Raw genomic sequence first — 141139 nt, forward strand, 5'->3', positions numbered from 1 at the left:
CTGATGAGATGCTGTAGAAACTTAACTCTTGTTTATATCAACAGTAATTGGTTTTATTATATTAATATGTAGTTTTGCTTAAAGTCACAGAACCTATCGACGACATTAAGTGAGGACTTCCTGTACATGGGGGTGATTGCAACCTCTGATGGTCTTCAAAGCCTTGGAGCTGGAAACCCCTTTTCTGCTTATACTAACCAGAGTGGATTCTGCAATGTGCAGTTAGGGAGCCTGAACAATATAGGGTTTGTAGTGCCAACAAGAGCCGAGCTGAGGATGAGTCAGCTGGGGGCAGGAAGTGGCGTCCCTCCAGGCTCCGCCAGCTCACAGAGAACAGATATTGTGTCACCGGCTTTGTGCTCAGTGTCTGAGGCCAGCAAAGTGTCTGTTGACCAAAAAGGCTGGAGAACAGAAGACCCCTTGTGAAGTTAGAGGTAATACAGGTTCACAAGACCACCCTAACTTCTGACACCAATGGAAACTTCTGACACACGGTCCTCAAGATCACCCATAAGTTCCATAATTTGCTAGAAGGACTCCCAGGACTCATGGAAAGCTGATATAACAGTTTGTTAAAGGGAAAGGATACCAATTAAAATCAGCCAAGGGAAGAGGCGCATCGGGCAGTGTCCAGGAAAGTTCCGAGTGCAGAGCTTCCAGTTGACCTCTCCCCGTGGATTTGTGGCCTTACTTTCCTGGCATTAGTATGTGACCATATGCAGAGTGAGGCCGACTGGGCAAGCTCACCCAAACATTGGTGTCCAGAGTCTTTATTGGTGGTTGACCACTCATGTAGGTGACCGCAGTCTTCAGGGGTCCAGATAACACCATGTGAGCCAGAGCTCCCACCATAGATTATACTGTTAGGCTGGCATGGTCCAATGCCCCCAGGTAGACAAAGATACTCTTATCAGGCAGGACTTCTCAAGGGCTTAGAGATGACCCCTCAGGGGCTGAGGGCAAAGACCAGACCTCTAATACTCAGGTGCCAGCTAAGGAGAAGGGGTGAGTGTGAAAGAGGAGAGACTGTAAGCAAATAGCTAACTGCTAAATTAACAGAAGAGTCTCTTTCAATGATTGGATTCCATTTCTGGACATTTATTTGATTGACGTACCTGCACAGATACATGTACGAGTGTGTGAATAAGAAATGATGTATGGATATTGTTATTCACTAAAACATTATCTATTGTCAAGAGTTTGGCTGAGCTGGAAAGACAGCTGAGCTGCCAGGTGTTGGAGCAGTTGGTTAAAGCAACAAGAAGCCAAAATGCAAGTGCAAGTGAGCCATTTAGTCACTCACTCGGATAGCATGAGCAAAAAGCTCAAACTAGAGAAAGCACTGCCCACTACCCCCCGCACGCCTCACCCCAGTTCCATTTTCCCATGGAACAGCGTGCTGGTAGACCAGGTGGACCTGCACAGACTTGCAGACATGGGGTCATCTGACTAGTGAGGAAACCCCAAACAGAAGCCTCTGGCAATTTTATGGATTCTGGGCCAGAGGAGAGGGAAAAGGGGAAGGGTTGGGAGTAGAAAATTACCGGGTACTGAGTTGAGGTGGAGAAAGGTGTCTTCAGGGTTTCCCCTTTCTCTCCCTGATAGAGTCCTTGGCAGAAGAAGACCTCAGGAATGAAGCCACCTGGGCTAGGAATGCAAATACGGGTCTGCTTCTGGGGACCCCAAAGGGAGGCAGGTGATAATCACATCAGCCGTTCTCTAGGACTGGTTATACCGTGGCCCCTCCGGAAGCTTAACATGAATCCACCAAGTCCCCAGTCACCCTGCAAGGAGGGGTTCCCAGCCTCATCTGACATGTGAGGACACTGAGGCTTAGTGAGGCCTTGCCAGGGGCCCAAAGCAAGTAAGTTGGAATCAAGACTGGCCCTTTCCACCACACCTGTCTCTTCAAAGCAGGGACAATTGGGTCTGAGCTGCCTCTACTTCCCCCACGCGGAGCCACTTAGTGCTTGTAAATAGGAAATAGGTATGTATGGCCAGCCAATAAATGTTGAATCCCCACTAGGGCTAAATAAATCCTTTTACATGGATTACCTAACGTCATCATTGTAACAGCCCTAGGAAGTGGCTAGTATTACTATCATCCTATTGCATAGATGAGGAACCCAAGGGGGAAAGGGAATGGCTCAAGGCCACATGGCTAGCACGAGACAAAGCCCGAGCCCTCCTCTAGTCCATCATAGGAATGGATGCTGGTGGCAGACAAATCAGCAAAAGGAAAGAGGAGGGAGGTGGGGAAATCATGGTTCACCCTGCTGTTAGCTGGTGACAGCACTTATCCCATCTTGGAACATATCTCTGTTACACACAGGGTAAATGGGTCTATCCCCTGGGAATTATCTGCTAGCCGGCAACTCCATCCATCTGCTCATTGACACAATAAAAAAAAAAATCAAACGAGCCTTCTGATTCCCATTCCCTGGGGACCCAGCTACATAACTTGGAAACAACTCTTTAGTAAGTCTGATCAGAGGCTGGTTGTGAGGTAATTAGAAATGATGGCCTCTTCCTCTAGGCTTGGGACTCACAAACGACAGTCGGCTGAGCTTTATATTTGGGTCGGACCAAAGACTTAGATGGGTCCACTTCCCCCTAATTTACACCCATTTCAATGAGGAGAGCAGCAGGAGGCTGAGAGTTTGCTTTGGGAGACTCACTGGGTCTGGAGTCTGCCCCTGCAAGAAGTGAAGGGAGGGGGCCCGTACTGAAGTGAGCCCGTGAACTGAGAAGGACAAGCTCCTTAGAGAGTGGGCACCAGTGCCAGGTCCAGGGCTGACAGGGGAGCAGAATTCCTCGTTCTCTCATTGAGGTCCGGACGACAGTGATAAAGGGGATGATGGTCAGGGTGGACTATTGGAGACCACAGATGGAGCTGGCCAAAGACAGTGGGAGGTGGGGAGGTTTGGCTAGAGTACCAGGTGATTCCTTCATTGAACCATTCAATAAATATTTATTGAGGACTTATTATGTGCCAGCACTCTGCTAGGCACAGGGATCAGGTGATGAATAAAAAAGATGGTGCCTAGTCTTAAAGATCGTACAGGCCAGTGGGGAGAACGGTCTGTTTTGGTAGAGAAAGTAAAGTTCCGAATCAGAGATGGTGTGGGTTCACCTCCCAGAGAGGAGGAGTGTGGGGACATAGGTGAGGCAGACCTTGCCCCCAGAGCTGACAACAGAAGTCTTCATCCTCCCAGAATCTCCAGGAATATCCTGCACATCTGGAAATGCAACTTGCCGATCCAGCTGTGGCCTCCAAGCCCTGTCTTTCTCCTGGCCCTCAAACTCTCATGTACTGGATGTTGGCACCCAAGAACAGAAAGTCCTAGAAGAAACAAGATAGGACAGGATGGTAAAAGCATTCTCTACTCCAAAAAGATGCATCTCTGATTTAAAGGGAGTTTCATGTCTGGAGAAACACAAACTCGGCCAGAAACCAAGCCAGTGCATAAATTGCGAGTGTGCTTCTGTCCCCAAAGTCTCCATAAAGCACAGCTTTTGCCAGCTACCTTCTCTAAGGTGGTGATTTATCTGTCCTTTCCCAAGCTGCTTCTTCCTGGCAGGCCTCATAAATGTCCTTTGTGTCACCTAAATTCTCTTTGCGAAAAATACAAAATTGTGAGCAGCTGGGGTTTCCGCTCCTACCTCCTTGTAAGTTTTCATCACCCAAATGGGCGGCAATTCTGAACTCAAGGCAAAGTCCTCTGATTTCCCACAGTGACCCATCCCATGCTTTTGGGGGTCAAGCAAATGGACAGCATTGACCTCAAAATTCTAACTATATAGCATACAATAAATCTTCTAATGACTTTCCTTGTGCCAAATGAGCTAGAAGCTTTCATACTTGGCCTCTCACCTTCACAAGAGCCCAGTGAGGATTGGGCTACATCCCATTTTACAGAGGAGAAAACTGAGGCCAGCTGTGTGAATTGTCACTCAGTCTTTGCTTTGAATAATGATCTGTCTGACTCATTGTAGAAGACACTCAACAGTAGTTGGATGTTGAGTATCCCTGGGCCCGAAAGGCCTTTGGATATTTGTTTTCCAAATATAACAGTTGGTCAGTGTTTCAATGTTCCTGACCACTCTGCTCTTATTTGCTATATGTCGATGATGGACTAGTCACAATGCAGCATCTCCTTTAATGCTCCCAAGCCCACCAAAGCAGTCATCCCATCTTACGGATGCTATTCTAGAAGGATAACCTGAACTGTAGGGCATGGATAGACCATAAAATGCTCGGTCAGAATAGTGGAGACGAAGAATCAGACATATTCCTTGGTATTAAAATAGTTAAGTAAACCGTGGCCCATCTGATGGATGGGACAGTGCTTAGCTTTGGGGTAGGGGAGGAACTAGATTGCAACAAAAAGCAAAAAGAAAATAAAGAAAACAGGGATGTGCACAGACAATGCACCTATCCCAAACAAATGACTTTCAGAGTCCGAAATGTCTACGACTGGTCACCCATGTGCTGGTCACCCATGATGAGGGTAGGAAGGCAGTGTGGCACAGACTGTGTTAACTACCTCCTGCTCCAAGAGAGGTCCCACTTCTGAAGGACATGTGGATGGCTTCCTGGCATCCAGACATGCCAGGAGCATCCTGCTCCAGTCCAGGTTTTCGCAGCTGCAGGACTGGGCGGGTTCCCACCCACTGAGTTATGGCTTCCTAACTGAAAAGGTTTTAGGTTGGTGCAAAAGTAGTTGCAGTTTAAAAGGTTAAAAATAATTGCAAAAACTGCAATTTGCACCCACCTAATAACAAATCCCTCTCCCCAATTCCTCAGAGCCCCCTGAACCCACTGACCTTGTGGATCTGGAGAACAGGGTCGTAGAGCTGAATACGCTTTAGCAGAGGGAGGGGGAAGCCTTTTGTCAGCTTATCTGGAGGTTGAAGCAACATTGAGAGAGCTTTGTTAATAAATAGCAGTTATAGACAAAGTTAAAAAGAAGTCCTCTCTGCCAACTCTACACGGAGTATATTCTCATTTAATCATCACCAAAGACTGTGAGGCAGATGTGATTATTATTGTCATTTTGCAGGTAAGGAAATTGAGGCAGAGATGGCCATGTAACTTGGCCTGGATCACTCAGCCAGAAAGTGGCAGAACTGGGATTTGACCCAGGCAGGCTGCCACAGGAGCCTTAGCTCTCCACCATAAGGCTACATGAAAGGAGGGGTCGGTGTAGGGGAGAATACACTCATGATAAGAAGCTCGTGGGCATCTGCTCTCTGCCCTCCGTCCCGTCTTGCTTTCTATTGCAGCCAAATGAAGTAAAGCCCCATGAAAACAGGGTTTAGGTCTTCATGCTTTATTGTTTTGACAAGCGAGTTGGCAATTGACTTGGAAATGTGAATTCAGAGGTGGGCTGCCTTGTGCCCTCTGTATTAACTTGGTCCTTAGTCTTTCACTTGCCACTTCCTTCTCTTGGGAAGAGCTGCTGCAAAGAGCTGCCCCAGTCCCCAACCCTCATTAAGTCCTGGAGGGAGATGAGGTTGGCTTCAACACTCCCATCTCACGACAGGCCACTGAAGCTCAGAGAGAAGTGACTTGCCCAAGGTCTCACGACCTGTAGGAAAGGCTTATTTCCCAATTCCAAGTCCACCTCTCTTTCCCTCAAAAAGCAGTGTCCACTCTTGACTTGGAAAACCAGCCAGTGCTTCTTACCATTGATCTCGGGGTAGAGGGTGTTGAGAATGTAGTAGTTCAGCAACGCCTCCAACAGCTCCACCTGGTGGAGAACAGGAAAGGTGACCACATGTGCCATCTCACCCACCAATAACCGGCCACACAGCCACCTTGGGGGTGGGGTGATTCTGTATGTGCTGACATGGCAAAAGGCTTGAAAAAAGCAAATTTCGGGTAGATACCTACATCACGCTACTATTTGCTAAGATGAAACTACTTTGAGATGCACACTTATATGTGTGCAAACGATTGAAAAATTTTGGCAGACTACATGCCCAACTGACTTTTCTCTAGAAAGAACATCAAAGTTTGGCTTAGTCTTATTTTTAATTTAATTTAAATTTTTTTTTACAGTGATAATGTTTTCCTGAATTACTTGAGTAATACAAAAAGTGTTCAGTCAAAACTAAAATTACAAAACACAATTTTTAACACTCTCTATGTGACAAGTATAGGTTTAGAGCATTACATATATATCTGATTCAATCTTCACAATAACCCCTTGATGTTGATATTTGTGGTCCCCATTTCACAGATAAAAAATCCGAGGCCCACAGAATGAAAGCGACTTGCTAGAAACTGGGCAGCAGGGTCAGAATTTGAATCCAGATTTATCTCATTCTATAGATAAATGCCTTTTTACATTCCATGTTTTGTTTTTGGCGAATCTTTACATATGCATGTTTTACTTTATAGAACATTTTTACATGCCCCACACACATACACTATCAGTGTGTCATTATTCACTTTATCCTTCATTCTCTGAGTCATCCTTGGGGGTCCCCAAGTGTATCTCCCCACACCTTATATGCTTATTTCATCTTCATAAGTACTTTAGGAAAAGTCTGGGAAGAGGAGAGCAGGGTGAGGGTAGTCAGAGGAGGCCAGCATTTGTGAGATGGTAAAAACGAAGACAACTACTACAAGTTAAAGTCTTTCCACCTCCTCTTCAGCCTGTGAAGAGCAGCTGCTGTCGCCCACCTTCCCTCTTTTCAAAAATCTGCCCTGATTGCTTCAGCCCACATCAATCTTCCCATTCTGTTTCCTCCTTTAGTAAGAGGCCATCTGTTTCACCACTTTATACTCTTTGTGGAAATCATCTCTTGGTTTTGTCTGCCCAGAAATCAATTCCTCTTGTTTTAATAACAGAGTCCCTATTTTCCTCTGAGGAACCCTCCTTTCTGATCTCAGTCCATATTGTTGGGGGTTGCAAATTCTGGCTCCAGGAAACCCATCCTAGGCGGATAGGATTTGTTGAATCTCTGGCTACAGTGATTGGCTAAAGAATGGGCACATGACAAAGGTTGATCCAATGAGAGCTAAGAGGAATTTTTTTTTTTTGTAATGTTGTAGGTTAAAAAATAAAAAAGAAGCTACAGGATATTTTTTTTTTTTCACCAATGGGAATAAACTGCCTGAGAATGAAGCCAACACAGATGAAAGCAGATAAGAGAGATGGAGAGAGACTTTTGATGCACTAATTTGAGCACCTGGATCCAGCTATGCCTAAAACCTTTAGCCTTAGTTTTCTTTGTTTTTTAATTATGTGACCCTATATATTCCTCTGGTCTGCCTAAGACATTTTCAGTTGGCTTTCTATTCCTTGCATTTAAAAGAGTTCTGTCCAATAGAAGATTTACTTATATATGATCTTACATTGGGATGTAACTTTTGCTTGGCCCTATGTTTTATGACCTTGAGGGCTGCTTTTCTATTTTCTCCTACAACCATAGTATTTCTTTGTAAACAATCTCAATTATTTAATACCCAAATCATTTCATAAACACAAACAATAACTTACGTTGAATACTCCAAATTTAGATTCTTTCAGCTCCACTCGTACCCTATAATGAATCAGAGAAAAATTCATGATGTGGACTGTATTCCCATGGGAGACCTAAGCCATGCGGGGGTCCCCTGAAAGGAGGAGGCCCTGGATTGAGATATCATAAGGCCAAGGGTGGGGTAGAGGTGGGAGTGATAAAAATGGCTGAATAACCAAAACTAATGACATAATCTTATTGGGAAGACTCGAAGAAGGGAGGTGGGTAATGTAAAAGAGCTCAATCTTTATCTGTCACCTCAGGAAGTCAGTATAACTGATGTCTAAAATTCAGATTAAGAAAAAGCAGTGTTAGTAAATTCTGTAGAAATTGGAAGTGATGGATATTAAGTGGAAAGGAAGTTTGTGGAAATGGGGCCTGTGAGGCAAAAGAATTGGACTAACTTGGGTAAAATTTAAGTTTCCCTCCCCAATGGTGGGCCCCTAACGTTGACAGGAGGATCTCTCACATCCGCATTTCTAGTTACAGATAATCAGCTACAGTGCCAGACAGAGCAGGCTCAGTTGAGTGACCCCATGTGGGTAGAAGGCTGACTTACTCTTCTGGCTTCAGGAACCCAGTGATTTTGCTGGTGTTGGTGTTGAAGGTCAACATGGCAGATACATTAGCGGCCTGGAAATACCAGTAGAAATAAACAGGTCTGAAAGACGGAGGTTGTCACGTACAAGACGGATAACTGAGGACTAGCTGTCTTCTCTAAACAAATATCTCTCAGTGAGTTAAAGCAGGGACTCGCCCCCTGGACTATAGACTCCCAGAAGGCTCATGGTAGGTGCTTGATAAATGTTTGAATGTGAATTTGAAAATATTTACTTGAAATGGTTGATTCTGATAGCAATTACACTTTGAACAGACTACCAAGAGAAGATGTAGAGGGCCTATCCCCAGAGATATCTATAGGGATCATTTCTAGGTATCTCAGGGCCAAGATTCAGCCACAGTAGTAATAATAATAGATTATGTTTAATTTAAAATATATTGATAACAACACTTTTCATAACAATAACAATATCAAATTGCACTTTTCATAACAATAACAATATCAAATTGCATCTAGGAGCAATTACCCTTCCAGAAATTTGTCTTGTTGCGTTTTAAACCTTAAACGAGAGCAAAATTCTCCATCCAGTGAGCAGGAGCCCCCAAAGACTCAGAATCTCCTCTCTGTTAGACAGGGTCCATTGGGAAAGGAGAAGCCACTCTCAATATTTAACTCAGAGGGAATTCAATACAGGAAATTGCTGAGAAGCCAAAAAAAAAGAGAGTTGGAGAGGCAACTCAGAGAGCAGCAGAGGCAGGAAGATGCTTCCCTCCTGGGACCAGAAGAAGAGAGGGAGGAGTTGAGATTATGGGAGCCACCATGGAGAAGACACACTTACTGCCCAAGTCTCTGTTCAAGACAAAGAGAGAAGAACAAATACTCTGGCTTCTTCCTTCCTCCCACCCTCCATTCTCCTGACAAGGCCTTCCACTGGCCGCCCTAGCTGGAAGTCAGAGTGCAGGGGAGCTTGGGAAATGCGGTCTTTGGGGGTCAGAAATAGATACAGAGCAGAACAGGTTAAAACCCCCCCATACCTTCTTCCCCATAGTAGTCCAGACTCAGTGAGAGATACATACATTCAACATATAAACCAGAAAACAGCTACATAAGAATCTTTATAATAAATGCAATAAAGAAAAACAATAGGGTGCTACAAGAGAAAAATGACAAGGGGTCTAAGGTAGATCAGGGGTATGGGCAATCAAGAAAGGCCTCTTTGAGGAAGTGATATGTAAGTTGAGATCTTAAGGAATTAGCCAGGTGGTGAGTTGGGGGGAAAGCACACAAGAAAAGAGAACAGAATTGGCAAAGGCTTTGAACCTTACCACACTAAGCCGGAAGACAGGCTCTTTGACGGAGCTTGGCAGGAGCACAAAAGCCTCAATCTCCATCTGGGGGGCCAAGGACAGATTCCCAGGGCTGAAGTTCAGGAATGGGGCAGAGACCACTGCTCCCTGGAGCTCCAAGTTCATGTTGGGGTACTGTCTGGCTAACTGGGGACAGAATGAGGAGATTATGTCAAGAGCAGGACATATGCAGGTTTGCCGGGAGAGCCTGGAGGGAGTCAGATAAAGCTGAGAATGCTTTTGGTTGATTAGATTTCCACGAAATGCTCTGTGTTTTTTTTTCTCTTAATAGTATAACTGGATATCTTTCCATGTCAGACACACAGTCTGTATCATCTATTTCATGACTGCATTGTATTCCATTATGCATAAGTACTGTCATTGATCTAATCCTACTGGGCCTCAAGTTGTCTCCAAGGTTTTGTCATTATAAGGAGCACTCGCTGTGTACCCTTGGCTATTATTTGGGGTGTGTCTGTGTGGGAGATACATTCCTGGAAGTAGAATTGCTGTGTCAAAGGGCACGGATATTTTTAAAGCTTTTTGATAGGAATTGCCAAATTACCCTCCAGAAAGATCAGAGCAATGTTTTTCACTCCCCACCTTCCCTGGGCAATGGGTGAGAGCTATTGTTTCTTCACACCCTCATCATAGGCAGCTAATTGCATATACAGGGACCAGACGCCAATGTTTTTGAAATATGACACAACTATATATCCCTCCATTTCAGAAGAGCGTGCAATGTTTTGTTTAACTAGAAGTAGGTACAGAATTTAATTTGGGGCAAGTCTGTTCCTTTTGGGGGGGAAGTTGGTGAAAGAAAAACAGTCCCCTAAGCCTTTTGGTTATGCAAATATAAAATCTACATCCTATTGTAAAAAATATATATATATTAAGAAAGTTGAGGAGCAAACTGCTTTATTTAGAAGGTAGGCTGAGTTGCTTCTCTGCCAGGTTGATGATGATGTGAGCAGGAAGGGGGGGTGGGAGTTTCCTCCTCTTCCTGGGACAAAAAAGCTGTGGGAGCCAGGATGTGGCCAATGCACTCCAAAGCCAGCCCAACAACGTGGGGGTAGGTTGGGTTGTTGTGGGCTCTAGGGAGAAAACGTGCCTGTAGGGGGCGCCTTAGGGAAGAACGTTGCCAAGGCATTGCAGAAGTTGAAGTTTAAACATTTCCTACTATTATAATTTCTCCCAGCCATCATCAAGCCTTCTGAAAGGCAGGTTAACACTACAGCCTATCTGATCTGTGTTTTGGGGGCACGCAGAAGGTGGGGGAGAGGACAGGTAGACTTCTGTGGGATTGAATGAGATGCTACACATGATAGACCTGCAAAGTTATTCACTGTAACACTGACACAGCAAAAGACTGGAAGCAACCTTCAATGTCCTTCTGTGGGAAACTGGTTAAACAAGTACTGGTCAATGCATACGATGGCAGACTGCACATGCATGAAAAAAAAGAGTGAGGAAGATCTTTATCTACCTATATGGATTGGTCTCCCAGCACAGAAAGGGAAAAATGTAAGGTACAAAATGGTGTGTCTAATACCTCTTCCGCTGTGGAGGAAAATGGAGGAAAGATAAACAAATTTGTTTGTATGTACATAGAATGTTACCAGAAGGGTGTATACACTCTGATAATATTGGGAGACTCTGGATGGGAGGGAACTGGATGGTTAGGCGACAGGAATAGACAGGAGACTTTCCATTCTGCAGCTTTTTATGTTATTTGAAAGTCAAACCATAAGAATTTATGATCCGTCAAAAAATAATTTTTTAGTTTATTAAAAGAACAGTGCCTGGTCCCTACTACGCCCTCTCTAATTGGCGTTATTAATTAGGGCACATTTTGTGGGACATGTTGGCATTGGGATTCTCAGATATCACCAATAAGAGACTGGGCAACCTATGATCCCACATGATACAGGGCTTAGGCCTGTGTTCTTTGGGCTTTGAAGGGAAGGAAGCATGAAAAGCTGCAGCATCGTGGCCTTCACTGCGGGCCCTCGCTGCCAGACTGTTGGTCAGGCTGAGAGTAGTGCACAGGTTTTTAAGGGAAACCCCTGAGGGCTCAGCCTGCACCTACCGAGCACTGAGGGAAGGCTTACCCGGGGAACGAAGGCACGGAAGGACTTGGTAGTTAGTCGGATGGTAGAGGTGGGTGGAACCTGCAGCAAACAGACACAGTGAAGCTTTAGAGTGCTCCTACTGGAGGTGAAGGTCTAAAGAGGCGGAGGTGGGATGTTCAGGACTGTAACTTCTCAGCTATCCGGGGTTACCATGGCAGTGACGAGATGCCTGTCCTGCATGTACCATGAATACATGAGTCCCCGGGTCCTGTCTGTTCTCCTTGGGGCACAGGTGACATGTGGGACCAACTCAGAGGGTCTATCAGGGTGAGATTTGCAGTTACAAAAACCTAGGTTTGGCTTCTGGCTTTGTCACTGTGTAGTCTCGGGACAGTCCCTTTACCTCTCTGAGTCTCAACTTCCTCACCTATAAAATGGGGATAATAATAGTTGCCACCTATCCGGTCATTGTGAGGGCTAAATGAGATAGTGGGTACAAAGCATTTAGCACAAGGCCTAGCATATATAGTGAATGCTCACTAAAACATATTATATGATGCCATCCACTAAAAGAAAGGACTACACCACAGGTGGGATGGGTGAATCAAACATTATGATAGAAGGAAAAGGTCTCTACATGTGTGAGAAATAATTCCAAGGACAATAAGTCATTCTACCCATCCACCAGATGGTCCCCAATTTATTACCAGGGGATGCTGGATCATCCAAATTGGACCATGTTGTGTTTCCCTCACCATCCTGATATCCTTCATGAGGTCTCAGCTTTTACAAAGAGCTACAGGAAGTAACCATCTGAAACTCAGAAATATTAAAGAGACGAGAAATAGTAAAGATGTGATCCACTATAAAATTTAGTATACAAAGCCACATTTGAGAGAGTGGTTTTAGAGGTAAGCACTAGAAAGACTTTGTCTCTCCTTTTTACCATGAATCACTAAATTATGTATATTTTCTGTTTTGGCTATAAAAAAGCTCCCAAATTTATAATTTGAAAAGAAAAAGATCGATTTATGGGTCCAATATCTTTATAATTGTCGTTTACCTTTAACTTGGTCTTTATTTCCTATTCTATGTAACTTTATGCATTTATCAGTGTATCTATTATCCTGCCTCATTCACCAAAAAACAAACACACACACACACACACACACACACACACACACACGCACACTAAAACCCCTCCTAAAACCATCAGGATGAGAGAAAATATGAATCCGAATAACATATCTAGCTATGGGGGTGGGGAATAAAACACAGACAAGCAAGCTAAAAAATCTTCCACAATTGTAATAAGGGAGAAAAAAAAATTGACTTGGAGTTTCCTGGCAGCCAAAGTGAAAATGGAAATTATGCTAACTTATATTTTTCCTAGTCTCCATCTTTTTTCTTTGCCATAATTTACTATTTTGCTGATGTAAATGGGATGGAAAAGAAATAAGGAAGGGAAGCCAGGTTACATAATAGTCATCTGTGAGCATTATTCTGTCACTATCCTCACCAAGTCATCTGTGATGGAGAAGTTCAGGTACCCTGCCTCGTGATATACTAGGCTGGCTGTGTTGAAGACATAATCAGAGATGGCAAAGTAGACCATTCGGTTGTGTTCCTCAGGAAGGCTCATGACAGGAGCGAGGAAGGCAACTGGGGAGCGGTGATCATGGTTAAAAAATTCAGCCTGGAGAGAGAAAAATAACATGCATTTGAACTTTCAAAGTCTACCCCAGGGCTGGACATCCGAGCTAGGTAGTTGTCTATACAGTCTGATGAGGTGGCAATGGCTAGAGACACTGCCTGAAACTCCACCATTAAAAACATTTTCCTTTGGGTTGCATGTCCAGAATCCCTTCATAAAAGGCTCCCCGGCTTTGGTGTATTAACCCACAAGACCTACCGGCCAGCCCCTCCACACTACCTAGGGCCCGCTGTGATTGACTTCACCTGCACGGTGGACAAGGTGAAGGAGGGGAGGGGAAGTTTCAAGGCCTAAGATTAGTAGGACATTTGGGAGAGGATCCTGGCTCTGAGAACACACCCCACCACTCCATATTGCCCTGCCCTGGATACAGCCGGAAGCACAGAGGAGATTAGCACAGATCTGAAGCCAGGGGGACAGGAAAACCAAAGAAAGGGCTGACCCTGAGGAAATGCCACACTGGGGCTGGACCCACCCAAGCCCCTGCTCCAGAAGCCTCACCTTCAACATCACGTCCAGCATCTGGGCTGTTGCCTGAGGGGCCTCCATTAAACTGTAATCAATGCCGGCAAAACTGTCAATCTCTGTTGTGACTATGAAGCAGGGGAGAGGCAGAATTAGCAGACAGGTGATAGAGAAGAGGTAAGGGCTCTGACTGACCTAAACTTCTGTGACTTTCTTTAGAGCCCCCTGCCCCTCTGCCTCAAGTCCTTCCACCCAGCCCAGCCCTGGGGCAAAGAACAGCTTCACCAAGGAAGACACAACCTGGGTTTTCTTTTCCCATTGGTGGGTTAGCCATGGGATGGGTATGCTCAGCCTGGGGCCTGAGCAGGTTCCAGGGAGACACACACACACACACACACACACACACACACACACACACATCCTGAGGGCGGGAGGCGCCCAGGTTTGGCAGCTGGTCCACACTTGAAGCTTCATGCCAAGGAAGCCACACAATGGGGAGAAGTCTGCAACCAATGTTATGGCTCCCCAATTTACAACTGAGGCCTTGATCTCCGGGAAACCAACCTCCTATCAACTCGAACCAAATAACCAGGAAGATTAGGCATGTCCAGAGGGTTCAGACACTTCCCCACAAAGTCCTAGAGGAACAGGAGATCTATGTCCCGTGCACTGGGTCATCTGTGTCCCCCTGGGCCTCCAGTGAAGGGGGATGTCAACAAGTGAGTGGGGGGACCTGGGGTCCATGACATCAGAGAACACCTCAGACAATTTGTCAGGGACTATCCCTGCAAGCGTTATGTGTGCACCCTAGATCCAGGGGCCCCTCTTGTAGAGGATTGTTCTACGGGTACACTTACATGTGAGGTTGTGCACGGTGCCCCCAACTCCATGTTGGCAATAGCAAATAATAAACCTACATGTCCAGCAGCTGGGGACTTGTTAAATAAATGATAACATATCCACAGGATGAAATGCTATACTGCTAAGAAAATGAGGTGTGTTACTGCCACTTTGAAAAACTGTTTGGCAGGATCTGATAATGCTGACCTTATGTATACCACATGAGCCTACAATATCACTCCTAGGTATAACCCAAAGACAGGCGTCCATGTTGTACTAAAATATGCATTGCAGCACTACCATAATGACCATAAAGGTCATTAGACCCAAATGACCTTCAAAAGTAGAATGGAAATAGAGGGACATCAACACAGTGGAATACAACACAGCAAGGAGAATGAATGAATTCACTATATGCAACAATATAGATCAAAGTTATATTTTAAAGTTAAACAAAAAAAGCCTTTTGCTTTTGATAAAAGATTCTAAATACAGCAAAGTTCCACTCATGTACAAAGCAAAAAATTAATCTCTGCTGGTAGAAGTTGGGATGGTAGTTACCCTTGAGTGGTAGGTAGTGACAGAAGGACACATGAGGGGACTCTGAAATGCCAGTCATAGTCTGTATATTGATCTGGTAGCTGGTATCTGCGTGTTCAGTTTGTGAAAATTCTTTAAGCTATTCACTTGTGATTTAAACACTTTTCTCTGTGTACTAATTTCCACAAAAATGTTTTTAAACGTCAGATCGATTTTTATGTGCTGATATAGAAAGATCTCCATCATATACAAGTTACAAAAGAACAATATCTGTACTATATATAGATGAATATATATTCATAATTATGTATATACACATATATTCACGAACACAGGAATACATACATTAATGTATATTCATATGCTTATGTATATGTATATTTGTATTTGTATATGCAAAGAAAATATTTGGGAAAATACACCCAAAACAGAGGTTACTTCTTGGAAGAAAATTTGGAGAGGAAAAGGGACTTTTAATTTTTACTTTCTATACCTCTGTCCCATTTAAGGTTTTGTAAGGTACATACATATATGCTTATAAAAATTAATAGAAATAAACTGTTCTGAGGTTGGTGAGGTATCCTACCTGGCAGAGTTTGGAGATAAGGCTGTAGGTCAGAGGTCACTGATTTCTGGACCATTTCGCAAATCTGAAAAAAATGGGAAGCGAAAGCTTGAGTGAGTTCCCTGGCTTTGGTCTGGCACTGCGCTAATTGCTTCAGCCACATTATTGCACATTCTTGCTCACTGATCCGTTGATTCTGCAGAGATGTGTGAGTACTTATGTACCAGGTAAGAAACAGAAATAATCAAAACTATGTAGGACCCTAATAGAGCCTAATTGGTCCTTCCAAAGTCGACCCCAGGGCTGGACATCTGAGTTACATAGTCACCTACACAGCCTGATGAGGGGACATCGGCTGGAGGCCCCATCTGAAAGCCTGAAAGCCCCATCATTAAAGACGTTTTCCTTCGGGAGATCCTGGCCTCCCAGAATTTATAGTTGAATAGCAGAACTAGACAGTCAGTAGAAATAGCCACACAAATTAAGTGTATAATTAATGTAGATACTTCTTAAATGCCATCACTTAACAGGTTGGCCAGATTGACCAACGTTTGCTGTTTCCCCTGAAACATTACTACATGGCAACAGGGTGCTCAAGAAGGAGGCTGGCTTGTTTTACAAAGCTCAGCTAGACCCCCGGGACCTCAAAACAAGGAAAGGAACGGAATACAGCTAGCCATACCCAATCTGTGGGACCTGCCTGCTATTCCCAATTTAACTACCAGACCAGACGTGGAGTCGGTGGGGTGGGGTTTCTCTCTCTCTCCCTCTCACTCTCCCTCTCCCTCTCCCTCTCTCCTTCCTCCCTCCTCCTCCTATCCCCTCCCCCCTCTTCTTCTTCCCCCTCCTCCTCCCCTCCCTCCCCTCTCTGTTTTGTTTTTTTCCCTTTCCCCCACTTTATCATTTTCTCCCTTCCCAAGCAGTCATTGCTACAGATGCAGCTTCACTTTCACTTGTATGATACCTGGGAAATGGGATTTTGGGAAGTGAGTGTTTGGGAGAACTGAGGGTTAACATGAAACCTCTTTGTTTGAGCCAGAGATTCCAACATTTGGAGATTTCACATCATTTTTTTTAAATGGGAAAAACTGACATTCTGTCGCTGCCTTCCCATCCAGGATAGGTGCTCATGAGCTTACCCAGGTAGGAACCAGGGTTTCTACCTAGTTCATGCACTTCTGAAGTTTTCTACCTGGTCTCTGCAGGCACCTAAGTGATGATTTCCTTTTTGGCCTTTGTGGAATGCAGGGCAGTGGAGGTCAGTGGGCAAGGCTCAGTAGAGGGCGGGGCAGGAGTCTCTGTTTTGTCCCTGATGTTTTACCCTTGGTCAAGCATCTTACTATTCTCAGCCTCACTGGACAGTCTCAGGGTCCAGAGACCTACTTTTTGCTCCCAGCTTTGCCACACACAAAACTCTGTGACCTTTGGCAAATGATTTATCTATACTTTCTGGGTCTTGGGCCCAAGTCTGTTTGGGCCAACCCCCAGGGCTATCCAGGGCTATAGGTCAGTAAGGACTTGGGCCCAGCCTTTGAGTGGCTCGGAGGATGCCAGCAGTTCCGACGTTCTTACCTTGCTCTCCAATATTTTTCGGAATTTTGACTCGATCTGGCTGTGAAAGAGATTCAGCAGCCATCTGGAGAGAAAAGCATAGTAGATGGTAAGCTGTGTGCTGCTGAACGCAGTGATGGCAGGACAGCAGGGAAAGCCAAGCCCTGGCTTCCAGCTAGGCTGGTCCCCAAGGGAGCCCTCCCCACCACATCCTGGTACCCTGCTATGTCCCAGAGCCGCAGCTCCCAGCACACTCACTGAATTCAGGGCATCCGGGATCCTAGTCCTCTGCTGCACCCCAAGCAAACTCAGTAGCTTTGGGGGAGGGACTTGAGAATCAACATTTTTCTAATAAAGGAAACTTGACTCAAAGAGACTTGCTTAAAGGCTTGCATATTTTTCACAAACTCTCCTTTGGCCAAAAGCCCTTGTGCTCCTCTAACAGCCAAATTTCTTTCGCCTGGTGATGGTTCCCTGAAGTTCTTTTTTTGGTGGAAATGGCACACTCACCCTCCTGGCTTGAATCTGTATCTGTGAGTGTCAGCAATGGCCCCCAAAGAATGATCTCCAAGTGCCCTTGCCTTCCGTATGGACCCTTATGTTTATCAGAGGCCAGGTCTCTGGCTGGCTGGGCCTTGGGCTGCAACCAGGGGTCAAGCTGGCTACTGTCCCAGTGGTGACCTACCCCAAAGCTCCTGAAATGTCCACGTCTACGTCACGGATATGGCTGCTGCAGCTGGAGGCCGTGACAGTGGGCCTCCCTGAAGGCTCGCTGCCCAAGAGGAGGTTGACCGAAATGGTGATGCCCTTGACCTGCGCGTCAAAGGAGCCCTGTAGTTTCCTGGAGGAGATGAGAGAAGCAATGCCCGATTCTTAGACTAGCGCCGGCCACCATTTGGGGGGGGAAATGTGAAGCCCAATTCTCATCCCCAAATAAGTGGAGCTGGAGCAAACATTTAATTACAAAAAATTATTACAATATTTATTACTAAGCAAAGATTTATTACAAATAAGACATTAAAAGATCTAGAAGAAAACTTGGGTTCCCTTATTTATAGTCAGGGATGGGAAAAGGCAGGATCCAAATCTCAGAAGACATAAAGGAAACAGTTGATACATTTGCCAGCACAGAAAATTAAGACTTCAGTGGACAAAATAAATGCCATCTACAAAGTAAAAAAAAATTAAAAAATAAAAAATTCATGAGTGAGCCAAAGAGCTGATTTCTTTAACATATGAGTTAATATATAAACTAATTTCCTTAGCATGTGAGCTAATTTCCTTACTACACAAAGAACAAGCCTATGCTAATGAATAAAGAAAGGACAAAAAAAAAACCCAAAAGAAAGAAAAAAGAGATCAAAGATATGAACGGAAACTTTGATTGCAATAGGCATATGACAAATTATTTAAAATGAAAACCACAATGATGCTATTTTTCACCCAACAGATTGACAAAACTTTTGACATTTTAACCCCCAGTGCTTGTGACAGTATGGGCAAAAAGAAGTAATTTAAAATTTTCTAGGAACCACATTTAAAAAGGCAAAGAGAAAGAGGTGACATGAATTTTAATAGTATATATTATCATTGCAACCTGTAATCAACGTACAAATTATTAATGACATTTCTTATGTTCTTTTATGTGATGAATCTTCAAATCCTGGGTTTCACCCTTACAGCAGATCTCAATTTGTATCAGCCACTTTTCAAGTACTCAGTGAAAACATGGCTAGAAGCTATGTGCTATATTGGACAGTGAAGGCCAAAAGTGGAAATACGGTCAGGTCACCCCAAAGAAACTGTCACCTCTCCTGTAATGGGCTGAATTGGTCCCCCCCACCAAATCCATATATTTAAAGCCTAAACCCCAGTACCTCAGAATGTGACCATATTTGAGACAGTTATTAAAGAGGTGATTGAACCCACTAGGGTGGGCCCTACTCTAATCTGACTGGAGTCCTTATGAGAGGAAGAATTAGGACACAGAGACACACCCAGGGTGCATGCACACAGAGGGATGACCATGTGAGGACACAGCAAGAGGGTGGCCATCTGCAAGCCACGGAGAGAGGTCTCAGAGGGAACCAGACCTGCTGACACCTTACTCTTGGACCCATGCCTCCAGAAGTGTGAGAAAAATAAGTTTTTGTTGTGATATTTTGTGATATTTTGTTATGGCAGCCCTTGCAGACACATCCACCTTCCATGCGAGGGCCTTGGAGGGCAGAGAACAATTCAAAGGGCTGGAGAGTTAGTGTCTGGGGAGCTGCCCTTGACCCATGGCAAATAGGAAGATGGGGCTGCACATCTGTATTTGGGGAAGTCAAACGTGTGCTCCATCCACACTGTCTCCAGAGGTTCTCAGGAGTGTATGCCTTCTCTTCCTGCCTCACTTGCCCACACCCCTATGGATGTTTCTCTTTAGATCACTTCCCAGATAAAGTACTTGCACTTGAATTCTTGCCTTGGGGTCTGCTGCTGGGGGAAGCAAATCAAGAAGACACACTGTTACCTCATTTAGTTCACGCACAACCTCATCAGGGCGGCAAGAATTCTAGAAGAGACTGGTCCAAGAGCGAGGACTTGGAGCCCAGGCGACCTCTGGGCTTTGGTGCCCTCCATCCACCATGGCTAGGACCTCATTGGCCCTAAGAAGAATGGGCCAAGGCCCTGAGAGCGTGGGAGCTGAGCCAACTTACAGGAATGACTTGCGCACCTTCCACTTGCCCTCGACCGAGATGAAGGAGTCGGAGATGGACAAACTCAGGCCCTGGCCAGGAAGGGGTGTCAAAGCAGAGCCCAGAAGCTCACAGCTACGGGTGTTCAGGCTGGGGAGAGAGACACAGAGGGTGGCGGCATCAGATCTGGCTTGGGTACAGCCTCCACTGGGCTCTTACTCTCACCTTTGTATCTTCTCCCTGTGGGGACTGGACCAGCAGGGCAGCTTTAGGCAGGCATCTGGCTACCCCCACTTACTGAGCACCTACTGTGTGCACCGCACTGACCAAACGCCCTCTCATGCACTTTACATTTATTGCGTTACTTAGGACTCTCAGAGCAGGTCAGCACTCTTCTTGTTCCCTTTTCACCCAGGAAGAAATAGAACCTCATGGAAGGGGTGCTTTTGCCCAGAATCACACACTCAAGGATCAGAGTCCATGAATTTCACGATCCTGGGTGGGATCTGGAGTAAGGCACATGAACACCCCTTCTGGGTTTGCAGCTCCTTCCCCCAGCCATCCCCTTTCTTGACACAATCAAGTTCAGAGAAGGCCAAGGGCAGCTCGATAAAAGACACAAAAAAGGCTGAGGGCAGCAAACCAAGATGATACACTATTGTGGGGCCATCAGTTCCATTTATTTGCTTGGCTCATAGTAGGTGCTCAATAAATGTTTGCTGATGGACTGAATAAAAGAAGGAAAGAAGGAAAGAAGGTAAGAAGGAAGGAAGGAAGGAAAGAAGGAAGAAAGGAAAGAAAGTGAGCACGGAGGGTGGTGATGAGAGGTGGGCTGAATTGCCCTCCCACCATTGTCCATCCCTCAAAAAGTGCTTCATGCCTTTTTAAAGCATCAGTTGCTAGTATCTAATGATCCTTTGAAGACTCAGTTCAAATGTCACCCCCTCTGGGAAGCCTTCCTTGTGTAGAAACCTCAACTGTAACAGTTGGGCTGCTCTATTTAAAGCTGAAGTTCTATCTTCTCTTCCAGACTACATCCAGTGGTCAGATCAGAGCCTGGATTATAATTCAAAGGAGGTAACACTGTCATCCCCATTTTACAGATAAGGAAACTGAGGCTCAGGTCACACAGCTAGGAGGTCTTTGTTAATATGTGTTGCATAAATGAATGGAGGAGCCCAATTCCCCCCCAGAACTTCTCTCTGAACTCTGTGAGGAACAATCTCACAGTCTGCCCCAGAGGGGTCCTGATCCAATCCCAGGGTTCTCCCTCCCTCTCCAGGCCTCCACCCCTGCCCAGCCACCGCGGGACCCCAGCAGAAGGGAGCCTCACCTGTGGAACTCATAGCGCCCACGGCCAACATGATTGATCTTGAAGTCCCCGGTGAAGTCAGGCAGTGTGATTCTGTGCAGCTCACTCTGCAAGGCCACCAGCCCCTCCCTGGCCACTGTGGGCAGGAAAAAGCTGGGAGTCAACCTGGTCTGCCTGTCTACCTCCGATCGAATCCCTTTGGTGGCTCCCACCTGCTCTGGGGAGAGAGGCCAGACTTCCTTATTAGCATTCATTACAGTTAGGGATCATTGAGCCCTTCTATGTACCAGGTGGCGTGAGAAACACTCAGGACATCACCTCGTTCCATGTGGTGGTATTCTGTGCATGCCCATTTTATGAATGAGGATGCAGATGCCTGTGTCAGCTACTCGATGAGGGGAGGAGGGCTGTGCGCTTGGGTGGGCAGTCCACTTTCCTGCCTATCATGGCATCTAGCCTGCAGAGAAGAAACTGTAAGGATTTCAGGGCTAGAATCCTTTGCTTTGGCAATCTTTCTAGATGGGTGACCTTGAGCAAGTCCTCAACCTTTACTTTCTCTATCTGTAAAAATTCAATAATACTTTCCTCATTGCGGTGCATGAAGATGAAAGGAAATCATTGCTGAGCACAAAGGAGGCTGCAAGGATCAAAAGCACTCCTGGCTTGGAGCCTGACACACAACAGCCCCTCAGGAAATGCCAGGAACAGCAAGTCAGGGTTTATATTATTAAAAATATGTGAAGGACCAAATGGCCAACTCTTAGAGGATCTGTTAAATGAACATGGTGCATTCATACGTGGAAAGGAACAAAAGGCAAATTTTGCTTCATTTAGTGTTTCAATGTAAACAGCATTTACTAGGAACTTCTGTTCTGAGATGTGAGGGAGCCAGAATTCTGCCCTCAAGGAGGGCATGTGTACACCGAAGCAGCCTCCCCTTCCATGTCTTTCTAACTTGCACTCCTCCCTCTAACAAATGCATGTGCCATTCTCTCTGCCTAAATGCTACCCTCTTATATCTGGCTAACTCCCATTTATCTTTTCTACCTCATCTCACCTCCTCCAGGAAGACTTCCCTGATTTCCCTGTCTCTGCCCCAGCCAATCTGGGCTTCCAACAACCTTACCCAAGGGAATGTTATTACCCCATTTAACAGATAAGGCAATTGAGCCTCCACAAATGTGAGGAGCAGCCCTCAATCAATTACTGTGGTGAGAGGTGTATAAATACCCCAGGTCCATTGCCTCATGGGGTGATTAATTTTGAGGCATTATTTCAGCATCTTTAGAAAATAGTCTTATTTTTGCCCATTCTTTAAAATGGAGATATAACACATAAAGTACTTAAAGGGCACTAATTTTAAGGTGTCGCTAGGTAATTTTAAAATTTTTATACATCCAAATAACCACCACCCAGACCTAGATGTAGCGCCTTCCTGGCACTCTGCGGGCTCCCTCGTGCTCCTTCCCGGTCTCCACTGGCTTCTGGAGGTAACTACTACCATTCTGACTTTCAATTTTGAGGCATATATTTTCTAACTTTACCAAGAATTTTCCCAATGGAATTGTTCTAGTCACTGGGTGGTAACTGGTTTAATAACACCCTACACCCCCGTCTGCCTTCCCTTTCCCATCTCATGTCCCCTTTCCCCTATGGTGTGTTCTGGAGTTATCTCCCAAATCAACTACTTGCACCCAAATCTTTGTCTCTGTTGGTTGGTGGGAGCCCAGCTAAGACAAGTAAGTGCCCAAGTGGCACAGTGGTTGGGTGACAAGGCCAGAGTCTGAGCTGGGGAAGCCTGGCTGGGAAGGTGTCATGTGGGGACTTTGGTCGTGCTCCCCGCATAAGAATGTAGGATATGGTGAGGCCAAAAAGGAACACCAACGGAGCCATGGATAAGGGGTTCATACCACTATAGTCTCGCTGGTGGCTGGGTTGGAGATACAGGAAGCAGTAGCCACATGATCTGCAATCTGCCGTCTGCTTCTCTGCCAACCAACCAACCAATCTCATTTGCTAACTGCAATCCGTGCTTGCTAGCTCAGCCACGGCAGTTATATCAGTGGCTAATGGCTAACCGGTAACAGCTGATGGCCAACTAGTCATGGTGGATGGCCATCTACTACCCGAGCCAGCATCTTTCCACGTGAGGCCGAGAGCCTGGAAACTGCTCTCTGGGACTCTGTCCCCACAGAAGGCCACACTGCCTAAGGGAGAGCGCCCTGTCAGTGCCCCAGCCATACCCAGAGCAGCCTGGTGCCAAGCAGGTCAGCCAGGCCAGCCAACGGCCACAGCTTCTTACCATACTCCAGGCCCTTGTCTGTGATCCTGGCGACCAGGCCGGGGTTAGTTCCCAGGGCTCCTGGGAAGGACGCGAGCAGTAGTCCCAGTAGCAGAAGGGACAGGGCTCTGGTGGAGGCCCCCATCCTCGATTTCCAGTGGTGGGGGCCAGGCTCGGCCTGCCTCCCTTAAGTAACCGAGAACTGAGGGCTGGGGCAGGTTCCTGGGATCAGGACGGGAAGGGGAGGAACAGGGGCTGGAACACTGTGAATTGCGACACTGTGAGTCATGGGTCAGACTTAGAAGCCCATTGTTGCTGCTCTGGGGTCAGAGGGCAGGTTGGCCTGACCCCAGGTAACAATATCTGTCCACCTTTCCCACAGAAAAACCCCATGTTCATTTCCAGGAAGGCCTGGTTTTACAGACTAGGAAACCGAAGCTCAGAGAGGGACGTCACTGACTTAAGATCACACACCTGGAAAGTGGCAGAGCTGGGAGTCATTCAAATCCTCTCTTTTTTGTACTTGACTATTTATTTAAAAAAGAACCAGCTCCACCCCCACCTCCACCCTGCCTTGGTAAAACAGGCTGTCTCAAACCTTGCTGATAGTAAAATTTTCGGGAAGGCAGCTTGGCAAATCATTAAACACCTGCACGTCTGGTCACCTAGCAATTCTACCTCTGAAACTTGACCCTAAGTACATAATTACGTCAGTGTACAAATGCTGCACTGTGTGAAATAGGTAAGGGAGGAGGGGCACCCAGCCTAAAGTGTCCCAGCAAAAGGGCATTGGCTAAATTAACTACGACACAGCCATGTAAAGTGAGACTGCAGAAATCAATGTATGTCTTGATAAGGAAAGATGGTGTTGAGGGGTCGGTTTCTAATGGCATGACATTCTATTTCTTTGTTCTATTCCCATGTATGCCAATCTGGAAAATTTTTAGCAAGGAGTTGGGAAGTCTCGTCTCCGGTTGGATGGGCAGGATTATGGGTGTTTTTAAATCCTTTTGCTTGTTGGTCTTTTACATTTTTCTTTTTTTTTTGGGGGGTGGGGGTGTAGTCATGGGGAAACATTGAATTTGCAGTAAGTAAATAAAACATTTCATTTTGGAAAACTAAATTTGTAGTAGGGATTTTGCTAAATTCGTGGGGAACCTCCAGGACTCCCTGTATTTCTAAGCTCTTTTCTTCCCGCTCCTTTAAGAAGCCTTTCCCGCTGACGTCCCACAGTCCTCTGCACTTTCTCCATTGTAGCATTAACCACTCTTCGCTGTTTTGTAACAATGGTGCTTTTAAGTTCTTTGCTACTCTTCCTATCAAAAGGCAGATTGTCCGTGACCTCCCCTTGAATGTGGGGAGTAACAGGGATTCTTCCCAGTGGGCCATAAAAGGCACTGGAATTGGGGTTAAGATAAGAACTTCCGCTGCCGAGCGCAGGGAAGCCCACAGCCCGGGCCTCTCTGCTCTTCTGTACTCTGGTGTTCCCATCATGAGGTCGAGGCTTGTGGGGTTCTGTCTATCACCCCACCAGCCTGGGAGTTCCTTAGGGCAGGGTTGAGCAGACTCAGCCACCCTGAAGGCATCTTCTCCCTGAACTCAGCTAGCTAGGGGGATGTCTGCTTTCTGGACTCAGCCTGCCAAGGTGAGGATGGGTCCTAGGCTGTGAGTTGGGAAGGCAGGGTTCCTACCTGGCTTAGCCCTGCCAGACCATTTGACCCTCAGCAAGCCTTGTTGCCGCCTTGTGCCTCAGTTTCCCTCTGAAAATAAGGAGGACAGTGCAGGTGACTCCCATAGGCCTGTCCAGGTTACAGAATGGAAGAGGACAGTCTGGAGAATGGAGAGGATACAGATGTCATCTTCTGGCAGCAGTTTGAGGATGTCCCAGGCTGGGGGCCATTTGCAGTGTTGGGAATTCCCACAGCCATGACCTTTTGACCTTACACCTGTCCAGGCCAGCATGCCATGTGGCCCCAGGCCAGGCCTCCACCCCCACAGGTGCCCACTCCTGCTCAACATCCCTAGAGGTGACCCAGGATCCAGAAGAGGCCCCTGGCAGCAGCATGACACCAGTGCTGCTCAGAGCCCCCAAGGCCTTTCTTCTACCAGCCTGTCCATCCACTTCCGTGAAAGCCATAGTTGCCGCTGCTCCTGCCACCATCAAGTCCTACAGTAGTGAAAATGTTCTCCCTTTCAACAAGAACGATATTTATTGTGTTCTGATTACAAAAGTGTTGGTAGAAAAGAATTCTGGGAAAACCCAGAATTTTGGAAACCCCAGTGCCTGGAATACTGAGCAGCACATACTAAAGAATTGTCAAACGAATGAATGAACTTAAGGTAGAAAACAGTGTACGGTTAAGGGCGTGGACTCTGGAGCCAGATGGTCTCAGTTTGAACCCTGACTTGCCCACGGGGTGACCTTGGGCACTCCGTGACTCAGTTTCCCCATCTGAAGTTCTGCTCAGCCAAAGGGCCACAGAGCAGGAGGTCAGAGATCAGGAAGAGAGAGGGATCAGGGCAGTTCTCTCCTGCTCCCTCGCTTTGCATCTCAGCTCTGGTGGTGGCTGTGTCCCTCCTGAATCCCTCACCAGGTCTCCCGCCCTCACTGGGCTTGGATAACCAACTCCTTTCGTTGCTCTTCAAGACTAAGGATGCTAGTTTCTGTGGCTTCAATATCCTTAGCCAGTTTCCTTAAGCCTGTCCCCCAGCTCTACAAACAGCCCCTTCGTTAGAATCCCTCGAAACATCTGAGCTGGATTGTTTTCCTGCTTGACCCGGATTGGCACAACTAACATTTCTTCTGCATTATTGATCTTTTGTTGCAAATGCCTTCCTCTTGTGGAGAGATCTGATTTCTTTCCCAAGGTCTGGATAGGTCTTATGGGGTACAATGGACTGAGAAGGAAGGAGAAAACTAAAAATACACAGCAAGTCATGCTCTGCCACCAAAGGAGTCTCCGTGAAGAGGTGACATCGGGAAAAATCTTGAAAATCACATGGAGGTTTTGCAGAGGAGAGAGCGAAGGACAGTCCAGGGGGCGGGAGCAGCATGTGCTAAAACACAGAGCTATCAAATGGGAAGGACTGGCAGCAAGGAAACCTGGGTTCTTGTGTAGGTTCCACTCCTGATGGACTGTGTGACACGGGGCAAACCACGCCCCTCTCTGATCCTCACTTTCCCACCAAATACAAATGAACGTGTTAGACCAGGACAGTGTTTCTCACATCATCCAGGGGCCTTGTTTATTTATCTATTTATACATTTATTTTTATTGAGATATAATTGACGTATAAATTGAAAGTGTGCGAGGTGATGATGAGGTGCATTTATATATTGCAATATGATGACCACCGTAGTGATGGCTGGCACCTCTAGCATGTCACACAATTATCATTTCGTTTTTGTGGTGGGAACAAGTAAGCTCTAGTCTCTTAGCAACTTTGAAATGTATAATGCAGTATTGTCTCTAACCACTCTGCTGTGCATTAGAGCATCAGGACTTATTAATCTAATAGTTCTAAGTTGGTCCCCTTAAGCAACATCTGAATTCCTCCACCCACCCTCAGCCTCTGATCATTATCACCCTACTTTGATTTTATGAGTTTGGTTTTTGTAGATTCCACATATAAGTGAGATCATACAGTACTTGTCTTTCTCTGTCTGACTTATTTCACTTAACATAATGCCTTCACATTTCACCCATGTTATTACTAATGGCAGGATCTCCTTTCTCATGGCTGAATAATATTCCATTGTATACATGTACCCCAATTTTTGGATGTGGAGATAAGGGAACCCTGGTATACCATTGGTGGGAATCGAAATCGATGTGGCCACGATGGAAATGGTATGGAGATTCCTCCAAAAATTGAAAACAGAACTACCATTGATCCAGCAATTCCACTTCTGGGTATATACCCAAAGGAAATGAAAACAGGATATTGAAGAGATCTCTGCACTCCGATGTTCATTGAAGCATTACTCACAGCAGCCAAGATATAGAAACAACGTTAAGTGTCCATCAGGGCATGAATGGATAAAGATGTTGTGGGGTGTGTGTGTGTATATCCCAGGGGTCTTATTAAAATGCAATTCTGATTCATCAGGTTCCTTTAGGGGCCGAGAATCTGCATTTCTAGCGAGCTCCCAGGTGGTGCCGATGTTGGACTGTGCTTTGAAAACAAGGACAAAAGGAGCTTCAAGTTCACTCCAAGCTCCGCAAGTTTCTAACTCTGTTCATTTTTATTCTCAGTGCACTTCTCCAGGGCACACTCCTGAGATCATCAGTTCTTGCTGGAAGAGAACGATGCTATACGAAGACCAGCACTGCTGGATCCCGTAGGGTACTTTGTATTTGAGGGTTTGACGTTGATGGCAGTCCCCTCTCCCAGCCCCATCACCTGTAGTTAAACACACACACACACACACACACACACACACACAAGCCCGATGGCATGTCAATTTACAGAAGAAAAATAGTCATGTTCGTGATGATCCAGTGGGGTTTGAAGATTGTGTCACCTACTTGCGATGCTAGGCATTCCCCTGGAGCAGGGCTGGCCATATGGATACACAGCCCTTCACCCCAGGGGGACTCTCAGGAACCTGAGAATCCTGCCATCGCTCCCTCCCCACCTCCTTGGCCTCTGCAGTTGGCAGCATCTCATATCCCAGCACTAACCTCATTTCGTTGCGTTTTGATAGCTTTGGTGCCCCAAGGAGCGTCTGTTCACATGAAAATTTCTCAGCAAGGAAAGATTCTTTAATATTTTCCCAGAGCTCATTTCATTGGATTCTTTCCCTGGAATTCCACAGGGCCCTTGCTTTTATAGAAGGGGAAACTGAGACCTAGAGGGGGAGACGGACTGGTCCAAGTCACACTGTAAGTTCAGCACTGAACCCAGATTTCTGGCCAGGCTGCAGTTCTGATTCTTGGGGCCAGGCCCATCCAGGCAGGCAGCCCTGGATCATACTTTGAGAATGACCGACATAGTGGCTTTGAGTCACTCACACGTGAATTCAAACCCTAGATTTTGAAAATAAATATGTATTGAGCACCTATTGTATGCCAAGCATTATGGAGAAGAACTGGGTTTAATAATGTACTGTGTTTCCCCGAAAATAAGACCTAGTCAGATCATCAGTTCTAATGAGTCTTTTGGAGCAAACATTAATATGAGACCTAGTTTTATTTTACTATAATGTAAGACTGGGTATAATATAACATAATATAATATAATATAATATAATATAATATAATATAATTAATTTTTGCTCCAAAAGACGCATTAGAGCTGATGGTCCAGCTAGGTCTTATTTTCAGGGAAACACAGTCTAGAGCTAACTTTGATTACGATTTGTCAGGTGCTGTACCACAGGTTTCACATATATCTGATTCTCATAACAACAGGTACTATTATCCTCACTTTACAGATGAGAAAGTAGAAGCCCAGAGAGTTAATTACCCAAAGTCACACAGCTGGTAAATAGCAGAGCTGGGATTTGAACTCGAGGTGCCGGGGAGCACAGCCCATGCTCCTGCCCAGGATGCCACAGCCTCTTAATGACATGCTGACTCTTCCCAACAACCTGATGCCAAAGACAAAGGCAAGGTTTCTGTCTCTAATTTTCAGAGGAAGAAACAGAGAACCAGGGAGGTTAAGTAACGCCTGGGAAGTTGTGCAGCTCCTGGGGGACTGGGTTGACCATGGAAACCAGGCCCAGGTAACGCCACAGCCCAGGCTCTGAACACTGAGCTGAGTGACTTCGGGCAGCCTATGTCACCTCCCTAAACCTCAGACTCCTCAGCTGGAAAATGGGGGCCCCTCTTCTACCTTTGGGGGTGTCATGAGGATTGAATGAGGTGAAAAGCACGAAGAGATTGGCCCAGGGCAGGGGCCCTCGTGACCATTAACAGGATGTGGCAAAATGGTGAACACAGGGATTGTTTCCTCATGACCCACCCCCTCGTCTCTCCACATAGGGTACCCCTTCATCCTATTTAATGTCACCATTTCCAAAAGGAACCCCAAGCTTCACCCAGAAGGGAAGCTGCCTAAATGGTGAGCTTTGAGCTGGTCTGGAGCGGGCAATTCTTTTTGTTTTTTAACAGCTTTATCGACATGTATCTCAGATACCATAACATTCACCCATTTAAAGTGTACAGTTCAGTGGTTTTTACTATATTCACAGAATTGTGCAACTATCCACACAGTCTAATTTTAGAACACTTTAAACAACCCCCCACCCCAAAGAAACCTCATACACACCAGCAGCCATGTGGAGCAGGCAATGCTTAGCCTGAAGGGTGAAACCACTCACATAGTGGTTTCTAGGCAGCCTGGCAGATAATTTGGATTGTCTTGGGGAATGCTCCTCACATCACACCTCTAAACAACTGCCTATTTCTCAGCCATTAGAGAGAGGTCCCCAGGGCACAGTGTGTTCCACTCAGCAGTCTTTAGCCACAAGAAATATTGCACTTTTTTCCTACAGAGGGGGGCAGGGGCCGTCTGAATGTTTGGGAGGGGGCCAGCTATGTCCAAAGAGCATGGTGGGAGAGGAGGTGAGGGTGGGGGAAGGCAGAGTTGTTTCCTTGTACTTATCTGCTCTGCTCCCGCCTCCAGTCAGAAGGGTCTTTTTAAAATGTGAATTGGATTGTGTTATCCTCCTGCTCAAAACTCTCCAACGGCTTCCTTTATTTATTTTTTTTGGAACAAAATCCAGAGTCCTATAGAGTCTTTAAGACCCAGCCTCATCCCATGGTATACTTCCACTCACTGTCTTCCTTCTAGTCTCACTGGCTGGTTTTCTGTTCCTACTTAGAGCCCCTACTAGACAAGTAGAAAGAGGTACATCCTCTGGGTGGACAAATTAGAGAAAGGATTTTGTTCCCTCAGCCTTGTGCGTTTTTACAGTGCACAACCTATGCAACTGAACATAGCTGTCCTACCTTAAACATGCCAAGCGCCAAACATACAAGATTTTGACACCTGGGAGGAGTGGAAAGAGCATGGGCTCTGATGGCAGAGAGGGTGGGAATCCCAGGTCTGCCACTTGCCAGCTGTGTGATTCGGAGAGAGTGATCCAATCTAGAAGGATTGAACCCTTCCTACCTTGGGGATGGAGCGTGCTGAGGGATTCAATGAAATCATTCATGGGCTATGCTTGATCAATGTTCCTCTCCTCCCCTGTGTGGCCCCCAGAGCCTCTACCTCCATTTAATAGAGAATTGATGATGTTTGCAGACACATGTACATTTTTCTTTAAAAACAAAAAGTTTTAAATACCTTGTATATATCTGCTTTTTATCATCACAAATGCTTCTCTCCATTGTTACTATCACCAACCTGGATGAAGTCAGAATGACAACAACAGATTCCTAATTTGTGCCCACTTTTTTCCACTCTTGCCTCTCCGATGCTTTCAAAAGTCACAACAAAGCATTTTAAACACTAAATCACTCTGCTGCCAGCCTCAAACTCTTCCTCATCCCTCTGGTCTCAGACCAAATGTCAACAGCTCAAAGGGGCCTTCCAGGAGTACACAATCAATTTGAAGTAAAATGCTATTAGGACCCATCTCATGGCCTGAGATAGCCATACCTCAAGTCCCACGGCAGGAAATGTCCCAAAGCCCTGGACGAAACTCTCCAAGGGCCCAAGGACCGTCTGGCCTGGTTATCTGGCTTCTACCCCAGCTTGGAGAGTCATGGGGAAGTGCTAACTGCAGCTGAGGATGTGACTGACTGAAAACTCCAATGGCTTCTGTCCCCTGGCCCAGTGTTCTGCGTTGGGCCCAATGGCTGGACAGGAGAGGAGAGCATAGATTAAGGGAACCATCACTCTGGAGCCCAAGCGTGGGTCAGGGGAAACATGCTGTGCAGGATTGCATTCAACAGTGACACCTTGTGGCAGTGGAAGGAACAACAGGACTAAGTAAACCCCAAGCACTCTTGGGCCGCCAACAAAGGTGTGTGAGGGCTGAGGAGAATAATTAGAGAAATAAAGAGGCATCCGTATTTGTGTTGTACACTGGTCCTACAGGCCATGCTGGGTATGGCCAGTGAATGAATGAATGGACATAAAACAAGAAACAATACCATCACACAGAATTTCACAGGAAAATAAAAAACAGGGTTTTTGGTTATTTTTTTTTGGTGAAGCACCCAGAGAAATATTGTGGGTACAATTAAAATGCAATTTTTGGAGGAAATATCCGTGCGGGCTTAGCCTTTGAAAGACGCTTATAATCCCGAAAATATACACCGCACACATTTCTAAGGGACAGGGAAATGTTCTCGTGTTTATAGATCCTTTCTAAACCTGAGTTCAGAGAAGTTTGCAAGGATCTCTAGGTCAAGAGCTAGAGAGGGATGCCTGAAGAAAGGTGGCCTGTGCCCCACGGGTCCGTCCGGAACGGGTGCTGACAGCCTCTTGGCTCAGTGTGGCTGACAGTTCCCAGTCCCCATGGTGACCTCAGCCGTAGTGAACATCCGCTCCGAACAGCAAGAAATCCTAGGGAGAGAGGGGAATGCTGTCATCAGCTAGAAGTGCACCCCTTGTGAGTGTGAGGCTGCTGGGTTCTCCGAAGGAAACTTGGGAGTCTGCCTGTTGGAAAGGAGAAAGCAGAGTGGGGCCTCTCTGCTGACAGAAAGGCAGGAGTGAATGGGGGGCCCGCCAGGTCTCGCCTCTGGGGTCTGCGCATCCGTGGCTGCCAACACCTGTGAATCTGTCGGCAGTTTCCCTGGCAGCTGTTTCCTTCTCAGACATGGAAACCCCGGGGCAGCTCTGGAGGCCTTCATTTATCATCCCAGCCACATGGCAGCTCAAGGGAGTCCTCGCTCCAGTCAAGGCTGCAAAACCACCTCTGTTGGTCTTCGTGCCCTTCACTTAGAATTTTCAGGAATGAAAAAATTAAAGTGTGCCACGGGCGTTTTTAAATTTTTTTTAAGGATGAACTTGGTAAAATGTGGGGAACATAGGGGTCGTGTTTCCTCTGCTCTCTCAACTAAGTTTCTAGTCTCTTAGCCCCATTAGTTCCCTGGTCTAGAGAACTGGGGATTGAACGGACGTTGGGAGGAAGAGAGAGCGAAGAATTGGGGTGAAAGCGGTTTCCCATCAAGGCCATGAGTCTGTCAGGAAAGCCATTGACCAAGGTAAGGAATGCAACAGGAGGTGAAAGTTTTGTTGCAGAGTGATTGGCTTCGTTGGGACATGCTGGGTTTCAGGGGCCTCAGGGTGGAGGCACTGAGGAAGCTTGCAGATACATAAGTCTGGCGTGCAGAAGAAACTGGAAACGGAGCTGAGGCACGGGGTGGCACAAAGGTGGCTGTTAAGATTGAGTTGGTGGGGGTTGCCTGATGTCTCAGTTGGTTAGAGTGTGAGCTGTGAACAACAGGGTTGCCAGCTCAATTCCCACATCGGCCAGTGAGCTGTGCCCTCAAAAACTAGATGGAAGACAACGAGCTGCCGCTGAGCCTCAGGAGGGGCAGGAGGGTGGCTCAGATGGTTAGAATGCGAGCTCTCAACAAGGTTGCTGGTTCAATTCCCACATGGGATGGTGGGCTGTGCTCCCTGCAACTGAAAATTGAAAACGGCAACTGGACTTAGAGCTGAGCTACATCCTCCACAACTAGATTGAAGGACAACAACTTAGAGCTGATGGGACCTGGAGAAACACACTGTTCCCCAATATTCCCCAATAAAATATTTTAAAAAATAGACCGAGTTGATGGAAGTGCCCAAGGAAAGCCTGCAGTGGGGAAAGGCAGAGGCCTGGGCAGAAACCCTAGGGGAATTCCCTCAGGGAAGGAAGGGGAAGGAGGAAGGCCAAGGAAAGCCTGTAGTGGGGGAAGGCAGAGGCCTGGGCAGAAACCCTGGGGGAATTCCCTGGGGAAGGAAAGGGAAGCAGCAAAGGAGAGATTGCAAAAATATGGAGAGAGAGTGGCTGGAAAACAGGGCGGGGGTTCTTTGAAGCTAAGAGAAGAAATCTCCCAAGGACGGGGTAAATAGTGTCTAATGCTTTTGGAGGTCGGGCTGGGGGGAAGTCAGGAGGAGGCCATCCATTCTGGTATCTAAATTGGCCAGATGCTGACCACGCTTTATACGCCACGGGCCTCTAAGAACACTGGATGCAAAGGAAGGCATGCAACACACGTGTCAATATTTAAACGCAGGCACCTTGGAAAAGTGGCTCTGGCCACCCAGCAAGCTCCTTTTTTACCAAGTTTTATGTGGGAATGATGCAGCCAACGGTTAAAAGCAGGAACCTGGCTTTGGATCTGGGCTTTAATGGCTGGATCGTATTTCTAAGTCTTAGTCTTCCTTCTCTGTTTACTGAGAGTCCCCACCTTTCACGGGTAGTTGCAAGGGTAGAAAGCACTTGACATGAGGCTGGCATAGAGAAAGCTTTCAGCAGCAGGTTGCTGTGTGGTGGCAGATTTGGTGAAAAGAGACCTTTGGTACTTACTTGGTGAGACTGAAGCAGCAGGTTGAGGAGCTGGATGTGGGCAGGCAGAGGGAGAGGGAAGCCTTTCTGCAGCCTCTCTGCAATGGAGGTTGAGGTAAGGATCAGGGTAGGAGAAGGCAGCGGGAGCCCAAGAGAGCCTGAACCAGTTTGCCCAGCTCTGGATGGGGATTGACATGGATATGCAGGCCTGAAAAGAAGCCTCCCCTGGAGTCTCCCACCTTGTTCTCCACCAGGGTCCAGAGACCCGGGACCCCTGCTTTTCTGCCCCATCACCCCAACTCACATCCAGGACCTGGGTAGGAGTCTTGCCCGTGACTGCCCTCCTGAGGGTGATGGATGGCACTGCTGGTAGACACCAGGCCTTAGTGACCCGGGCAGCCGCTCACAGGGGTATGGACAGCCCATGGACTTGTGATTGGGGGTACCTACTTGTGTGCACTTGAAGCACCTCAATGTTGGGATGAAACCAGAGATGGGCAGTGGCCAGGGCCCAGCTCCTCCCATATCACCACATTCTGAACTGGAACTCCAGAGAATTCTAAATTCAACCCTGGTCTCCTGGGTCATTATGAAGCTACATTTGTTAAGGTGGGAGGATGTCTTAATCTATATAATAATTTGTTGTCTTAATTTACCATGTCTAAATATTTTAGTTACACATTATTTGGGTCTCTATGTGTACCATTGCTCCTGATTCTGCAAAGTTAGGGGCAGGCTGCCTGGAGCCTTTCCAGTGTGGCGAGCATAAGCCCTTAGCCAAGCGCCTACTTCCCTGGCCCTCCTCCCAGAGTTGAAAAAAAGACTGAGGGCTCTGGCTTCAGAAGTGGGATCAAACCCAAGCTCCATCTCTCATCTGCTCTGTGACCTGGAATAAGTCTTAACTTCTCTGATCTCCCATGAAAATTGAAGATATTAATAATCCCCCATCTCACGGGGCTATCACAAGGATTGGATGGGCGTAAGGATTGGTAGGAACTCCACCCAGGTGGGGTCCCTTTTCTCCATTCCTTTTCTGGGTCAGAGGCCATTTGAGGTCATTTGAGGTGAATATCCCTCAGCCCCCACAACTGGGGCCAGGTATTAGAGGGCTCTAGGAATTGACCCCCTGACTTCCCGTAGGACTAAAAATCAATCGTTTCTCCAAAGCTCCTTACCGTTAACCTTGGGAAGCACAACAGAGGGCATCACATGATTCATGATGGTCTGCAGCAATTCAACCTAGAAATCAGGAGGACGGGACCCACGTCAGGGCACTGAGGCATCTGTAGTCTTCCGTCACCCTCCCTCCCATGTGGGGCAACCTGCCAGATGGAAAACCGCTGAGAGACGGACCCAAGCGATGACGTGAAAACCTTGCGGCCCGATCAAGTTCACAGAAATGATCTCTTTTGCCCTAAGGGTTCCAGATACAAACCAAGTTCTAGACTATAAGGAACAAGGCAGAGGTAAGGAAGGTCAGCAGAGAGTGAAATGTGAAAAACCTTTGTGTAATCTCATTATCTCACACTGTGGCCTAGAGGGCAAATTGGTTCAACTTCTCTGAGGGCTATTCAGCAATGTTCATCAAAAGCCTTAAAAATGTGTGTGCCTGGTGGGCTGCAAACCCTCCTCTAAGGCATTTATCTTAAGGAAATGATGAAGGGTGTGGGCAGAAACTTAGATGCTCACCGGAGTAATAAATATAACCAAAACAAGAAATTAAAAGCAACCTACATGTCCAACACTTGGGGAATCATCTGCGGGACAGGGTGGCATTTTGATACTAGGAAATACTATGCGGCAGTTATAAATGACACTGTAGTAATATACTTATCATCACTGAGATATTCATGACATATTTTTGAGTATGGAAAAGCGGGCTGTAGAAACCACATGATTCCATTTTGTCATTATATATGCGTAGCAAAAGGTCAGGAAGGATATCCTCCGAATTATTAACTAAGTGGTAAAAATAGGAAATGGTTTTTATTTTCTCTATTTTGCAAATGTGTAGCTTCTGATTGTTCTACAATGTGTATGTTTTGCTTTTGCAATAATAAAAAAGTTCAACAATAACGTAACACCCTCAAGAGGATTGACTGCTATGGTGACATTTACAACCTGGAAATGTGTACATGTTTGTTCCTGGAACAATCATTTCCTTCCCTAGGCTGTAATTCTCTGGGCTCATCAAATGTGGTGTCTTTCTAGAAACTTAAATTTTTTACTTTCTGCAGAAGTAGAAGTTAGTTACCCACTGAGTCAAGCTACCAAGAGAGCCTTGGCAACCGTAAATCCATGAAAATACGGGGAGGCTTCTTTGTGTCCTTGTGTTTGCTGTAATCTCATCAAATGGAAATGGCTGGCTGGGTTTCCATTAGATTTGGAGGAAACATTCGGATGGTCTGATTTTGGGGTTGGGTAGATTACAAGGTATCCACTAGGTGGGAATCCTGGGGGACATTTCAGAGATCCAAGGAAATGTCCTCCAGGGGTTCAACAAGAACCCCTGGAAGGTTCAGGCCACATGTAGTAAAACTGTAGACAGAATCAGCATGCTGCGACTCCTCATGAAAGTCACGGGGCAAAACTCATTCAGGTCATCTGTTGAAGAGCATCTGAGCTGCTATTTAGTGGGCAACCCGCAACCAGTGCCCTCCTTGGGTAAGGGAGGCAGGGGTGAGTCTACTTAATGACGGGCAGTGATCCCGGGTAGCGCAGTCATCCACCTGGGCTGGCAAGATACTTGCTTGTTTCCCTCCCACCTGCCCTTCTCCATCTCAGTAAGTGACTCTGCTATTCATGCCATTGCTCAAGACAAAACTTATTCTTCATTGCCCTTTCCCTCACCACACACATCAGGTCTCTCACCAAGTTCTGTCTAATACTATGTCCAACATACTGTATGTGCCCAATCCGCCATCCTTCTCCTTCTTCCTGGCCTAATCCCAGCCCCCATCCTCTCTCAGAGGAAAATGCACCCACCTCCCCGCTGATTCACGTGGTTTAACTCTTGTTCCCCATAATCCATTCTCCTAAACCGAGCCAGGGGCATCTTTCATAAAGGTATAAATCAGATCTTGTCACTCCCTGCATGAAACGGTTCACTGCTTTTCACTGCCCTGGGAACACAATCTAGTTTAGTCCAGACGGCCTGGGGTGAGCCATCCCCAGGGCGTTCGCTCCTGCTATTCCCGTTGCAGGTTCCCTCAGCCCAAATATCACCTCTTCAGAGAGGCTTTCCCTGATCACACCATCTAACCCTCAGCCTTCTCATCACTGTCTCTCCCACCCCCATTTTGTTTTTCATACTGTTGATCTCGACTGAAATAATCTTCATTTCTTATTGTCTGTTTCTCTACTATGATGTAAGGCTCCAGAAGGTGTGGTTTGCCTGTCTTCTTCATGAGCATATCCCCACACCTGGAACGGTGTCTGCCACCTACTGGGTACTCAATAAAGTAATTTACGGGTTCATTCAACAAACATTTGTTGAGCAGGTTATCCATACCAGATTGCGCACATTCAATCCCATTTAAACCACACCACACTAACTCAAGTGGAAAAGATTGTCCCTGATTTTGGGGGAAGTTCTGAAAAGGGAAGTGACTTGCCCAAGCAATTCCAGTTCAAGTCTCTGCCCACAAAGCCCCTGCCATCATTATTTCACATGCAAATTATATGCAAATGAACCAGTGGCCTCCTGAAATAATGCCAAGAACAGTCATCTCAAGGTCAGGGGAAGGAAGGAGCCACAAAGGGCCTCAGACTCACCGAGAAGTTGCCGATGTCTGAGTGTTTCAGTTTCAGGAACAGCCTGTAAAAAGGGGTTGGGGAAGCTGAGACCACCATTTGCCTAGCTCATACTAGAGTTTAGTTACCGGCGAGAAGGGGCCCACTCTGCTGGGTGTTGCCTGGTTTTTCCATCCAGTACCCAACCCCCTTCCTCTAGTTATAGCCCCCTGATTTTTCCTTTGGGAAAGTCACCCATTCTCTGCATTGTTAGTGCTGAGTTCTGGGATGGGCTGGCCAAAGGGCAGAGTCCTCCTTCCTTGCCACAGTGATTGCTTCAGGGATGGATGGACCTATGACCTTTGCTGGCCCAATGAGAGTTGGCCCCAGGACTTCTGCCAGAAGGACTGGGAATGAGATGCTATCTTTTCTCCAGGAAAATTAGGGAGCTGCTGGTGATCATTTTTGCCACTAATTGGTGACAGGCTAGTAAGAAATAAAGCCAACATAGGGGATAGCTGAGCCAAGAGATGGAGTCAGAGTTCCAAAGATATCATTTAATCACCTGTATCCACCCTTGCCTGAAACCCTCTGACTTTTCAATTACCTGAGCCAATAAATTATCCCTTCTTTATAGCCTTTATGGCATTTTAACAGTGATCTCAGAAAAAGAGGGAAATAAATGTTGCTTATTGAATCCGTATCATTCACCTCGTTGAGTGCTTTAGCCCAATGAATTCCTTTAAGACCTCAAGAGGCAAGGACCATACCACTCCCAAGTTACAGAGGAGAAAACTGACACTCAGAGAGGTCAAGCAACCTGTCCAAGGTCACGCAGCTAACAATTAGCAAAGCAACATTTCAAACAGATCTTCCTGATGCAAAAGCTCTTGTCTCCAATACCCTACAAAGCTTGAAAACTCACAAAACTTGCTCTTGTTCACCACTAGGGAGCCCCAGGACTCCTGCCCTATGGATTCTCAACCCCCACCCCTGTATACTTCAGAAAGTCTGTGCGCAGCTATAACCCAGCTGTATCCTCTCCGGCTCCTCTGCTTGAGAGGCCCACGGGTGTTTCAAGCAAAATTAAATCCACATGTTTCCAAAGCAGTAACACTTGTCAACATGATGCCACAGGAAATGAGCAGCATGTAAACCTCAGGAGCCAATGTCAAGATTGAGAAGGACAGCTCTGTGCCAGGGAGAAGGTGGGTGTGGGCAGGAATGTGGATCAAGGCTCAATTTAAACAGTGTGAACGTGATTAAGAGGTAGATTCCAGGTCTCAGTGTTGAAGTTATCACATCTACTCTTTCCAAGTGGCTCCCTCTCTCTCTTTTGTCTATCACCTTCTCTCTGTCTCTCCCTCTTCCTTGCTTTTGTGTCTGTCTTTCTCTGACAGGCTCCCTCTTAATGCGTCTCTCCATCTGTCTGTCTCTTACTCTCACTCTTTCTCTGTCTCTCCCCTTCCTCCTTTTCCTTTGTGTTTGTATCTTTCTCTCTGAGTGTCTCTCTGTCTCTCCCCCGCATTTCTTTTTTTCTGTGTATCTCTCTTTCTCTTTCCCTCTTGCTGACTGAACACTTATTTTATCCCTTGAAGTGTTCCAAACATTTAGACACATATTAATACTTCATTTCATCCTCACGATGATGCTGTTGGCAAAGAACAATTTTGGGGCTTAGTTTAGAGCCAGGGACCCTGAAATTTGGAGGGTTTGGTGCTTGCCAAGGCGAGCTGTGCTTCAAATGCAGGCAGCCTCAACGTCAGAGCCCAACTCCTAACCACAACTTGCTCTGCTGGAATTCAAACCCAGGCACATGGATCCCAGAGTCTCCCAGCAGGAGAGGGCTGACGAAGTCCCAAGGATGGGGGTGAAGAAATTGAAGTGGGTTTTCCAAGTGCCACGGAAGGTCGGGGACGTGGGGTGGCTGAGGATTGCTGTGGTTCAGTGTGGAATGAAATCATCAGCGGGCACTGTGCAGCCACAAGTGGGCCTGGGATGGAGGGGTTTCCTGGGACGCAGGACTTGCAGGGCAAAACCGGGACACTCTGGGTAAACTGAGATGGTTGGTCACCCTATGATGTGAGGCCTTGGGCAAGTCACCATCTCTGAGCATTAGTTTTACTGTCTTCAAAATGGGGATATTGTGCCCTCTGCACACTGTTTGAAGCTTACATGTGAAGGGGGAACAGGAAAGCAATGACACAGTGCTTGGCACATCGTAAGGTCCACGGACACTAAGAATGAATGGGTCGCCCCTTCCTCCCGTCCCCAAGGGCCCACTTACTTGTCCACGCTGAGCTCTCCGACAAGCCTGTCGGACTTGACACCAACCTCCACAGAAACGTTCGTAGTCTGCAAAGCAACAGCCTAAGAGGTGAAGTCCTGACCCAGGGGATTGGGGGCTGTGGAAGGCCTTCCAGACTAGAGGATCAGCTTCAGAGAGGCCGTCAGAGGAGCCCACACTCCCAGGTCACACCCACAGAAACCCAGGAGGAAGGGACTCTTCCTTGCTCCATGCTTGTGGATGAGTCCTGGACTGTTGACCAAAAACTATCTTCTCCCGGCTTCCAAGACTGTTTCAAGTTCCCAGGCTACTCCTGAGCTATGCGAGCTAGACTGCAGGGCTGGAATCCAGGCCAGCCCTAGTCTCACAGCCACGCATTCAGCAAATATTTACTGAGTCAGAAAACCGGGGTTTCCAGCTCAGCTTTCCTGCCTGCTGTCTGTGTGACCTTGGCTGACCCCCTGAGAACCTATTTAATCTGCGAAGCAGAGAAAAGGGGTCTCAGTTCGAGACTGGGCAGATCTGCCTGAGGCCTGTGAGTGCTTCCTGGTGGGGAGAGAGTCTGGCCCTCACTCCCAGTGGTGGGACTGGGTGCCACCAAATGTTCGTGGAGTGACAGAGGGATCCGCTGAATGAATGCACAAATCAACAATGGAATAAAAACTTGAATAAGTGAAGGATTAAAAACACAAATGAAGGAATACACCTAGATATGTGTGGATGAATAAATGAATGAATGAACAATCATGTGCAAAGGAATGCTCAATTGAGCAGAGGTAGAAGTGAATGAATAAATGAATAATAGTGCCCCTATGCACCAGAAAAGATCTAGCATAGTTCAAGTTATGAGTCATTGAATAAATTCATAATTGATGAATAGATGAACAACACACAAATGCATAATTGAATGACCAAAGATCTGAGTGAATGAATCAGAAACAGTACCCATATTTAAAGCCAATGTTGGAATAAATAATCGAATGGATGAATTCCTGTCGGAGCCCGAAGCAGTTAGTATGTCGCAGGCCCTAGAGCCAGCCACATAGTCTGGGTTTGAATCTGGGCAGGAGTCACACTGGTCGCCTGACTCCAAGGGCAGTGCTCACAACCCTGTCCAGAGCTCCCCATCTGCCTACACCCGGGAACAGCTTACCATGCCAAGCAGGAAGAGAGGGGCCAAGGAGGAGTTCGGGAGGACAGCAAAGGCCTGGGCCTCCACAGCAGGGGTGAGGGCAAGGCCAGCGGGAGACACGGTGAGGTATGGCGGGGAGGACGCCCAGATGAACAGCTGCACCATCATGTCAGGGAACATCTTGGCCACCTGCACGCCCCCGTGGGGACAGCCAACAAAAGGGATGATTTTATTGAATTGTTTTATCTTGTCCTGGCCCCACATAAACACCTCCAATGTCTTCCCATCGTTTTTTGACTAAATCTAAAGACTGCATGATCTGGCAGCTGGTGCCCTGCCAGACTCACTCCACACGCCTAATGCCAGCCACATGGGACCCCTGTTCTTTAAATACGACCTGCTGTCCTCCTAAGACTCTTTGCACTCTCTGTTTTCTCTCCCTGAATGCTTGTCCTTCCATTCTTCCCTAGCTTGGCTTTTTCCCTTCCCTCGGGTCTTAGTGCGAATGTTACTTCCTCAGAAAGCAGTGGTGGCTTTTCAAGGAGAATGAGGAGGGCTTTGGTGGCACCCCATTTTTGCTGACCTCTAATCCTCCCCCAGGTAAACTCACAGTCTGAGTAAAGCTAATGTGATTGCTATGCAAATTAAGCTTCAAGACAGTTCCCTGGCCCCCTTCTCAGTGACACCTTCTCCACACCAGTACCTCCTGTGTAAAAGTTTCTGGAAGTGTCATAACTGGAAAGGTTGTTAAGCACTGAATGTTTGTGTCCCCCCCAAATTCGTATCTTGAAGCCCTATCCCTCGGTGTGGCTGTATTCAGAAATGGGGCCCTGAGGAAGTGATTAAGATTAAATGAAGTCATAAGGCTGGGGCCCTGATTCAGTAGGATTAGTGTCCGTATCAGAAGAGACACCAAAGGGGTCATTCTCTCCATATGTACTCCCAGGAAAGGCCATCTGAGGACAGAGCTAGAAGGCGGCTATCTACCAGCCAGGAAGATAGCCCTCACCAAAAAAACAAATCAGCTGCCACCTTGATCTTGGACTTTTCAGCCTCTAGAACTGAAAAATACTTTCTGTTGTTTAAGCCACCCCGTCTGTGGCATTTGGTTATGGCAGCCTGAACAGGCTGAAATAAAGGCTTTCCTTGGCCTCCTTGCCTAAAGGGACTACATCTCCTAGCGCCCCCAGACTACTTCATGAGCTGACGAAAAGGAAACAGGAGGCCTTTTCTTACCTTGGGTATGAGCACTCCAAAGGATTTGGTCGTCAGTCGGAATTTGGATTCCTTTGGAATCTGTAGCAAGGGAAGAAGAGAAAAGGATTCTGGGGGATTATGTTATAGATTGGGGTGGGCAAATTCCATATGATGGGTGAGAGACTGAATATACAAACACACAATGGCCAGACCACGTATGACAGTGGAACGCTGACCCACAGTTTTTGCAGCAATCAACCCAGAATGGTCAGGACTGGTCAGTGACTGCCAGCTTCCCAATTCTTTTTGCCCTTGAAAAAGTCAAATATGCTCCCAAACTAATCACATAGGATGCCCAGCTTCTATTAACCCACATCCAGCTTCCCCCAAGTCTGTAACGTCCCTAAGCACATCCCTGAAGCCCTCTCTTCCTCACTACAAAGTTTTCCCACCCCTTTGCCTGTCTTTGAGTTTCTGCCAAACGTCACGTGATGGCGGCTGACCCCCTTGCTCTGAAGAGTTCTCATGCGGGTGGTCTTTGTTTATTTCTGCAGGGAACAGGTGGGGATTCAGCATCCCTGAGGTGCCCCTACAGAGAAGGAGAATCTGGCATCTCTTTCAGGAGCAGCATAGGAGGAAACCCACACGGTTGGTGACTGGGTTGGGATCAGGTCATACCTAGACTCTGGAGAGGTTGGTCATCTTCTCATTTTACAGATGGGTAAACTGAGGCCCAGAGCAGGACTCAGCCACGAATATATAGACTGAGACAATGAGGGCGGTGATGATGATGATGATATGATGCTAAGACTGGATTACAGAGCCTGGCATGTGGCAAGTACCCCGTCAATGCTGGCTGTCACTTGTAGTACTCATCGAGTGCTTCCTATCTGCTAAGCCTGGGCTGAGTGCTTTTCATGCATTTATATCTCATTTAATCCTCACTACCCTCCTTTGGAGTAAGATACTGTTCTTCGTGTTTTACACATGAGGAAAGTGAGGTTCGGAGAGGTTGAATAATTGCCTGAAAGGTGACCTAGCTGGAAAAGAGCGGCTGATGTTCGAACTCAGGTCGGGCTGACTCTAGAATCCGGAACTTGATCTCCTCTAGTGTGAACAGACTCAAATCCAGACCATCCCTTGCACTCTGAGTTCTCTTCCCACATCCACCCCCAGCCCGGCCTTACCATGTCGTCCTTGATGGTCAGGTTCAGGACTCCAGCCTGTTGGTACACGAGCCCGGCCGTGTTGAAGAAGTAGTCGGAGATGGCCAGGTACATCATGCGGTCGTGGTCGGTGGGAATGGCCAGTGGCGGCGGGGCAAACGGGGGCGGGCTGCGGTGGGCCAGACTGAAGAACTCCCCCTGGGGGTGGAGGCAACAGAGTGAGACCGGCATCCTTCAGGAATTAGAACTCAGTGTGTCCATTCCAGGGAAAAATAGGCTGACGAGACCAACCATGCGTTCACAGAGGAGAAAGCTACGGCCAGAAGCCATCAAATGCCTCCTGGGTGCTAGTGTCTAAGTGTTCTTCCCGCCAACCCTGTGAGGTAGGTGCGATAGTGTTTGTTTTACAGGAGAGGACACTGAGGCACAGAGGGGTGAACTGACTTGCCCCAGGCCCCTTGGGGGGTAAGTGCCAGGCTGGAATTGAACCCGAGCATTCAACCTTTCCACCTGCTCTGCCTCGATCTTGCCAGGAAGCACGGAAATTCTACTAAAAGAACAACAGTTTCTCTTTGTTTGTTTTTAATCTATCAAATTAACAATCATTTTAAAGAAAGAGGTAAACTCTTCTGTGTTGTGGGTGTTTTTTGAATCCATATTATCCAGTTTTGGGTGAGAGTTTCGTATGCTGCTGGAGAATATAGTTCATATGTATCTGAAGAACAATTTGGCACCATGTTACAAAAGCAAATCATTTATTTAGCTAAAAAAATAATTCTGAGTTATAAAAAAGCACATTGCAGATGGATACATATGGTAGGGTACCATTTATGTAAAATTTAAAGGCCTATAAAACATACTGTGTAAGAATTATTGACAGACATAGATATGGAGTAAAAGTACAAAAACATAGGCAAGAAGGACACACAATGACCTCAGGGGGGTGGGATGGGCAGGTTTGGAGAGGGGGTCCAGGGGGGCCTGAGCTATTTATTTCTATGATGTTTCATTTTTAAAAAATCAGAGGCAACCATGACAGAATGGTAATATTTCTTAAATGTGGGTGGTGGGTATGTGAGAGTGTGTCATAGTTTCCATACTTTTGAATCACTTCATCATTGAAAATGAATAACTGTGACACCCACGTTGTAGATTACCATGTGACTCTTAAAAATAGTAAGATGGACGTGTGTGCCAACCAGGACTCCTCTCTGAGACATATTGTTAGGTGAGAAAAACCAGTGGGAGGAAGAACAGTATGGATCCATTCAGGGAAACAGGTCATCAGGAAAATCTAGATGGTTTTCATGGGCATGTACTCGAATACTTAGAACCAGCAACTGGAAGGTTAACACCCCCAGGGCTGACAGTCATTACTTCTGGGCAGGAACCTGGAGGGGGGTTAGTTCTCAAGGGGTGGGGGGATGGGGCAGGAAACAGGACTTTTTCATCTCTCATTCTTTGGGGACAGTTTTGTATCCTTGAAATCCTTTATTCGGCTGTATTACTTAGATATTTTTTTCTTTTTTTGTTTCTATTTTTTTGACATTCAATATTATTTTATATTCATTTCAGGTGTACAGTAGTTAGGTATTTATATAATTTATGAAGTGATCCCCCGATAAATCTAGTACCCACCAGACACCGTCCATAATTACTGTAATATTATTGACTGTATTTACTTAGATATTTTTTAAAAAGTATACTATTGGTCCAGCAATTCTATTTCTAGGAAATATTCAAGGATGGGCAGGAATCCAGCTACCAGCTCTGCTTACATTTGTGGGGAAAAATGACAAGAGCCCAAATGTCCTAGGAAGGGGCACTGTCCTTATCACAAGCTGTCTATTGATCGACCCAACAGCCAGTAAAAGGGCTACAGGAGGACATCCCGGAAAGGTGCTCACAAGACATAGTTCTGTTTTTAAAAAGTTATAAAACAATATGTCCAACACGACTCATGTAAAAATATGTATGTATTTATGTCTATGTCCACATATGTGGTTTTTCTGTACATTTGTTTCTGTATCTTTTATGCATGTATGGGTATATTTTCCTGTTTTTTGGACTAGACAATGGCTGGAGGGTTGGAGGGATCTAATTTGTGTGTCAATAGTGCATTCTCTGAGTTGTAATATTTGGGTAATCTCTCTGTCTTTCTTTCTTTTCCATCCTTCCTTCCTTCTTCCCTTCATTTCTTCCTTCCTATGTATTTATTTCTCTGCTTCTCTATAGTTTCTACATTTTCTTTTTTACAACACATGTGTTTCAGAACAAACAAGTAAACAATAAATGAACAAGCATCACAAATTGGAGAGGGACTGAATGAGGTACACCCAGAGGGAGTTCAGGGAGTGAGACCTACTCCACCTGGGACAGTCAAGGGAAGGCTGCTGTGGGAGTGACATCTAGCACAGACCCATCTGGATTGTAAGGAGAAGCCAGCAGGTAAAGGAGGGGAAGGGAGGGAGGGCAGTTCAGGCAGAGGGACAGCATAGGACAAAGTCCCTGCTGAGGGAACAAGCTTGATGTATTGAAAAGGTGTCTGGTTGGAAGGTGGTGAATGACGGGGAAGTGGCATGAAATGAAACTTCATCCAATAAACATTTATTGAGCACTTACTATGTGCCAAGCGCAGTTCTAGATGCTGTACACACAGTAAAGAACAAAGCAGTCATAGCCCCTTCTCTTTCCTCCTAGTGAGGGAGACAAACTCGTGATTCTGTCTGTATGTGTTAGTAATAAGTGCTGCTGAGGAAAAAAAAAAAAAGCAGGGTATGCGGGAAGAAGAGGGAGCTAGCTATTCCAGCAACAATGGTCTGAGAAGGCATCTCTAGGGAGAGGATATTTGAGCAGACTTGAAGGAAGGAAGGGAGAGCTTATGTGGATAACTGGGCGAGAGCCTCCTGGGCCAAAGGAGCAGTAAGCGCAAAGGCCCAGGGGAGAGAGCAGGCACAGTGCATTTCAGGAATGGCAGGGAGGCCAGTGTGACTGCAGCAGGGGAAGATGTGGAGAGTGGAGCAGGGGTGGTGATGGTTGAGGACAGAGAGGAAAGGGGTGGGGTCATTGTAAGATTTGTTTCAAATGGGGATGGAAGGCCCCTGGAGTGAGGGCATATGATTCTCAGAGTGAGTCTCACCTTCAGCTGCCCATCCAGGGTCTCAGCTGTGGCTGTAGGGGGTGCCAACAGCGAATAATCGATTCCAGCCACATCATCTATTTTGGCTGTCACTAGAGGGAAAGAAGATGGACCATGAGCTGGCTCCCCATGGCAGTGTCTTTGGGGCCTGGGATGCAGGGTTACCATCCCCTAAAGTTGAATCAAGAACTGCATTGTTAGTTCCATTCACACCTACTCCAGGGAGCCCGCTCCCAGCTCCCTTTAAAGGAAAATGAACACAAACCACACATTCACAGACACCATCTTCCCCCCAGATGAGGCTAAAACACAGTGTCAAGGAGCAGAGAGACCTGGGCTTGAATCGGACTCTATATGACCTTGGACATGTCCTTTTGCTTCTCTGAGCCACTTTTTATCATTTGTAGAATGAGGTAATCACCGTGGCTCACAGGTGCTGGAGGAGTGAATGAGAAGGTGTATGCCCAATGCCCTGCACATGGTAGGGGCTCAACAGCCAGAAGGCTTCGATATTAGCAGTGATAATATCCCAGGCTGAGGCCAGGTTGGCTCAGGTTGGAACAGTTTCTCTATTTCCCAGTAGTAATCAATGAGAATTAAATGAATATTGGCTCCTCCTTTAGCTCCTCCTTCCCACGTTAGAGGCTCAAAAATGGCAACTTGTCCAAGATGGAACAGCTGGTGAGTGACAGAGCTAGGACTCAAAACAACATCTTATTCCTGTCTGATGAGGCCAAACCTTGGACACTGGAACTGCATTGAACATCCCCAGTATTGGCTCTGCCCCGGGAGGGGTTGGGTGGTGCCTGGAGGAAGGTAATGCATTGTCAGTGGGCACGGACTTTATGTGTGCCACGCCAGATTTCCCAGAGAGGGAGTCCAGGTAGCAGTTTGGGGCACAGGTTCTGGAATCAGAAAACCTGAATTTGGAGCCTGCTTCTGCTTCTTACTGGCTTTCTGACCTTGGGCAAGTCACAGCTCCTTTCTGTGCCTCCGTTTCTTCGTGGTAAAGTTGGGAGGCCAAGAGGAGATAATTCTGCTGGGTGCACTCAGCCAGAGCAGTCCTCTCGCACATACTGCAGCTCTTCACAGTTTACCAAGCACTTAGGGATAGAGAGAGTTGTCTCCATTTTAAAGATATGGAAACTGAGGCGCAGGAAGTTGAAATGACGAGCCTCAAATTTGAGGCCAGTTATGTGTGTCTGGCCTCAGAGAGCTAAAGGTATTTGGTTGTTTGGCCCCTACAAGGCTAGGGGAATGAGTGGTTGTGGGCTGCTTTTCCACCTCCTTCTGTACCTGCCACAAGGACCTGGACTACAGGGATCCAATGCTAACTACCATTTGAAAATAATCTGTTCTACCCATTCCCACCCAGATCCAGGCCTGTCTAGAAAATTGCTAACTCCATCAGACTCTCTATCTGCATCCCTCTTCCCCGCTTTATCCTAGCCTCTTCAGTCCCACCCAGCACTCACCTGGCAGTGTCTGGAAATAAGGTTCCAGCTTGGAGGACACAGAATCGGTCACAGCCTTGCAGATCTAGGGAGAACAAAAGAAGTGATCAGTGAGGGCTGCCCGCAGTGGAAAATGTGCGTTGGGAATAATGATCTGGACACATTTTGCTTTCCTGGAATGTTTCCTTGAAAATCATGAAACTAATCAAGTTTCCCTTTTCTTTTCAGCTACCAGGAAGCTCAGAGTCCAACATGCAGCTTAGAAATAGTAACTGTATAGGATTGGGTGACCTGTGTATCTGCCTTTTATTTCCTACTCTAGTGTGGAACTTTCGTAATGGATATTTACGGTTTCTATTATTTAATGTGGGATTTTCTGTTTGCTTGTTTTATCTGTTTGTTTTTGCTGCCTCAGATCCTTTGCAGGATAAAGTGGAGAAAAAAACAAACAGGAGGTTTCAGTGGTCAGCCTTCTCCTATCTGTGTTTCTGGGAGCTAGGTGCAGGCCCTCTGCTCAAGTCTGCGTGGGACCTCTCACCTTTGCTGAGTATGGCCAGAGAAGCCCTCCCTGCCCCTCACATGACTCACAGGGGAACAAGCACAGGTCTGAGACCTGGGTCACATGGTAATTCTGTCACTTTGAAAGTTACTCCACTTCTTTAGAACTCTTTTTTTTTTTTAATCCGTAAAATGGAATGTGGCAGGTTATATATTCCACTCCACTTGCTCTTCTGGACTAGGGTCTTGCTCCACCTCACCAAGAGGTGGAGTCTGTGATTTCTCCCCTAGAATCAGGGTGGGTGTAGTGACTTGCTTTTAACAAAAGAACATGGCAGAAGGGACATTGTGTAACTTCAGAGATAAGATCATAAAAGGCTGTGCAGCTTTCACTTTGTCTCTTGAAAGGCTGCTTCTCTGGTTGCTCCCTCTGGAAACCTAGTGACATGCTGTGAGAAGCACCAGCTCCGTGGAGAGGTCACGGGTAGTTGCTCCTGTCAATAGCCCCACCTGAGCGAGCCTCCAAGTCTTTCCAACCCAGGCACCATAAGCATGAGAGAGGCCCCCTCCAGATGGTTCCAGCCCTGAGCTTTGGGTCTTCCCAGATGAGACCCAGACATTATGGAGCTAAGCTGACCCCACCATGCCTGTTAATTTCCTGATCCACAGAATACGTGAACATTATAAAGTGGTAGGTAGTTGCTTTATGTCACTATAGTTGGGGCTATTTCTTTTGAAGCATAGATAGCTGGCAAACAGGATTAAAATCTCAGGCTTCCCTAACTTGAAGGCATTGGGGCTGGGGACAGCGGGGTCCCTACCTTCCCTCCAAGTGTCACCCCAAGTCTCTTCGCCTCATTAATCCAGCTGAGTCTCTCCAGTCCTTGCCTCTCTCCACTGTTGGCATGGTGGATCACTGTCTCCTAGAAATGCTCCTTCCAGAGTCCCAGGACCAAGGACAGTTCCCACTCTCTTATTCTTCCCGGGACACCCTGATGAGCTCCTCTTTGCTCTTGGATATGGGAGCTCCTCCAGGCTTCCTTCTGGGCTCCCTGCTCCTTCCATTTACAGGCTCCCCCAGAGCCATGTTATGCCATCCCATGGCCCCTGCTATGGTCCATGCAGAGGTCACCGCACCCTTGCTCCCAAGTGCCAAAGAATTAAACCTGCCAGTAACAGCCCCAACCAAAGAGGGCTGAGGGTTGGCGGATAAACATCCCAGCTTCCTTACCCCTTGGGGCAGTTCTGAGGCGTGTGTTCCGGGTTCCGCTGAGACCCGCCCCCAGGACTGCACCCGGTTGCCCACAGCAGTCGCACACTCAGTGTGGCACACCCCTCGCTATGCCTCCTGGATCTCCTCCCAGGAAACTACCTGCACTTGAATCTTTGTCTCAGCACCTGCCTGGGGGTGGGGTAGACCCAAGCAAAGTCGCCTCCGCCATATTCCCAACATGTGGCTAACAGGCAGGCCTTGGTGTGCAGCCCAGAGCTGCGGCCTGAGGGCCCCGCTACCTCCTGGCCACAGGCCCCCAAGGCCAACCCATCCCAAACAAACCCCTCAGGTTCTGACTCCTCCTCGGGATTGCATCCCTTTCATTTGCCCAGAGGGCACCCTCCACACGTTCCTCCCTTTTTCTCTTCTGTCAATCAAGTTATTGTATCTGGGGGAGGAAGAGAGGAAGGGGGAGGGAAGGAATGAAGGAGGGAGAAAATTTAGTTTCTTGGAGTGTGTTTTTATCACATATGAATCTGGATGTCCCAAGAGGACTTAGAACGCTGTTCTCTAAGGAGCCTGTACCTCTTCTCCAAGTGGCCCAGGGGCCAGGGCAGCACATCTGGAAGCTGGAGCCAGCTGGACTCCTGAGCTGCCGTCCCCCTGCCACTGGCCTCCAATACTGCTTACCCATGAGCCACCAGATGGCTCCAAATCACTGCGAATCACATCACAGCCTGGAGTCTGGCTTTCTGCTGCTGGCCCCCACTTCCCATGCTCCATCCTACCCGACCCCCGACATGCACACCAGACACAGACTCAGGCAGACTCTTTCTTCTCTCAGATACCCACCCTTCACTCTGGATTCCTTGGGAGTCCACTCCCCAGTTCACACCTCCCTTCCTAGCATCATGGATGCCCTGTCACCTCATTCATTCTTTCACCCGTCTACCTGTCCATTCATTCGTTCATTCAGGCCAATACTCGTTTCTAAACAACGTCTTGCTGTGACTAAGAGCCTCTGAAAGTGGGGTGGCCTGAGCTTGCATCCCAGCACTATCACTTCCTCTCTCTGTGTCTCAGTTTGTTTATCTGTAGAATGGGGATAATCATGATACCCTTTTTGTAAGGATTTTGTGTGGATTAAATGCTAGAATCCTTGTAAAGAGTTCTTAGCATAGTGCCACGCCCACTGTAAGCACTTGACCTATATAGGCCATTCTCTACCTCCTCCTTCTCACTGTCACCACCATCATCTTCACCATCATCATTTTCACCAGCAACAGCATTATTACTTTTTCACTTGAGTGCTACCGAGAGACCACCCTTAAGGTGCTACCAAGAAATACCATGTTTCCCTGAAAATAAGACCTAGCCGGACAATCAGCTGTAATGCATCTTTTGGAGCAAAAATTAATATAAGACCTGGTATTCTATTCTATTCTATTCTATCCTATTCTATTCTATTCTATTCTATTCTATTATTTTATCCTATTAGAGCCAGTCTTATATTATAATAAAATAAGACCGGGTATATTATATTATATTATATTATATTATATTATATTATATTATATTATATTATATTATAATGACCCGGTCTTATATTACAGTAAAATAAGACTGGGTCTTATAGTAATTTTTGCTCCAAAAGACGCATTACAGCTGATTATCTGACTAGGTCTTATTTTCAGGGAAATACGGTAATCTGTTTTAATAGTTACAAATAATAAATATATCCTAGGACTCCCCTCATACTATTACTTAATTACACAGACAGTTGAACCATGGGTCTGCTGGGCTGGTGGGTGAGCATACCGCCTCCATAATCTCAGTAATCCATACAATAGCTTCGTGAAGAAGATATCAATGTCCCTATTTCACAGATGGTGAAAACGAGGTTCAGAAAGTTCAAGTAATTTGCTCAAGGTTACACAGCTAGTTAAGCCCTAGAGCCAGAAATAAAATCCAGAGATTCTGACTCTGAAAGTCATTCTATAATCCACTGTGTTATGCATTTTGACAACCATGCATTGATTTAAAAAAAATTAAAATAAAATAAAAAGCTTTTGACAGAGTGCCTGCCGATAAATGATCTCATTTGGTTGATGTTTCCCTGTGCACATTGTCGGTGGCTTCGATGGGGAAACACGTCTCCCATCTGGAAGACTGCACAGCCTCCTCAGTCTCCCCAAGACTGCTGCCCCCACTCTTGGCCCCTCCAGCCATTTCACAGCAACCAGAGAAAGTGTTCTAAAACACAGATCTGGCCAGGTCCCCCCTTTGACCAGAACCTTCAATGGCTCCCCACTGTCCTCTGGAGAGAAAGCTCATGCTCACTTAGCTTGTGAGACAGGCTCACAGGATTCCTGGAAGCTATGGTCTATTAATAGAAAACGAGCCCAATGAATGGCCCTGTTCTCCACCAACGAAGTTGGCCAGGAGATTAAGATGTAGGCGGGGTTGGAGCACTGGCTGTTGCCAGTTCCAGCCTCAGGAAACAGTTTAGCCACACGTCAGACTAGCAGCTTCCTCAATTGCACATTTTCTGGGTGGGAAGCACCCTGAAGGGGGTTTGGGGTGTGATGGGGCTGGGGAAGGAGGCCTGAGGGCTATGAGAGGAGAGGGTAGGCAGGAATGTTGGGGAGAGAGCAGAGGTGGCCCAAGCGGACGTGGTAGGGGGTTGCTGTGGGGATGTGACTCTTTCTTAATCTCTCACTGGTCCCCTCCGAAGAATGGACATGACTGCATTTTAGAGCTGGATTTGTGGTTCAAAGGATTGTAAGGAATGCCAGAGAGGTTGGGGTGAGAGCAGAAGCGTCCAGTGATGCGTGAGGTGTACGGACATGCAGTGCCCGTCAGGCTCTGACCGGTGAGGACAACCTGAGTCCCTCCTACCTTGCTGTTCATGGTGTCTCGGAGCGAATTCTCGATTTTTTTGTGGAACAGTTGGATCAGCCACCTGGAAATGGACATGTGGGGACAAGCATGAGGCTTCCCAGGGGTCCCTGGGCTGCACTGGGGAGGCTGCCTCATCTGGGAAGCCTTCCTCCCTCCTCCAAACAGGACTAGGCTCCCTCATCTCTGGGCTCCAACTGCACACAACCCATTAGACGCCTTGCACCGTGTGCGGTTACCTGCTTATGAGGTTATATCTTCCAAAGGGCACGGCTGGGCCCCTGCCCTTTCTCAGCCTCATTCCTCCCTACTCCGCCTCTTCTCTGCACTCCAGCCACACTGCTCTGCCCTATCCTCTTGTGTCCAGTGCTTCCTCCCACTCCAGGGCCTTTGCACATGCTGTTCGCTCTGCTTAAAACACCCATTGTCCCCAATAGCTGCCTCATCAACTCCTACTTCTTCTTTTCATCTCAATTCAAATGTCTTTTCACCCAGGAAGAGCTGGTGAGCCCCCAGATTAGGTCCGATCCTCCTGTACCAGGTGTTCGCAGCACTCTGTACCTCTTTTTCTTAGTTCTCACCTCCTTTTGAAATTCTTCGTGAGCCCCTCGTTAATGCAATGATTTGATTAATGTCTGTCTTCCCCACTGGGCTGGAAACTTTAAGAGAACAGGGACAGTGTGGCTAAGAAGCTGGGGCCATGTAGTGCTGGGCTGAATCCCTTCTCAGTGCTTACGAGGTATGAAAACTCAGGTGATTTCCTGTCCTTTCCATGCCTTGGTTTTCTCACCTGAAAATGGGCCAATCATCACCTCATAGCCATCGTGTGGATTGAATGGGACACGACACAGGCTTGAAAGAGTGCTGGGCACACCGTAAGCCTCCAGATGCTGTTAGCTATTGCTAAATTGTTTTTGGCCACTGCTGTTTCCCGAGCGTGCTGCCCAAGCCTGGTACATAGTGGATTCTTAGTCGATACTTACGGACTGGATGGGTGGGTGAACGCTTATGCCTTTGTGGTGAGGAGTGTATAATTTATTGCACATCCAGTGTTTAGCGCAGAGCCTGGGCAGAGTAAGTGCTCAGTAAAGTTTGCTGAATGCATGTTGAATGAATGAGTGAGACTTTGAGACAGGGACAGTATCCACTCCATGTAGGGACCCCTGTGCCCTCCCCTACACCCGCAGCCTCTGAATGAGACCTGGCATGGAGGTGGCGCTTGGGATGTGTTTTCTGAATATGGAGAAGATTAGGACAGTTCTCCGTGATGTCCTGCCTCCCATCCACAGCCCCAGGAGGTCATACCCCACGCTGCTGTGTGAGACGTGCACGCTGACGCTGTCAATATGGTTACTGCAGCTGGAGCAGGTGACGGTGGAGTGGCCTGAGGTGGGGTCACAGCTCAGCTTCAGACCAGCTGAAATGGAGATGCCGTCCACTTTCAGGTCAAAGTTACCACTGATTTTGCTGAAGGGAGACAAAAAGAAGACTTGGAGCAAGCACTTTCTTCCCCACTGCCATTCGAACGTCATTCCAGTGCTAAAAGGTAGGTTTTGCTATTATCCCCACTCCAGGTAAGGAGACAGAGTTCAGAGAGGGAGGCAGCTTACCCAAGGTCACACAGCAGCTGAGTGAAAGAGCCAGGATACCAAACTTAAGTTTCAACGCATGTCCTCCTGGCAAAACCCTGCTCTTACTCACTGCCTCAGACTCTTTCCATGCTGTGTGGCTTTGGGAGTGTTTCTTAACCTCTCTGAGCTTCAGTTTCCTCACCCGGACCCTGGATCCGAAGTAGGCACCAGCTTTGCCACTAAAAAGCTGGGTGCTTGGGGCCAATGACTTTAATGAATGCCCTTGTTCATTAAATGGGGTTAATAACGCCTCCCTCAGGGATGAAATGTGTTTTGGATAAGACAGTGAACATGAATGTAGTTTGTCAGCTCTTCTATAATGTGATGAAATATCGTTTTTGTGTGTGTGTGTGTGACCAATAAGTGAAATGAGATGTAAAAGAGCCCAAGTGAAGAGTTAAGCAATTCTTGTTGTGGGGACCAGACAGACCCAATGGCCCATGTAAGGGAAGGCAGATTCACAGCCTAATTCTCATCAACGTGCCTTCTCCATTTTCTCCTTGGATTCCCCACAAAGAAGTTGCTAAAGTGATTGGTCAGTTCATGCCAGTCATTAGTGGACAGAGTCACTGTGGTGAAAGCCCAATATTTAGATGTAGAGTTGTGGTTTGCATGATTTGCCCCAAGTTTTCACTCCTCTCTGCACCCATACTCTCGCCCTTGCCTATGTTGGGGGAATGGTGCATTCCCATGGTCTTGACTTTGGGCATGGCTATATGACTTGCTTTGGCCAATAGCGTATGACTAGAAGTGACCATGGGCCAGTTTTGAGTCTAGGCCTTAAGGGGACCTGCATGTTTCTGGTTGCTTTTTTTGCATTCCTGTCATCACCAGGAATATGCTCTGGCTAGCCCACTGGTCCAGGGAGTAGGAGGAGATACAGGTGAAGCACAGCTGCCTCGGTTGAGCCCAACCTAGACCAGGGAACCCCAACTGACACACAGATATGTAAGTGATAATATATGACTTGCTTTAAGCCACTGAGTTTGGAATGTTTTTTATACAACGATATAGCTAACTGATAAAGGATAACTTAAAGGTACCAGTTAGTCTTCCACTCTAGGCACATGGCACCAGCTTAGCCTTGCCAGTGTCCTGCATTGAGATGTAAACAAATGTTCAACTATTAACCAAGGGTTATGTTGAATCTTCTTATGTGAAAAATTCCCCCAGGAACCCTGTGGGGACAAGTGGTGATGTGCAAAGTAAAAATTGTGCATTCCTGAGATCCTGGCTCTCATCCCTTCCAGTACCTCCAAGAGCTCACCTATACACTCAACAAACCCCAAGCTTGGAAACGTACATGAAATTCTTTCGTGCCTTCCATTTTCCACTGATCTTGATATTGGCATTTGTCACGGAGAGTTCAAGGCCCTCATTGGGTAATAGTTTTATCTGGGAACTGGGAAGCTGGACTCCACGGATAACCATGCTGCAAAGAAGAAGTGTTCAGTTAGCCTCAGTCAATGGCTAAAATAGACTCACCCCACCCCCACCCCAGCTCGTCACCTCATCCATTCCAGGAGAACCCAGAAGCTATGATAGCAGCCTTGGAAATTCTGTGGGCATTGAGCAGAGTGGCTAGGCTTTGAAGTCAGACAAATCTGCATTTGAATCCTGCTCTTCAGTTTACTGTTGTGTGATCCTGGGCATGTCACTTAATCATTCTGAACCTCAGTTTCCTCATTTGTAAAACGGGTACAGTAATCTCTATCTTGCAGGGTCTGTGACTATCAATGAAGATAACAAATCTTATTACATTGACTATAGGTTCTATAAAGGGGTGGAATGTGTCTGTCTTTTTTTTTGCTATTGTAGCAAAGCCTACTGTGTCAGACACATAGTAGGTGCTCAAAAATATTTGTTGAGTGAACAGGTATATAAAATTCTCTGTAGGACATTTATGGGTTGTTTGCCCAGCACCCACACCTTCTTCTTGTGGTAATAGAACTGTCATTTAACTTTGGAGGAACATTCTCCCCACAAATATGCCATGTTGTTCCAAAGAATGTTGATTTCACCTCCACCTTCAGGGGGTGGAGCTTGGGCATAAGCTAATTAGCATATCCTATTCCCCTGGACACAGTGATTGGTTCAGGAGTGTGTACATAACCTAAGATGGACCAATCAGAGTGAATCTTAGGGTTTTTTGCTTCAGCTGCAAAGAGAAGGTGCTCTCTTTCCACAGCACTGGCAGTGCCGAGGAGATGCTGGCAGCCATCTTGCCTCTTGGAGGGGACATCCTTGCTGGGAATTAGACCTCCCAAAGGTAAGTAATACTGAGAAGTGGCAAGAGAGAAACAGGGTCCAATGACATTTGATCTTGTCTCAGGCTGAATCCAAAGCCACACTACTCCAGGGACATCTCAGTCATATGAGCTGATAAATTCTGGCTTAGGCAGTTTTGGATTAGGTTTGCTGTTCTTGAACCCCCGCCTCCAAATCCTAATTGATATATGGGCCTGGAATAGAGTTTTGGGGTTCATGACATCCCCCCAGGAGTCATGGTGAATGCCTGAAAGACAGTTTTCGTGGCTTCCTCCATGCTCAGTTTGGGGGATTGTATCTCCCTGGGATGGTGTAAAACTGGCTTTGGTATCCTATTCTCTCCGAGTTTAGCAGTTGGTGGCTCTGCAATTCAAGACCTTGGTGGCCCCAGAACACTACAAAGTCCTGCATACTGAGGACTGAGCTTGATAGGCCTCACCTGTAGAAGTTATATGAACCTTTCCCCAAATGCTTGATCTTAAAGCTTCCTGAGAAGGAGGGAATCTCCATCTTCTCCAGCTCTTTCTGCAGCGCGGCCACTCCCTGCTGGCTGGCTGAGGGCAGAGATTAGGGGTAATGGTCAGAGGCAGAGCCTGGGAGCCTGGGCTGGCAGGTCAGGGCAGATTCTGGGCCTTTGCCCCTGTCCATTGCAGGAACAATGGGATTGAAAAGGTCTAAAACTAAGGTTTTCTGTAAAGGGCCAGATAGTAAATATTTTTAGTTCTGTGGGTCATACTGTCTCTGTCACAGTCATTAAGCTCTGCGGTTATTGCCCCAACGTAGCCATAGACAATATGTAAACGAATGGGTATGGCTGTGTTCCAATAAAACTTTATTCATGAGCACTGAAATTTGAATTTCATATAATTTTCACATACTGTAGGATATTATTCTTCTTTTGACTTTTTTCAATTATTTAAAAATGTAAAAGCCATTCTTAGTTGATGGGCCACACAAAAACACGTAGTGGCCCAGATCTGGCCTGTGGGCTGTAGTTTGCCAACCCCTGGTCTAAAATATCACCCCCCTCAACACCCAATCATGAATCCCGTGGGTATTTATTGAACACCTACTCTGTGCCTAGTTCTGTGCTATGCCCTCACAAATACTCCATCTCTTTAGCTTTTGGACTCTCTCCCCACAGGACTTTTGCATGTACCATTCCTGCTGCCTAGGAAGCCGTTCCCTCCTGCTTCACCAGGTCTACTTCTAATCAGCTTGATCATCACTTCCTCTGGGAACTTTCTCTGACCCAGCAGATGAGAGCAAACCCCCTCGTTACCATGCTGTGGGCACCTCCTTTGGAGAGCCCATTACTGTTTGTACTTATGCATTTATTCATGTGACGTCTTGATTAATGTCTCTCTCCCCCCAAGGTCAGTGGCAATGTCTGTCTTATTTACTAATGTAAATAAACATCTCCTACACTTACCACAGTGACTGGCACTTAATATTAGAAGGCTCTTAATATTTGTTGGATGAATAAATGAGTGAATGCCCTAATGTCAGGAATTCTACCATCCGTTATTACATGGCTAACAGCACCAAAGAACCAATGAGAAAGCAAATGTTACCTGAGAAGGAGTAATTAGTAAACTGAGGGATCCCAGGTTTTGTGTTTTCCAAGAGCCAGTTAGGAAATTAATAATAATAATGATAATAATAATAATAATAATAAAAACATTTTTCAAGTTCTGATTCTGTGCCAGGCACTGTTCTGGGCTCCGTACATGTATTAAGTTACTGAATTTGAATAACCTAGAAAGTAGGCCCATTACCACCCCCAATTCTCGGGTAAGGAAGCTGAGATTCAGAAAGGTGACCACACAGCTGACAAGTAATGGAGGCAGGTTTGAATCCAGGCCTTCTGGTCCCAGAACCCCTGCCCTGGGATAGGCCTTTCCAAGGGGCTTCAAAAGTAAACAAAGCATACATTGTCAGTGTGTGGAGGGGAAAGAAAATGTGTGATGGCTGGAATCGATGGGTCGGCAGAGGCCAGGTCTTGAAGGGTCTTGAATGCTATGCTTAGGGGTCTAGACATCTGAAGGCCTGAGGGAACCATTGAATAGGGTAAGTCAGGAGAGGGGCATGAGCAGATTTGCTGCATTTCAGAAAAGCCACTGTGGTTGCCACATGGGATGTGCATAAAAAGGGAAAGCGAGTCTGCCATGACAAAATCTGAAGACTGGGTTTAAAGTTCAAGCCCAAGTCTCTGTTCCCATGAAGCCTTCAGGGCAACCCTGAAGCCTTCTGAGTTAAAGTCTGAGCCCAAGTCTCTGTTCCCATGAAGCCTTCAGGGCAACCCTGGCACTGTGTTCAGAGCAGGGCCTGAACTCCTTTCTTCTAGCTCAAGTGGAGCTTTCTGTTTGCCCCCTTGGGATTCAGAGGTGTCTTGCCTGGGTTGGGGTAGGAATTCAGGGATGATATACCAGGTTCCTCTGAATCCTGTCCTGACGCCCCTAGTGGTACACCAGCGGGTAAGGTTCTGCCTTCTCGGTGGGATTTCTCTGGGGCTGGTTATGCCCCACTGTTCTGCCTTTTTGCCACTGAGAGGCAGCATTGAGCAGTTTCACCCTGGGCCGTCAGACCAAGATCACAACTCAAATCCAGGCTGCGCTCTGGCCTATGCAGTACCTTCTCCAAGTTTCAGTTTGCTCATCTGCAAATGTTGCTAGTAACAATACGTCCGACCCAGGGGGCACACGACAATGAAACGAGATGGTGTGTGTAAAGCTCCCAGAACAGTGCCTGGCACAGATCTGAGTGGGTCAGCAGGGCTGCTTCCTGGCCCTCTCCTCTATCCGGGCCTGGAGGAATGGCCTGGGGGACCCTCTCTGGGACACCCAGATGGGTAGTGTGCACAATATGGCTTCTAAGCCCTGCCTGGAGGAGACCATTAAGAAGGGCCCTCCCCACACTCTTCCTGCACGCACCCCCCCCCACCCCCAACCTTCTCAAAGCCTGAGTTATGCTCATGCTGAAGACTGAGATAGTGATCTCCAGGCAAATGTCAGGGCCGAGAACCAGCTTTGGAAGAAGTAAAAAGCCTGAAAGCTCAAGTTGGGGTTTGGGTACAGGGAAGGAGGGGACTGAGGACCCTCAGAGGCCTCAATATCAGACTTGGAATCCTCAGGTCCGGCACCTCAATCTCAGCACTGCCACTTCCCAGACCTGTGATCTAAGGCAACGCTCCTTGCCTCAGTTTCTTTCTCTGTAACAGGGTGAGAAGGCCTACTTTGACAAGCTGTGAGCAGGCCATACACTGGATTTAAAGGGCTGCACATAGCAGGTGTTCAATAAACGTCCCTCAGGGGTGGGAGAGGAAAGGGAGAAAGGCATCCGATTACCATAGTCCAGACCCTTCTGGGTGATCCTGGCCACAATGCCGGGGTTGGTGGTCGCTGTCACAGCTGTGCCCAGGGCAGCCAGCACCACTAGGGTTGCCCAGCTCGGCGTGTTGTCAGGGCCCCTCGCCATGTCTTCGTGCTCCAGAGCTGCCAAAGCCTCGAGTCCTTGGCAGGGAACCAGGGACCTATAAATGAGCAGGCTGGGGAAACGCAACTCACTAGAATGTAGAAAGGAGGAAGGAACCTGGGTGGGGGCGGGACAGGGGGAGGACAGGGGCCTGTGGTTCCCCACAGTGGTTGGGGCCACAGGCCCAGAAGACAACCAAAAGTAGAGCCTGGGAGAGGTGTGTGTGTGTGTGTAAGTTGGGGTTCTCTGACTCTGGGCATCGTTCCCTTCCCAAAGCACTCCATCCCCATTTCTGAGTCCCCACCCAATACCCTTTATCTAAGGACTTTCTTGAAGCTGGATGGTGTCTGCAGTAGTGCTCATTATATTTTTCTTAGTTTTCCTGCTCTACTGAGGTATAACTGACATCTATAATAAAGTTACATATATTTAATATATACAATGGGATTTGATGTATGTATACATTGTGAAATGATTGCCACACAAACCTAATTAACACATCCAGCATTTCATAGTTATTATTTTTGGTGTGGAGTGAAGACACTTAAGATTTACTCTCTTAGCAAATTCCAAGCCTACAATATAATATTCTTAACTATGGTCACCATGTTTCACATTAGAACCCCAGAACTTACTCATTTTTTAAACTGAAGTATACAGAGGGTGCCAAAAAAATGTACACACATTTTAAGAAAGGAAAGCTATTCAAATTGTAACACTCAATATATACCGATAACAAAAGATGAATATAAGTCACATTTGACTTTTGCAATTACAAGAGGTGCTCAAAGTGGTTACCATCAGCGTCCAAACACTTCTGATTACGGCAAACTACTGCTTGAGCAAGTTGACTACAGTGTCCACTTGTGTACATTTTTTGGCACCCCCGGTATATTTTTCTTTCTACTTTTGATTTCCTTGATATTTTCTACAGTAAAACATTTAAGAAAACAGAACCGTTATCATTTTCTTGTCCTGAGAGGCAGTAGTGGTAATAATTAAATGCTTGAATTTTGGAGTCCAGTGTCTTAGTATGATTTTAAATCTTAACTCTGCTACTCTCTGGTTGTTTGACCTTCTCTGAACTTCAATTTCCTCTTCTGTAAAGTGGGAATAATCTGAGTACTCTCCCTCCCTGGATGATTGTGAAGACAGAAAGGGCTATAAACCATGTAAAGCACAATGCCCCTGCATAATAAGCACACAAATGGTAGCTATTAATGTCACTCTAATTTTAAAAGTAATTCATGTTCATTGACCAAAATTTGAGAAAGAACCAAAAGGATAAAAATTAGGTGCAATTCCAGAGACAACAAACGGAAGTGTGAGTATTTCTCCCCCAACTCTTTTTTGTTAAGCATAAAGAGAGTGTTTGTTTTTCTAACAAATAAAAATGGGATCACACTGGTCAGCTTTGTAAAGTTCCGTTTTTTCAATAAACAGTATGTAGTGAATGTTCTCCCCCAACACTAAAAATCTTACATTTACAATGTTTCATTGCTTCCTCATCCCACAGTTTTCTTCATGAAGCTTTTCTTCTTGTTACCTCTTTTATTGACAGATGTGGGACCTGAGGCTTCCAGAGGGGAAGTGTTCCTTCCACAGTCACACTAGCTACCAGCAGAGCTGGGATTCAGATGCCAAACACATCCCCCACTAGCCTGAGTCCTTCAGTGCCTTGGGGGTTGTGGGGTGGGTGACACAGACTTTCTCCCCCAATCTCAGTTTTCCAGACAGGCCTCTGCTCAGCTCCTGCCCCTCCCTCTGCAGCAGCCTCAGGCCCTCAATGAGTAGGAACCCTGCGGGGCAGTCAGCTTGGTCTCCATGGTGATGAGAGGAGGGGTGGGCCTGCAGAGGGGAAGGCCAGCTTCTCTCCTGCTGGGTCCTCATCAGCCCCCTGGCACCCTGTCTCCATGACTCTGAAAGTTTAATGAAGCCCCCTGAGCTTGGAGGACATGAGACCTACTGAGTTTTTTTTTTTTCCTCTTTTTCGCCTGTTTCTAAAAGGGTCTCCCTTCCTGCCCCCATCCACAACAATAAGAATCCTCTGGTTTGCTTAAGAACAAATACAGTGCTCGCTTCGGCAGCACATATACTAACATTGGAACGATACAGAGAAGATTAGCATGGCCCCTGCGCAAGGATGACACGCAAATTGGTGAAGTGTTCCATATTTAAAAAAAAAAGAAAGAAAAGAAAGAAGAATACAAGGGCGGCCGGATGGCTCAGTTGGTTAGATCGCGAGCTCTCAACAATTAGATTGCCAGTTGAATTCCCGCATGGGGTGGTGGGCTGCGACCCCTACAACTAAAGATTGAAAACGGCAACTGGACTTGGAGCTGAGCTGCGCCCTCCACAACTAGATTTAAGGACAACGACTTGGAGCTGTGTTCAAGTCAGAAACACTGACTTGTAGAAACACTAACTGGAGAAACACTGTCTCCCCCAATATTCCCCAATAAAATTTTTTAAAAAATGAACGAATACAGTGGAGGATGTGGAGAAAAGGGAACTCTTAAGCACTGTTGGTGGGATTGCAAATTGTTGCAGCCACTATGGAAACTATAGAAAGTAGAACAGCATTATGACCTAGCAATTTCACTGACCCAGCAGTTTCACTTCTAGGTGTTTACCTGAAGAAATCCAAAACACTAATTTGAAATGATATATGCACCCTATGTTCATTGCAGCATTGTTTACAATAGCCCAGATATGGAAGCAACCTAAATGTCCATCAACAGACAATTGGATAAAGGAGATGTGGTCCAGTTATACAATGAAATATTACTCATAAAAGAATGAAATCTTACCATTTGTGACAACATGGATGGACCTGGAAGGTATTATGCTAAGTGGAGTAAGTCAGACAGAGAAGGACAAATACCATATGATCTCATATGTAGAATCTAAAGAACAAAATAAATGAACAAACAAAACAGAAACAGACTCTTAGATGCAGGGAACAAGCTGATGGTTGCCAGATGGGAGAGGGGTTTGGGGGTGAGGTGAAAAAAGTGAAGGGATTAAGTACAAATTAGTAGTTACTTAATAGTCATGAGGATAGAAAGTAAAGCATAGGGAATATAGTCAATAATATGGTAAGAACTCTAGTGCCAGGTGGCACTACACTAGTGAACTATATAAATGTTTCACCACTATGCTGTACACCTGAAACTACTATAAAATAATATTGAATGTCAACTGTAATTGAAGAATTTAGAAAGGGGGGAAAGGTGAAGGGGAATAAGAGGTCCAAATCTCCAGGTATAAAACAAATAAGTCATGGGGATGTAACGTACAGCATAGGGAATATAGTCAATAATACTGTGATAGCATAGTACGGTGTCAGATGGCTGCTGAACTTATTATGGTGATATTCTCAAAGTATATAAATGTCAAATTACCATGGTGTACACCTGAAACTAATTTAATATTGTATGTTAGCTGTATTTTAATGAAAATCTTTTTTTAAAAAAGAATGAAAACAGTGGCTATCGACAGCATCTACTATATGCCAGACACCTTACATATATTTTTTCCAAACAAAAACAACCCATGAGGGAGATGAAGAAACTGAGGCACAGAGCAGTTATATTCCTGTCAAGTTCTCACCACCTTTCCTGCAGAGAAGACTTCCTCCCCCTACTTGGGGCAGTTGCCAGGAGGACTTGTCACCCTGGGTCCTCACCCCAGCTCTACCTTTCTGGGACCCCAGAGTCTTTATCTGTATAAGGAAGATGGCTAAAAAACAGACAAAACACGTAGATCAAGGACCTGTCAGAAAATTAGATTTTTGAAAAATTATCTTACACGGTTTTGAATACCTGCAGCACTAACTGCACAGAATTCTCGAGTCCCCTGGGCCTGGCCAGATACTGCATCTGTGAGGGTGTCAGACAGGAAAGGAGCATTTAAGAAGAAATTCACAGGGGCGGCAGGTTACCTCAGTTGATTAGAGCGCGGTGCTCTTAACAACAAGGTTGCCGGTTCAATCACCACATGGGCCACTGAGCTGCGTCTTCCACCACTAGATTGAAACAACTACTTGTCTTAGAGTGAATGGGTCCTGGAAAAACAAACTTTAAATAAATAAATAAATAAATAAATAAATAAATAAATAAATGGAATTCACATGACTGTGACTTACATTGTGACAAAATCAGAATCTTAAACCCAACTGGCAAGTTTATGAGTAAGCCACCTCCACTGGCTTCCCTTTGATGGCTCACGCCCAGCCAAATCCAGATGAGTCCATCAGTGACCCCCCCACACCTCTTTTTTAGTACTGCCACTGGCCATAGGGGTACTCCACTGCTTCAGATCTGACTCTCCAATCTGTATGAGTGACAATGTCTTCAACCCAAGTAACAGAAATCCCAAACTCATATTGGCTTCAAAAATAAGCATATTTATTATGTCAGAGAGGAAGTTCAGAGAGAGGGCAGTTTTGAGGTTCTGGTTGATTCATCAGCTAACAGACATTTGCCATATTGCCATCTCTCTGTTCTGCCATCCAAGTGTCTCAGATTTACCCTCAAACTGACTTCTTTCTTGGTTGCAAGATGGCTGCCATAGCATCTAAACAGACTTATTCCAATGTCTCCTCCTCCTCCTCCTCCTCTTTCTCTTCTTTTTTGGTCTTTTTCTTATTGTCGTAACATTTCAAACATATAGATAAGAGTGGACCACAATGAGATATCACCTCACCCCAGGTAGAGTGGCTATCATCAACAAGACAAATAGTAACAAGTGTTGGAGAGGCTGTGGAGAAAAAGGAACCCTCATACACTGTTGGTGGGAATGCAGACTGGTGCAGCCATTATGGAAGGCAGTGTGGAGGTTCCTTGAAAAATTACGAATAGAATTACCATATGACCCAGCAATCCCTCTCCTGGGTATCTACCCAAAAAATTTGAAAACATCTATCCTTCAAGACACGTGTGCTCCAATGTTCATTGCAGCTTTATTTACAGTGGCCAAGACATGGAAACAACCAAAATGTCCTTCGATAGATGAATGGATAAAGAAGTTGTGGTATATATACACAATGGAATACTATTTGGTGGTAAGAAAAGATGAAATAGGACGATTTGTGACAACACGGATGGATCTTGAGATTATAATGCTAAGCGAAATAAGTCAGACAGAAAAAGCAGAGAACCACATGATTTCACTGATATGTGGTATATGAACCAAAAACAACAAAAGAACAAGACAAACATGAAAAACAAAAACTCATAGACACAGACAATAGTTTAGTGGTTACCAGAGGATAAGGGGGAAGGGGGGTGGTATATGAGGGTAAAGGGGATCAAATATATGGTGATGGAAGGAGAACACAATGGGATTTACAGATCAGAATTGTACACCTGAAATCTATGTAACTTTACTAACAATTGTCACCCCAATAAATATTAATTTAAAAAAAATTTAAAAATTAAAGAAATTTAAAAAAAGAATACACTACTCAGGTTTATAAAATCTTAACATTATGCTATATTTACTTCTTACAGCTTCTCTTAGTTCTGTGAATTTGAATATATGTATAGCTATGTGTAACCAGGACCACAGTAAGGATATGGTTCTATCATCCACTCTAACTCTCTCCTGCTATTCCAATTCAAACATGGCTTAACTCAGAAGGAAAATATATGATATCTGTAGGAATTCAGAAGTGAGATGGATTAAGAGTTGGTTAATTCAGAGATTGGTTCTGTCCATCTTTCTACTCTGTTGATTATTTCCAAAAGAAATTGCACTGGATTTGGAACCTGCAGACCTGGGTTTATAGTCCCAGCCAGGCTACCTTTTCCGTGTGTGACTCTCGTCTTGACCCTTCTGAAATTTGGGTTCCTTATTAAAGATAGGGAAACAATGCCCATCATGGGGGTTGTTCTGAGGATTAAATGAGATCATAGATGTGAATTAATTTGCACGGAGAAGGTGCACAGTAAATAGTCATCATTCAGCCTTCATCACTAGCAGGCTGGAGAGTCCTGGAGCCTGCAGGCAAATATACTAATGGCCCCACAACTGTCTGTCCTCCGGTCTTTGGGTCTGGGCTGGATACATGCAAAAAGGGAGAGGAACCCATGGCTCACGTTATCTCTGTGAGCCTGCCATTCAGATGGCACTGTGAGGAGAAGCAGCCAGTCCCAGCACAGCACGGCAGTTAAGAGGTGGGCTGGGAACTTACAGACCTGGGTGCAAATCCCAACTTGCCACTTAGCTCACGGTATGAGTTTGAACTTAACCTTAGTTTTCTCTTTTGTCCCCACACTCCATCCTCAGGTGCAGGCCCTTCGTCAGGTCCAGATGCTCAGGTGTGACCATGAGGCCATATCTGTGGTCTGCTGAGGCTCCATAAGCCTATCCCTTCCCTTCAGCCCCGGATTCTCCCGCTCTTTCTCTCCTTCACCCACCCAGTCTTGTCTCCTCTGTGGACTCGTATACTGTCAGTCATTTTCTGATTCTAGATTGGGGATCCAAGAGAAGGAGGGAGCTTGTGGTGGGTTCTGAGGGTGCAGGTGGGGAGAGAAGGAGGTCCTCAAGAGATGTGGCCTCAAGATGTAGTATCTAAACGGCAATTAGACATTTTGCCCCATGGAGATTACCTCTTGAGACGTTGTCTCCCCTCTCTTGTTCTGCTTAGAAAACATCTGTGTCCTGAGACTTGAAACTTATAAAAGGGCTCCTTTGGGTTCCCTGATCCTGAGATGGGGGCAGATCTTTCTCATGGCATTATTATGATGACGATGATGATGATTCTTATTATTGCAGTCCCAAATTAGATCACAAGGTATATTTAACAGTGGATAAATGGAAGGGTCAGAACCCAGAGCATAAATTACAGACAATAAGTGATTAGGGCCTGAGAAGGAGAAGCTCGGCCTGACCTAACAATCCCCCCAGGCTTCCAGGAGGAGTGAGAACGGACCTTGGACTTGGGTTTGCAGCCCACTTCCCTGTCTCGGGCTGATGGAAGGAGGGCTGTTTCTGCTACTGAAAGCATTGGCTTTGCACGAAGGACAGTTTCTCAGAAGAGCTGAAGGCTAAGGGAAAGAAAACAGAAAGGAAGAAGCTCCGGGGGGCGTAGAGGGGAGAAAGAGTGTTGCTCTCACTTCTCCTTTCTCTCCGGAAACTGAAGAACTTGGCCTGTGTTTCAGGATTGGCTGTAGGTGGATCACAGGAACTATAAAGCAACAGGCACTTGCCAAATGTCCAAGGGCCTCCAACTTCCAGAGCTATTTCCCCTCAATCACATTAGGAAATAGGTGCGTGTGCTCAGACGGCTTCAGGGGACCAAGGGTTGGTCCCAAAGAGAACTGTTGCTTATAAAGAGCAAAGTGTTCCCTGCCTAGCCCTGCCTAGTCTGGGGACACAGACAGGCCTGGACTAGAGGGAGGTCAGTGAAGACTGGCCTGGCTTGGAGTACTGGCTCGCCTCTACATGGCTGTGTGAACTTGGATGGATCTTTGCTCCAGGGTCCTCATCCATAAGAGCTGTTCCGTCTTTGGAGGGCTTAAACTGCACCTGAAACCAAGCCAGGCCTTTGCCTAACATTCTCTTTTAATCCTCACCCATGCCTGAGAGTTGGTCTCATTGGCTCCATTTCACAGATGAGAAAATTGAGGCTCAGAGAAGTTGAGTATCTTGCCAAAGGTCACAAACTGAGAAGTGGAATAAGGATGTTGAGGGCTTCAAAATGAGGAAGGTAACACTTCTTGTTGGGTTGTGTGATGGAAGTGAGTATGGAATGGCAGGGCTCTTGAAGAAACATGTCCCCTGAGCTGAAGGTGGGGGAAGGGCAGACCAGGTGGAGGGAATAGCTCAAAGGCAGTGGCAGTGAACCGCCAGGGGATGCAGTGTGGAATTGCAAGGGGGAGAGGTACCGGGGGCTGGGCCATGGGGTCATGATAAGGTCTTATTCTTGGAGGCCAGTGACCTTCCTAAGGTTTTCAAGTAGGAAGGTCCTCCCATGATAATAGTTAGGCTCCGCCAAGAGCATGCCTTTTATATGCAAACCACTAGGATCCAGTTTCTCTAACTCTCACAAGCCAGTATTTCCCGTCTCAACCTGTAGGTTGAAAAAAAGAGCCAGTATAAATTTAGCAACCTTTTTAAATGAATTGGCATTGTTCTAACTCCCGGTTTACAGACATTTGAGATGCGGAGAACCAGAGCATGTTTGATGACATTTGATAGTGTTTGGCTAAGGGACCTCTGCATGCCAGAACTTGCCCTGCCAGTTCCCTGTCCCCCCCCCCCCCCCCGCCCTCTACACCTGGGGAGTTGAGCCCCGAGACTATGATGCTCAGAAACAAAGTACTGATTCATGGTCAGCTGGGCCAGTGGCCAGTGGCTGAGGTTGGGCAGGAGCATAGAAGGAGGTCGGCCTGGCCTCTTCCCACTGCCCACCGCTTCCCCTGTCAGCCTTTGGCTGGCCGTGTGAGGGAGAAATCCCAGCATGACTGGCTTGGGTGGAGGGAGAGAAAAGGGGGAGAGCTTGGGCTTAGCTTCCTGGTCGCATGGCACAAATTCAAGAACAGAAAGGGCACCTGCTTGTGTGGCCTGTAGCACAGAGATTCCTGACCACTAGAAAACAGGGGCCAATCCATGTCCTAAAATCCAGCCAATCAGACTAGCAATTCCAAATGCTTACCAGACGGGGAAGTGAGCTGGGGACAGCAGAGAAGCAGGTGGGGGTGAGAGTGTTTCTTCTCCCACTTGGGGATATGTGCTGGCCTCCAGACAATACTCATGACTGCGTGGGTTTGCAGGCCCTTGGAAAGAATTCAGAGCCTCTATCCCCACCCCCACCATGACTGTCCACATCCCAGAGGCCAGGACTTCCCTGGTGACATTTGAGCTATTAAAAGATTTTGAGCAGAGATATCACATGAGAAGATGTGCTTTCATTATTATTAGCTGGCATTTATGGAGATACCACATGAGAAGATGTGCTTTTACTATTATTAGCTGGCATTTATGGAGCACCGGCTCTAGGCGAGGCACAAGGTTATCTGTGCTTTCCAGTTCGTTTTAGTCAAGTTCATTCTGCCTTCAAGGTAGAGGCCTGGAGAACCTGGTATGATTTCATACGTCAAACTTTTATCCTTTCCATGATTTCTTTTCTGCTCACATCAGCCTCAGTTGTTTTCTGTTGCTTGCAGTTGGGAACAATGATTAGTACAATATCTGTCAGTGTCTGTGTGTCTGTGGGACGTACATGAGCATGCACGTGTGGCCCCGAGGGACAGAGGTGCCCCCAGTGATAAGAACCACAAAAGGCAGTGCCCTGGGATCTGAGAGTCTGAAGAGGGAGGCTTCTTTTCTGAAAGAAAAAGGCAGACAAGTATTTACAAAATGTTTCCATGTGACGCATCCCATTTAATCCTCTCCACCAAGGAAAGGGTTCATATTTGATATTTGCAAATAAAGACCCCGAGGGTCAGAAAGGTTGCCAGTCTCAAAGATCCTAAGGGATGAGGCTGAGAACAAGTCTAAACGCTGGCCTTTTCCCACTGCCCACTGCCTGTCCCATGGAGCTCACAGAGGTGCCTTGAGGACAAAATGGGTGGGAGACTGGCCAGGTGGGGACCTCAAAAGGGATGGATCCATATGACATCTATAAGCCCCCTCCCTCCCCATGGCTCCAGGGACAGCTCTGTAATCCACATGTGGATGATAGTGTTCTTACCTGTTTTGTTCCTTGATCTATCCTAAAGACCTAGAACAGCTCCTGGCACGGAGCAGAAAACACTTGGTTGGCTGAAAGAGGACCCTCAAAAGAGATGATAGTGATGGTGGTGAGGGAGGTGGCCGGTTGAAAAGAGGGAAATATTATGGAGTATTTCTGTAGATTGTGCGTATTCCCTTCAGGAAGTTCTAAATCACAAGTGAAGAACTTGAATCATTCAAAAATTATTTGGGGGATGTCAGGACTATTACCCTGTGACTGCCCCATGCCCTGAGATGGGACCAGTAGGCTCATAGATCTATCAGCTGGATTTTCACAACAATCCTAAACATTTACTGAGCACTTCAATGGCCAGGCACCATTCTAAGCTCTTTGTACATGCATGCATGCATATGCACACATGCTATCCTGATGAGGTACACGCTGTCCCCATATTACAGAGGAGGACACAGAGGCACGAGAGAGTCTAGGGACACACAGTTAATAAGTGATTAATTGGGAGTCCATCCAGTGGAAACCAGAGCCCACCGTTTTGGGCTTACTCACATCTACAAGAGCGCAGGCAGTGGGGGAGGAACAAGTTACTGGGGGCCACTGGCTCTGAGATGACCAGACTGCCTGGTGGCAACTGAAGGGGGTCTCTGCAGCTGAATTCTGCTCCCTTTCTCAATCTCCTGTCTTGTCTGCTCAGGGAGGAAAATAAACATGGACAGGACGAGGCTCAGGGTTCATCTCTGGGCTGCCGCTTTCCCAGCTGTGGTGTGGCTGCCTCCTCCCAGCCTCCCCAAGCTAGCCCTGGATTCCAGCAGTTCCAAGGAGCCAGGACAAAGTGTGGCCGTCGTGGGAAAATTAGCAAACACAGGAGCAAAAGAAAATAAAGACCAGTCTCCACTCAGAGAGACTTGTGGACACCATTTTTGGTGTTTATCTAGCAGTTTGTCTTTCTAGCAATGTGTGCATATGTGTATGTACACAACAGATGGAAATCTATTCTGTAGTTGTGTAACCTGCATATTCATTTGACAATATCATGGGTGTTTTCCACACCATTATTTAATGTTCTTACAACCTATTTTTCTTGAGCTTTCCCACTGTTGGTTTATTTTAATTTACAAAGATATTGTAGGCAGCACCTTATATGCAGCATTTTTTGTTGAGGTATAATTTGCATACAGTACAAGTCACCCTTCCTACCATTTATGTCTGTATTTTGATAAACCCATAGTCAAGTAATCACCACTGTAATCAACATATACAACAGTTCTTTCACCCAAAAGAAGTTCCCTTGTACCCCTTTGTAGTCAATCCCTCCCTTTAAGCTAGTCCCTGGCAACTTCCAATGCTTCCTTTTCTTATAAATTTGCCTTTTTAAGAATGTCATCTACGAGTGGAATCACACAGTACATAGCCTTTTGAGTCTGACTTCTTTCACAGAATAGTATATTGAGGTTTATCCATCTAACAACAGTGTTTCTTTTTATTGCTGAGTAATATTCCATTGTATGGATAAACAACAGCTTGTTTATCCATTCACCAGTTGAAAGAATATGAGTTGTTTCCAGTTTTGTTGATTGAATATAGAGCTGCTATAAACATTCACGTACAGGTTTTTGTGTGGACGTAAGTTTTATCTCTCTTGGGTAAATACCTAAGAGTGGGGTTGCTGGATCCTATGATACAGCCTTAAGTATATTCAACATCATTTTAAACAAATTGTGTTTTCTTTATATTTGTCTGATGTCATTATTTTAAAAACTCAAACAGTACAGATACACTGCTAGCAGTTTAATATAAATCTTACTTTCTTTGAAATGTATCTATAAACATACCTCTTGATTATATAAATAGGATTATATTATATATGCTTGTATGTATATAGTATACAATCTACTTTTTTCAATATTTCTTTCCACGTCACCACATTAAAATCTATTGTATCTTTTTACATTACTACACAATGTTCCACTATAGGGATGTACAGAAATTTATTTAAAGAATCCCCTCTTGTTGGACATACAAGTAGATTGTTTTCTACTTTTTGATGCTTATAAACACTTGAGCTAAGTGTTTCACTTTTATAATTTTATTTATTTAGGATAAATTCCTAGACATGGACTTTCTGGGACAAAGACTTACATGCCACTTTATTTCAGTTTGCTTCTTCCTTAACATATTTTTCTCATGTGTATATGAAAAGCTGATATACAACACAACCTGTGTTGCAAATCTAGAAGGAAAGAATGGTCTTTCCAATAAACAGTGCCAGAATAATTGTCATATGGAAGACAATGAAAATGATTCCTTACCTCATACCATACATTGAAAAGCCTTTTCAGATGGGTTAAGGATTGAAGTGTCAGTGGGAAAACTTATGATTTTAGAATAATATATAGGAGAGGATCTTTATGGAAAGATCCTTACTAAAGCTTCGTAAAATAAGATATAAAAAGTTTAAACCATAAAGGAACTATTTGATCATTTTGACTACATTAAAATGGAGAACTTCCATTCATCAAAAGAGCCCATCAAGAAAATGAAAACAAGTCACAATTTGCAAGAAGATATTTGTGACACACATAAAGAACCCCAAAGTAGCATCCATAATATATAAAAGTACCTATGAATTAATGAGACCAAAAAAGAACACAATCGAAAATGTGCAAAAACATGAACAGAAAATTTCATAAAAGAAATGATCTATAAACATAAGAAAAGACACTCCACCTCATTATCAGTCAAAGAAGTACAGACTAAGACCCAATGAGATGTCATTACATACCCCTGGAAGGGCAAACATTTGAAATTCAAACAGCACCACAGGATAATGAGGGTCTGGAGGAAGCCGGTGGGCATATAAACTTTGAAAAACAGTTTTTCATTCTCTTCAGTAAAACTGAAGATGCTGCAATGTGATGTGAACACAGATGTATGTGAATTTTTACTCAGGTTTACCCCAAAGAAACACATCTGTATGTCAGCTACGTATGCAGGAATACTCACGGAAGCATTGTTCACAATAGCAAAAAAACTGGAGGAAACCGAAATATCCATTAACAGCAGAAAATCGATACATTGCAATATGCAATTGTACACTGACATTCGCAGACAATGAAATACTATATAGTGGTGAAAGTAAATGAATGCCCGCTGCTGCATTCACATGGATGAATCTCAAAAGAAGAATGTCTGGGGGGAAATGCAAGTAACAGGAGAATATAGTCACTATGACTCCATTTATATAAAGTTTGAAAAGGTACAAAGCAAAAGAAAATCTTTTGTAGGGATTTATATGTAAGGAATAAAACAATAGAAAAAAACGAGGGAATGGGTTACCTCCGGCACGGGGCAAAAGCATGTTTTTGTTATTTTCTGTATCTTATGGTGTTTTAACATCCTAAAAATCTTGCTGGCCCAGGAGAGAGGGCCCTCCCAAAGCTAGCCAATTTTTAGAGATTCCAGAAGGTTTGGCCAAGAGCATGCCTTTTATATGCAAACCACTAGGATCCAGTTTCTCACACACCAAGCCAGTATTTCCCCTGCCCTAAATTGTCCCAGGGCCAGCTATTGGAGACCATCTCTCTAGCCCCAATTCCGCTGGAATTATTGAAACCAGCCAATCCGAAACTGTTTGCGCTGCCCTGCCTTGCCTTTCCCATGCATACCCCAATAAAGGCCAGGATTCAGTGCTCCCTTCTACTCTGCTTCATGTCTTCTAATCACCCTCCTGTTGTTCCCACTAGGCCTGGAGTGGCGTGTGCGCCCTCTTCCGTTGGGAAATGTAAGTAACAGATTCTTCTTTCCATGACATTAGGCTCTTAGTCACCAGTCTCCTCTACAAATTAAAATCTGCGAGTACAACCCTCGAGACTGGGATTTGATCGGAGAGGGCACACAGAAAGCATCAAGGTAATGGTAAAGTTCTCTTTCTGAAATGGACTAGTGGGCTCAAGGGCATTTATCACTGTTCTTCAAATTGTCCACATAAGCCTTTGTATCTGTGGAAAAATGCCACAATGAAAATGAAAGAAATCCATAATCATTTTGTTTACTATGAATATAACACATCATTGGACCAATGTTGATGGTAAATATACTGTGATTATATAGGACGTTAAAATTAGGAGAATCTAAGTGAGGGGTATATTGGAACTCTTTAAACTATTTTTGCAATTTTTCTGCAAACCTAAAATTATGTTTTTTTTTAATGTTTTAAGTACTTCAGAAGCCAAACCATGCAGGGTCTTGGAGGCCACTCTGAAGTGTTTGGATTCTGTTTTCTGAGCAATGGGGCGTCACTGGATGATTTCCAAAAGGTGGGGCAGGGTCCAATGGATGTGAAGACAAAACATAGCTTCTTAAGAATTTCAAATATTGGCAGAGATGTGGAGGCAAAACTTCCTGTCGACCAGATGGAGAGTGCCGTGACCACGGCTATGTGGGCCCTGTGATGGGGGGACAATTTGGGGGGGGCAGAGAGAACACAGCATCTATTGATCAGAGTGGACAGCAGATGGGAGAGAGTGTCTCACAGACACGTCATAGGAGGGTCCTGTGGGAGATGGGGAGGAAATGGGAAGGACAGAGGCTTCAGGGGCTGGTGGGGGAGTGAGAAGGAGGTCTGCGAACTGAGTGAGGTCTGGGGAGCCCCACCTCAAGCTTCCTGTGGCCCTCAGCCTTCTCCCTCCTCACGCCGTTCCACCCCCTGCACCTCTACTTTTAGCAGGTCGCCTCTTTCACCTCTTTTCCCCTTTCCCCCAACATCCATGCATATACACCTGCCTCTTCCCTCCCTCCCTTGCTCTCAGCTCCCAGAAGAATCCTAACCCTCCTCTTTTCTGATTATTTTTTTTTTTTTTGGAGTCTTCTCAGCTCACAAAATTCTCCATCATAAAATCAGACAAAACTTCCCTTTAATCCCAGGCCTCCTTCCAGCTTCCATCCTCCCTCCCTTCCTCAGCGAAACCTCCTCAAAGTCCCATTTGTCTCCTTGGTCCAGACTCTCACTTCCTGCCCTCAGGCCACCCTCCCCACTCAGCCGCTGGAAACTTCCACCCCACAGATAAGAGCAAGCCCTTGCCCTGGGCCTGCTCATCCCCTTGTCTTGCTGTGTGTCTCTCTCCATAACACCCCTCACCTCCTGAGGTCTTATATGCTTATTTGCTTATCATCTGTCATCCTCACTAGATTATAAGGCAGATGTTACGATTTGCATTGTGTCCCTCCCCTCCCCCCCAATTCACATGTTGAAGTCCTAATTCCCAGTAGTTCAGAAAGTGACCTTATTTGGACATGAGGTCTTTACAGAGGCCATCAAGTTAAAATGAGGTTGTTAGCGTGGACCTTAATCCACTGGGACTCCTGTCCCTTATAAAAAGGGGAAACGTGGACACACATATACACGGGAAGATGCTGTGTGAACATGAAAATGGCCTTCACAAGACAGGGAGAGAAGCCCGGAACAGATCCTTCCCGCATAGCCCTCAGGAGGAAGAAAACCCTCCCGACACCCTGGTTTCTGGACTTCCAGTGTCCAGAACTGTGAGAAAATAGACTTCTGTTGTTGAAGCCGCCCACTCGGTGGTATTTTGTTATGGCAGCCTGAGCAGACAAATCCAGCTGATGACAGCAGGAACTTTTTGCTCAGGTCACTGGTTCCAGTGCCAAGAACAATGCCTGGCACACGGTAGGAACTCCATAAAAATGTTTGTTGTGCAAAGGAATGAAAGAACTTCTTCCCAAAGTCAGTGAATGCTTTTTTGGTCACCTGGTACTTATTTATTTTTTTTTTTAAATAGATTTATTAGAATAAGGAAACATGTAAAAGACACACAGGGATAAACAGTGGAAAACATATCCTCCCAGAGAAGTTTTATGAAATAGACATCGCATGCTTATGCAGGTGGGTGGCCTTTTGAAGACGCTCTGGTTCTCTTGTGGGATTTTATTCCACTCCTTAAACCCAGGGGTTTCCTGGGGTTCTGTCCTGGGCCTTCTTCCCTTCCCGCTCAACAGTCATGAACCATCTCAAAGGACCAGTGGGTCCAGCCTCTCCCTGGCCCTTTATTATGCTGCCAACTCCCTAACGCCGCTTTCCAGTTCAGATCTCTCGAGAGCCCCAAATCGTCACCCCCCTGGACAGGGATGTTCCTCAGGGGCCTTAGGCTCAGGAGCTCGAAGCTAAATGTCTGTTCTTCTCAGTCCTGCTCATCCTGGCATGCCTCCCTCTAATAGATGGCCCTGCCTCCCACCAGTAATCTGATGCCATCCTGGACTCTTTCTCTCCCAACAACAGCAACCAATTGAGCCCTGTGCATTTTGCATCCCAGAGAGTTGGTTCAGCGTTTCTTTTCTCCTCATCCCTGCAAGCCCTCCCCCCACAGTCCAGACCACCATCTCCCCCACTGCTTGGACCACTGCCGTAGCCTCCTCACGGGTCTCCACAGGGCAGTCAGAAGGACCTGTACAATCTAAATCTGACTATGCTCCTTCCTCGGCTTAAACCTTTTGCTGGCTTCCTATCCTTTACAAAAAGAAGAAAAAAGAAAAGTCTTAGCATGTCACTTCAGTTCCTCCCTGAATTGGCCCCTGCCAATGTTTCTCCAGCCTCATCTCACTCCTGCCTCAGGATCTTTGCACTTGCTGTTCCCTCTTCCTACAAAGCTCCATCCAGTTTCTTCACCACTCACTCTCTGGTTTCCTTCAGGTCTCCACCAATGGCCATTTGCTCTGACAGGCCTTCCCTGGCTGCCCTTCATGAAATAAGACTCCCTAGCCACTTCCCCTGCATTATATTTCTCCTCAGCACTTTTCACCTCATATATGTAGGCACTCGATCGTAGTTTGTGTGTTTTTCTCTCCTTCCCACTAGAATGTAAGGTCATGAGGGCAGAGACTTTATCTGCTTTGTTCACTGTGCCCAAATCCAGTGCCTGGATAGGGACCGGCATACAACAGACATAATCACTCAACAGACATAATTGCTAGTGAGTGAGCTTCTCACTTCTTCCTGTCTCCCATTTTGGCTTCCAGCATCACTGAACTGCTTTAGGCTGCCCACACATACCATGCTGCTGCTCACCTCCCAGCCTTTGCTCATGCTGATCCACCTCCCTGCAGGGCCCTTCCTCCTTTGCATAGATATTTCCTACAACTCCTTTAAGGTTCTGCTTGGATTATCACCTCCTCCAGGCAGCCTTCCCTGATACTGTCCTTTGCCTGGGTTACCTACCCTTCCCTGGGCTCCTGCAGAATCTTGGACATCTCACTTGCAGTCCTGATCATTGTGTTTTGAAGAACCTGTTTGCTGTTTTCTTGCTTGCTGATTGTGAGCATCTTGTGAGCAAATCCTCTCTCTGGTAAATCCTTAGCATACAGTCTGAGTATGGTATAGTCAGTGTTGAGTGAATGTGTTTATGAAGGAAGGAAGGAAAGAAGGAAGGATTCTGCTTTGGTCAAGCCACACAACTCGCTCTGTGACTGAGCAAGCCCATGTCCCTCTCTGTACCTCAGTTTTTCTCAGTCTGTATAACCAGGTGTCTCACTAACCAGCTGTGTTTATTAAAAACACAATTTCTGGTCTTAGCCCTGGGGGTTCTCATCCTGGAGAAGGACACATCTGTATGTAATGCACCCCCCCCTCCACGGGTCATGCTGATGTGGCAACAGCTGGACACCATGGCTTCTGAGGCCGCTTCTCACTCTACAGACCTGAGATTCTGCTTTGACAAGAAACCAGGAGTAGAAGATGGCACTTGATGGCCCCTGGAGGACAGTCCTGGAGGACTCCGGTGGGGGAGGTGCAGTCAGGAAGAAGACATCGGCTCCTCTCCCCAATCAGGGCTGCAGACTGAAAGGAGAGGAAAAATAGGCACAGCTGCTCAGGACAATTTAGCCCTTTCATCAGGAGCTAAGTTCTCAGCTGGCTGAAGGGGCGAGGCCGTAGAATGACCTCGGCCCCCTCCCTGTCGCTGCCTCCACAGCCCCATCTGTCCAGTGTTTTCACACTGTCCGAGCCACCCAGGGTGTCCTTGGGTGGCCCTGCAGTCCTGAAGTGGGACCATGGGGGATAGGTGCTGTCCCTATGAGGAATGAGACATTTCAATGCTTAGAATCCCAGAGATGTGGGTAAATGAGGCTAAGCTGCGACCCTTGTTGGGGGTGTGGCTCAGGGAGCCCTGCTTCCTATTTTTTTGCAGCTCTGCCAGTCCAGGGTGATGTGGGGAAATTCCACCAACCCTTTGAGCCCTTCTTACATTGTCTGTGAAATGGCTGTCTCCACAGTGGCAACTCTGGCAATGCCATAAAGAGGTCTGTTCGGGGCCTGCCATGCCCGACACTCTGGGATTTTCAGGTAGATGGAGCCCTGGTCAGTACGGTGAGTTCAAATCCTGACTCTGCCACGGACATGCTGTGTGGCGTTGGAGAAGACTGTTGCTCTCTCTGGGCGTTTATGCAAGGCAGGTGGGGGCAGAATGGGGAGTGTCTAACGGCAGTCTGTAACTCAGTTACCCTTTTATAGCACAGCATGTCAAGGGTACGTGCTGTCAACAGACTTACCATTGTCGAAGTTGCCTTAGTCACCTGGCTGAGGTAGTGTTTGTCAGGTTTCTCTACAATAAAGTTATTCTTTTCCCCCTTTCCATACTATTTTCTTTGGAAGAAGTCACTAAATGCATCCACACTGGGGATTTATGCTCCATCTCCTTGAAGGTAAGTACCTACATAAATTATTTGCAATTCTTCTGCATGGGAGATTTGTCTGTTCCCTCCTACTTATTTATTTATTCACTCATTTATTTATATCACTATAATACTTTATTTTCTTGCTTAAATTGTTCCACCTTTGGTCATTAGGAGATCTTTTGGTTGGAGCCTATGTCCCCTTTTCTTCATTGCGGGTTTTGTTTGTTTTTTTTTACCACGTCCTTATTTTCTGGCACTATAAGATGCTTTAGGTTCATCTTGAATATTTTCTACTCCAGCCCTAGAATCAGACATTTCTCAAAAAAAGTTCTTTTTTCATTTATTGGAAAAGAATATAGAAGCCAAGATTTTGGTGCTAGGTGTGCTTTTTGCTACACCCCAGTAGCAAAAAGCACACCTAGCACCAAAATAGCATTCTGGGCCCTCTCAGTTGATGGGACAAGGAAATATATGTGTATATACTACCTTCTATATACACAGATATCTATAAATATTTCTACACGTAATCTATCTATAAATCTACCGATTTATCTACATCCGTATCTATATTAAGCTAAGCATGAGGTCGTACTGTCTCCAGCTCTCTTCCTTCACCACATGTAGCCGCTTGCTTGTCTATTACCTGTTACTCCAACAGCGACAAACCTGCACCATTCTTCTTTTGATGAACAAATGGTGCACACGTTGGCTCCCCCTTTAAGTTGACTCTTTTCACCTGAACTATTCATTCTTTGAGGGCTTCCTTGCTTTCTAACACAAGATATTTCAGGTTTACCTTGTACTTTTCCTCCCCAGTCCTGGAATCAGCCATTTTTCTAAGGGCTTCATTTAGTGGGAAATGATATTTAGGAAACAAGATGTAGGTACTGGAGTGGAGGGCTAATTGCTATGGGGTGTTGCAGTTCCTGGTGCTCTCAGTAGGTGGAGCTAGGGAGTGTGTGTGTGTGTGTGTGTGTGTGTGTTTGTGTGTGTGTGTGTGTGTGTGTGTGTGTGTGTGTGTCTGTGTGTGTGTGAAAGCATGAGCTCATACTGCAATTAAAACTCGGGTCTGCTATTAAAACTCATAGCCATATATCCTTCCTTGGTTCCATACTTTTTTTTTTTATTACTTTATTGGGAACAGTGTGTGCTTCCAGGACTTTTTTCCAAGTCAAGTTATTATCCTTTCAATCTTAGTTGTGGAGGGTGCCGTTCAGCTTCAAGTTGTTGTCCTTTCAGTCTTAGTTGTGGAGGGCGCAGCTCAGCTCCAGGTCCAGTTGCCGTTGCTAGTTGCAGGGGGCGCAGCCCACCATCCCTTGGGGGACTCGAGGAGTTGAACCGTCAACCTTGTGGTTGAGAGCCCACTGGCCCATGTGGGAACCAAACTAGCAGCCTTCGGAGTTAGGAGCATGGAGCTCCAACCACTTGAGCCACTGGGCTAGACCTCGGTTCCATATTTTTAACGTTTTTTCCCGTAGTGAGAATCCAGGTTCCCAAATCATCAATATATGTACTCATGTCTTCTATTGTACAACAAACAGATAATCGTTTCAGAATTATAGCATCAGTACCTCTGTTAATTTTTCTGTAGTTCTTTTTGTCTTTAGAATATATTCCACCAAAGTTACTCGAATTAATTTTTTCTTTGTGTGGTTATATTAATCTGACATACAGTTAAGCTCATTTTTTTCTCTCTGTTTTCAAGTTTAGGGTTTAGGTTTTCATCTTTTTATTTAATTTTATTTTTGAAAATGTGAAATGTTTACATAATTAAAAAGTCAAAGCCATATAAAAATATATTCAAAGAAATCTCACTCCCATCTCTTCTCCATTGCATTCCCACTAACTTCTTATGTGTAACCATTTTCAATTAAGTTTCTCATTTATCCTTCCTGGGTTGCGTTTGCATAATTAAATAAATATGTGTGTAAACAAATAAATGTTTTTGAAAAATGTTCCTACATGAAAGACAGCATAGTATATGCAGTCCTTTATACTTTGCTTCTATTTTATTTTATTTTTTTTGCTTAAAAATATATGCTGTAAACCACTCCATATGGGTTCGTAGAGGTCTTCCTTCCTGCTTTTATGGCTGCATAACATTCCCTTGGGTGGTACCATCCATAGCTCATTCATCCAGTTACATATGGATGGGCATTTGGGTAATCCAACATTTTGCTATTATAAATAATGCCTCAATGAATGACTTTATGTATATATTTTTCATATTTGTGGAATCATATCTTTAGGATAAATCCTAGAAGTAAAAACATCTTGGGTCAGAGGGTACAAGCATATATCCTTCTGGTAGATATTACCAAATTCCCTTCTATAAGGCTTGTTACCCACTGGCATCCCCACCAACGATGTAAGAGAGTGCCTGTTTGCCCAAAGCTTCCCCAACATACGTCATCAAACTTTAGAACTTTTGCCAACTTGATAGATGAGAAATGGCATTTCAGCATGGTTTGGTTTGCATGAAAACTTCTCATATACATTTCCCCAGAACATGTGATGGGCCATTTCTAACAACCCCAATAGACAGGATCAGGGGTGATCTCCCCCCATGGGTGGTTGGTGTTTGTGGCTCTCCATCACGCCTAGGCGACAGTGGGGTTTCTGCAGAGAGTCAGTGCCTCACTCCCCCTTTTGAGTTTCTGAATGCCACTGACCGTACCCGGAGCCCCCCACCAGCTGAGGGAGTAACTGCTTCTTCCACACAAAGAAGACTCTGAGTGAGGGGGATGACGTGGCCTCTGAGAAATGCTGATGTCTTGACCTCCTCCACAGGTCAGAGAGCCAGCTGGGGCTAAGGAACGACCAAGCCAAGAGCACAGGGTGTGAAAGACTGGGTGGGACTGCTGCTGGAGGAAGCTGGATTTGGAGACACAGGGCACCCCGTCTCTCCAGGCTGACTGACTCCGCCTCTTGCTTACCTCTCAGCCTTAAGGCTTATCAACTGCATCTTCCCCTACCTGGCTGGCTGCCTGAGTGACCTGCCTAAAACTTAGAGATGACCGTGGCACTTTTGGATTACAAACTTCTTACCGCTCTCCAGGATGATGAACTCAGTTGGGATCTGATCCCCACTCACTGTCTCAATGGAATCTCTTTTCCTACTGAACGCACCCCATATCCATCCATCCATCCATCCATCCATCCATCCATCCATCCATCCATCCATCCATATTAGTTATCTATTGGTTCATAAAAAATTACCTCCAACTCGACATCTGAAATAACAATAAACATTTATTGTTTCACACCATTTCTGTGGATCAGGGTTTTGAAGGCAGCTCAGCTGAATGGTTCTAGTTCAGGGTGTCTCGTGAGTTTGCAGTCAAGCTGTCAGCTGGGTCTGCAGCCATCAGAAGGCTAGACTGGAAGTGGGCTGGAAGGCCCACTTCCAAGGTGGCTTACTCACATGGCTGAAGTTGGTACGGCTCTTGTCAGGAGACCTCAGTGCCTCAACACATGTGTGTTTCCATAGTTACTTGAATGTCCTAAGAACATGGAGGCTGGCTTCTCTTACGGCGAGTGATCCAAGAGATAGCAAGGTATCTTTTATGACCTAGTCCAGGGGTGTCCAAACTGCAGCCTGAGGGCCAACTGCGGCTCATGATCCATTGTTAATTGGCCCGTAGCAAATTCCAAAAATATATTTAGTTCACTTAAATAAACCAGGTGAGGCAATATGTACTTCACCTTGAGTGAGTGGCCCGGCTGTTTGTGTATTTTACCACATATGGCCTTTGGTGAAAACCATTGAAAAAAGTTTGGACACCCCTGACCTAATCTCAAAAGTCACACACCATCACTTTCTCCACATTTAAAAAGGAGTCTCTAAATCCAGCCCACACTGAAGACAGCGCCACCTTGGGAAGAGAGGAGTGTTGTGAAATTTGTGGACATGTTTTAAAATCATCACACTATCGATTTAACCTAGCCAATGAACATTTATTGAGCACCTGCTATGTGCTCAGCCTTGTGGAGCAGCTTGTAGTACAGAACCTTGAAGAACATATCATCTAGATTGGGGGTGAAAACTCAAAGGCCCGCGAGGTCCAGGAAGTAGCTTGAATGAGTAAAGTGAACCAGGTGGGGACTCCAGTGAGCTGCTACCGTGGGCCTGGATGAAGGGAGAGTCTGCTGCTCTGCTCCACAAGTTTGTGTGATGTGTCCCTGTTGGTAGATGTTGACAACGAATTCAGTTTTGTTGTTGTTGTTGTTGTTGTTTTTTAAAGGGGTTGCCTCAGTTGGCCTGTATATTACCAGTTTGCAAACTCTGATGCAATCACACTGAATTTCTCAATGTTCTCCCCAAACATTCATTCAGTCAGCAAACGTCTATAGGCATGGGGCCCCTTTCGCACATTTCAGGAATGACTCTCAATCTTCGCCTGCACACACTGTTTCATTGGTCTGGAATGCTTTTCTTGTCGTTCTCTCTTCAGTGAGCTTCTAGTCCTCCTTCACAAGCCACGTGCAATTAGTGCTTTCTCGGGGAAACCTCTGAAGCCACCTCTGGGGGCTGTTACCAATTCCCTTTCCTATGCTCCTACCCTCTTTATGTCCACAGCTCCATGATTTCACTCCCCTGCCTCCCTCACCAGAAGGTGAGCTCGTGAGGGATCAATGAAAGGACCAGGTGCTACTGAGCAGAGGAGGACCAATCACCTTGGGGCACTGGGCAGGGCTTCCCGGGGATGTGGTCCTGGGAGAATGAACAGGACTCGCAGAAAGCGGATCCCCTGGCAGGGGGAAGCGGGGGAGCAAAATCACAGAGGCAGGAGAGCGTGGATGGTGCCTGAGGCGAACAGAGTCCCAGCTCCTTCCTCCTTAGACCTCCCCGCAGCTGGCAGGGCTCTCCGCCACCTCCCTAGATGGTGAGGGGCGAGGTCTGAGGAGCTCCAAGTGGCAGAGGAGGAGTCGGCTGGAACAAGAAACCCAAGTCCTGCATGAGTCATTGATGGAGTCGGTCCCACAATAACAAGAAAGGGCTGGACTGGGAGGAAAGAGAACCCCCACGGGTGCAGGGCCCAGAGTGGTGGGGGCTAAGGCGTGGGTTCGGGGGAACTGGATGGCCCTTAGCACCCCCTGCCTTGGGGCATCTAGACCCAAGTCCTCTGGGGGCCTTGGCCTGGGTTTCCGCTGCCCTTGGAGCTAGACCCTTCTCCAGCCCTCCATGGCAGCTCCCTTGCTGGTGGGTCTCCTTTCAGCCCCTGCCCCCCTTCTGCTCTCTCCTCCACCCAGCAGCTAGAGGAATCTTTTGAAAGAAACACATCTGATCACATTACTCCCTCTTTAATTCCCTCCATGGCTTTTCATGGCTCCTAGGAGAAAATTCAAACTCTCTGTGATCTGCAGAGCCTTGCCCACCTTTCCCACATCTTCCTGTGTCCCCCATATGTCTTACTCTGCCTCTTTTGTGCCTCCAACATGCTCTCCTGCCACAGAGCTTTTGCGCATGCTGTTCCCTCTGACTGCAATGCTCTTCCCTGACTTCTTTCACTAGTTAATTCTTCCTCTCTTCAGATCTCAGTTTAAGCCTACTACATTTTGAGCTACACGAGAGCAGGGGCTGTGTGTCTCGTTCCCCAGCACCCAGCACACTATCCCTGCCATACAGTGGGTGATCAATAAATGTATCTCATGACCTCTGTTCTTTGCAGGACACGACAAATGCTGGTGGTTATTGAGTCACAGCCAAGAGGGGGAGGGACAAAGCAGAGTTACTTGTTCCAGGGTACAGCTGAGAATGCTGAGGTTCAGAGAATTCAGACAAACTCCCGTGACCCTCCAGGGAGTTAGTGGGCAGACAGGGAGTTGAACTCAGGGTCCCTATGCATACAACATGGGCTCCGCTACCATGAAGCAGTTTTAGGAGCAGACCAAGTATAACAGGTAGTTATCTTGGTTGGGTAGTGTGACACTGTGGGAGTCACCCATCTCTGGGTGGATGTCCCTGCTGTAAATTAGGACAATTGAAAAGGAAAGTTTTAAGTTTCAGGGTCTTCCACAGGCTATGTTCCTGTGGGTTGTTTCCATTTCTGTCCCCGCCACCAGATTGTGGGCACCCTAAGAGAGAGTGGGACAGTATCTGCGGTACCTGTGTGTCCACAGGCCTCCTTCCTTCCCATCTCCGGACATGGTATCGGGAAGCTCATTTAAACATCCCATTTCCCCTGTAAGAAGAGAAGCTCCCTGAGGGATTAAACCATGTCTTTTCATCTTTTCTTTCTTCCCAGCATTTATGAAGTGGGCAATAACCACGAAAGCTTGTGTTGACTTAACCTGTGTTTCCATCTCTCTCTTTCTGGTTTCTTTGACCAACTTCTCCCATCTCCATGTGGTCCTGATAGGGCTACCATCCTGTGCTCCCACCCAGGGTGGGCCTTAGAAATTATTCTGGCCAATCAGACGGAGCCGCCTGGGCTCTGCGTGGAGGAAGATTCTGAGGCTGCTTCTAGGTTCAGCAGGAAGTTCCATGATTGATGAATGACATCTACCATGGGTAGAAGAGTGCACACACGTGTGCCAAGTGTTTGCTATCCTTGTAGTAGGAACAAATAAATGTTTATTGAATGAATGAATTCTGAACTCCATGACATTCTGTTTAAATTAGGTGACATCTTTTCTCCAAGTGAAACTATCCCCTGCTGAGATGTCCTGACACCTGGCCCTGGGCATCTCAGAAACATATGTAGAGCCACTATTTGCCGGGAACGTATGCTATGCCCTTTCAATGTATCACCTCAGTGGCTTCTCACAAAAGTCTTATATGGAGAGGATTATAATATCCATTTTATACTGAGGAAATTGTGGCCCAAAGAGGGGAGGAATGTACTCAAAACTACACAGTGAGTCAGGAGCAGAGTCCATTTCCACATCGCTTCCCCATTTTCTCCACTCCGCCATGTTGTGTAAGACCAGTGATGGGTTTTGTTATTTTTCCAAATCTAGTGTGGCAATTGGAGCATGAGTCAGTTATTCATTTACCAAAGAGAGGAAATGAACACTTGAACAATCCTTGGAAAATCCTCTGGAAAGTCCCTGAGAGGTGACCCCAGCCCAATCCAATAGTTAAGCCTGTGTATTTGGAGGCGATTTCCCAGCCATTGGCCCCTAACATAAACACCACCATTTTATGTGTTATATGCTAATCCTGCTGCATAGGAGACACAGTGTAAAGCACCTTATATTCATTAATTTATTTAATTCCCAGCCTAGTCCAATGGGGGAGTCAATGTTCTCTCTGTCTTACAAAGGATGAATCTGAAACTCTGAAAGGTGAACCTCCCTGAGGTCACACTCAGTACGGGGCCAAACCATAGGAGGGTGTATGTGCATATTTTGGGGTGCATGTGGAGTTGTACTGTGTCAGTAGGGAGTATTTTTGGAAGAACATGCATGGGAATAAATGATATCAAGAGGCCCAGGGAGTGGACTGTAATTGAGCACTTGTTTATAAGCCGTTTCAGATCCATTCTCACCCTTCTTATGCAATCTAATTTCCTTTGGGGGGACCAGCTAGTCCTATGTGTTCAGTGTTAGGGGACCTAGGGCTCATGACCCAATTAGAATCTCTCCTTTAAGTCTTTGAATCCAGCAAGGAGTGACATAAGGCTTGATATTCATTCATATAGCACAGGAAGGGGGCTTAATCACATGATTTCTGGAAACGGATAGCCTTATCCAATTCTGGGCTCTACGGTATACTCGCTGTCTTACATTGGGCAAGTTGCATAGCCTCTCTGTCCTTCTGTTTTTTTTTTGTTTGCTTGTTTTTTTTCCATCTGTGAAAAGGAGGACGATAATAGAAGCTACCTCATAACTATTACACACATGGAGAAGTAGCAGAAATGTAGAAAATTCTACTTTGGTGTGTGTATCTGTCTTAATGTGATTCCATCAGTCTTCATGGGCTCTCAATCCATTCCTACCAATGAGAGCCTTGGAGCATCTCACTTTTCCCGTGTTTTCCAGAGGACAGGCTCCCAGCCTTCTCATTGGTTTTGTGTGCACCTGGTACTCTGCCAGTCAGTTATTTCTCTGCTTAACTCAGAGTCAGTCTCTGTTGCCTGCAACCCCAGAACGCTAGCTGTCATTCCAGTTCTGTTTCACTGCAAAGCTGGGATTCTAGAAACACCAAGCTCTGATCCCCTAACTCCTAGTGGAATTCTGCACCTGACATCAGCAAGTCTGTTTTCTCCCAAACTCATGTCTGAAGTAGTGATACCAAAACCATCCAGAGTGACTCCCAAAGGCTGGAGAAAGTTTAGTTGATTGCTTAGTAAATACCTCTGAGGGGATCCTCTGAGCTATGTGGCATTGTGAAACTATTGGAGATTATTAGTCCTAAATTAACAATGAGCCAATGGAAGTCCAAAGATGTAAAAGGACTTGTTAAAGAAAAAAAGTGACACAGTATGATGGACTGGCTCCTAGCTCAGGTTCTTTCTGCTAAAACATTGATTAACCTATGTGGGGTGGGCGATGGGCTGTGAATAAGGCTTGGGCTTTGAACATAAACCCTTACTATTGCACTTGTTCTTTTTCAGTTCTTTGCTTTCTTCCAATTTCTTTAAGTTTAGTACTACCTCAGGGCCTTTGCACATGCTATTCCTTCTGCCTAGAACTCTGTTTCTCCCGCGAGCCCCTCCCCCACTCTTCATCTAATTCCTTCCCCTCTTTCAAATTTAGGCTTCTCTGTTCCTCCCAAGAGCACGAACTCTAAGCTTACCCCCTTACAGTTCCCATGGGCAACATTTTTCTGTTTCCTTAGCAGTTAACACACTCAGTTATTATTATTATTTTTTTGATTATCGTTTTCTTGTCTATCTTACCCCACTAGATTGTACCTTCCCTGAGGGTAGAGACCCTGACTTGTTCTGGCTCGGTGCTTGGCACAATGTTCAATAAATAAATGGATGAATCCCAGAGTCATCCAATCAGAAATCATCTAGTTTCTAGTCTCTCTCCAAAGTTGAGGAACAATGGCTTGGCCAAGGTCACAAAGCTAGTCATTTTCTGGGAGATACAAGATGCTTGCTCCATGCTACAAAATCTGAGTCAGGTATCATCGTATCACCACCACCGTATCATCAGCAGCCCCATTTTACAGATGAAGAAACTGAGGCTCATGACAGTTCATGACTGGCCCAAATCTCCCAACTGGGAAGTGGACGAGGCGAAGACTCGAAGCCAGGCCTGATTCCGAAGTCTGTAGGCTCTGCCTTGCTCTGCCAGTCTGTAAATGGGGGCCGTCGAGGTGGGTGGCGCTGTGACATGGAGACTGCAGCACGGCGGGAAAAGGAGGGGCGGTAGGACAAGGCGGCGGGCCGGCTCGAGCTCCTCTTGGCAGCCTGCGCGGCCTGGAGCCCGGAGAGGGGCGCCTGGTTCTCATCACGCGCGCGGCGGGCGGGGCGGAGGCGAGGCGCCGGCACAAAGGGCCGCCGTCGAGCTGCCTAGACCCACGCAGGGAGCCGCGCTGGGACCCCGGCAGGGACCTCGGGCAGCCCCGCCCTGCTCTGCCCCGCCCCTGCGGCGGCCCCTAGTCGGTGGCCCGGCAGCGCCGCCCGCGTCTCTCCCTCGTCTCTTGTCTCTCGTAGTCTCCAGCCTCAGTTTCGCCCGTCTCTCGGGCACCTCCTCTCCCTGTCTCTCCCGCCTCCTCCCGGAGATGAAGCTGGGGTCGGCGCCCCGGGCTAACCTCTTCCAGGGCTAGGCGGGCGCCTGGGGACTGTACCGGACAGACTCTTCCGCGGACCGACTGACCAGGCGCCCAGGAGAGGAGCAGCCGCTGCGGCTTGTAGCCCATCACCATGGTAACGCCTGCAAGGCCTGGACCACCTCCCTCTATCTTCTTTTGGTGGGGCTCTGAGGGGGTGTCTAGTGCAGACCCCGATCTATTATGTAGAGACGACCCTCAGTACCAGGGGTCTGTACTTAACTGCCCCTCACCATCAGTGGTGGGGTGGTGGGGAGGTGCAGGAGCCCAGCCCTGGTGATGCCCTCTCTGCATTCTGGGCCTCCCTTTCTCTATGTGTAAAGAGAATGCTATAAGACGGGATGACTTGTAATCTTTGATATTGTCCCATCGCACGGCTCTGGAATCCTGGCTCTTGGGCCTTGGACTAAACTTGGGGAGGTGTTGCATTTCAGACTTGGGCCTGAGCGTCAGATATGCCTACTGTCCCCCTAGGGGATTTGGATGGAGATGGGGGATAAAGACCCCTCCCAGCCTAGTCATACCGTGCAGGGCAAAGAGGGTTAAGGGTGCAGAGTGGAGAGGAGGAAGTTGCTCACCAAAACTTGGGATGATTTTGCTGTTTTAGATTCAGGACAGAAAGTCAGATATGCACATTGTCTTGATTTGAGGTGCTCCCATGGGAACTGGGTGGGTGGTAAGCTTGTGGGGGAGGGAGTGGGAGGGCAATACCCTCCATACTGTGACTTCCTGGGCTGGCACCTCAAGGTTGAGACGAAGCATGCGTGTGTCCGTGTGTGTGTGTGTGTGTGTGTGTGTGTGTTTGAACAGAGAATGAAAGAAAAGTCTGTTTTCAGAGAATCCCAGCCCAGCTCCAGAAAGGGCCAGGACCCTTGGGCGGATTCACACTAATTCACAGGAGTGGTGGGGATTTGGAAAAGGGCTGTAAAGACAGGCCAGGGCTTTAATCCCTTGACTGGGATGGACTGTGCTGCATTTGTGTGAGTTTTCACTATGTGCACATCCACACGCAGAAGAATTCTATCTAGAGACGTGTTTACACACACACGCAGAGCTGACTCACACTGCTGAACACACATGCCCTCTCACACAATGCAAGCCTTGTCCACCTGTTCTCCCATACTGCTAAAATATGGGCACACACCTGCGTACACACCAGACATATTGCAAACCCAGGCTCCTAAATTCATACACCAGCAGGGCAGGTGTACACACACATTGCTCTTGGAGCTGTTTGGTAATAATCATCAGGAGCTAATGTTATTCACCTCTCACCACAGGCAAGGCCTCGCACGACGCAATTTACATGCAGGAGCTCTTGTAACTCACACCACCTCTAAGAGTAAACCTGCTGGAATCTCCACCGCACAGATGGAGACCTGAGGGTTGGGACCTTAAGTGGCTGCCCAGGTTACCCTATCAGGAAGTCGGAATTAGGACAGTGTGAATTCTGAACCTGTGCTCAGCGGTCACCCCAGAGCCACCCCAGAGGCAGCGGCACCACATGGTGGTCACTAAACCTTGCCTAGTTTTAAACCTAAACTCAGTTGCTAGTTTTAGAATCCAGAAACTCTTTTGTTGAACCCCAGGCCTTAAGATCAAGGGTCAGGCACTGGGTGTTCCTCTCAAAGGATGAGCAACTCTTTCCTGAATGGGAATGATGGACAGAATTCCTTCCCACCATTGTCTTTAAATATTAAAGGTTGTCTCTTGCCCACTTGTTTGGCCTCCTCACCTTTGTACTCCAGACGCTCTGACCTTGGAGCCTCTTATGTTTCATACTCCCTCCTGCGAAAGGGCCTTTGCACATGCTGTCCTGTTGGGTGGAACCCTTTCCCTAATGAATCCTGTACATCTCTACCCAAATGTCACCTCCTCAGGAAAGCCTTTCTTGATTTCTCCCACTCTCTAGCATGCCATATATCTCTCCATAACACCCATCACAGTTATAATTTTTGTGGGATGATTTAATTAATGACTATCTAGCATTCTGAGGCAGCCCAGTGTCAGAACATCTTATAACAAAGGGGTTTAGGGTTTATCCAATCCCACGTTGCCAACATTTTTGTATCATCATAACAATTTTTGCATATTCACGTAGTCCTGGATAAGGTATTATAAGGAAACAATAAAACCACTAGTTATTATTTGCTTAATATTTTTCTTTAAATCAACTTACTTTATACATATACTTTAAACATATATTTAAATAGGAAATTTTATATCAGGGCCATGGAAAGTCATCCATTGTCAGAAACAGATAGTAACTATAAAAACATGTACAGCAAAAGCAAATCCGTGTTAGAAAATTCTGGCTGGATGAGGTTGGCTGTGGATGATTCAAGCCCAAGGACTGCTTTCTTTTTGTTAAAAGGAATAATGACTAAGTGTTGAGAGATATTAAAGATATATTGAGCTGAGACTTTCTCTTTGGTGTCGTCAAGAAGGCCAGAAGAGAATTGGAGTAACTTTCTTACTGTGATTTGACATCGAGTTCATGTCCTCCCCAAATCGTCTTGTGGGTCACCTGTGATCCCATCCCATGCTTTGAGAAAAACTAGCTAAGTCCAATCCAATTCATTCAACATTGCCAAAGTACTGACTTCATGGTGGTCCCCCAGAGCACCTACTGTGTGCTAGGCCTTGTGTAAGGAGCAGGGGGAGAGATGTGAAAGCCCTGGTTCCTTCCTTGGGGGCTTGCAGTTAATGGGGAAGGCGGGCCCACTCACTGAAGATTCTGGGATGTGTGATGGACGCTAGGAATCTAACCCTTTGCATGAAAGCACATATGCAATGAGAAGAGAAGAGATACAGATGGAACAGAGCTCTGAAGCGTGGGAGGGAGTTCACCCAGTCCACGGAGGGATGCACTGCTTCCCAAAGTGAGGTACCCACCATGAGTCCTTGGAGGGGAGACTTCCGATGGCACTTAGATGAATATTTTTTTATTTTCAGCTTCTCATCTTAATGAGTATTAGGAAGTGATGTTAACAACACAAGCACATGATAATAAATACAAACAAATGCATTAAAGTTGAAAATGAATTGACAAAGAGATGAATATGAAGTAAATAATAAACAATATTAACTAAACAATAAATGAGGACACGTGAACAGTAAGAAAAACTCATGAATGCAGCACGTGGGTGATTGCAGAGCTCTGGCTAGAGTGTAAAGTGTGTTGGAAAAAGTAGGAAAGGTATGCTGAGGGTAGACTGATGGGCCACCAATGCCAGGCTGAGTTGCTAAGGCAATGGGGAGCCACTCAAGGTTGTTGAGCAGTAGAGGGTCACAAAGGCCACTGCAGTGGTCAAAGGGAAGCCTCGCCTGGTAGCAGGGAGCCTGGAGAAGAGGCAGAAGAGTTGGTAGTTATATGCATAGGTTCATACCCCAGTTCTACCGTTTACTGGAGGTGGAGACTTGGGCTCAGTTTCTTAATCTGTAAAATGGGAATAAAAATACCCATCCGCTAGACTTGTTGGGAAGATGAAATAAAATAATACATGCAAGGTACTTAGCACTAATACAGAAACCTTGCTCAGAAAGAAGAAACTCTAGTTATAATCGTTAACATCATGTGGCTTTGGAGGAAGATGGTGAGCCTCAGGGCAGGGCAAAGGGGACAGGAGAGAAAGGAACTAAAAACAAACAAACAAACAAAAAGCAAAGCCTCAGAGAGGTAGGTGAAGAGACCTGCTGAAAATCGCACAGATGATACGTGACAGAGCTGGATGGACATGGGTCTTCTGACACCCACTTGCTTCTCAGTTCACTGAAACTGGGCTGTTTTTCCAGTTTCTGAAAGTTTTTTTTTTTTTTTTTTTTTTTAAATAAGGAGCCAATTCTCACTCATACCTCCACCCACACAAAAATAAAAAGGATTTAAAGCAGGAGAAGTTTTAGTTGGATGAGAGCGAGAACTTCCTGGCAGCCAGAGCACCAGAATGCTGGTTTAAGAATCTCCAGCCTAGAGAAGTTCAAGAGGAATGTCCCAGGTCATTGAAACTGGTGGTCACCACCTGACACCCCCTGAGTTGTATCTGGCTCACAGATATGTTTGTTTTGGCCACCACGAATAGTAACAATTGGGGGGGGGGGTTACTAAGGGATCAGCAGGTCAAGCCTTGCTGGGCTACGGCAACACTCGGCTAAAGCTGATGAGATGAGGTATGTGCCTCAGGCTCCACTACTCCCTTTTGTTCCCTGACAGTGAGGGTGACTGTCAGGGGCCACTCACCAAGGGGCTAGAGGGGTTGTTTTCTCACACTCAGCTCACTCTGTCTTCCATGTCACCTGTCAGGCCCCTGAGGGCATCTGCATGTGCAGCTGCTGGGTTAGACTCTCCCTGGGCCTGAGTAGAGAGATGGATGAGACAGATCTTTTTAAACTTTCTCACCAACTGAAGAGTAACTGATCCCACGTAAAAACCACATCTTAATACTGAACCTTCCTGCACCTGATCATGCCTTGAATTCTAGAATGGATTATGCCTTGAATTCTAGAATGGCCCTTCCAGCTGGAAGGGCCCCTGGAGATAGATAAGTCCAATGTCCCCATTTTATATGTGGAGAAACTGAGGCCAAGGTCACCTTGTGAGTCAAAGGTGGAATCCCACCTTCTCGAAGCATTTCTGCCACAGAGGAGAGCAGGTGTTGAAGGCAGCCCTAGGACACTGCCGACCGCGACTTTTTTCAACCCTCTGTCTTCCCAAGCTAGGAGGTGCTGATGCTGAGTGATTCTAAGATCTTTGCCTGGTGGAGCAAATGAGTAAATCTGAACCTTTAAGAAAAGTTCAGCTGACATCTCAGGAAGCCCGACTAACAACATCTGGTGAGACCATTTAAAAAGAGGGCCAGCCTTAAAAATATATACAACCGCACTTTTATTTTTCCCTCCCGGATGATAAAAGCTCTACAAGCTGGTTACAGAATGTTTGGAAAATCCAGCAAACTATGAAGAAAATGAAAACGGTGCCTTACAAGGCCCTGCCCGTCACAGCCCTCAGGGGGAGCCAGTTTAACACTCTTTGATGGCTTCTTGGCTTACACACGATTTTTCACAGTGGAGATCAGACCACATGGGAAGTTTTCTTTTTAAAAAATTCCAATAATCAGAAGAGCAGTTCGTTACTTTTGGGGTGGGAGTGGGGGTGATGGAAATCCCGGATATTGATCTGGGTAGTGATTATAAGGGTACATACATAGGTAAACATGTATCCACCTGTGCACTTCATGTTTGTTTATTTTACTATATAAAGATAATACTTAAGAGTACAATAATAATTGAGGCACATTGCAAAGACATTGAGACAGAAGTATACAAAAACATTCCTCTTTTTTCTTCCTGTGCCCAGATGGAACTGCTGAGAACAGATACTTCTCTATGTCTTTCCGTAGCATGACAAGGTCCCCATGTCAGTCTAGAAGGTCCATCAGCATCATCTACCTGGGTGCCAGCCCTGTGGGCTGGGTGTAGCTAGTCCCTTGGAGGGTGCCTTCTCTGGCCCTGAGTTGCAGGGGAGGGGCCTGGAGGCTGCAGACTGGCTCTGGCTTGTCTCACCTCTTCCTTTCCAGCTTCACGCTGTCTCCTGCCGAGGAATAGTTAAAGGCCCAGCCAGGCTGTGCTCACTGGGAAGGAATGGAAACATGTCGATTAAGTTTCACGGAAATCATTTTGAGGGGCCCACGTCTGGCCAACGGTGTTTGGGTTCCTGTGGTCCCAGGCTAGGCTGCCCGGTTGATTGTGAGTGAAGAGTGGCCAGCTTTCCTTCCTGCAGCTGCCAGGGTCCTTCACGACATGCTTCCCCCAATACTTGGAAGTCTTATGAACCCCTGGGGTTCAAGCCTGTAGCAGGTAATGCTCTGGCCAAGGGCTCGGAGTCCTGTTAACTTGGAACATTCTTCCTCGTTACTGGCTGCTCCTTAAATGGTTACAGTGTGTGCGGCCAGCTGAGCCAATTTGTGAAAGCCAAGGGCATCCCAGTCTGCGAGCCTTAGTCTCTGAGAGGTAAACAACTTCTTTAGGCCCCATTAGAAACAGCGCAGGACAGGCAGTTGGAAAGGCCACCCCCCAAGGCTGGAGGCTGCTGGTGGCCCCAAAGGAGATGAGTCCCCAGGGTATCGGGAAAGAGGGCAGACTTGGCTGATTCAGACCTGGCTTGGATCCTGGCTCTGTCTTCTCTTTTCTGTGATCTTGGGCAAGAGCAGCCTCAGTTGTTTTATCTGCAAAATGGAATGTTCCAATTAGGCCCTAGCATCATTGTGTGGCTAAGCAAGTGGGTGTGAGGAGAGGGCCTGGTGCACAGCAGGTGCCTGGAAACTGTTGTTATTCTTGGAGTGACCAGGTAGAGACCAGGAAAGGGAAGATGTCTTTACACAGAAGCTGTAACTTGAGCTTTGCCTGACAGGATGAGTAAAAATAAATAATAATCAACAACAAGAGCAACAGCCACGTCTTTTATTTTTCTCAAGATGCTCTGTATCCGTTATCTCCTTGTATCTCCAGAACAATCTCAGAGCGAGACAGGATAGGAACTAGAATCCCCATTTACAGAAGAGGAAACTGAGGCATGTCAAGGAAGAGCTAGTTTAGCTCCTTGCTCCCAGAGGTTGGGATGTAGACGCAGTTGGGACACAGGTTATCACAGACTGGAGCTAAGCCACATGGAATCATGTGGTGAGAGAGTCGGTCCCTTTTGAATTCTCCTCTCACCTTCTGTGGACCCCGAGAGAAAGCCTCTCTGGGGTTGATGTGTTAACCCCTTTCTAACGTAAGGCAACCTCACTTTGAAAGAAAGAGAAGACTTACTGAGCCTTTAGCAGGTGGTCAGATGTCCCTCGAATTTAATGGCAGTATTTGTTTTCCTTATTTACTTTTTATTTTGGAAAATAGTTTATGTTTATAGAAATAGAACAGTAAAAATAAAACATACTTTATATAATAAATGTGAATTTATTATCTATTTATATAAAGTATACACTATAGCTATGATAATAATAAGTTACATATATTTATAGAAATGAAATAATATGAAAACCACCCAATGCATCATTAGGTTTTTTTGCCAGTTGATACTGATTTTTCCATTTAAAGTGGTGATATAATAATAATATAATATGACCACAAAAATAGCAGTGATGCGTGTTGTTGACGAGCGCCAGTCCTGTGCAGAGAATTTACATGTATTATCTCATTCAATCTCGCTCAACTCTTTAAGGTGAGTGTGATGACAATCTCTAGTTTTACTGAAGACAAAATTGAGGCAGAGAGGTAAGTAATTTGCCAGGTCTAATATCAGCAAGTGACAGAGCCAGAACTTGAACTTGGGCAGTCTGGCTATATTCTCATAACCAGTACGGTGACATAGAGTCTCCTTTTAAAATGCAATTATGTACGTTTTTTTTAAAAAAGTGAGTGGATTTAAAGAAAAATAGTAAGTGCTAATAGCACCAATGGTACTAGGATATGCTAAAATTCATGAAGGTGACAGTGAACGACTGAATTTCCCAAAACTAAATGAAACAAACCTAGCCCAATTCCATGTGCACACAAGAGGCTCAGAGAGGAAAGACATTTACCCAAGGGCACACAGTAAAGTGGAACCCAAGGGAGCCAAGGCCCCGGGAGAGGCTAGGTAGAGTGGGGAGGGCATGTGGCAGGGGAGGGGCGCTGGCCTAATTGACCCAGTGTGTCTGTGTGTTCATAGATGTCAGACATGGCCTTCCAACTCCCTGTCCCTGGTCCCACTGCTGTCATTAGGATTGCACAGGTGAGGGGTATGTTTTGGGGTTGGACCTTATTTGGAGGGGTATTAGTAGAGGTTACCAGGCCAGATGAGAGGTTACCAGACCAGACTGCCAAATTGAAGACCCCTATCCACCTCATTGTGAAAACAGCCCCACCTGGGGCTATCAAGTGGACTTTCAACATTAAGTACCTGTAGTCCATTGTCCCTTTTGAGCTTACCACCATGACAGTGCCAGGTCCCTCTTTCCTTCAGAGTGAGGGCGACAGACATCCATTCATTCATTCTACAAAGAACGATCGAGGGCCTGCCCTGTGCCCAGCGCCATGTGGAGACTGAGACACAGTGGTGACCCTGGCATTTGTCTGAATGCCCTGGGCCAGTGTCCTATTTTCCAGTCTCCTGACATTAGAATGCTGGGATCGAGAAAGGCCATCTTCCTCCTCCTCTGAGTCATTTTATTTCCTTGTCTCCAGAGGCGGAATTTATAAAAATGAGGATTCTTATTGATTCTTCTCTTCCTTTACATCCCTTAGAAATAGATGGACTCAGAGCATGCAACCAGTCTGGGGCAACTATTAGGCTTTTTAATGGCTTCCATTAGGCTTTTTAGGAGTTGAAAATCATAACCATGGATTCTATTACTGTACCTCGGTGGGAACCTCTGGCCTTGTCTAGCTTGGCCATTTTACAGATGGAAAAACTGTGGTTGAGGGACAGACATGTTGTTCATCCTTCCACGACATTTACCGAGCTCCTATTTTGTGCCAGCGGCTGAAGACCCGAGAGGAATAGGAGCCGGTGCCTGCTGTATTCGTTTCTGTTGCGGTTGAAGCAAATGGTCACAAACTTAATAACTTGAAGCAACATGAACTGGTCATCCTGCAGTTCTATAGATCAGAAGTCAAACTCAGGTCTCGCTGGGCTCGCATCAAGGTGCTAGCAGGCTGCCTTCTTTTCTGGAGATTGTACTGGAGAATCGGTTCGCTTGCCTTTTCCAGCTTCTACGTGCTAGGAGCCGCCTACATTCCTTGGCTCTGCCTCCATTTTCAAAGCTAGCACCATCCCCTCTCACTGATCCTTCTTCCATAGTTGCATTTCCCTCTGACTCTAGCCTCTTCTGCACTCTCTTGCACTTTTGAGGACCTTGTGATTGGATTGGACCCACCTAGAAAATCCAGGATCATCTTCCTATTTTAAGGTCAGCTGATCAGCAACCTTTATTCCATCTGCAACATTCATTCCTCTTTGCCACGTAAGGTAAGAGGTTCACAGGTTCCAGAGATGAGGATATGGGCATATTTGGGAACCATTATTCTGCTGACCATTCCTGTCCTCAGAGAGCCCAGAACCCACGGAGGGAAACAACAATCCATGTGGGAACAACTGTGATAATGGCACCATTGAAGCCCAGAAAAGGGGGCACTTGACCCAGGGGGATGGGAGGAGGTAAGTGAGAGAAAATCTGGAAGAGACGAGGGCTGACCTGAATCTTGAAGAACGAGAATGAGTCAGCCAAGTGAAGAGGGAGTGAACGCGGAAGGTCTCCGGGGAAGGAACAGCATGTGCAAAGTCCTGGAGATGAGTGAGAGAATGCATGTGTCACCGTGAGAGGCAGTGAGGCTGGCGATGAGGCTGGGTTGGTGCTCAGTGGCTAGGTCATGGGGCATCTGAACGCCTGGTGGCGGGATGCTTTCTGAAGGCAGTGGGGAGTCTTTGAGAGTTTTAAGCAGAGACTGACGAGGTCAGGTTTGTATTTGAAAAAGGTCACTCTGGGGTCCCGGTGGAGAATGACTGGCAGTCAGGCTGACTAGAGGTTGGGAGCCAATGAAGAAGTGATTCATGGACCAGGTGATGGAGGCCTGGATCGGGGCAGGGGCGGGGAAACAGAGCAGAACGAGTACGTTTTTGAGCTTTTGTAAGTGAGAAGACTATATAAGATATGGCTGAGAGTTGTTTGTGGGCAGGGGAGGCAGGAGTGGAGGGCAGGATGATGAGCTGGATATATGACCCTGGAGCTCATATATCAATTATATCAACTAGTATTAATTAGTTACTGCTGTGTAAAAAATCACACCAAAACTCAGTAGTAAAAAACAGCCATCAATTATTATCACTCAGGCACCTGAATGCTGACTAGGGGTTTTGAGATCTAGGCTGGGCTTCACTGATAGTTCTACTTCTAACTATAGGTCTTCAGGTCAGCCAAGTGGTGGGATTTGGAGATGCTGTCCTCTCCTCCCTCTGACCCTGACCTGGGTGCATCCCCAAATTCCTCCACCCCACCTTGGAGCAGCGGATGACATTTGAGCAAAGACCTGCAGGAGGCGAGGGAATGAGGATGTCTTGAGGGAGAATATTCTAGGCAGAGGGAGCAGCCAGTGCAAAGGCCCTGAGGTGGGATTGTGCCGAGTGTGTTTGAGGAACATGAAGGAAGGCTAATGTGGCTGGAAGGGGTGACTGAGGGGGAGGGGGCAGGAGAGGAGGTCACAGAGACAGCAGGGGCCTTAGTCACATGGGGCCTGGAAGATCATGGGAAGTGGACACTACGTTTACTGTTATAGCTACTGTAATTTTTTATCCTCTCCCCCTGCCCCCCACAGGACCCCCCATCCCTGGACGCAGCCATCCAGCATGCCCTGGCAGGCCTCTATCCTCCTTTTGAGGCCACGGCGCCCACTATCCTGGGGCAGGTGTTCCGTCTCCTGGATTCAGACTTCGGGGGGGATGGGCTGAGCTTCCTCCTGGATTTCCTCATCCCTGCCAAGCGCCTGTGTGAGCAAGTACGAGAAGCAGCCTGTGTAAGTTGGAAGGGATGCCCCCTACATGGAGCAGGAAGGTCACGGCCCTTTGTTCTCTGACATCCAGGAGCCCATCACATTTACACTTTCACTAGCAGGGAGGAAGGTCTGGGTAAAGGACATCCTTGTGGGTTCCCTGGCCCCCAGGAGCCTGCCCAGGGGCTGGCATTGTGGGCATCACCAGACTGCTTTGGCTGGAGTGGGGCAGCTTCAGTGGAAACAGCAGAGAATGTTCCAGATCTTCCCTGGAGCCCTTGAGTCCTTAGGATTCACACTTTTACCCCAGGAGACGCCTTCAAACTCAGATCTCAGGGAGGCCTCTCCTGAAGCGAAATGGAAAGAAACATGTTTTAGGCAGGACACATTGGCTCCAAATGACAGATCCTTACTCAGACCTGGGCAAGGTGATCCAGCTTCAGGCCCAAGTTTATCCACTGATCAATCCCCTTAAGGACCCTTCTGTCTCTTGTTTCTTTTCTCTGCTTCTCCTTGCTTGCCAGCATCATTCTTACAGGCTAGATGTTCCCACAAGGCTGGAGCCCAGGGCAGCTCTGGGATCAAATCCTACCTTGGAGAGGAAAAGGAACTCTTCCCCATTAGCTGCACATAGAAAAATTGCAAGGAAGGATCCCGATTCGTCAGGGTTGGGTCTTAATATCTACGCCTGGACCAATCACTGCAGCCAGATGAATGGAGAACCAGGATTGGCCAGGCTTGGGTCATATGCCTTCCTCTATGGTCAGAGGGTGGAGACTGTTTTAAGAGAAGACTAGGGAGAGGCCTTTGGAGACCAAACCTCAGATGCCCACTGCTGGAACTTGCCCACACCCTTCACAGGTTTGCCAACTGTGCCCTGCTCCACTGTTATTTAATGTCCATTCCCTGCCACCCCAGCCTCAAGACTCACTAAGAGGCTTTTAGGTCCCACCAGCCTTTCCTCAGTTGCTGATGCTTGCCAGGGACATAACACATCAGGAGCCAAATGTAAAGGTGGGACCTTGTGCATTCTTTCCAGGGGTAGAAAGAAATGGACTGTGGCAGCTAAAAGGTCAGGCTTAAGAGCCAGAATTAGAGATGGTTGGAGCTGAAAGGAACTTGAAATCATTCATTTAATGTGCTTAGCTCACAGAGATAGCTCTGTACACATTCATTGTTATTGTAGGAGAAGGATGATTCTCATTGGCAGCCAACTCCCACAAATCCACATTGCATTATTTCACGTGCATCCTTACCCATCATTATTTCTTCTCCCTGACAAGCTATACCACTGCCCACTTCCGTTATTTGGCCGTTAAAACTACATTTGTACTGTCCTCTTCCCCATTTCTCCCAGGGACAAGGGTCACAACCTTTTGATTTCTTTATTTTTAATTATAGGTGACTTTAATTTAATTGTAATTAGAGGTGAATTTTTGTCACCTCAGAGCAGTGGGTAGTAGCATGGAATTAACAGTATGGCCTCAGGGTCATGTGAACCCAAGGATCACCTCCAGGCTCCATCACTATGAACTTGGGGGGTCCATATCACTGCTCTAAGCTTCGGTTTCCTTATGTGGAAAGTGGAAATATTAATAACACTGTACCTACCTCGCAGAAACACATAGCACAGAGCCTGGCATGCAGTAAGGGCTCAGTAGCTGCTGCCTGTGCCTATCCCATTTCCTCCTTTCTCCCTCTGAAATAAGAATGTGCTAGCCTCCATCTTTGCCTTCGTAACCACCAGCACCCAGAGGCAGACAGCTACCCTCCGAGGAAGTCTAGTGGGGCTTGGGGACAGATACAGCTGACTCCAAACATAAAGGTCTAGGCATAGTCCTGCTTTTACCACATGTCAGCTGGGTGACTACACATCCATTTCACCTCTTTCACCTCTCTGAGCCCCATTTTCCTCATATAGAAAGTGGGAATAATAATGCTTATTATAATGAACTGGCTGCACCACAGAGTTCCAATGAGAGTCAAGCGAGATGGTCGTAACCATGATCTCGGTGGTGCTTTGCTATTTGCAAAATACTGCTGGGCTATTCTGTCTCCTTCAGTGAGAAGGTGAGGAAAGCATGTGGCAAACAGCAGAGGGTGAAGTGAAAGGGGTGGAATACCCCGCAGACTTGTGGGCTTTATGGATATGCAGCTTCTCTGAGGCAGCTGGGTCGACAGTGTAACTGATACGAGCTAGTTTATCAACTTGGGGTACAAGTATGGTCAGGCCTCGTTATTTCTCCAACCAATAATTCCAGGAAACACCTGCTTCATTAGAAGGAAGTTCAGTGTTCCCCATACACATTCAAATTATGTAAGATTATCCAGGATTTACTCAATCTACAGGAATCAGACTCTTTTCCGAAAGCCAGGTGGAGAAAGACCTGTTGTCAGTTTGATGGAGTGTTGTTTCTGTAGTTGCCACATGGTGTCATTGTTGGACACGGGTCCTGCACAGCCCAGTGAAGAGGCTCAACTAAGTGGAAGACGGGGGTCCAGACAGACTCCAGGAAGACTCGCTGTGTCTGTCCATGCAGAGAATTGCCGGCACCTTCTGTTAAACAAACAAAATTTTTTTTAAATTTTGCCTCCCCTGCCATGTTGTTACCCCTAATGCAAAATGAATAAACAATAAACAAATAAATAAAGAATAAACATTCAGGCCTGGGAGAGTGGAATGTCTTTTTCAAGCTCATCTAGAAAGTTATGGACAGGGTCATATTTCCTGACTTTTCACTCAGTGTTGCTTCTACTTCACTCTGTAATCTCTCTCCTTAAAAATTAGAGAATGGTATAAAAGCAGTAAATGGTCTTTTTTATTTTTAAATTGAAAAATTTCCACAATTTTCCAAAGAGTGAATGCTGTCAAAAAGAGAGGGAATTAATATTTATTGAACATGTATCTATTACATGCCAGGCATTATGTTGGTTTAATATATATATATATATATATATACATATATATATATATATATACATATATATATATATGTATATATATATGTCAATCATTATAGTTCATCCTCATACCAGCCCAATGATACCAATATGTATCGTTATTCCTATCTGAAAATAGGAAAAATGAGGCCCGAAGAAGTTAAATAATTTGCACAAATGAATGATTCAGACCTTGGAATCCATGTCTCCCTAAAATGGACGGCTCCGACTTGAGCTGGGTTGAGAGGAATTTTAGAAAGGTGCGGGGAAGAAGAGCTGATCCTCATGGGAAAGGTGCTTGCTGACCAGGGCCTGGCACTCCGAGCTTTTCTCCCTTGGGCCAGTAGGCTAGCAGGTATTTTCAAGGCCAGGGCCAGGACTAGGATGAGGCAAGAGGCCCCAAAGGTGCAGTATTTCAGAGATGCTCACTCTCGGGCTGTGAGGCTTGCAGGACCCCGAGACTGAGGCCTCCTAAGATGCTGCATCCTAGCTTCTCTCTTGCCTCACCCAAGTCAGCGACCTGTTCAAGATTCCTTCTGGGAGGGGGAAGGAAGTAGACCCATGGGCGGGGCTTTCAGGGCCAGATTCTCTGACATCATCCCCTTCTCTCCACAGGTCCCCTACTCGCACTGCCTCTTCTTGCATGAGGGCTGGCCGCTGTGCCTGCGGGATGAGGTTGTGGTCCATCTAGCACCCCTCAATCCCCTCTTATTACGCCAGGGTGACTTCTACCTTCAAGTCGAGCCCCAGGAGGAGCAGTCTGTCTGCATCGTGATCAAGTGCCTCTCCTTGGACCTCCGCACGGTGGACACAAAGCCTGTTCCTGCATCATCCTACCCTATACTTTTCACCCAAGAGTGGCTGGAGGCCATCAACAGTGACTTTGAGGGAAGTCCCCTACACAACTGCCTGGTAGCCTCTGAAGAGGGGATTGCCCCTGTGGCCTGGACCAAGATAACCAGCCCAGAGTTTGTGGATGACAGACCCCCGGCCGTGACTGCTCTCTCTCGGGTTTCAGGGTCCCTTCAGTTAGAGGCACTCGATTTGAGTGGCCCTCAAGAGTGTCACCAGGCCAGGTCCCCAGGAAGCCAGGTGCTTCTTAGCCGGAGCTTGGCCAAAGGTAAGGGCAGGACATCTGGGAGCAAGTATCCAGGACTCATCAAGGTGGAGCAAGCCGGGCCTGGGGAGGTGGCCTTCAGGATGGACGACATGGCCAGCCAGGACTTGGACGGAGACTATGTAGCTCTCCTGGACTTTTCCCAAGAAAGCAAAGGAGGGTCTCCCAGTAGGGAGGTGGAGACACCCAGTGGGTGTCCTCTTGGAGCACTGGAGGAGCTATCCGGAACTAAGGCAATACCTGTCTCTCAAAGGCTGCTGCCTCTCTCAGGGGCCAGCGGGGGACTTTCCTTGGAAAAACTGACTTGTGCAAAGCCAGCAAGCTTGGAGGAGGAGCCCTGCACTTTGGGCTTGAGGGGAAAGGTCGACCATAAAGCCTCCTCCCACAATTCAGAATGCCCGTCCCAAGAGCGCTATCTCAATGTCCTCGAGAAACCACTGCACTCTGCCACTGTCCTTGGGACAGGTGTCTCAGAAGAGCCAGCTGCCTCCAAGATGCAGGGGCCTCTGGGAAACCCAGAGGACATGGTCCAGTTCAGGCCTGGACCAAAACAAGCATCCTTTCCCTGTCTGTGCCCAGCTTCTCCTCCTGCTGCTCCAGCCCTTGAAACCAAGATGGGAAAGAGGACCAAACAGGGAAATGGGAGATTTCCCCAGTCTGTGACCGACAACTCCTCTTCCAGATCCCCAACTCCTGGGCTCAAATTCTCATTCTTGAAGGGGCAGAGGCAAGGCCCTGTGCCCCCTGAGAAAGCCTTGCTCCAGCATGACGGGCCCTGGAAGGTCTTGTTTTCACTCTACTCCCCGAAACCCAACCGAGCCAAGTACTTGGGGAAAGGTAAGGTGCCTACTTGCTCAGCTGGAGAGGCAAACTGTTCTCTGGATGGGATCAGGCTGTCAGGAATAGAGAACCACCTGAGCTGGCTCAGTCTCAGGAGTTTAGAGCACAGAGTGGCATGTCAAGAAGCTTGAAGTCTTTTGGGTCTGGAACTGAGCAAAGTACTATAACTGTCCTATGATGGCCTGAGTCCACGCCCCAGGTTCATCACACACTGGCTGGGTGACTTTGGTCAAGGACTTAACTTCTCAAAGTCCGAGTCTCCCTCTCTGAGCAATGGGGATCTCACCTGCCTCACAAAGTTGTTTTGAGGTTCAAAGAGACATGAGAAGCAAGGAGCTTACCACAGTGCCTGGCATATAGTAGGAAATCAATAGTCGTAAACTGTTATTATTAGTCAGAAGGTCAAAGAGAAAACATTTTCCCAGGAAAATCCATCTTTTGCTTAACACCCTTTTCTTTGTTGCTTTTTCCAGCTGGAACAACTCAGACCAAAACATCTGGCCTGGCTGCTGACTCAGGCCCACTGACTGGAGAAAAGGCTGGTTTCCCAGAAGCTTCCGCAGGCCCTCCAGGAAGAGGCCCTACTCTGGATGAGCAGCTGCCAGGGCCTGAGCCTAGGATTGGGGCACTGAGTGTGGAGATTGTCTACTCCAGGATAGCATTCCTGCCAGGTCCTGGGGTTATAGGGACTGGTGGAAGTGGAGGGGAGGGATCTGGGGATGGGGGGTTCCCTGAACATCCTCAGATGCTGGTGGCTGTGGGGGAAGACAGGGAAAGTTCTGGAGGCCTGTGCTCTGGACTGAGCCTCCCTGGAACTTAGATTCATCATCTTCCCAATGAAGGAGCTGGATTATATGAAAGCAGTTTCTAGGTTCCCATCCAAACATTTATCCATCCTAACATCCATCTGTCCATCCATCCATCCATCCATCCTTCCATCTACCTACCCATCTAAAAATCCAACTAGCCATCCATCCATCATCCATCCATCTAAACATCTATCCATCCATCCACCCACCTACCCATCCACACATCCATTTATCCATCCATCCACCATCCACCCATCCATCCATCTACCCACCCACTCATCCAAACATCCATCCATCCATCCTACTTTCAGTGAGGCACCCAAGGTAGTTGTCTTAGGTTTCCCAGAGAGAGGGATCCTTGGGAAAATGATTTGTTTTATTGAAGGTTGCTCTCAGGAAAAGAGGAGAGAGGGAAGCAGGGCAGGATTGGGGATGAGCTAAGCAAGGATGTGGCCTGATCCCACAGGGAGCTCTGGGGCATGAATTACAACACCGACCTGATTCTATCTTAAGGTGCAGGAGGCTGGCCTTTTTGTGCTTGAGTCTGTCGGTCATTAACCCAGGCTGATCCTGGGTCGGAATGCAAACTGAGCCAGTGCTCCAGTTCAGCAGAGGGCGATTCTTCAGAGAAAAGGGCATCTGCAAGCGATTTACAGCCAATACTTAAACACTGCTGGGGGATGGGTGCTCTGGCCTGATGAAGGCGTCTATGTGGGTCGTTAACAGCATCAAATACAGAGCGTGTTATCATTCCTGTTTAGTATTTATTCATCGTTGCAATAAATATTTATTGAACACCCACTGTGTACCAGGCCCTGAGTTTAGCACTGACGATTCAGCAGGGAACATGTCTGCTATGTTCTTTGCTTTCAGGATGTCTATATTCTAGTGGTGGAGAAAATTCAACAGGTTACTACAACAGGGCTTTGCAACTCAGTGTAGAAACATGGTGACCAGGCGCTATGGTGGGACAGATGTCTGTGTAACCCCAAAGCTCATTCCATAGGCTTTACTTCTCTGAGTGCCCAGGACAGAGGGAGTCCAGAGGAAGGAGAGGCTACCTCTGCATTGAGGAGGGGTTCAAGGATGAACTTTCTGAGGAGGTGGCTTTTGAGCAAGGTCTGGAAGGATGAAGAATTCAGAGTTCACAGGGGGAGGAAAGGGCATTTCATTTCAGGCAGAGGGACCAGAGACCTAGAGGCCACAGAGTCGGGTTCTGGTAGAGACAGTTCCAACGAAGTTCTCACTGCGTACATGTGTCCTCTCTCCTCCAGGTGGTCGGGACAAGGTGGGGCGGCCCCTACTTCTGGTGTCGACTATCCAGGAGGCCTGGGAGGCGCCATGGTGCACGGTCTCAGAGGTCACCAAGCTGCTGTCCTACCTGTGCACTGTCCCCAGGTAAGAGGCTGGACTGGCTGGCCACTCCATCGCCTCTGATCTCTCAGCCCACAGCCCAGGACCAGGCACCGAGTGGAGAGACACCATATCCTCCCATCCAGTTGTCGGTTCCTGGAGCCAGTCCCAAGCCAGATGCTTGGGGGAAAGCAGGACACACATAGTCCCTGTCATTGGGGGTTCCCAGGCTGGGGGGGAGATAGACGGCGTGCAAGAAACAAACCACGAACAAGCAACTCTCGGGAATTATTAGTGTGGTGACGAAAACAGAGGAATGTTGTAGATCCGTGATTCTCAAACTCAAGCATGCATCAGAGTCACCTGGAAGACTGTTAAAACAGTCCTCTAGAGTTTCTGATTCAGTAGGTCTGGGGTGGGGCCTGAGAATCTGCGTTTCTACCAAGTTTCCTGGTGATACTGATGCTGCTGGAGTGCAGACCACCTTTTGAGAACCACTGTTGTAGAGTGAGAAAGGTGGGGGTACTAATTCCAATTGGGACATCAGGGAAGGCTTCCCGGAGGAGGTGATAATTGAGCTGGCATCTGAATGATAAACATTTGTGGAACAAATGAAGGGTGAATGAGTGAATGCATGAATGAATGAGTGAGAGAGTGCATGATAGAATGAATGAGTGAATGATGCGTGACCCAGGCTGATTTCTAACAACCATCACGCCTGTTCCCCCCAACCCACCTCACCACCGTTCAGACTTCTTGTTGGACTGGCTGGAGAAGAGGCACCATCTTTTCCTCTGAGTTTCAGCCCCAGCCAGGGTGTTCTCAGAGGTGGTGTTTGCTATAGACCCCAACCCAACCTAGAGGTTCTTCTGCTAGGGGTAGGGGGTCGCGGGACTGATGGAAACCTTTGGAACCTTCTCCATGCACTCTACCCCATGGGAGCCATCACTGCCATCTGCTGGCCACTGAGATTTTCTTTCTCTTTTCCAAGGTTGAGTGGTTTCTCTGGCCCGGCAGGGAGGTGGGACCTCCTTTCCTGTGCTGAGAAGTGGCCAGAGTGGTAGACAAAACCCTGGAATCCCACCAACTTGCTGTGTGACCTTGGGGTGGTAACCTCCCCTCTCTGAGGCTCACGTGAATAAAGGGGATGACCAAATGGGCTCTGAGAACCAACTGTGGTCACAAGAGGTGGGGGTGAGGTGTAGTGTAAACTGTGGAGTGTGGAGTGCATGAGATTCCTGTGTGCTGGGCTTATTTTTCCCTCCTGCTTTAAACCAACATTGTTGGCACCTGCTCTGGGCCTGGCTTCATGCTGGGACATTCCAGGGACCCAGACACTGCTCACATCAAGTCTTGCGCTGTAGGCACCTCCAGGCTGGTGGCAGAGGCAGGTGTGGAAATAAACCGCTCTCCCCACACGGGCATAGTCCAAGGCAGGTGACGTGTGGGACATGAAGTCAGAGACCTGTCACCTCTGAGAGCCTCCTGTCACTGCCACGTTGCTGCTCTGTGCCTCAGTTTCCCCTTGGAGGATAGTAATTGTATCCTTCCTCTGCATAGTCACTGACTGCTGTACAGTGATGAATTCATCAGCCCTCACCACAGCCCCATGAGCCTAGCACCAGCATTATCCCCATTTACACATGGGAAACAGACTTCCCGGCAAGATGAGACAACTTGCCCAGGTGACCAGATACCAGAGACAGCAGTGCCCCAGCTCCACCCCCATTCTGGCCACTTCTGCTTTAGTCTGTGAACTGGCTAGTTGTAAGGCTTGGAAGCAATTGGGGTTATTTTCCCACACTGCCTGATTGTCAGAATGGCCAAGGGCATTTGGAAGCACACAGACTCCCTGGCTTCACCCCTTACCTGCCAGCCAGATGTCTGGGGGAATGGGTGGAGGTGGGGGTGAGGGTGAGGGATCGGTGTTATAACAAGTTCTGACAATTGGCTAGTTTGGGAGATTCTAAGGTAATCACTGAAAAGTGCAATGTGAACCAGTGAGGGTGTTTTAGCTGCACATAAAAAATTCCAATTCAAAATGTCTTATCTGATAAGGAAATGTATCATTCTGTGTCTCTGCCTTATAACTCTTTGTAGGAACTTTTAAGGGACAGACTGCCTTTCCCCAAAGACCCCTTGCAAACTTCCCCTCACATCTCATTGGCCAGAAACATGTTACATGACTCTTATCTAAACCATCATTGGCCAATGAAATTGGGTCCCTACTGTTGGCCTCAACCAATCATAAACTGGCCCCTGGAGTGTGTGTGTGTGTGTGTGTGTGTGTGTGTGTGTGTGTGTGTAGGGGGGAGGGGAGGACGGAGGCATGATCATCTGGAGGAGGTTGGATTCTTGAACACAAAAAGGGTGGGTGAATGCTGGGTGACTCACTCAGCATTGAGTGGCTTATAGTTTATGATTGGTAAGGTTTAAGAAAGGGCTGTGTGAGGTACTGGGGGAGCACAGAAGAGGGAGCAATGGACTCTGAAGAAGAATTCTGCAGGGCTTCCTGGAGGCAGGGGCATTGGATCTTGGTCTTGCAGGATAAAGGGTCCACCAATTCATCAAGGCTTCTAGCAGCCAGAAAACTCTGCTTTTCAGTAGGTCCTTCATCCTGAAGAGCCTGGTCTGGCCAGCAAGACTGCCAATTCTGTTTATCACCTGCAGGCCAGAAGATAAAATTAAGGGTCTGGCGATCGTGATTGATGCCAGGAAGCAGCCTCCACACCCTGGTCTGGTCAGTGCCCTGCAGGCCACCCAGGTGAGTGACAGATGGACAGCATCAGCCTAGCAAGTCTCAGGAGCACCAGGGCCCGTCTGATATTCACGGAGCCCAGGGGGCTCCGAGCTGGGGCCAGGGCTCCCAGGCGGGGACTCCTAGTTGCAGCTAGCAGAAACCCCAGCCCAAACAGGCTGAAAGACAAAAGTTGTTTATTGGTTCATGTGACTGAACAGTCCTGGGGTTAAATCCAACTTCAAGTATGGCTTGATTCAGGGGCTCCAATATCGTCACCAAGATCTGGTTCTTCTCTCTCCATTTCTGGCCCCATTCTCCTGGGAGAGTGCCTGTCTCGGCCAGGTCCCCCTCTTGGTGGCAGTCTTGCTCCTAGCACCTCTAACTGCAGCTGGTTTTTCATTCAAGTTCAGTAGGAATGCGTGCGCGATCCTTTTCCCAGAAGTCCTGACAAAAGTTTCTTCGTAGAGCTTTTTGGCTCAGATGTCCGTCCATCAGCCAATCTCTGTGGCCAGGGGAATGTGAGACTGATTGGCTTAGATTCAGGGCACATGAACCTCATGAACTGAGCCTGGGAGAGGGAAGAGATTCCTAAGTAGCAGGTATAAGCAGCAGAGTAAATGGTAGTTCAGCATATGCTTACCTCATGGTCGGATCTCCTCCTCCTCACTATGTAGGTGGGGAAACTGAGGACTGGAGGGGTCAGGTCATCTGGGAAGTTTACAACACAGCTTGGACCTGCTTCTCTCTTGGTGTCCAATGGTTCACCCTCCAAACATACCACACCAGGGTCCTAGGCTTGGGGAACCCCCCTTAGTGGGGAGGTTCAGAGGTCAGTGAAGACCTGGGCAGAGCAGCTCCGAAATCGTTCTCTTTGACAGGCTCTGGACCCAGCCTCCATTGGTGCCATGTTCTTCCTGGGGGAGAAGGAGAATGCCGTTCCGCTGGAAACATTACCTGACATCCAGGTGAGGGGGAGGCAGCATTGGCAGAGGTGGAATGGAGATGCTGGGCTTTCGCTGAGCTGGGGTGTAGAATTGCAGAAGTCACAAGATAGGAGAGGCCCTGAAACCATGCAGTGTAGGTCAACAAATACAAGGCCCAGATGGTACAACTCTTCAGCCCTGCCCCGGTGGCAGGAGCTTGCCAAATTAGTCACAAATTATTTCTCTCTGGCAATTCTAGCAACACCTGGTGGGCACCACCATGTGACTGAGAGCTGCACATGGCATGAAAACTATTTGAAAAGCTTCATTCAGTCAACCCCTCCCCCCCTTGCTTTCAGATGGGGAAAATGAGACCCAAGGCCACACAGCAAGCTGGAGGTAGAGGTGCCTTTTCCATCCGATCTTCCCATATTTCTCTACCTAGCTTCTTTCAGCATCTCCAACTCAGATGCAGAGTTGATTTGTGACTTAGCCGGGAAGAGCCCGACAGCTCCCTTTAATTAGTGCCATGTACCACCATCATGAGTGTGGGCACCCGCCCTCTGCCCTGCTTCAGGAAATGATTTTAAAGGCCTCCTTCTTCTTCCTGGTTAGTGACTAGGCCTTGTGAGCTAGAGATGTGCTCTTCAAGCTTGGATGAGTCACTGGGGCATCTCATCAAAGTGCAAGTTCCAATGAAGTAGTTCTGTCTGAGGCATTTCTAACAGACTCCTCGGTGAGGCGGCTGCGGCTGGTCCATGGACCACACTTGGAGGACCAGGGACAACAAGTGGGCCCCCAAACCACAGAAACTGCCCAATCCCAAGCTTAGATATCTGGAGCTGTTCATAGCATAAACCTCAAACTTCACTGCCTGGGTGAAGCAGTCACCTAGTCCCTCCTCCGTGTCTTAGGGGATACTGTAAGGATGTGATGACCTTTCTCAACAGCCTCAAGGAGGAGACACCACCTTGGTGAGTCACAAAAGAATAGTGTAAGGATTACAAAGAAATTACACGATAAGGGCCACCTTCAATCAGTGTGTGATTGCCTGGAGAGCAGGGCTGGGAAAGAACGAAGCTCAGAGGGAGCCAGTGCTGTGATTGATTAATGATGTCTGCCCTGGGCAGAGGCGAGGATAGTAGTAGTACAATGCTGTTTATTTGCCATTCCTTACCCAGGGTCTGGTTCTGAATTTTGATCTTTCAGAATTCCCAGAGACGATCCATTGCCCAGAAAGCAACTCTTAAAGCAAGGGCCAGCCTTACCTGTAGGAGGTAGAGTGGTGCTGGGGCTGGGATCTGGGCAGGACCTTCTCAAATGTCTGCCCCCACATGGAGTCCTCTGGTCCTCCTGACTTGCTTCTTTTGTCTCCAGGTAGAGGTGCTGACTTCCTTGAAGGCCCTCAGTCACCACGTGGACCCCAGTCAGCTGCCAACAGCCCTGGAAGGCCCCATCCCCTATTGCCACAGCGAGTGGGTGCAATTCTTTCAGGTGGCTACCATCACAGCCCTTAGGCCCGCACCCTCACTCCTTTTCTTCCTCCCTTCACTATCCTGTCCCGTGGATCCATCCGCACAGTCAGGTTCAAAACCAGTCACACAACAAACATTTATAACGAGGATGCAGAGTGGAATGATTGAGAGTTCAGGCTCTGGGGCCTGATTGCCTGGGTTCCAATTCCAGCTCTGCTGTGTGACCTTGGGTAAGTTATATACCTTCTCTGATTCCTTTTCCTCATCTATAAAATGGCGAGTAATAGTAGTAACTCCTCAGGGGGCTAGTGTGAGCAGTAATTGAGTTAATGTGGGTAAAGAGCTTAGAAGAGCATCTGGATCATGCTAAGAGCTATGTCTATGTTAACTGAAAATAAATTTATAGACATCTGCTCTGTGGACCCACACAACTCAGGAGCTCAGGGTCTGGTGGGGGAGGCAGACGTATTCCCTCGTGTAAGAGGGAGGAAATAAGGAAGCTGCCAGCGCTCGGCTCTATTCCTGTGTGATTTCAATCCCTCCTTACCACAACCCTGGGAGAGGGCATTTCATACCCTGTTTCATACATGAGAACACACAGGATGGGGCAGCTTGAATAACTGCGCACAAAAGATTACCAGCTTAAGCCACACCAACACCAGGCCCACCAATGCCCATTCAGGGCTTTCTCTAGACCAGGGCTGTGCATCCTCAGCGCTATTCACATTTGGGGCCAGATAATTCTCTGGTTTGGGGGCTGTCTTGTGCACTGTAGCACGATTAGCACCACCCCCGCCTCTACCCACTCTGACAGTAGCACCCCAGAAATGATGACAACCAATATGTTTCCAGACATGACCAGTATCCCCTGGGAGGGCAAAATCACCCCCGACTGAGAACCATTGGTCTATACTACCAGTCTATCACCTGGTGGTTTTCTATTAAAAATCCTATCTGTTTCAAAGTAGGCATTATGTTCAAAATTCAAATGGTACAAAAGGGTATCGGCTGAAAATTTTTCTTTCCTACTTGTCCCTCAGACCCCCAGTTCCCTTCTCCAGAGGCCTCCAGTTAAGGCAGTGGCTTTCGAACTACATTTTTATTTTACAATCTTCCCTTTAGATGAAATCTTACCTACAGACCCAGAATATAAAACTGGTAACGTTGATGACTACTATAAGACCCGGTCTTATTTTTGGGGAAACACGGTAACACTATACTCTGGTTACTATTCTAAGTGCCTTGACCAAATGAACCCATTTAATCCTCACACAAGCCTATAAGGCAGGAACTACTGTGATCCATTTCACAGAGGAAGAAGCGGGGGCACAGAGAGGTTAAGTAACTTGCCCAAGGCCTCACAGTGAGTAAGTGGTGGGGTTGGGCTGAAGTGGGACCCAGCAGAGGATGTTCCTCTCCCCTGCCCTCTCACTCCCCCTTCCTTCCTCTCCCCCAAGGGGTCCCCACTGGCTTGGGGATAGCTCAGGCCTGTCTTTCTTCTCCCTCTCTCATTTCCAGCATCATTTCCAGTGGTTCTCAAAGTGTGGTCCTTGGACCAGCCTTTCCAGCATCACCTGGGAACTTGTTGCAAATGCGCATTCTCAGGCCCCATCCCAAAGGAATTAAGTCAGAAATGGGGGGTGGGGTTCAGCAGTCTGGATATTAACCAGCTCTCCAGGTGATTCTGATGCAGCTAAAGTTTGAGAATCACCACCTCATGTTCCCCCTGTGTCCTCCTGGGTTGGGGAGGCACCCTCCTCACTGGCGTAGGCTGACACCCCCATTCTGGCCTTCCATCCTGCAGAAGTCAGACCCTTTCCTTGCTGATCTCCGCCAGGCCTCCTCTCTACTACAGGCTTCCATCAAGGAGTTTGAGAAGGGTGAGACCCCTGGAGGGGCACAGGTGAGCCAGGAGCATGGGGTGGGAAAGACACACCACACCCCAGATTCCACAGAACAGGGGCTCAGTGAAGGGGACAGCCAAGGTGGGCATGATCACCCGTTTTTCATTCATTCTTTTGACTGATATTTATTGGGTACTCACTATGTGCACCCAGAGGCCCAGCCTGGGGCAAACTGACTTGTCCCTGCCCTCATGGGGTTCATGGTACAGTGGTAGAAGCAGTCGTTTACAAAGCAAACAAAGAAATGGATATGTAGTTACAAATTGTGCTGAATGCCATCAAAGTAAGATTGAGAATAATGGAGAAGGAGGGAGGGCCTCCCTGAAGAGATGGTATTTAAATTGAGGTCTGAAGGATGAGAAGGAGACTGCGTGGGAATAGGAGGGGGACTGGGTTCCATGTGGAGGGCAAGCACGTGCAAAGGGCCTGAGGTGGGATTGTGCTTGGTATGTTCAGGAATAGCACAGAGGTCAGTGTGAAATAGGGTGAGATGGGGTGGGGGAGGTGAGAAGAAAGCTAGAGGGTCTTCTGGATCTAATGGGGGCGTATCAAAGAGGAGTTGGGTTGAGATTTCATTCTAAGAGGGGAGGGAAGCCACTGGAGAATTTTAAGGAGGGGGTTGATCAAATTTACACTTGGAGATACTTCCAGCTGCCATGTAGAGAACAGACTGCAGGGGGAGCCAGAGTGCAGCAGGAAGAACAACGAAGAGGCTGGGATGGGTGTCCCAGCAAGAGATGATGGCACTTGGACCAGTGAGGTTGCCATGGCGTTGAGAGGAGTGTCTTGAGGATATGTTTTAGAGATAGGAAGGATAGACTTTCTGTAGAACCTTGAATGTCCAACTGGGGGAGTCGGTATGATCTGGGCGGGAGGAGCCCTGGAAGGTTGTAGAGGGAGAGTGGGGATTGGGTCTCAGGCCACCTCCTTCCACTGGCAGGAAGCCTCCAGGTGTCTGAGCAAGTCCAAGTTGCTGATGGAGGCTGTACTGAGGGACCCAGGCCTGCTGGGCCTCCAACGGGAAGGCGGAGCCACCCTGGCCAGGCTGCAGCAGGAGGCCAGCAGGCTGGACTTCAACCCGGATGTCAGGTATGGACATCCAGGCTTTTCCTCTCCCACCCCCACCCTGTTTCCTGGCCTGGGAGCTTGGAGCTGGGGACACAGAGGGTGGGCCCCACAGATGCCCAGGATGGGGATGTTTGCAGGGCCCATATCCTGGGCTGAGGCCTTGGCAAGTACCCTGTCCCTTCTTTGCTGCCCTCCTACAGCCTTGGCTACCTTCAGGCTGGGATGGGCATCAGAGGACAGCCCTATATCTGCCTATATCTGGTCATCCTTACGGACCAAGCACTTTCTCTGACCCAGACGCTGAGCTGAGCCTGGCCAGGAGAACCTCACAGTGTGCCAGGGGTCTCAGAGCCACAGAACAAATAATATTATTCCTGGATAGGAACGATTTTCTTCAGTTTAGGGGGGGGGGGTGTTTGCAACTCAGTAATTAAATCAATCAGTAATTGGAAATATTTTATCTCTGCTAGAATAAACACAGTTCCAAAGTTTGCAAAGTCTTCTGAAGACAATTTTATTTAACCAACACCTAAACAGCCCTTCGTATGAGCACAACATTGCTTTAAGGGTTTTACAAATAGTAAGTCGTTTGATTCCCACCCATGAGGTGGATCCTGGTAGTATCCTCATTTTACAGTAGAGAAGCCCGCGTCACAGAGAGAGGTTAAGTGACTTGCCCAGGGTCACACAGCTGAGATGTGGTGGGGCCAAGACTTGAACCCAGGCAGCCTGGCCCAGAATCCTGCACACACCACCCCGAGCTGTGCCCACAGACAGAGTCCTGCTGATGTGAGCTCTGGGCGGCGGAGGGCCCTGGTGCTGGGTGTGGAGTCCTCTCCTTGTCCCTCACGCGATGTGGTGGGGCTGGCACTGTCATTCCCAGCATGTTTCCGCCTCACTGGCTGAACGCCAGCCCCTTCTTGTCCACTGGAGGCGCCTCCAGACCGCTGGCCGCCGGCAGCTCCACCAGGGGGCGCTGTAGTCCCATGTGAGCCGCTATGCGTGTTAGTTCTGCAGATGAGACCCTGGAGCTCCCGCCTACCGCCCCTTTCTCCCTCCCTCCCTCCGCCAGGCAGACTGGCATTTTCCATTTCGTTCAAGCACCCTGAGCCCTCATCGGGAAGGGCAGTGACCTGTGGGGAACGGCAGTCAGATGGGGAGGCCCAGAGCAAGGCTCCCTCCATGCAAGCAGGCTTTCCTTCCATGTCTTTTCCTTTTCCTTTGGAAGTAAGACCCTCCCCAGGGCGCAAGAGGATGAGGTGGGATTTGAAGGATGTTGGGAAAGCCCCGAGATTCCTCCCTTCGAGCAAGCTGTACCATACCTGGATCCCATACACGGTCCTCCGTTTATGCTGGCTTTGACCGTTTTTTAAAATTATGTGCAGAAAAAGTCCTGGACTGGGTTCCAATTCAGACTGCCATGCTTCATAGTCAGATCCTCTCTCTGGAACTCAGTTTTCCCATCTGTAAAATGGAGGCCAGGTGGGGAGTGGTTACAGCTACTCTTTATCACTGCAGTAGAAATAACAAGCAGTAACTAACACTGTGTGCTGGGCCCTGTGTTAAGTGTTTTGAATGTGTGAGGACTGGTTCTCAGCCCTGAATGCCCCCGGCACCTCATGAAGATGTTTAGAAAGCACGGGTGTCCAGCCTGGACTCAGAACTGACTCATTTAGCCTAGGATGGGCCTGGGCATCAAGATTTTTAAAGCTCCCAGAGGGTGTTCTAATGTGCAGCCAGGACTGAGAGCTAAGGCGTTAGATCATTTCATCCTTGCAAGCACCCTGTGAAGTGGGTTCTGTTAGCTCCACCTTTGAGAGGTGAAAAACAGAGGCACAGAAAGGTTGAAAACTGTGTACAAGGTCCCATTATTAGAAGGTAGTGAGCCTGGGATTTGAATCCAGATCTGTCCAGCTTGGTTCACACCTGCCTAGGTAAGGGGAAGGTCATTTGTTTTCCTGCTGTGTCCTCTGGTCCTCCCAATCTCGGGACCAGATTGGAAGGAAATCCCAGGCTGAGGCCCAGAAAGGTGTAGGGACTTGCTCAAGGTCACACAGCAAGTCAGTAGCTGGAATACCCCAGGCTGGGGCCACGAAATCACTGCGAGTTGCTGGGGCAGGCTTATGCTGGGCAGGGGCATGGGGGTTGGGGTTCATCTTGGGCCTTCTCTACTCTTTTTTGCCTCCCAGGAGCCATCTGGCTGAAGCTGCCGCCCTCTATAGCCTCATGGATGAGCAGCTGCATGTCCTGGTCACCACATCCAACCACCTCCTGGGGAGGCTGGAGCTCCGTGTCCGCCTGGGCCGCCTGGAAGCTGCCATTCACCAGGTGAAAGGGGAGCCTGGCCTGGGGGATGTGGGAGCTTCTGCCTGGCAGCCCACCACAGGGAACGCCCTGCTCCAGGCCTGGCCAGGCGTTTGTTCTGGTGTAAGGACGGGTTGGCCGTTCTTGGAGGGCAAGGCAGGCATCCTTGGGACATGGCACATGACGTGGCACTCAGCGAGTGCTAAATGGGAGAAGACCTAACCCCAAGAGCTGCACTTACTGAGCACCAACTGTGTGCCAAGCCCTGGGCCAGAGCTTTTGTGCACATTATCCTCTGCCAACCTCATCACTTACCAGTCATGTGGAGACAGTGCTGGGATTTCCCCCTCTCATAGATGAGGAAACTGAGGCTGGGAGACATACGTCACCTGCCCATGGTCGCACCCCTGGGGATCTGATCCTGGAGCCCATACCTGGCAGCACTTCATCCAACTACCAGTGCCTAAAACCATATCCCTCCATGGTCTGGGTTCCAGTCCTAGCTCTGACACTGACTGGCTGTGTGACCCTAGACAAGTTACTTAACTATTCAGTGCCTTGGTTTCCTGTTAAATAGGGGTCACCTTAGTGCCTGCCACGCTGAGCTTTGCGAGGTTAAAGTGAGTGAATGCATACTCTTGAAGATACCCCAGGGGCCTTCTGCTCATGGCGTCAAGAGCCATGTTACCCACTCTTTCCCTCATTAAATCCTTGTGTCTGCCTCATTTTGCCGCTAAATAATGGAGACCCAGAAAGGGGAAGTGCCTTGCCCAGTTCACAGAGTGAGTTCATGGCAGGCCCAAGCACCTTCTTCTACAGCAGGCAGCCTCTTCTCCAGCACTGTTTGTGTGCCCCCAGGGATGGGGAGCTCATCACTCTTGAGGCTGCCCCTTTTATGATTAGGCAGCACCGAGTGGTTAGAGTGAGCTGAAATTTGCCACCCTGTGACTTCATTCAAACAAGTGTGCCCTGAGGGCCTGCTATGTGCAGGGCACTGGCCAGGCCAGATGCTCTGGAGTCCCACTCAGGGAGCCCTTTCCCCTTTGGATATTTGTAGAATATGACAATGCATTCCCCCTCCCCAAGTTGTCTCTTTTTCTCTCTGACTGGGAGGGTTTCACTCTAGGCCTATGGGCACAGACCCAGCCACTAAGTGATTGAGGACAAGAAGACCTCAGCCTCCAAGGAAGTCAGGGAGCTGGCCAAGGGACATCTCCCGGACAGCCCCTCAAGTCCAAACCTCCCTCCCCTGCCCCAGGTCAGCAGCTGGATGGAGCAGGAAGGAAGCCGGTGCCTGCAAGCACTGACCCCCAAGGACAGAAGCTTGGAGACAGTGGAGAAAGCCCATGCCGAGTTTGAGGACTTCTTTCTTCAGGCTGCAGTGCGTTCCTAAAATTGAGCAGGACGGGAGCAGATGGAGAGGGTAGTAGAGTGGGTGGCGCTGCTAGGGCTGAGATGTGGAGGTGGAAAAGTGCAGAAAACTTCCAGAGAGAGTGAGGAGACCAGTTCGGATCACAAAAGGTTCAGCATAGATGCTGTCTCTTCCAGGAAGTCTTCAGGGACCACCAAGTCCAAAAACAACCTACCTCGGAATCCCTCATGGAACTCTCAAGGCCAGTGGGGGTTGGAGGTAGAGGACAAATAGGGAAACAGACAGAAAGTTAGAACTGTGGGGACACAAAGACTTTGGGGTCAGGGAAGTTTTCCAGAAGGAGGTGATACTAAGCAGAGTCCCAGCTAGGCCAACTGAGCTGCCTCAGCAAAAGCCTATCCCCATTGTGTAGATGAGGAAATCGAGGCTCAGGAAGTCTCATAATTTAGCAGTGGGGCAGAGGAGGTTCCTGACCCTGAAGCAGGCCTCAGCCAAGGTGGGAGCTGAGTGGACCCCCTTCCTCTCCCGCTCAGGCCCAGTACCGTCGAGGCCTGGAGCTGTCCAAGCAGGCGGCCCAACTGGGAGCTGCAGCCAGAGGGGCCGGTGAGGCAGAAGGAACAGAGTTCCCGGAATTGGCAGCCTTTGCTTCCACACAGCAGGCCTTCCAGGCTAAGCTGACCCACTTCTACATGGCCATCGAGCGGCAACGCACAGACCTGGAGACTCTGCTCCACCTATACCACTTCTGCAAAAAGGTGAGCCTTGTTGTCTGCCTGTACAGACCACCCTCTCCAGCTGAGCCGTGGGTGGGGGGTAGGGCAGGGAGCAGCCCAGACATAGCGCTAGGCTCCTTGCATGCTTCATTCCATAGTCCTGCTGGGGTGGGGAAAGCATTACCTTCATTTTCCCGAAGGGAAACAAAGTTGGAGAGTAACTCTCCTAAACCAGGTCAGGCTGATCCCTGACCCTAGCTTGTCCCACTACACCAGGCAACCCTCAGATGTTTCTTAAATGTTGGAATTAGGGGAAGGAGCTGAGGTATTTCTCAGAATCCACTTGAAACCATAGGCTTTCTCGCCATGCATAGATTTCTGCAGGCAACTCCAGGGGTCAAGACTAGGCTAAGAACCTTGATCTTGTCTTACCCCAGGTTTGGAAAAACAGGATCAGAGAAGGGCTGTCACTTCACCAAGGTCACACAGCAAGCCCATGGCACCATTACAGTGCTCTTTTCCATGCCTCATCTTGCCTGCACAGATGGCGCCAGCAGGGGAAGGAGGGGACAGTTAGCTGAGGTTGGGCCCAGAGGCTGTTCTGAGCTTGCTCAGAACAGAGGTTTCAGTCCTAGCCAGGACCCCAGAGTTTGGCAAGGAGGGTGGGGGTCTGGGGCAAGCACAGAGTATTGGGGTGGGAGGCAAAAGAAACTCCATTACTTTGCATTTATCATCTCTTGGCAACCCAATGTGTGAAGGTTTATCAGCCCGTTTTACAGATGAGGAAACTGAGGCCCAAAGAGGAAAGTGGCTTGCTCAAGGTTCCCCAGAGGGTGGATGATCAAGCAGGATTTGACTAAAGAGCCCCCACCCCTCCTAAATCTCCTACCCCTCCTAAATCCTTCCTAAACCCCTCACTTTTCTGATGGAGAAACCGAGGCCTGTGGGGACAGGTGAGCAGCCTGAAAAAGCTGTGACCCAGCTGAAATAAGAACCCACCTCTCTGGCCTGGTCCCAGTGCCCTCAGCTGCCCCTCATACTTCCACCGAGGACAGAGCACGGGAAGAGCTTGACCCCAGCCCCCCAGCTGTCAGGCGAGCCCAGCACATGGGACAGAGAACACAGGATGATTCAAAGGACAGCGGGAGGGACCCAGTCAATCACTCCTGGGGCACTGGGAGCACAGGCCACCCTCTGTCTCCCTGGGGCAGCAGGCAAGGGAGGCAGATGTGGGTGGTGACAACAAGGGGACCCCCGCTCCCAGCTGTACAGAAGTTAGGGAGCGAGGCAGTTTGCGCCTGCTTGAGCTGTGTGACCTCAGAGACAGTCTCGCCGCTCTGGGCTTCAGCTCCTCGTCAATAACAGTGGCGATGATGATGATGATGATGATGATGATGGTAACAATGGTAACCAATGCTTCCGTCTTTCTTATTAGGTGTCCTGTTTCAGTCATTTTACACATTGTTTTATTGTCACACTAACCCAACCGGGGAGGTACTATTATTATGCTCATTTTGTGCACAGGAAACACAGAGAGGTCAAATTACTCATCTGGGGTCACACAGCTAAGAAGGGGCAGAGATGAGACTCAAACCCAGATCACCTGGCTCTCGTGCCAGCCTTGCTGGGTAGAATTAAATTGCCGAGAGAATTGAATTAAATGTAAGTAACTACCCCTGCTCAGGCTTTGCTCAAATTTGGAATTTGTATTTTTAACACCAATATTATTATCATTAGTAGCAGTAAATGCCTCATGGGTGAAAGATATCTGGAAGCTTCTCCCTTGCTTATCAATTTTAGCCCATTTCAGCCTCATTGGTCTTCCCTGGAGAAGCCAAATTTGCTCCAGCTCTGAGGCTTTAGCACTTGCTGTGCCCTCAGCCTGGAATGCTTTTCCCCTTGACCACCTGGCCTCTTGTGTTTCTTCAGCGCTTAGCTTACATGTCTCCTCCTCCCAAAGACCCTTCCTGACCACCTGCCCCCCATTCCTTCTTATCACTCTGTGCTTAACACTTCATGGGCCCCTTGGTGATCTGGAATTATCCTGTTGCTTTATCACGTGCTTGTCTCTGGCCTGTACCTGTGAGGTGAGCTCCTAAGGCAGCAACTGGGTCTGACTGGGTCCTGGTCCTGTGTGCAGTGCCCAGTGCAGGGTCAGCACTTAGAGGGACTCGGTGAACACTGCGGATGGCTGGCCAGGTGGCTGGAAGGAAAGTGAGGAGTCAGGCAGAGGAAGGAAGGCTGGGGGTACATGTGGGAAGGTGGAGTCCCACCTAGATCTAGAAATCATACAGGATGTGACAGCCCTGACCTTCAGTTCCACTGTGGCCACCTCTCACTGTTTGACACGAGCAGGCCTGCTCTCCTCTCTGGTCCTGAATTTTAACCCATACAACAAGGATTCCAGCTCAGGCTTGAAGATGGAGTCTTAGACGAATGGACAGGCAAGCCCAGTGTCCTGCTCAGCCCTGGATGGAGAGCGTGTGTGCAGCAGCTTTGGCACTAAATAATAATAACACGATTGTGCCGCTAACGGAGATTTATGGAGCCCTTTCCCAGCCATGAGCTCCGTGTGCTTCCGTGAATATGAAGCCATTTATCTAAAGACAAGTTCCCTTAATCCATGGAAAGATGGTTTCCTCAGAGAAAATGGTTCTCCAATCCCCCACAGCCTAACAGCTCGCTGTCGGCTTCTAAATTAAGGGAGAGAAAGATTATGTTTTTCACGAGCTGCTGGGAACATGTCGGCTGCTTTGCAGCCTGCAGACATTTTGTGGGTGAAGTGGGGACAGGCAGAATCCCAAAATGGGGCAGAAGGGCTGGTGTGAGGGGGCCGCCGGGCTTGGGTTGGCTGGTGACAGCAAGGACCTGGCCCTACCTGGGTCAGTTTCTCCTGTGCAAGGAGCTGCTTGGAAGATACTCTCTGAGTTCAAATCCCTGCTCCTCTCTGACTTGCAGTGTGACCTGGGCAAGGGATTTCACGTCTCAGTGTCTTCCTCTGTCAAGTGGGCTGCTGGTATAATTCTGCATGATCAGACGTGAGATACACAAAGCCTGGCAGACAGGCAGTGCTCAATAAATATTAACCAGACTCCTCCCTCAGTACCATTCATAAGGGGTTAATGCAATCCGAGAATCCAAATGGGCAGCTCTCACAAAGCTTTTCATGTTCCTCTCGTACCACCTCCCATTGTTCAAAAGGAGAAATGGAGCCCCAGAGAGTCGTAAGGCTTTGCTGGCCCCTAGGTGTGTTCGACTGTGCCCCAAGTGCCCAAGGGTGCTGGGGACAATTTCCCGGTGGCAGGTGTGTGTGCCCTGGGGAAGAACGGGAAACCACTGTTATCACTGGTAGCACATAATGTCATGGCCCTCTGAGGGGGGCCCTAACATTTGGAGGGGGCACGTTTTTAATTCAAGCCAGCAATACTTATTCTTCGCGTTCTCGCTCTGCTCAGAGAGGTACATCCTGACCTCATGGAGCCCCCATAGTCCGGCTCCTGACTTGAATCCCACCTCCCTCTCTTGTCTCCCAGATGACCTGGTTTCACATGGATTGTCAGGACCTGATGACCCAGCTCCGGCTGGGCAAGGCGCAGAGGGCCAGCCCTGGGGACCAGCGTCGCCTCCACCGCTACCTGCAACGCCTGGAATCCGAGTTCCCTGCGGAGAAGCTCACGGCCATGGGGTTGCAGGTGGCATCCCTGAGCCGGGAAGTCCTGGGCCAGGACCTGTGGGAGGAGGCCCGGGTGAGATACGGGGAGATCCAGAGCCTCCTGAAGAAGGCATTGGCACACTGTCCATGCCCAGCGGGTCCCACTGCCCACTCAGCACACCCGGAACTACGAGGGGTGGCCACCAAGGGCCAAGGTCTGAATGGAGAAGTCATATCCAAGGAAAGGCGGGACCGGCCCCCCCAGGACTCACTGGGCTTGAATCATTCTCCAAAATCCCGGTGGCCTCGTCGGGCCCCCAGAAGGGGACAGAACAGAAATTTCCAGGCAGGGCCTCTGCCCCAGGATGCTGGCCAGGCCATAGAGGCTGATGAAGGCAAGGGCCTCCATGAGTCCCTTGATCCTGCCCCTGAGCGTTTTCTTACCACCCTCTTCTCCCGGCACCGGCTCCCCAGGCAGAGTCAGATGCCCCGTCCCATGGGGGGCAGCTCCTCCTCTGAGGGGACAGACTCACAGACTTCTCTGGAAGACTCGCCCCAGACAAGTCCCCCTGCTTCCCTCTAGCTAGGAGCCCCCCCACCCACTGCACCAGGCTCCAGGGGATGCTGGGGTAGGGCTCTGCTACAGGGAGACCAAGCCCATCAGGACATGGTCTGAGCATTCAGCGTGTGCTTGGCCTATGTTAAGGGGACAAGAACCGCACCAGGCAACTCTGGGAAGACCCAACCCTCACAGTGAGAATAGAGAGAGTGGAGGTCAAGACAGGGTGCCTTGAAGCGTGGGGTTGGCTCCATCACCCCCAGGTACACACCCCTCCCGAGGTCTCAGCCCTAGGCAGGCCACATGCCCAGCTGGAGTTCAGGGGTACACAGCTTCCCCTTTGGGACACAAGGGGCATAGTTGCCCTCATACAGAACCATGGGAGATTCGGGAATAGCTTCTGGTCTCAGGGTCCTATGGAAACAGACCCCGAGACAAAGATCCCAGGGCACGCGTACTTGACAGTGATCCCAGGAACCACTGGGGGAGGAGCTGGGAGGTGAATCTATGAAAGGAATAAAGGGGATGTTTGCAAGCAGATCACCCCGAGCTGTTTATTCATCCAATGGCACCACTGGCCGCAGGCAAAGAGATTCACCTGCTGGAGGCCAGTTAGAGCCCAGGGAAGGACAAGAAAATGTCTTCTGCATCTCTACTCTCTCACTCAGCAACTCCAGCTAACATGGGCCATCATTCTAAATTCAATGAACCCCTAGTCTTGTTCTTGCACTCCAGAGAGAACCCTCAATCTGCTGGTGTTCTCTGTCTTCTCCCCGCCCCACCACATCTCCTCAGATTCTGCCATCCATCTCCCCCCGCTCTTTAGGCAGAGCCTCTGGTGCCCAGAGACGGGTTCTGCTGGTGGAACGGGCCAGACGAGGGTAGGGAGCCCTGTCCTTTCCGACAGGTGGTGTGGGAAGCTGGGGACAGTGGGCAGAGGCCCTTACATTTCTGATCTCAGAGTATCTAGAAGACACAGAGCCTTTCACCCTGCCCAGAGTAACTCCTGCTAGCACCTCCCCTGAATGTCATTATCCCGAGAGAGTGTGTGCCCTGTCTCTGCCTTAGGATGCATTGCCAACATGGCCTTCTGGCAGCCTAGCCCTGGAATTTTCCTGTCTCCAGGGAAAGGGTGGTGCACATGTCCTCCCACAGATGAGGCTGTGGAAGGAGAGGGAGGCAGGACGGGAGTAGGCCGAGGAGGACAAACGGGACTTCTCAGGAGTCATGTCAGCAGAGAGAGCCACACAAACCTTAATGCCCAAAATCGCTTCAGGAATCTTCCAACACTCCAGATTTCATCAAGTTTGGTCTGGGCCTGTCTGCCTCAGAACCAGTAGCAGAGCTGATCTAAGGCAGCTTCTGGGGGGGAGGGGGTCCCACCCCAGATAATTAAAATCAGACCCTTGGGGCCAGCAGTGGCTGGAATGTGCATTTGTAACCAACTGGTCAGGTGTTTGCCATGTGACACAGAGAGGTGGGGGCTGCTGTCTGGAAACACTTGGGGCTGGAGTCTGAGCCGGCCCCCACCTCCCAAGTCAGCTCTGATTCTTGCATCCACTCTCCTGCCTTCCATCCAGACAGGCCTGAGAAAGCAGGAGACGTTTGATTAGCCCATCTCCATCCATGCCTGTAACCTCAGAGGGGGGCCTAAAGCTCTAAAAATGCTGTTGCTATAGCAACAGCATCCAGCCAGTGGGGACCACAGGCAGGGAGCCAGGATACCTGGGGTGCAAGGATGGCAACTGATTTCAGAGAGACTACAGTTACTGTGAGGGATGAGGAGGGGCTGGATGGTCCAAGAATCCTTGGGAGGGAAGGGTCTCCAAAGCCATCTTGGGTGTCCCTCTGTCTACTCACTGCAGCCTCTGGGGGGAAAGGGGGTGCAGAAATGAAATATAATAATGAATAATAACATGAAAATGATGAATAACAATAACACAAATAGTTAACATTTATTCTGTGTTTTCTTTGTGCCTAGCTTGATGCCAAGCCCTTTAAATGCTCATTGACTTTTTCACAACAGTCTTATGAAGCCAATGCTAATTTCACCCCATTTTAGTGAAGAGGAAGCTGAGACTAAGAACTAAGTTTGGAGGTGCCTTGCCCATGCCAAGCAGCGAGTGGCAGAGCTGGGGCTGGATACGACGGAAGCTTCTGGCTCACCCTTGGACAAGCCTGGGCCGATTGCTGGGTCTTCAGTGGCCACGGGCTTTATCCCACAGCAGTCCTGCTGTGCCTGGCCACAGCCCTGTACCCAGGGCTTGTACTTGGTCCTTTGGGCAGCACTCATAGCACTCCTGTCTGATCTCCTGTATCACATGAGGCAGTGTTGCCCAGTGGTCAGTCACACAGCAAGAATTGGATGGATTGAGTTCCTGCCTAGGTCCCACCACTCACGAGCTGTGAGTCCTTGGCCAAGTTTTGCTACCTCTCTGTGCCTTATTTCCCTCCCCCGTAAAGTGAGAATAATTAGGCCTCAGAGGTATGTTGTAAGTATTAAATGAGTTGCTATGTGGAAAGCCCTTAAAAAAGTACCTAGAACATAGTAAGTGCTCATTAAATGGTATCTAGTATTGTACTTGGGCACCAGCCTGGTTAGCCCCTGCTTTCATTACCTGACAAATCAATGAAGACATTTCTCCAGAGGCCACCAATAAATGCCCAAAGAGATTTTCACTCCTTGAATCATGTCGATTTCCTACTTAGTTTTCTGGATCCCCAGTTGTCTCTTGAAGGCCCAAGAGACCTGATTGATTGACTTTTGCCCTAAGCTGACCATGGTGGGTGCATGGGGTGGCCTGCCCTGGCGATTCCCCACTAGTGACTACATAGGTTTGCATCAGAAAGCCTCCGCCCCCAAGAAGCTGCTCCTTGGACATGGAGGTACAATGGCCCTCTGTGAGATATTTTTAGAAAATTTGAAGCCTGTTCTGGTGGGAAGATGGGCTGACAAGGAACCCCAAGTCTGCCAGTAACATGGCATGAATATCCCACTGTGATGAGAGCCCCGTTTTCAAGCTCTAGAGGTTGGTGGTAGAAGGAGCATGGCCTGGGAGCCAGGGACGTCACATGCTACTTCCACCTCTTGCTTACTGCCTGTACGACCCCAGACATGTCACTTCCCCTCTCAATTTACCCTATCTGTCCAATGGGGACATTGGATAGATAAGGGTATTTCTCATCTTTGGACTCAGAGAGCCCTGCCTTTGAATCCAGGCTTAACAGCCTGGTGACTCTGAGCCGATGGCTGTCTCTCAGTTTTCCCCATCTGTCCAATGGGTTTGTCAAGCCTGCTGGCCCAGGATAATAATATCTCTGGATCCCTGAGCTCCATACTAGGCCTTTTTCCTCTCCAGAGGGGTGGCCGTCTTGTGAAGGAGCAAAGCTTTAGAAGTGCACTGGGCAGTGGCATGAAGCACATGTAGGACTGGGCCCAATAGGAGTTTAGGCACTTGATAGTTTACAAAGTAATTTTTTCTCCATTTCCTTGTTTGATATTCACTACAACTTCGAGGGGCACAAAAGTCATACTCTAGGATGTCCCCATTTTACAGATGAAAAGACCAAAGCCTGGAGAAAGGCGACTTGCCCAAGGTCACAGAGCAAGGAAAGAGAGAGAGAAGGGGAAACTTCAGAATCTGGACCTAGTTCTGATCAATGCCAAATCCAAGACAGCAGATGAGCTGCCGTCTTGTTGTCAGCCACTCTGAGGTGGTGCTACATGCATTTATGCCCTCAGATTACACCAGACCCAAATAGGACAGCTGGCTGGGGTCAGGACACAGGCTGCCCTCATGAAACAGGGCTGTTCTGTTCTCCGGGGGCTGTGAACTGGCTACCAGCCCAGGACAAACCCATCTGGCCTGAAACCCCACCCTCTTCCAGATGAAACATAGCTCTTTGAGGCCAGAATCTGTGGCCTCATGAAAAGTAAGTGCTCTGGCTGGGCAGCAGGACTCTTAAAGTCCCATCCCCCTCTATCTAGGATGTGATGGGGGACCCTGGGTGAACCACCGCACTTCCTCAGGCCTCACTTTCCAGATCTTTGAAATGCGGGGGATGGGCCAAATTGCAAACTGGTGTCATCTTGTGTGCAGAACTCCTGATCTGTCCTCCCAATCTTGCCTCCCTGTGTTCACCAACCATCCATCCAGGCACCCTGGCTGGAAACTTGAAAGTTGTCTTTGAATTTCCCCATGGTGCCTAAAGCTACACCCCTCCCCCCAATTCTTTGCAGTCTTCCACTTCTCTCTCCCTCCACCTTCCCCACCCTCATCCCAGCCTCCTGGACAGCTATAACAGTATCCCCAATGGTCTTTCTGCAGCCACTTGAGCCCCTTTCATCTGTCCTCCACATAGAAGCTACAGGGACCTTTGCAAAATGTAAAATAATGTCAATGGATTCTTAGATATGGCACCAAAAGCGTGAGCAACAAAAGTAAAAACTGATAAATTGTACTTCATCAAAATGAAAAACGTTTGTGCATCAAAGGACATTATCAGGAAAGTGCAAAGACACTCTACAGAATGGGAGAAAATATTTGCAAATCATGTGTATGATAAGGGTCTGATATCTAGAATATATAAGGAATTCCTCCTGCAACTCAACAACAAAAAGACAAACAGCCCAATTGAAAAGTGTGTAAAGAACTTGAATAGGCATTTCTCCAAAGAAGATATAAAAAATGGCCAGCAAGCACATGAAAAGATGCTCAACATAATTAGTCATTAAGTAAATGCAAATCAAACCACAATGAGATACCCCCTTACACCTACTAGGATGGCTATAATTAAAAAAGTAGAAAATATTAATAACAAATGTTGGTGAGGATGTAGATAAATTGGAACCCTGATACACTGTTGGTGGGAATGCAAAATGGTACAGCTGCTGGGGAAATGTTAGATGGTTCGTCTAAAAGCTCAACATGGAATGACACAGCAATTCTACTCCTAGGTATATATACCCCAAAGAATTGAAAACAAGAACTCAGACAGATACTTGTATGCCAATGTTCAGTGCAGCATTATTCATAATAGCTAAAAGGTAGCAATAATCCAAGTGCCCATCAACAGATAAATGGACAAAATGCGGAATTTACATACAATGGAATATTATCCAGCTATCAAAAGGAATGAAGTTCTGATGCATGCTACAATATGAATGATCCTTGAAAACATTATGCTAAGTGAAATAAGACAGACAAAAAGAACCTATATTGCGTGATTCCATTATATGAAATATCTAGAACAGGCAAATTCAGAGACATAAAGTAGTTTAGACGTTATGAGGGGTTGGGTGGAAGGAGGAACAGGCAATTATTTTTTAATGTGTATAGAGTACTTGTCTGAGGTGGTGAAAAAGTTTTGGAAATAGATCGTAGTGGTGGTTGGTTGCCCATTATGAAAGTAATTAATGCCATTGAATTATACACTTAAAAATAGTTAAAATGGCAAATTTTATATTATGTATCAATTTGCCATAATTAAAAAAATTTAAAGAACAAAGAACTGATACATGCAACAAAATGGACGAACCTTATAAACTTTAGGCTACATGAAAGAAGCCAGTCATAAGCGATCACATATTGCGTGATTCCATTTATATGAAAAGTCCAGAACAGGCAAATCTGTAGGGACAGAAAGTAGAGTAGTGGTTGGTGAAAGCTGGCGGGGTGGGAGAATAGGGATCCCTGAAGGATAAAGGATTTCTTTCGCTTTTCGCAGGTCATGAAAATGTTGCACAATTGACTGTGGTGTTTACACGTATCTGTGAATACACTTAAAAAACTATTGAATTGTACATTTTAAATGGGTGAATTGTATGGTATGTGAACTATATGTCAATACAGCTTTTTTTTTTTTTTTTTTTTCTTTTAAAGCCAGAGACAGGTTGCAAAGAAACAAAAAGTGATCATAGGGACTTTGGGTGTAACACTGACAATATCTGCTCACAAGCTCTTCTTTATCTCAAGGCCTGGAATGTTCTCCCCCCATTCTTTTCAAATTAAAATGTATTGAGTGACAATGGTTAGTAAAATTACATAGGTTTCAAGTGTACAACTCTGTATTACATCATCTATATATCACCTTGTGTGTTCCCCTCCCAGAGTCAGTTCTCTTTCCACCACCATATATTTGACCCCACTTATCTTCATCTATCACCCTCCTCCCCCCTTACCCTCTGGTAACCACTAAACTATTGTCTGTGTCTATGAGGTTTTGTTTCTTTGTTTGTCTTGTTCCTTTGTTGCTTCCCCTTTTCAGTAATTAAGCCCTCCTTATCCTTCAGATAGTAGCAACAGGGCCAGGTTTTTCTGGCCACTCTGAATGAGTCAAAACCCTCTTTTGTTAAAAACCATGTACTTCTCCCTCATAGCACTGATCTCAATTGCCATTTTGTAATATTTTGTTAGTGCCTGTATCACCTACTGAACTATGAGTTGCACGAGAGTAGGAATTGAACCTGCCTGTTTAATGTATCCTTGGCACAGGGAAGAAACCCAAAATTTGTTAGATGAACGGGTAGATGAATGAATGAACGCCAACTTTGATCGATTTGTAGGGACTGCCTAGAGCACCTGGCTGTCTTGGGAAGAAAAAAAATTCTATGATTGATTAATCATGTCTGCCATGGATGCCAGCAGGTGTAGAAGTAATAGAGGTATCCCAAATTTGCCATTCCTGAACTAGATAGGGCTATGCCTCAGGGTCTCCCATCAGAGGGTGCTCTAGAAACAGTCTCATCTCTCCCCTGCTCCCAGGAGGGGAATTCAGTTGTCATCCCAGCTGGCTTTGATAATCAATCACACAGCCTTTCGGTGCCCATTAGGCTTTGTCACTGAGCCACATCCAGGTGTGCCAGGCAAGAGCAGGCAGGCTCATTTGCATCTCATCTGCATGGAAATTTGCATACGCCTCCACAGCCCTGTCTCCTTGCAATTTTCAAGTTAAAATGTCATTATCACTCCAATGAAGGATGTTACTTCTTGATTTCTTTCTCCCTGCTCCCCGACCCCCATTCCCTCCTCTGCCTCAGATACTCAAACCTGGGCTGGGAGAAGAAACCCAGTTTGAGCTCTGTTTCTGCTGCTGAGTCAGTTGTGACTTCACTTTCTGGGTCACATTTACGCCATTACGCACGGGGCAGGGATGTGGCCGTGGTAGCTACCCTTCAAGCAGCCACAGGAAGGTGCACCCAAACTTGGCCACTCAGTGCGCTCCACACAAAGCCTCCGATGTCCCCATCTCTCAGCCTTTGCGCACACTGTGCCCTCCTTCTGGAAAAACTTCTTCCTTTGCTAAGAGTGAGTGTCCAGTGTCCCCACCCATTAGTTCTCTATTTATATTATGTCAGTGGCCCTGCCCGTTTTCCATAAGCTGGTTAGATGAGGAGATGGACATGTGATCCAAGCTCACCAATAAGATTCTTTTCCCAGGATTTGTATTTGGGGATCAGAGCTGCTAGGCAGTTTCTGAACTGAGCACGTGTACACTCAAGTGTAGAGGGCCACTGTGTCTAGCCATGTCCGTAGAAAGCAGAAAAGTCCTTGGTGGGGGATGGCTAAAGCTGACAGGCCCAGAGCCAGACTCAAGAGTCCCAGAGGCAGCAATCGCCCTGGCTCCAGATCCAGCCCCTACTCTCCACCCCCGAGGTCAGGCTGGCCTGCTTACTACTGGCTCTACCATTCACCAACTCCTCCCATCTTGCCTCATCTTGCCCTGTCTCCTCTTTTCCTGCTTTAGCAAGCTCTAGGGACTTGTGTTCCTTGCAGCTGGGATGAAACATTAGGCAGATGAAATGTGAACTCGAGGACCCTAAAAGGAACTTCGAAGAGAAAAGAATTGAACATTTGACATTTCAAAGAATGCATGGAAATTGTCATGAAGATAAAAAGCTAACTTCAGTGAACTTTCTTTTTTGGTACTTGTACCTAGAGAAGGGGCCATCAGAAGCTCTTTAGAAATAGGAGCTATGACCTTAATCTTTCAAAGAGCCTAGACTGTGACCCTACACAGAGGTCACCTCCTTCAGGAAACCTGCCCTCATGCCCCTACTCAAGTCAGAAAGCCTTCCTACCTGTCTGAACCCCCTAGGCCTTGGTCTATTCACCGTGTACAGCACTCTGTCCTTTAACCTGGCCTTCTTCATTCCCATGGGATCGTGTATAAACCAAGGGCAAGGCTGTCTCTGAAGTCTCAAGATTTGCCCCTCTCAGTACCCAGCATTATGAATTCATACCAATCAAACTAATACAAACTAACAATGGTCTCTTATTTACTGAGCACTTATTCTGTGCCAGCATTGGTGTGGATGATTTACCTGTGTTATCTCATTTCATCCTCACAACAGTCTTATGAGGGGTCAGTCGATTTTATAAATGAGAAAACTGAGGGCCAGAGAGGTTAAGTAACAGACATCAGCTCACACAGTCCATAAGAGGTAGCACCAGCGTGCGAACCCAGACAGTCTGACTTTGAGTATGTGCTCTGAACCTCTACACGTAGATTTGAATCTCTGTCAGGGTGCTCCATGACTTGAGGAATTCTCAAAAATATACTTGCCCCAGAACTCTTTGGCCCTCGCCTGTGGCTGGTGCTTCAGTGTCTGACATTTGTATTTCTAATACTTTGAGTTAAGCAATGACCTATTGGTAGGGTGACCAGACATCCGGGTTTACCTAGGACAGTCTCGGTGAATGCCTACTGTCCCCCTGTAATTATTAATAGCTCCCCAAAGTGTTCTGATTTGGACAATCAATTACACGGTCACCCTGCCCATCTGGTGCCTTTCACTGAAGAACAGTGACTTCCTGGGAATGGGGGGGGCGAAGGGATGGGCAGGTCTGCTACCCTCTTCACACCTGAAGAACTCCCTGGGACAAGGAGGCTTAAGCCAGAGCAGTCTCAGACCAAATGGAATGTGGGGATGAGTCATGGGAAATATCTGATCAGCTGAAGTCGTAAGGAGGGAGCTGCTGTCTCACCTCTGTTCCTCCCTCCGTCCTCTCACTTACCCTGGGGAAGGAGCCATGGGCAGGATGACAGACAGGGTCCAGCTGCCCCTTCTTTTCCCTACCCTCAACTCCTCCAGAAGAGGCGTGATCTGGTTTCCTCACTGGACCTCAGTTTGTCAATCTGTTAAAATGGGGACAAGTTATCCTGGCTCTAACTGCCAGGATGCTGGGATACGATGGCTGGAAGTGGGATATCTGTGGGGCCCACCTGCTTCCATACCCCCCCCTGTTCCGCCCCAGGAACTCCTGTTGACATAGCCGTATCTGGCTGGACCACTCAGCGGAAGGAGGCAGGGCCCTGGGTTCCAGTCTCAACTCTGCCTCTGGTTTACTGGGAGACCGTGGAGCAAGCCCCTCTCCTTCTCTGAGCCCCAGTTGCTCCTCACATTGCTGGGGAGAGCATCAGATGGTGGAGGCGGAAGTCTGGAATAAGTAGGATCAGAAGCTGTTGTTAATCTAAATGGGGGCTGGTCTGGCTCTCACATCTCCCCTCAGGATCTCAGCAACTCTGATCTCAGTGATTCTTTCCATTCTGAAATCTACTCACGATCATGTGACCCTGATGTACGCTTTCGGGGGCCCTATTTCAACCATCTGCCCGGAGGTTCGCTCTGTGGGCGCAGGCCAGGAACCCCGCTCCACCCTCCAGCCCTCAAGGCATAATCATATCCTCTGGCTTAGGGAGACATTTCCCAGTTGGTTTTGTCTCGACATTTCCCCATCTGCTTGGCCAACACCCTCCTGCAAATGCTGGCTTCACCAAGGCAGATGCGTAGGTGGGGTATTTGCTTTTGTTTCCTTCCTTGTTTATAAGAAAAGGCTAACAACCCTGATAGTTAATATGTTCCCACTGCTGGAGGGGCCCCAGGATTAGCTCTGGAAGCACATCCAGGAATGGGCATAGTCTGCGTTTGACCAAAAAAGGTCTGAGGGAGGGGTCTGAGCAGGATGGGCTCCCAGGGACCACGCTGACGCGGCCTTCAACCAGCAAAGGGAGATCCAGGGTCCTTGCACCATGTAGATGGGACAGACTGCATTTCCCAAAGGTGCCCGTGATGTCTCCCATCTCACACGTGTTTCTTATGATGTGCTTCTCTGCCTATTGAGCAGTGGGGATCTACTTTGACCAATAGAGAATGGCTGAAGTGATGCCATGTGGCTTCTACAGCTAGGTGATAATAATGCACTTCTACTTTGCTCTCTTGGAACCGAGCCACCATGCTTTAAAGAAGCCTGAACTAGTCCACACAAAGAGAGACCACTCGGAGGGGCCATTGTAGGTGTTCTGGCAATACCCCCACTGACCTCCTAGCTGACAGCCCGCATCAGTCTCCAGACCTGCAAGTAAGAATGCTTCCAACCTCCAGCCACTGAGTCACCCTTCCCATATTCCCAGCTGACATGATGGATCAGGACAAACCTTCCCTAGTTGTTCCAGGTCCAAATTCCTGACCTACAGAATCTGGGTGCATTATAAAATGGTCATCTTACACCACAAGATTCTGGGGGGTGGCGACACAGAGATGGTACCGGACACAGTGGGCCTTGCTGGGGGCTGCCCCACTGGAAGTTCTGAGCCGTCCCTGAATGTTGTAGGTCTCATCACTGAACCTCAGCCAGAACATCTCCTGTTCAGGTGAGGAAACAGGTTCAGAAGGACCAGGGACTTGCCCAGGGTCACACAGCCTTTACTGGCTAGCTGCCCTGCTACAGGGGAAGCTCTGATTAAACCAGATCCCTTAGAGCAATCAGCAAAGAGAGCCGCTTGGTTGGTCCCCTACCTATTTCTTGTAAATCAAGTTTTATTGTAACACAGTCACACCCATCATTTACATGTCACCTGTGGCAGCTTCCACACTACAAGGGCACGGTCCAGTACACCCCACAAAACCTAAAATACTGTGTCCACGAAAGAAACATCTAAACCTGTAAAGAATTTTTATGAGTTTCTCTGAGCCAAACTGAGAACATGTGCCAGGGAGCAAGATCTCAAATGCTCTGGAGAATGGCAGTTTTGCAGCTTATTTTATACACTAGAATCCAAGGAGGACACATAAGGAGGGTTCCATGAAATCCATTGGTGGTAGATTAATGAGGCGGGAGAAAGCAAAGCGGGGAAATCTCTGGGATTGGATAAAAAGCAAAATGGAGAAACACACACTTCTTTTACATTGGTGGGTACAGGACAGTTATTAGCAGTTAATAACATTTATAGCACATAGAGATGGTACGGGGGAACAAGATAACATTGAGGGGTTCTGTGGTCTCGTGCTCTGGTGCCAGTGGTTGTGCCTTTCAGGAGGGCGAAAAGAAAATTACTCTGACATTTCAAAGGTATGTTATTTTACGTGCGGAAGAACAGTGGACAGGACTCACTACAGGTAAAGACTGACCTTTGCTAAAGAAGCTATCTATGGATTCTGGGACGTGACAACCGACCATGACCTGCTCAGTTAGGAATTTGTGATCAGGCCATCCTGCGTACTTTTTATCACTGAGCTTGTCAGGACTGTCATGTGCCCCCTCCCCCCACCAAGTCTGTCAGGTTTATTATATGGCCCCTTTTTCATTCACAATTGACTACCTGGACTTTTACGGAAAATTTGCCTTAAAGGCTTAAAGAAGCTGCAGCCCCTCCTAGAAGCTCAAACCTCCCCAATGGTGAGGTGGAAATTTTTCGGCAAAAAGTTTAACATTTAACCCCCAGGAGACCTAATTAGACCCAGGGATTCAAATGTCCTCTCCAGGCCTCGCTTTTCAGCAAAATAGAGCAATGACTTTTCCTGCTTCTGACAAGAGCTGGGTAGATGGAAAAGCCCTTCTTTGCACAATCTCTGGCATACAGCAGATAGAACTCGTCCCCTTCCCTTCCACCCAGAGAAGTTTCTGGCATGCAGGGATGGAGCTGGAGCCCCTAGAGAAATTGCTAGCTGGGGCCCGGTGGCTTCACCTCATTTGTGATGTTAATTGCATAGATTTGCATAATGTGTTCACTGAGGTGTTATTTTACTTGCCCATTTAAATCACTTAATCATTTGTGGTTTTTCCTCTCTTAATGTTGATGATGCCAAGATGGAGGGGGGAGGTGAAAGAAAGAAGGTGACCAACTCTCCAGGTCTCTCCCTCTCTTTGTTTCTCTCTGCCTTTCTCTGTCTCTCTCTCACACATACAAATCCCCAAACACACTGACAAAATAAGCTCCTGAATGCAACCCCAATGTCCAACATACGCTCCATCTCCATCATTGGACTTCAGCCATATTGGCCTTCTTGCCATTTCTCACACATTAAGCACATTCCTGCCTCAGGATCTTTGCCCTTGCTTTTCCTCTGTTTGGCATGCCCTTTCTCCAGATGCCCACGTAATTCCCTCTCTGACTTCAGGTCTTTATTCAAACAACACTTCTTCAGAGAATACTTCCTTGACCTCCCTGTTTTATTTAGTAGCTTCTATCTTTCGGTCTTTTTCTGCGAAGCACTTGTCACGACCTGTCATTGTAGTACATGTTTGTCTATTTGTCCATTGTCAACTCCCTTAGCAGAATGTAAGCTGGGCTTTTGTTTTTTTGGCTTGTGTGTTGTTGTTTTTTTTATTTCTCTCTCTCCTAGTCCCTAGAACAGTGCCTGGTACGTAGTAGATCCTCAGTAAATATTTGTCAAATTAACGAACTTGCTCGTATTGAAGGATCTAAGGTCCCAAAGGGATAAAATGTGATGCCCAAGGAGTTACACTCAGGCGCTGTCAGTTCTGAGTCTACCAAAGACAGGGTCCAAAGGTCCAAAGGTGAAAGCATTCACAGACTCTACAAAGTGGGAGAATGAAGGGTCCATTTGGTCTGAGACTGCTCTGGCTTAAGCCTCCTTGTCCCAGGGAGTTCTTCAGGTGTGAAGAGGGTAGCAGACCTGCCCATCCCTTCGCCCCCCATTGCCAGGAAGTCACTGTTCTTCAGTGAAAGGCACCAGATGGGCAGGGTGACCGTGTAATTGATTGTCCAAATCAGAACACTTTGGGGAGCGATTAATAATTACAGGGGGACAGTAGGCATTCACCGAGACTGTCCTAGGCAAACCCGGATGTCTGGTCACCCTACCAATAGGTCATTGCTTAACTCAAAGTATTAGAAATACAAATGTCAGACACTGAAGCACCAGCCACAGGCGAGGGCCAAAGAGTTCTGGGGCAAGTATATTTTTGAGAATTCCTCAAGTCATGGAGCACCCTGAAAGAGATTAAAATCTACGTGTAGAGGTTCAGAGCACATACTCCTACATGCCTGCCAAATAGGCAGCTCCAGAAATGGAGCTGTTTCTGCAAAGGTCATTACAGCAGTGACCCCAGGTTATCTTCCACCAGGGGCTGACATTTTCCAGCAGGCAAGAACAGCCGTCTGGGCCAAGCAAGCCTGAACTGGCCTTTTGGGGAACTGGCAGTTGTTTTACAACCCAGGTGTCAGACTGATAAGCTCAGAGGTCACGGTCTGACTATGGAGGGCTCAAGGAGGAAGGCACTAGGTCACAGGTACAGAGAGCTCAGAGTCCCAAGATGGCTGCTCTTCCCACTTTCAGTAGATATTTTGAGCTGAGGGTTAGAGCTGGAAGTCCAAGCCTCTTCTGCGCCATTGTACAGATGAGGAAACAGACACAGCCCAGGAAGTTGGTTTGTCCATATGTTCCAAGCAGGATCCACCTCCCACAGGAGTTCCCAGGCTGAGAGGCCCCTGGTCCAGGAAGCATTGGTGACTGTTTCCACTGCCTGCGTTATGCCTCTTCCTCCTCCAGACCCACTGAGACGTCACTTCCTCAGGGAAGCTCTCTCCAATGCTTTTGGTTTAGGTCAAGTTCCCCTGTTCTCAGCAAACCACACTCTTTCCCTTCAGAGCCCATGTCTCTTCCTAGTGACGATCTGGTGTCTGTGTTCCTGGCCAGGCTGTAAGCTGAACGAGGACAGGGACCATGCAAAGCCATTCCGTTCACCACCCTGTTTCCACAGCCTTGTACATACATGGTGGGCACATCGCAGGGTCTTAATGACTTTTGGTTGAATGAACATGCACACAGCATGTGCAAATATGGGACAATGCAGATGATGAGGCCGCCACATGTTCTGGCCTGAGGACTGAAGTGATTGCTGAGCTCCCCTCAGCACCAACAGCAAAAGCTCTCAGGCAGAGCTCTGCCTATACCCTAGGATCCCGTCTGCTGAACACCAGCTCCTAAGGTGCCATCGTTTCCAGCAGCCTGCACCTAAATCTCTATCATGAGCTGCTCAGGCTGCCAGAAGCCCCTTTGCTGTGCCCAGGAAGAACTAACTGGGAACTGATGCCCCCTGCCTACTCCCGGTGGGTGCAGCTCTCCGCCAAGGCCTGCTGGCTACAGGGTAAATAGAGACCCTGGTCTCTGTACCTTCTGCCCAGCAGGGGGACGTACCTGGCTGGCACACCTTTGCTTGACCTCTTACCTTGCCCTGTTCCACTTCCCTACTAGGCTTCTAGTGTTTCCTGGAGACACAACTTAAAAACAACTTTTGCATAAATCCTGTCTCGGGGTCTGCTTCGGAGGCTACACCTAAGACAGTCCATCTCACTCAGGATCCTGTCACACCTGGCTGAAGCTCGAGTCAGACTGGGTCCAATCCCAACTCAGCCTCTGACCAACTGTGGGGACAGAGCCAGGAGTGCAGTTTCCAGGCTCTCGGCCTCACATGGAAAGGTGCTGGCTCAGGTAGTAAATGGCCATCAATTGTGATTGGATGGCCATCAGCTGTGGCTAGTTGGCCATCAGCTGTAACCAGTGAGCCACTGACCACTAATATAACTGCTGTGGCTACGCTAGCAGAGAATGGGGGCTAGCAAGAAGATGGTGGCTGGCAAGTGCAGATTGCAGTCAGCACGGTGGAGTGCGGGTTGTGGATTGCAGAGTAGCGGACGGCAGGCTGTGGACAACCCAGCTGCCAGTGAGAATATAGTGTTATGGCTCCGTGGGTGTTCCTTTTTGGCCTCACCATATCTTGCGTTCTTATGTGGGGAGCGGGAGCTGAGACCCCACCTGATACCCTGCATGACACCAACTGTGTGGCCCTAAACAACTTCACTGACCTCCCTGGTCACCTCTGCAATAGGGTGTGGCAAGAATTAGAAATGGTATTTGTGAGGATCTGATCCAGGCCAGGCCCATGGTCTCAGTGTTCACAGAGAGTTAAGTGTTCAGCATTTTCACCAGCATATTCTATCTCTAAACATCCTGGACCCCACTGTGGAAGCCCATTTGGGGAATACTAGTTCAGAAAAGCAGCCACCCTGGTCCTGAGCTGTGCGTGTGCTAAGGGCCCAAGGGTCTTGTCAAGGTGGAATTCAGGGAATCAACGCAGTTAGACTTATCTAGTTTGCAGCTTAACTCACCGCATAGCTTGCTATCTAGCCACCTATAATTAGACTTAGTTTGTCTGCAGTTTGATCCATCCTGATATATTCAGCTGTTTCTCTTTCTTTCTTCCCTCCCTGATTAACCGAAGAACTCTGTTCCCTTTCTCACAGCTACCCATTCCTCGTTAATTATCAATGTCCTAACCTGGGAAAAGCAATTTCTTAATCCTCAAGCTCCTGGACACTGGAGTCCAATTGACGACTCCCTTGCAGTTTTTCCTATTGATGGGTCCAGAGCCTGGAGATAACATTGTCTTCAAACAGCCCAGACCCCAGGAAGGATGTCAGCCCTCAAACCTGCCTAACCAACACCCACTGTCCTATATAAGAATAAGCTAACCTGAAGTTAGGGGCAGCTGTCCACTCTGAGACTCTGGACTCTGCCCCAGCAACCCCTCACTGCCCCCCGCTCGCCAGTGTTTCTCACCTGCCTACCCCCGGCAGCCGTCTTCTTTAGACACTGCCATGGGCATTCTCTCTGCCCTAACTTTAATAAAACCTTTCTTCATTCTCCCACTTTGTAGAGTCTGTGAATGCTTTCACCTTTTGTGAACGGCCAGGGGTTAATTCTATGGCATGACAAATCTGTTCTAGAAAGTTCCAACAAAATTGACGTCAGCTTCCCCATTTCCTATGGATGTTCTTGGCTCAGTTTCCAGCACCCTTGTAGTGTCCTTTTGACCCTTGTCTGGTGTAGAGCAGGTCTTGCAGAACCCAGAAACATGAGCATCAGGCTTGGGTGACCCTCGGAAGATCTGTGTGGATTGGCCCATGCTTTATCTTTCCCCAAGCCTTGTTTTGGCCTCCTAGCAGTTCCTTAAAGAAGTTGCCCTCTCCTGATCTCCTGCTCTTCCAGGCCTTTGCATCTGCTCTTCTCATTTACCTGCCTGCCTAACTCCTACACATCCTTCAAAGCACAACTCCAACATCACCTCTTCCTGGAAGCCTTCTGAGACCATGCTCCTCTCCAGGATGAATTTAGTGCTTTCTCTGGGCACCCACATCTCCTCTTTTGATCTAACCTCGAGTTGGCCACATTTTTGTATCTTTGTAATTGCCTCTAGTCTTATCTGTCTCCAGGGACTGATCTGCTCATGACTGAATCCTGAACACCCAGCACAGGGCCTGGAACACAGTAGGCAGTCAAACAAACGTTTGGTGAATGAATAAACGAATGAATGAGGACACCAAGCCATCCTCAGATTTCTCATCTAAGTTTGTAGGGCTGGGGTAGGGGTGGGTACAACAACTCATTGTGGGTGTGCCTGTTTTTTTTTGTTTGTTTCATTTTTTTGTTTTTTCCTTTTCTCAGGAAATGGTTTCAAATGTGAAACCATTTGAAACCTGTCCTAACTCTCTCGTTACCAGGAATGTGTGGGTCCTGGCATTACGGGAGCATCTGGCAGGGGTTGGGGGAGCTACTGACACCCTCCCCGTTGGAGCCTCCTCACACCTTCTCTGTGAGACCCTATAGTGTTGTGCAGAGCTGGACACAGCGTCAGCCAGATCTGAATTGGAGTCTTAGGCCTGTCACTTGACTAGCTAATTGCCCTGTTTGCTGCCTCAGTTTTCCTACTTGTTAAGTGGACAGCTTAGGAGTCCTTGCAGGCATTCTGTGGCTCCTCTCCCTATCTCTTTCCCCTGGGAAAAATAAAGGGTCAAAATATGTGTCAAGAGAGAACAGGGGAGTCTTTTCAGGAAGACAAGGCTGGAGCTGGGGGGCAGGGATGGGGGCTTCCCACTGTTGAGGTTTAGTGTCCTGACAAGGCCAGTCTGGGTCTGGGGAAGGCAGCTTTGCCACTGAGGCCCCCAGCAGGGTTGGGCAGGCTGAGCTGGCAGAGGGAGGAGGCTTGTTTTTCAGGGCCTGGCCTTCCCTGGGGGAGGCCCCTCCTTGGCCTGCTGGGCTTGGCCCAGCCCCTGGCACAGCCAGGCCTCTTTGCTAGGGGTTGAAAGTACTAGGGGGGCAACTCTGGCCTGACCTCAGATGCTGACCTTGTCCTGCTTTGACTTTCCCGCTTTAAAAAACAGGAACATTTCTTTTCTCCTGGCCACCCCCAGGGACCTGGCTCTCCTAGACGAGGGACTAGTAGTGGTTAGGACCGAGGGGGTTGCCTGTAGCTAGCAGTGACCACAGGAATTGATGAGGGTGACGTTTATAGACAGCATAGCATGGTGGTTAAGAGCCTGATGGCCACTTTATTTGAATCCCAGCCGTGCCTTTTAACTTCTCTGGGCCTCAGTTTACTCATCTATAAAATGGGGCTAATAATAGTGTCTATCTCTTGGGGTTGCTCAGAGAATTCAATACGTAATTATTCACTGGTAACAGCATTTGGCACATGGTCAGTGCTCTATAATAAGTTTATCCGTGGACCTGTAGGAGACAAAAAGTCGAGACCCTTCTCTGAAAGTCTAGTTTGTGGGGCCTGAGTAACGCAAAATACATGGGCAGCAAGACAGACAGGGAGAGTCGAGAGCGGGAGGAAGGAGAAAACAGGGAGGCTCCCAGGCAGGGTACAACATGGGGTGGGTGGTTGGGGTGTTGCTCTCACAGGGAGGATGGACTGCTTTTTGGTAAGAGACCCTGAGAGTATGGGCATGTGGTGGGAGTAGGATGGGGCAAGGCCCTGGACTGGCGTCAGGAAAGCCTGGGTCCCAGCCCCATCTCAGACCTGCCTTACTGTGTGACAGGAAAACCTCTGTCCATTTCTAGCCTTTGATTTCTTGGAGGCTGGAAGCCAGAGCCGTCTGGGGTCAAAGGGTTGCTGCCAGCACAATCCATGGTTGGGGCTGACTCCCAGAAAACCAGCTCAGGAGCCTGTCAAACTCTGAGCCAGTGGCAGAAAAAATGACTCATCCTCATTCTGATTATCTCTTCCCTGTGGCCCTGGCAAAGTCCTTATGCCCATTTCACAGATGAGGAAACAGCCTCAGAGACTAAGCCACTCAGTAATAATTCCTCACTTTTCAGTGGCAGGGATGGGTTCCAGAGCCGTTCTGTACGCATGAGAATCCACTTAAATACAATAAGCTATGTTTGTCTGTTACCATATCACACAAAACAACAGAATGGATTTTTACATGCTAGGGATGATCTGATTTTAAATATAGGCCACCTCGAGTATTCAGAACTCACTTTGGGATTTTCAGGTCTACCCAGAGCATCTCAGGAAGAAAGCAGTTACCATCTAGCAGGCCTGAAACTGAGGTACAAGGAGAGGCAGATGGGAGATGAGGCAGTGGTGAAAGGATGGGTGCTCCAGAGGCAGACATTGATTTCTGACCAAGCTACCACCAG

At 47.5% G+C, this 141139-nt stretch overlaps 3 protein-coding genes across 4 annotated transcripts; 1 reads left to right on the plus strand and 2 right to left on the minus strand.

Moving 5' to 3' along the window:
• Window positions 1-1072: 1072 nt before the first annotated feature.
• Window positions 1073-23742, minus strand: LBP (lipopolysaccharide binding protein). The gene is made up of 15 exons (XM_081034095.1): window positions 23484-23742; window positions 21203-21317; window positions 19891-20019; window positions 17874-18029; window positions 17210-17273; window positions 15659-15722; window positions 13729-13820; window positions 13033-13209; window positions 11553-11612; window positions 9421-9588; window positions 8093-8166; window positions 7512-7554; window positions 5690-5753; window positions 4828-4904; window positions 1073-3343 (listed from the first exon to the last, which is right to left on the minus strand). Exons 1-15 carry the CDS (start codon window positions 23605-23607, stop codon window positions 3299-3301), a joined length of 1452 nt encoding a protein of 483 aa, XP_080890221.1. The 5' UTR covers window positions 23608-23742; the 3' UTR covers window positions 1073-3298.
• A 5887-nt stretch (window positions 23743-29629) lies between these two features.
• Window positions 29630-60096, minus strand: BPI (bactericidal permeability increasing protein). 2 transcript variants are annotated; one of them, XM_081034103.1, is made up of 15 exons: window positions 59878-60096; window positions 56970-57084; window positions 55566-55694; window positions 53937-54098; window positions 52632-52695; window positions 48044-48107; window positions 46569-46660; window positions 43451-43627; window positions 42303-42362; window positions 41088-41255; window positions 39935-40002; window positions 37690-37732; window positions 35091-35154; window positions 33937-34013; window positions 29630-31982 (listed from the first exon to the last, which is right to left on the minus strand). In XM_081034103.1, exons 1-15 carry the CDS (start codon window positions 60005-60007, stop codon window positions 31944-31946), a joined length of 1452 nt encoding a protein of 483 aa, XP_080890229.1. In that variant the 5' UTR covers window positions 60008-60096; the 3' UTR covers window positions 29630-31943. The 2 variants fall into 2 exon arrangements, 1 of the variants encoding a protein (XP_080890229.1); XR_013992288.1 differs by lacking the exon at window positions 39935-40002 and having other exon boundaries at window positions 30179-31982; window positions 59878-60031.
• A 27723-nt stretch (window positions 60097-87819) lies between these two features.
• Window positions 87820-124360, plus strand: KIAA1755. Its single transcript, XM_081033653.1, has 14 exons — window positions 87820-88210; window positions 98461-98658; window positions 102190-103528; window positions 104005-104202; window positions 105615-105738; window positions 108364-108457; window positions 109312-109398; window positions 110734-110850; window positions 112636-112734; window positions 113676-113824; window positions 115993-116131; window positions 117366-117488; window positions 118013-118234; window positions 121726-124360. The coding sequence occupies exons 1-14, from the start codon at window positions 88208-88210 to the stop codon at window positions 122425-122427; spliced, it is 3594 nt and encodes a 1197-aa protein (XP_080889779.1). The 5' UTR covers window positions 87820-88207; the 3' UTR covers window positions 122428-124360.
• The last annotated feature ends 16779 nt before the right edge of the window (window positions 124361-141139 follow it).

This window comes from Rhinolophus hipposideros, assembly GCF_964194185.1.
Source record: "Rhinolophus hipposideros genome assembly, chromosome: 22".
NCBI classification, from domain to species: Eukaryota; Metazoa; Chordata; class Mammalia; order Chiroptera; family Rhinolophidae; genus Rhinolophus; species Rhinolophus hipposideros.

What these genes read in the sequence shown, in the direction of transcription:
- KIAA1755 (XM_081033653.1), top strand. An exon ending in TACCTGTGCACTGTCCCCAG is followed by an intron (nt 105,739 to 108,363) that starts GTAAGAGGCTGG and finishes TATCACCTGCAG; the next exon opens with GCCAGAAGATAAAATTAAGG. An exon ending in TGGAAGCTGCCATTCACCAG is followed by an intron (nt 116,132 to 117,365) that starts GTGAAAGGGGAG and finishes CCCCTGCCCCAG; the next exon opens with GTCAGCAGCTGGATGGAGCA.
- LBP (XM_081034095.1), bottom strand. Translation starts at nt 23,607, where the DNA reads ATGGGGGCCTCCACCAGAGCCCTGTCCCTTCTGCTACTGGGACTACTG. An exon ending in GAAAAATATTGGAGAGCAAG is followed by an intron (nt 15,723 to 17,209) that starts GTAAGAACGTCG and finishes CATTTTTTTCAG; the next exon opens with ATTTGCGAAATGGTCCAGAA. An exon ending in TCTCCATCACAGATGACTTG is followed by an intron (nt 11,613 to 13,032) that starts GTGAGGATAGTG and finishes TGTTTGCTGCAG; the next exon opens with GTTCCACCCACCTCTACCAT.
- BPI (XM_081034103.1), bottom strand. Translation starts at nt 60,007, where the DNA reads ATGGCGAGGGGCCCTGACAACACGCCGAGCTGGGCAACCCTAGTGGTG. An exon ending in GAGACACCATGAACAGCAAG is followed by an intron (nt 48,108 to 52,631) that starts GTAGGAGGGACT and finishes TGTTCTCCCTAG; the next exon opens with ATCTGCAAGGCTGTGACCGA. An exon ending in TTGGAGTGCTCATACCCAAG is followed by an intron (nt 41,256 to 42,302) that starts GTAAGAAAAGGC and finishes GGGGGCGTGCAG; the next exon opens with GTGGCCAAGATGTTCCCTGA.